At 46.9% G+C, this 143,035-nt stretch overlaps 5 protein-coding genes, 5 long non-coding RNA genes and 1 gene segment (V, D, J or C); 4 read left to right on the top strand and 7 right to left on the bottom strand.

Annotated features, from left to right (window-relative positions):
* LOC118371645 (retinol dehydrogenase 11-like) overlaps positions 1-4,930 on the bottom strand; it is a 21,728-nt gene extending 16,798 nt beyond the window's left edge. For all 46 annotated transcript variants that reach the window (XM_052485420.1, XM_052485423.1, XM_052485429.1 and 43 more), the window contains exons 1-3: positions 4,270-4,930; positions 3,293-3,411; positions 2,686-2,841 (exon numbers count right to left, since the gene is read on the bottom strand). In XM_052485420.1, the coding sequence (XP_052341380.1) occupies positions 2,686-2,841; positions 3,293-3,411; positions 4,270-4,346 (352 nt within the window). In that variant the 5' untranslated portion in view covers positions 4,347-4,930. The remainder of the gene's footprint in view (positions 1-2,685; positions 2,842-3,292; positions 3,412-4,269) is intronic.
* Positions 4,931-16,524: 11,594 nt separating this feature from the next.
* Positions 16,525-21,211, bottom strand: LOC127913455 (uncharacterized). 3 transcript variants are annotated; one of them, XR_008085581.1, is made up of 4 exons: positions 21,049-21,211; positions 20,034-20,147; positions 19,518-19,880; positions 16,525-16,617 (listed from the first exon to the last, which is right to left on the bottom strand). It is a non-coding gene; the product is annotated as an uncharacterized LOC127913455 (long non-coding RNA). The 3 variants fall into 3 exon arrangements; XR_008085580.1 differs by lacking the exons at positions 16,525-16,617; positions 19,518-19,880 and adding an exon at positions 18,078-18,300 and having other exon boundaries at positions 19,881-20,147; XR_008085579.1 differs by lacking the exons at positions 16,525-16,617; positions 19,518-19,880 and adding an exon at positions 18,078-18,300 and having other exon boundaries at positions 19,913-20,147.
* Positions 21,212-36,488: 15,277 nt separating this feature from the next.
* LOC127913409 (uncharacterized) lies at positions 36,489-40,991 on the bottom strand. Its single transcript, XR_008085499.1, has 4 exons — positions 40,651-40,991; positions 40,503-40,576; positions 37,894-38,078; positions 36,489-36,930 (listed from the first exon to the last, which is right to left on the bottom strand). It is a non-coding gene; the product is annotated as an uncharacterized LOC127913409 (long non-coding RNA).
* Positions 40,992-45,712: 4,721 nt separating this feature from the next.
* Positions 45,713-48,477, bottom strand: LOC118379072 (hepatitis A virus cellular receptor 1-like). 6 transcript variants are annotated; one of them, XR_008085569.1, is made up of 3 exons: positions 47,575-48,477; positions 46,183-47,379; positions 45,713-46,031 (listed from the first exon to the last, which is right to left on the bottom strand). XR_008085569.1 is itself a non-coding variant. In XM_052485418.1 (2 exons), the coding sequence occupies exons 1-2, from the start codon at positions 47,904-47,906 to the stop codon at positions 46,791-46,793; spliced, it is 921 nt and encodes a 306-aa protein (XP_052341378.1). In that variant the 5' UTR covers positions 47,907-48,477; the 3' UTR covers positions 45,713-46,790. The 6 variants fall into 6 exon arrangements, 1 of the variants encoding a protein (XP_052341378.1); XR_008085568.1 differs by having other exon boundaries at positions 45,713-46,105; positions 46,300-47,379; XR_008085570.1 differs by having other exon boundaries at positions 45,713-46,105; positions 46,342-47,379.
* Positions 46,727-48,614, top strand: LOC127913454 (uncharacterized). 6 transcript variants are annotated; one of them, XR_008085573.1, is made up of 4 exons: positions 46,727-46,846; positions 47,998-48,129; positions 48,162-48,403; positions 48,477-48,614. It is a non-coding gene; the product is annotated as an uncharacterized LOC127913454 (long non-coding RNA). The 6 variants fall into 6 exon arrangements; XR_008085576.1 differs by having other exon boundaries at positions 46,734-46,879; XR_008085574.1 differs by lacking the exon at positions 46,727-46,846 and adding an exon at positions 46,856-46,978.
* Positions 48,615-49,338: 724 nt separating this feature from the next.
* On the bottom strand, positions 49,339-63,499 carry LOC118379071 (arginase-2, mitochondrial-like). Its single transcript, XM_052485417.1, has 8 exons — positions 63,273-63,499; positions 63,095-63,167; positions 58,452-58,626; positions 57,851-58,010; positions 56,820-56,914; positions 54,562-54,666; positions 54,295-54,431; positions 49,339-51,403 (listed from the first exon to the last, which is right to left on the bottom strand). The coding sequence occupies exons 1-8, from the start codon at positions 63,381-63,383 to the stop codon at positions 51,216-51,218; spliced, it is 1,044 nt and encodes a 347-aa protein (XP_052341377.1). The 5' UTR covers positions 63,384-63,499; the 3' UTR covers positions 49,339-51,215.
* A 970-nt stretch (positions 63,500-64,469) lies between these two features.
* On the top strand, positions 64,470-113,334 carry LOC118379070 (RNA-binding protein 25-like). The gene is made up of 18 exons (XM_052485415.1): positions 64,470-64,646; positions 64,995-65,106; positions 65,761-65,810; positions 65,991-66,164; positions 67,625-67,682; positions 74,519-74,679; positions 75,095-75,331; positions 93,601-93,684; positions 97,283-97,596; positions 97,684-97,795; positions 100,097-100,186; positions 101,559-101,632; positions 104,408-104,558; positions 107,040-107,514; positions 109,068-109,378; positions 111,009-111,107; positions 112,673-112,720; positions 113,035-113,334. Exons 2-18 carry the CDS (start codon positions 65,013-65,015, stop codon positions 113,125-113,127), a joined length of 2,625 nt encoding a protein of 874 aa, XP_052341375.1. The 5' UTR covers positions 64,470-64,646; positions 64,995-65,012; the 3' UTR covers positions 113,128-113,334.
* Positions 81,936-86,626, top strand: LOC127913452 (uncharacterized). Of its 2 annotated transcripts, none has more exons than XR_008085558.1 (3): positions 81,936-82,295; positions 84,376-84,406; positions 86,410-86,626. It is a non-coding gene; the product is annotated as an uncharacterized LOC127913452 (long non-coding RNA). The 2 variants fall into 2 exon arrangements; XR_008085557.1 differs by lacking the exon at positions 81,936-82,295 and adding an exon at positions 83,326-83,471.
* On the top strand, positions 102,629-104,528 carry LOC127913451 (S-antigen protein-like). 15 transcript variants are annotated; one of them, XM_052485405.1, is made up of 5 exons: positions 102,629-103,054; positions 103,103-103,462; positions 103,607-103,678; positions 103,841-103,960; positions 104,081-104,528. In XM_052485405.1, the coding sequence occupies exons 1-5, from the start codon at positions 102,652-102,654 to the stop codon at positions 104,239-104,241; spliced, it is 1,116 nt and encodes a 371-aa protein (XP_052341365.1). In that variant the 5' UTR covers positions 102,629-102,651; the 3' UTR covers positions 104,242-104,528. The 15 variants fall into 15 exon arrangements, with proteins under 15 accessions (XP_052341365.1, XP_052341363.1, XP_052341361.1 ...); XM_052485403.1 differs by having other exon boundaries at positions 104,057-104,528; XM_052485401.1 differs by having other exon boundaries at positions 104,033-104,528.
* On the bottom strand, positions 113,261-114,323 carry LOC127913453 (uncharacterized). Of its 9 annotated transcripts, none has more exons than XR_008085564.1 (4): positions 114,310-114,323; positions 113,783-113,804; positions 113,706-113,728; positions 113,261-113,399 (listed from the first exon to the last, which is right to left on the bottom strand). It is a non-coding gene; the product is annotated as an uncharacterized LOC127913453 (long non-coding RNA). The 9 variants fall into 9 exon arrangements; XR_008085563.1 differs by lacking the exon at positions 113,706-113,728 and adding an exon at positions 113,593-113,615; XR_008085562.1 differs by lacking the exon at positions 113,706-113,728 and adding an exon at positions 113,478-113,500.
* A 27,925-nt stretch (positions 114,324-142,248) lies between these two features.
* The window catches only part of LOC118380108 (M1-specific T cell receptor beta chain-like), a 6,774-nt gene continuing 5,987 nt past the window's right edge, over positions 142,249-143,035 (bottom strand). The window contains 2 exon segments of the C gene segment in view: positions 142,249-142,360; positions 142,974-143,035. The exon segment at positions 142,974-143,035 is cut by the window's right edge and continues 45 nt beyond it. Of these exon segments, the coding sequence occupies positions 142,337-142,360; positions 142,974-143,035 (86 nt within the window).

The following is a 143,035-nucleotide window of genomic DNA, read 5'->3' as shown; positions in this document are numbered from 1 at the left end:
GAATAAATACTGTAATAAACTGTAATAATGCGAGACTAAATACTGTAATAAACTGTAATAACACCAGAATAAATACTGTAATAACACCAGAATAAATACTGTAATAAACTGTAATAACCCCAGAATAAATACTGTAATAAACTAATAACACCAGAATAAATACTGTAATAAACTGTATTAACACCAGAATAAATACTGTAATAACCCCAGAATAAATACTGTAATAAACTGTAATAACACCAGAATAAATACTGTAATAACACCAGAATAAATACTGTAATAACACCAGAATAAATACTGTAATAACACCAGAATAAATACTGTAATAACACCAGAATAAATACTGTAATAACACCAGAATAAATACTGTAATAACACCAGAATAAATACTGTAATAACACCAGAATAAATACTGTAATAACACCAAAATAAATACTGTAATAACACCAGAATAAATACTGTAATAAACTGTAATAACGCCAGAATAAATACTGTAATAACACCAGAATAAATACTGTAATAAACTGTAATAGCGCGAGACTAAATACTGTAATAAACTGTAATAACACCAGTATAAATACTGTAATAACACCAGAATAAATACTGTAATAAACTGTAATAACGCCAGAATAAATACTGTAATAAACTGTAATAACCCCAGAATAAATACTGTAATAAACTGTAATAACACCAGAATAAATACTGTAATAACACCAGAATAAATACTGTAATAAACTGTAATAACACCAGAATAAATACTGTAATAACACCAGAATAAATACTGTAATAACACCAGAATAAATACTGTAATAAACTGTAATAACCCAGAATAAATACTGTAATAAACTGTAATAACACCAGAATAAATACTGTAATAACCCCAGAATAAATACTGTAATAAACTGTAATAACACCAGAATAAATACTGTAATAACACCAGAATAAATACTGTAATAACACCAGAATAAATACTGTAATAACACCAGAATAAATACTGTAATAACACCAGAATAAATACTGTAATAACACCAGAATAAATACTGTAATAACATCAGAATAAATACTGCAATAACACCAGAATAAATACTGTAATAAACTGCAATAACACCAGAATAAATACTGAAATAAACTGTAATAACGCGAGAATAAATACTGTAATAACACCAGAATAAATACTGTAATAACACCAGAATAAATACTGTAATAAACTGCAATAACACCAGAACAAATACTGTAATATACTGTAATAACACCAGAAGAAATACTGTAATATACTGTAAAGGTTACGGGGAGTTCTGTGTCCCAAATTGCACAAAATTAGTGAACTACATAGGGAATAGGGCTCTGGTCTAAAGTAGTGCACTACATAGGGAATAGGGCTCTGGTCTAAAGTAGTGCACTACATAGGGAATAGGGCTCTGGTCTAAAGTAATGCACTATATATGGGAATAGGGGGAATAGGACCCTCTGGGAATATGGCTCTGGTCAAAAGTAGTGCTAAAGTAGTGCACTACATAGGGAATAGGGCTCTGGTCTAAAGTAATGCACTATATATGGAATAGGGCTCTGGTCTAAAGTAGTGCACTATATAGGGAATAGGTCTCTGGTCTAAAGTAATGCACTATATATGGAATAGGGCTCTGGTCTAAAGTAGTGCACTATATAGGGAATAGGACTCTGGTCTAAAGTAGTGCACTATATAGGGAATAGGACCCTGGTCTAAAGTAGTGCACTATATAGGGAATAGGAATATGTCTCTGGTCAAAACTATATAGGGAATAGGGCTCTGGTCTAAAGTAGTGCACTACATAGGGAATAGGGCTCTGGTCTAAAGTAATGCACTATATATGGAATAGGGCTCTGGTCTAAAGTAGTGCACTATAGGAATAGGGCTCTGGTCTAATAGGACCCTGGTCTAAAGTAGTGCACTATATAGAATAGGGCTCTGGTCTAAAGTAGTGTCTCTGGTAGTGCAAAAGGAATAGGGCTCTGGTCAAAGTATATAGGAATAGGGCTCTGGTCTAAAGTAAAGTGCACTATATAGGGAATAGGGCTCTGGTCTAAAGTAGTGCACTACATAGGGAATAGGGTTCTGGTCTAAAGTAGTGCACTACATAGGGAATAGGGTTCTGGTCTAAAGTAATGCACTATATATGGAATAGGGCTCTGGTCTAAAGTAGTGCACTATATAGGGAATAGGGTTCTGGTCTAAAGTAATGCACTATATAGGGAATAGGGCTCTGGTCTAAAGTAGTAATGCACTAGTACTATATAGGGGAATAGTGCTCTGGTCAAAAGTAGTGCACTACATAGGGAATAGGGCTGGTCACACTATATAGGGAATAGGACTCTGGTCTAAAGTAATGCACTATATAGGAATAGGGCTCTGGTCTAAAGTAGTGCACTACATAGGGAATAGGGTTCTGTAGTCTAGGGAATAGGGCTCTGATCTAAAGTAGTGCTACATACTCTGGTCTAAAGTAGTGACTATAGGTAGGGCTCTGGTCTAAAGTAATGCACTATATAGGGAATAGGGTTCTGGTCTAAAGTAGTGCACTATATAGGGAATAGGGCTCTGGTCTAAAGTAGTGCACTACATAGGGAATAGGGCCCTGGTCTAAAGTAGTGCACTACATAGGGAATAGGGTGTGATTTGGGATGCGTAAATGGAGTTAGCAGGCTGACCTCGGAGGAAGCGTTGAGCAAAGGCCCGTATGGAGCTGGTATCTGCCAGGTCTAGCTCTCGGACCTCTACGTTTGCCTTAGAGTAGATGCGTCGTATAGATGCTGCGGCCGCCTCACCCTTCTCCACATCCCTGCACGCCATGATCACCCTCGCACCTGGCAATAGACAATAAAACAGTAAGGCCCGAGGGCGTGTGGTATACGGTCTGATATACCTCGGCTTTCAGCCAATCAGCATTCAGGGCTCGAATCCACCCAGTTTATAATAACCAATAATCAGCATCGTTGATACTTTCTTGAATGGTCTCTTCTCTTCTTATGTTATCATTATCTTTGTGGTGATGAAGGACAGGAGGCCTCACCATGAAGGACTGTTGGGAAGACCATTAGTGAGTCCTAAATGACACTATACACCCTCAAGTGCACTACTTTAGACCAGGGCCCCAAAGTAGTGCACTATATTGGGAATAGGGTATAATTTAGCAGAGTTTACACAGGCAGCTCAATTCTGATCTTCTACCCAATTACTGGCATAAGATCTGACTGGTCAAAATACCAATTAGTGGCAAAAGACCCAGAATGGGCTGCCTGTGTAAACGTTAGTCACCTCTGATAGCCAGGTCCAGAGCAGTCTCCTTCCCAATACCAGTGTTGGCTCCAGTAATCAGGACCGTCTTCCCGTCCAGCCGAGTCATAGACATACATGCTCCACCTGCTGAGTATTTCCTGACAGAGAAACAAAATGGATTTGTTTTTATTTATCTACAATCAAACTTCTTTATCCGTCCTGTCTGTGTTGGTGAGCTTGGCATATAGTGGAAGTCCACACCAGGGCTTCTGTTACAACCCCATTCTCCATATAGTTCCTCATTCCCACTACATTAGGAATAGGATGCCATTTGGGAGGCATCCTGAGGCTACAGAATAGAGAGAGATACAGGTGTTCGATTATTAGTATTATTATTATTATATATGACTATTATTGATCGTTCAACATGCAACATTATTGTTACTCAATATGCAAGATCACTTTCTGGCAACAACGATCAAACGTCAAATCGTACGACTCAGTCACGCCACAAAACCTGGCTCGGTCTCACCGAACAATAATGGTTACAAATATAACTCCGCCCACGCGCGCAACGCTGTCGTGCATAATCATGTCATGAAATATTGTAGCGCGCTACTGTACAGCACTTCCTTACCTAAGGAATTGCATTATCATTTGCTCATATTGACATATAAACCATGTTCAATTGACAGAGCCTTTATTCCACAAAACAACAACAAATGAATGTATTTTTGAAAAATGTGGTTGTCTTCATTATGGAAAAAAAAATAGTGTTGATCTAGGCTGTACTGCATAAAAATAATCTGGATCATCGTCATCAACGTTGATGTCGATTCACCCATTCATCCCCGCCAATAGTCTTTTTAACCCCAATGGCAAAACACAATCCTTTCGTTTTTAGCGTGACAATGACCGTAATTCATTTCTATTGAGGTTAGACTAACGAGCCAAGCATAGAATCAGATGATGCATCGACGACAGCCTCGAACATTAAAAAAAGCGTTTATTCTTACCTAATGTGGGGTGCGAATAAAACCATGAGCAGTGCGACCACCCCAAGACCTGCGACAATCAATACGAGCACCATCATGACACGGATCCTTTCGCTGTCCCTCTATTGTAGCCCCTTCTTCACTGCTCTTCATTCATAGCGCCGTTCTGTGTTCACCTGACCAACAGCTGATCCAAGATGTCAAAGCATTATGGGGGAGGTTGTCGGAGGAGGAGTTATTATACATTACGGGTTGTCACAGTGATGCTCGTTCAATGGAATCCTGGGATTGTAGTCTTCCAATAGATTCGACACAGACGCACTACTACTTCCACTTGCCTAATGTATTTGAAGTCGTATTGAAAGACAGTTCCGCTATTCATATTTATTTATTTGTAAAAACAATAGGCCTATTTTGTAATACACAGAAAATTCTACAATTTTTACGAACTGCCATTTGGTTTGAAATATACTAGTCTATATCCTAATCCTCAGATGAAAAAAAAAATATATTAATCCGAAAGAAGGTAACGATCGCCAGTTTGTAGTCCTATAAAAACCGGAAATGAGTTGCCTTTGGATCGTTAAGCCATTCCTACGGGGAAAAAATAGGGTTTTGGGATAAACGCCGAAAATAAGGTCTGAGGTTAACACAAGTTTAGTAGATCTTATACGTTTTTATTCTATGATATCATAACCGTCAGTTAACATGACCTTTATGAATTATGAAGCCTTTATTTTACTTCACGTGCACTTTGGATGACATAAATTCAAAGTGACATTAGCTGATGAAGATTATTCTCATAGAACAAAATGTAGAACAAATCAAATTGTATTAGTCACACGCGCCAAATACAATGGGTGTAGACCTCACAGTGAAATGTTTACTTACGAGCCCCTAACCAACAATGCAGTTTAAAAAAATATGGATAAGAAATAAGAAATAAAAGTAACATGATATTAAAGAGCAGCAGTAAAAAATAGCAATATATACAGGGGGGGGTACAGAGTCAATGTGCGGCCCCATTGATGTACTGGGCCGTTCGCACTACCCTCTGTAGTGCCTTGTGGTCAGAGGTCGAGCAGCTGCTATACCAGGTAGTGATGCAACCAGTCCCGCTCCTTGAAACCAGCAGCTCTAGCCTTTAGCTCAGTGCGGATGTGCCTGAAATCCATGGCTTCTGGTTGGGGTATGTACGTATGTGTAACGGATGTGAAACGACTAGCTTAGTTAGCGGTGTGCGCTAAATAGCGTTTCAATCGGTTACGTCACTTGCTCTGAGATCTTGAAGTACTAGTTCCCCTTGCTCTGCAAGGGCCGCGGCTTTTGTGGAGCGATGGGTAACGATGCTTCGAGGGTGACTGTTGTCGTTGTGTGCAGAAGGTCCCTGGTTCGCGCCCGGGTATGGGCGAGGGACGGTTTAAAAGTATACTGTTACATATGGTCACTGTGGGGACGATGTCATCAATGCACTTATTGATGAAGCCAATGACAGATGTGGTGTAACTCCTCAATGCCATTGGAGGAATCCCGAACATATTCCAGTCTGTGTGTAACGTCTGCTTCCAGCTCACACTCTCAAACACATAGATCCCCTGAACGCAGCCCACTTTCCAGCTCACACTCTCAAACACATAGATCCCCTGAACGCAGCTCACTCTCCAACACATAGATCCCCTGAACGCAGCCCACTTTCCGGCTCACACTCAAACACATAGATCCCCTGAACGCAGCTCACTCTCCAGATCCCAATCACCTGAAATCTGATCACCTGTTCACACACCTGTATGTCATTATCACACACTATTCAGTTCTGTTCTTTGCACCCCATCATAATATATAATATATAATATATGCCATTTAGCAGACGCTTTTATCCAAAGCGACTTACAGTCATGTGTGCATACATTCTACGTATGGGTGGTCCCGGAATCGAACCCACTACCCTGGCGTTACAAGCGCCATGCTCTACCAACTGAGCTACAGAAGGACCACATTGTGAGGTATTGTTTGTTGTGACACACGTTCTATTCGGAATTCTGTTTATTACCATATTAGTCCTCCCGTGTATCGTAGTTTTTGGCCATCCTCACTGATCACTAACGATGCCTTTTGCCTATTACCTGCCTGTGCTTTTGCCAATCAGATTTCCTGTCGTTAATCTTTTGCCTGATCTTCTGGACTACGTTATTGGCCTATTACCTGCCTGTACTGTTACCTTGTTGGATTCCCTGTGTATGACCTTCTGCCTGTCCCAAGACCCAGCTACCTGCCTCTTCCTGTGGTCGTTTGCTAATAAACACCAATGACTTGAAACCAGCTCTCTGTCTCCCATCGTACCTCACTAAAAACTACAGATGGATTCAGCGGAGCTGCAGCCACGTCTAACCCGACAGGAGGAAACGAATCGATGAACTCTGCGACCTCAATTCGCCAGTCCATTCCTGCTTCACCGATATCAGGTGCCACCGCCTCTTCCCGTTCATCTCCCCCATATCCATGCCTAATAAATACGACGGGTCCCCAGGGAAATGTCAATGATTTCTCATGCACCTGTACATAGACCATCACCGCTCTGACTTCACCTCTGACAAAGACAGGGTGGACTTCATCCTTCTGTAGCTCAGTTGTTAGAGCATGGCGCTTGTAACGCCAGGGTAGTGGGTTCGATTCCTGGGACCACCCATACGTAGAATGTATGCACACATGACTGTAAGTCGCTTTGGATAAAAGCGTCTGCTAAATGGCATATATTATTATTATATATTATCTCGCTACTCACAGGCAAAGCTCTTCCTTTTGTTCTGGAGGTTGATGCATCCAAGGTCTGTGTAGGAGCGGTTCTCTCTCAGCGGGCAGGGACACCTCCCAAATTACACCCATGTAGCTTCTTTTCCAAGAAACTGTCACCCGCTGAGAGGAACTATGATGTCGGGAACTGGGAGCTCCTCGCCATTAAGCTATCGAAGAGTGGCGCCACTGGTTAGAGGGAGCTCATCACCCATTCCTGGTCCTTACTGAACACCGTAATTTGGAGTACTTAAGAAGAAGAGGCTCCTCGCCATTAAGCTATCGAAGAGGCTCAACCCCAGACAGGTTTGCTGGGCACTCTTCTTCACCTGACTCAACTTCAACTTCACCGTCACCGATCTGCCCGGCAAGAAAAATGTGAAGGCTGACTCCTTATCCCGTCTATTTGACTCCCCTTCCTCTAACCCAACCTAACGTTTGGGTGGTCCGGTGAACGTGGTCAACAAGTCAACCTAACGTCTATGTGGTCCTGTGAACGTAGTCAACAGGTCAACCTAACGTTTGGGTGGTCCGGTGAACGTAGTCAACAGGTCAACCTAACGTTTGGGTGGTCCGGTGAACGTAGTCAACAGGTCAACCTAACGTTTGGGTGGTCCGGTGAACGTGGTCAACAGGTCAACCTAACGCCTGGGTGGTCCGGTGAACGTGGTCTACAAGTCAATCTAACTTTTGGGTGGTCCGGTGAACGTGGTCTAGGTCAACCTAACGCTTGGGTGGTCCTGTGAACGTAGTCAACAGGTCAACCTAACGTCTGGGTGGTCCGGTGAACGTAGTCTACAGGTCAACCTAACGTCTGGGTGGTCCGGTGAACGTGGTCTACAGGTCAACCTAACGTCTGGGTGGTCCGGTGAACGTAGTCTACAGGTCAACCTAACGTTTGGGTGGTCCGGTGAACGTAGTCTACAGGTCAACCTAACGTTTGGGTGGTCCGGTGAACGTAGTCTACAGGTCAACCTAACGTTTGGGTGGTCCGGTGAACGTGGTCTACAGGTCAACCTAACGTTTGGGTGGTCCGGTGACCGTAGTCTACAGGTCAACCTGTATTTTGTTTCCTGACAGTTTTTTTAGTCGTACATAAACTTGAGCAGTTTACAATGAACTCCACGATCACTGAGAAACAATTATCTATTTTATAAACTGTTGTTCAACATTGTGTTGGGTGTAATTACATTGATAAATCTGATTTTATTTGTCACATGCGCCCGAATACAAGACCATCGTGAAAAGCTTACTAACCCTTTAACCAACAATGCAGTTCAAGAAATAGAGTTAAGAAAATATTTACTAAATAAACTAAAGTAAAAAATTGTAAGATAAAAGGAAACACAATAACGAGGTTATATACAGGGTGTACCGGTACAGAGTCAATTTGGAGGATATATACAGGGTGTACCGGTACAGAGTCAATGTGGAGGCTATATACAGGGGGTACCGGTACAGAGTCAATGTGGAGGCTATATACAGGGTATTACAGTACAGAGTCAATGTGGAGGCTATATACAGGGTATTACGGTACAGAGTCAATGTGGAGGCTATATACAGGGTATTACGGTACAGAGTCAATGTGGAGGCTATATACAGGGTATTACAGTACAGAGTCAATGTGGAGGCTATATACAGGGGGTACCGGTACAGAGTCAATGTGGAGGCTATATACAGGGTATTACAGTACAGAGTCAATGTGGAGGCTATATACAGGGTATTACGGTACAGAGTCAATGTGGAGGCTATATACAGGGTATTACGGTACAGAGTCAATGTGGAGGCTATATACAGGGTATTACGGTACAGAGTCAATGTGGAGGCTATATACAGGGTATTACAGTACAGAGTCAGTGTGGAGGCTATATACAGGGTATTACGGTACAGAGTCAATGTGGAGGCTACATGCAGGGGTACCAGTACAGAGTCAATGTGGAGGCTATATACAGGGGGTACTGGTAGAGTCAATGTGGAGGCTATATACAGGGGGTACTGGTACAGAGTCAATGTGGAGGCTATATACAGGGGGTACTGGTAGAGTCAATGTGGAGGCTATATACAGGGGGTACTGGTACAGAGTCAATGTGGAGGCTATATACAGGGGGTACCGGTACAGAGTCAATGTGGAGGCTATATACAGGGGTATTACGGTACAGAGTCAATGTGGAGGCTATATACAGGGTATTACGGTACAGAGTCAATGTGGAGGCTATATACAGGGTATTACGGTACAGAGTCAATGTGGAGGCTATATACAGGGTATTACAGTACAGAGTCAATGTGGAGGCTATATACAGGGTATTACGGTACAGAGTCAATGTGGAGGCTACATGCAGGGGGTACCAGTACAGAGTCAATGTGGAGGCTATATACAGGGGGTACTGGTAGAGTCAATGTGGAGGCTATATACAGGGGTACTGGTACAGAGTCAATGTGGAGGCTATATACAGGGGTACTGGTAGAGTCAATGTGGAGGCTATATACAGGGGGTACTGGTACAGAGTCAATGTGGAGGCTATATACAGGGGGTACCGGTACAGAGTCAATGTGGGGGCTATATACAGGGGGTACTGGTACAGAGTCAATGTGGAGGCTATATACAGGGTGTTACAGTACAGAGTCAATGTGGAGGCTGTATACAGGGTATTACAGTACAGAGTCAATGTGGAGGCTATATACAGGGGGTACTGGTACAGAGTCAATGTGGAGGCTATATACAGGTGGTAACGGACAGAGTCAATGTGGAGGCTATATACAGGGGGTACTGGTAGAGTCAATGTGGAGGCTAAATACAGGGGGTACTGGTACAGAGTCAATGTGGAGGCTATATACAGGGTATTACGGTACAGAGTCAATGTGGAGGCTATATACAGGGGGTACCGGTACAGAGTCAATGTGGAGGCTATATACAGGGGGTACTGGTAGAGTCAATGTGGAGGCTAAATACAGGGGGGTACTGGTACAGAGTCAATGTGGAGGCTATATACAGGGTATTACGGTACAGAGTCAATGTGGAGGCTATATACAGGGGGTACCGGTACAGAGTCAATGTGGAGGCTATATACAGGGGGTACCAGTACAGAGTCAATGTGGAGGCTATATACAGGGGGTACCGGTACAGAGTCAATGTGGAGGCTATATACAGGGTATTATGGTACAGAGTCAATGTGGAGGCTATATACAGGGGGTACAGGTACAGAGTCAATGTGGAGGCTATATACAGGGGGTACCGGTACAGAGTCAATGTGGAGGCTATATACAGGGTGTTATGGTACAGAGTCAATGTGGAGGCTATATACAGGGGGTACCGGTACAGAGTCAATGTGGAGGCTATATACAGGGGGTACCAGTACAGAGTCAATGTGGAGGCTATATACAGGGGGTACCGGTACAGAGTCAATGTGGAGGCTATATACAGGGTATTACGGTACAGAGTCAATGTGGAGGCTATATACAGGGGGTACCGGTACAGAGTCAATGTGGAGGCTATATACAGGGGGTACCGGTACAGAGTCAATGTGGAGGCTATATACAGGGTGTTCTGGTACAGAGTCAATGTGGAGGCTATATACAGGGGGTACCGGTACAGAGTCAATGTGGAGGCTATATACAGGGGGTACCGGTACAGAGTCAATGTGGAGGCTATATACAGGGGTACCGGTACAGAGTCAATGTGGAGGCTATATACAGGGTATTACAGTACAGAGTCAATGTGGAGGCTATATACAGGGGGGTACCGGTACAGAGTCAATGTGGAGGCTATATACAGGAGGTACCGGTACAGAGTCAATGTGGAGGCTATATACAGGGTGTTATGGTACAGAGTCAATGTGGAGGCTATATACAGGGGGTACCGGTACAGAGTCAATGTGGAGGCTATATACAGGGGGGTACCGGTACAGAGTCAATGTGGAGGCTATATACAGGGGGTACCGGTACAGAGTCAATGTGGAGGCTATATACAGGGGGTACCGGTACAGAGTCAATGTGGAGGCTATATACAGGGTGTTACAGTACAGAGTCAATGTGGAGGCTATATACAGGGGGTACCGGTACAGAGTCAATGTGGAGGCTATATACAGGGTATTACAGTACAGAGTCAATGTGGAGGCTATATACAGGGGGTACCGGTACAGAGTCAATGTGGAGGCTATATACAGGGGGTACCGGTACAGAGTCAATGTGGAGGCTATATACAGGGGGTACTGGTACAGAGTCAATGTGGAGGCTATATACAGGGTATTACAGTGCAGAGTCAATGTGGAGGCTATATACAGGGTATTACGGTACAGAGTCAATGTGGAGGCTATATACAGGGGGTACCAGTACTGAGTCAATGTGGAGGCTATATACAGGGGGTACCAGTACAGAGTCAATGTGGAGAATATATACAGGGTATTACGGTACAGAGTCAATGTGGAGGCTATATACAGGGGTACTGGTACAGAGTCAATGTGGAGGCTATATACAGGGGTACCGGTACAGAGTCAATGTGGAGGCTATATACAGGGGGTACCAGTACAGAGTCAATCTGGAGGCTATATACAGGGTATTACGGTACAGAGTCAATGTGGAGGCTATATACAGGGTATTATGGTACAGAGTCAATGTGGAGGCTATATACAGGAGGTGTTACGGTACAGAGTCAGTGTGGAGGCTATATACAGGAGGTGTTACGGTACAGAGTCAGTGTGGAGGCTATATACAGGGTATTATGGTACAGAGTCAGTGTGGAGGCTATATACAGGAGGTGTTACGGTACAGAGTCAATGTGGAGGCTATATACAGGAGGTGTTACGGTACAGAGTCAATGTGGAGGCTATATACAGGGTATTATGGTACAGAGTCAATGTGGAGGCTATATACAGGAGGTGTTACGGTACAGAGTCAGTGTGGAGGCTATATACAGGAGGTGTTACGGTACAGAGTCAGTGTGGAGGCTATATACAGGAGGTGTTACGGTACAGAGTCAATGTGGAGGCTATATACAGGAGGTGTTACGGTACAGAGTCAGTGTGCGGGGGTACAGGTTAGTTGAGGTAATGTGTACATGTAGGTTGGGGTAAAGTGACTATGCATAGATAATAAACAGTTAGTAGCAGCAGTGTAAAAATATCTAGTGTGATCAATGGATAAGCAACAACGGTGTGACTCATAGAAGTACTCACTCCAGGTGTGACCCATAGAAGTACTCACTCCAGGTGTGACTCATAGAAGTACTCACTCCAGGTGTGACTCATAGAAGTACTCACTCCAGGTGTGATGCATAGAAGTACTCACTCCAGGTGTGACCCATAGAAGTACTCACTCCAGGTGTGACTCATAGAAGTACTCACTCCAGGTGTGACTCATAGAAGTACTCACTCCAGGTGTGACTCATAGAAGTACTCACTCCAGGTGTGACTCATAGAAGTACTCACTCCAGGTGTGACCCATAGAAGTACTCACTCCAGGTGTGACCCATAGAAGTACTCACTCCAGGTGTGACTCATAGAAGTACTCACTGCAGGTGTGACTCATAGAAGTACTCACTCCAGGTGTGACTCATAGAAGTACTCACTCCAGGTGTGATACATAGAAGTACTCACTCCAGGTATGATGCATAGAAGTACTCACTCCAGGTGTGACTCATAGAAGTACTCACTCAGGTGTGACTCATAGAAGTACTCACTCCAGGTGTGATACATAGAAGTACTCACTCCAGGTGTGATGCATAGAAGTACTCACTCCAGGTGTGACCCATAGAAGTACTCACTCCAGGTGTGATACATAGAAGTACTCACTCCAGGTGTGACTCATAGAAGTACTCACTCCAGGTGTGACTCATAGAAGTACTCACTCCAGGTGTGACCCATAGAAGTACTCACTCCAGGTGTGACCCATAGAAGTACTCACTCCAGGTGTGACTCATAGAAGTACTCACTCCAGGTGTGATACATAGAAGTACTCACTCCAGGTGTGACTCATAGAAGTACTCACTCCAGGTGTGACTCATAGAAGTACTCACTCCAGGTGTGACCCATAGAAGTACTCACTCCAGGTGTGACCCATAGAAGTACTCACTCCAGGTGTGACCCATAGAAGTACTCACCCAGGTGTGACTCATAGAAGTACTCACTCCAGGTGTGACCCATAGAAGTACTCACTCCAGGTGTGACCCATAGAAGTACTCACTCAGGTGTGACTCATATAAGTACTCACTCCAGGTGTGATACATAGAAGTACTCACTCCAGGTGTGATACATAGAAGTACTCACTCCAGGTGTGACCCATAGAAGTACTCACTCCAGGTGTGACTCATAGAAGTACTCACTCCAGGTGTGATACATAGAAGTACTCACTCCAGGTGTGACTCATAGAAGTACTCACTCCAGGTGTGACTCATAGAAGTATTCACTCCAGGTGTGACCCATAGAAGTACTCACTCCAGGTGTGACCCATAGAAGTACTCACTCCAGGTGTGACTCATAGAAGTACTCACTCCAGGTGTGATACATAGAAGTACTCACTCCAGGTGTGACTCATAGAAGTACTCACTCCAGGTGTGACTCATAGAAGTACTCACTCCAGGTGTGACCCATAGAAGTACTCACTCCAGGTGTGACCCATAGAAGTACTCACTCCAGGTGTGACCCATAGAAGTACTCACTCCAGGTGTGACTCATAGAAGTACTCACTCCAGGTGTGACCCATAGAAGTACTCACTCCAGGTGTGACCCATACAAGTACTCACTCCAGGTGTGACTCATATAAGTACTCACTCCAGGTGTGATACATAGAAGTACTCACTCCAGGTGTGACTCATAGAAGTACTCACTCCAGGTGTGATACATAGAAGTACTCACTCCAGGTGTGATACATAGAAGTACTCACTCCAGGTGTGACTCATAGAAGTACTCACTCCACGTGTGACTCATAGAAGTACTCACTCCAGGTGTGACTCATAGAAGTACTCACTCCAGGTTTGATACATAGAAGTACTCACTCCAGGTGTGATACATAGAAGTACTCACTCCAGGTGTGACCCATAGAAGTACTCACTCCAGGTTTGATACATAGAAGTACTCACTCCAGGTGTGATACATAGAAGTACTCACTCCAGGTGTGACCCATATAAGTACTCACTCCAGGTGTGTGACTCATAGAAGTACTCACTCCAGGTGTGACCCATAGAAGTACTCACTCCAGGTGTGACCCATAGAAGTACTCACTCCAGGTTTGATACATAGAAGTACTCACTCCAGGTGTGATACATAGAAGTACTCACTCCAGGTGTGACCCATAGAAGTACTCACTCCAGGTGTGACTCATAGAAGTACTCACTCCAGGTGTGATACATAGAAGTACTCACTCCAGGTGTGATACATAGAAGTACTCACTCCAGGTGTGATGCATAGAAGTACTCACTCCAGGTGTGACTCATATAAGTACTCACTCTAGGTGTGATGCATAGAAGTACTCACTCCAGGTGTGATGCATAGAAGTACTCACTCCAGGTGTGATACATAGAAGTACTAACTCCAGGTTTGATACATAGAAGTACTCACTCCAGGTGTGACTCATATAAGTACTCACTCCAGGTGTGACTCATAGAAGTACTCACTCCAGGTGTGATGCATAGAAGTACTCACTCCAGGTGTGATACATAGAAGTACTAACTCCAGGTTTGATACATAGAAGTACTCACTCCAGGTGTGACTCATAGAAGTACTCACTCCAGGTGTGATGCATAGAAGTACTCACTCTAGGTGTGATACATAGAAGTACACACTCCAGGTGTGATACATAGAAGTACTCACTCCAGGTGTGATACATAGAAGTACTCACTCCAGGTGTGATACATAGAAGTACTCACTCCAGGTGTGATACATAGAAGTACTCACTCCAGGTGTGACTCATAGAAGTACTCACTCCAGGTGTGATACATAGAAGTACTCACTCCAGGTGTGATACATAGAAGTACTCACTCCAGGTGTGATACATAGAAGTACTCACTCCAGGTGTGACTCATAGAAGTACTCACTCTAGGTGTGATGCATAGAAGTACTCACTCCAGGTGAGATACATAGACATACTCACTCTAGGTGTGATGCATAGAAGTACTCACTCCAGGTGTGATACATAGAAGTACTCACTCCAGGTGTGATACATAGAAGTACTCACCCAGGTGTGACTCATAGAAGTACTCACTCTAGGTGTGATGCATAGAAGTACTCACTCCAGGTGAGATACATAGACGTACTCACTCTAGGTGTGATGCATAGAAGTACTCACTCCAGGTGTGATACATAGAAGTACTCACTCCAGGTGTGATACATAGAAGTACTCACTCCAGGTGTGACTCATAGAAGTACTCACTCCAGGTGTGACTCATAGAAGTACTCACTCCAGGTGTGATGCATAGAAGTACTCACTCCAGGTGTGATGCATAGAAGTACTCACTCCAGGTGATGCATAGAAGTACTCACTCCAGGTGTGATACATAGAAGTACTCACTCCAGGTGTGACTCATAGAAGTACTCACTCCAGGTGTGACTCATAGAAGTACTCACTCCAGGTGTGATGCATAGAAGTACTCACTCCAGGTGTGATACATAGAAGTACTCACTCCAGGTGTGACTCATAGAAGTACTCACTCCAGGTGTGATACATAGAAGTACTCACTCCAGGTGTGACTCATAGAAGTACTCACTCTAGGTGTGATGCATAGAAGTACTCACTCCAGGTGAGATACATAGACGTACTCACTCTAGGTGTGATGCATAGAAGTACTCACTCCAGGTGTGATACATAGAAGTACTCACTCCAGGTGTGATACATAGAAGTACTCACTCCAGGTGTGACTCATAGAAGTACTCACTCCAGGTGTGACTCATAGAAGTACTCACTCCAGGTGTGATGCATAGAAGTACTCACTCCAGGTGTGATGCATAGAAGTACTCACTCCAGGTGTGATGCATAGAAGTACTCACTCCAGGTGTGACTCATAGAAGTACTCACTCCAGGTGTGACTCATAGAAGTACTCACTCCAGGTGTGATGCATAGAAGTACTCACTCCAGGTGTGATACATAGAAGTACTCACTCCAGGTGTGACTCATAGAAGTACTCACTCCAGGTGTGATGCATAGAAGTACTCACTCCAGGTGTGATACATAGAAGTACTCACCCAGGTGTGATACATAGAAGTACTCACTCCAGGTGTGATACATAGAAGTACTCACTCCAGGTGTGACTCATAGAAGTACTCACTCCAGGTGTGATGCATAGAAGTACTCACTCCAGGTGTGATACATAGAAGTACTCACTCCAGGTGTGACTCATAGAAGTACTCACTCCAGGTGTGACTCATAGAAGTACTCACTCCAGGTGTGACTCATAGAAGTACTCACTCCAGGTGTGACTCATAGAAGTACTCACTCCAGGTGTGACTCATAGAAGTACTCACTCCAGGTGTGACTCATAGAAGTACTCACTCCAGGTGTGAAACGTATATATCTAATAACCTGACAGTCTGTTGTTACTGAAACGTATGTACCTGGACAGCCTGACCTGATGTATTACTGGACAGCCTGACCTGATGTATTACTGGACAGCCTGACCTGATGTATGTGGTCCTTCTGTAGCTCAGTTGGTAGAGCATGGTGCTTGTAACGCCAGGGTAGTGGGTTCGATTCCCGGGACCACCCATACGTAGAATGTATGCACACATGACTGTAAGTCGCTTTGGATAAAAGCGTCTGCTAAATGGCATATATTATTATTATATTATGTATTACTGGACAGCCTGACCTGATGTATTACTGGACAGCCTGACCTGATGTATAGCATGTTACTGGACAGCCTGACCTGATGTATGTGTTACTGGACAGCCTGACCTGATGTATAGCATGTTACTGGACAGCCTGACCTGATGTGTTACTGGACAGCCTGACCTGATGTATAACATGTTACTAGACAGCCTGACCTGATGTATTACTGGACAGCCTGTCCTGATGTATAACATGTTACTGGACAGCCTGACCGTATGTATAGCATGTTACTGGACAGCCTGACCTGATGTATAGCATGTTACTGGACAGCCTGACCTGATGTATAGCATGTTACTGGACAGCCTGACCTGATGTATAGCATGTTACTGGACAGCCTGACCTGATGTATAGCATGTTACTGGACAGCCTGACCTGATGTATAGCATGTTACTGGACAGCCTGACCTGATGTATAGCATGTTACTGGACAGCCTGACCTGATGTATAGCATGTTACTGGACAGCCTGACCTGATGTATTACTGGACAGCCTGACCTGATGTATTACTGGACAGCCTGTCCTGATGTATAGCATGTTACTGGACAGCCTGACCTGATGTATTACTGGACAGCCTGACCTGATGTATTACTGGACAGCCTGACCTGATGTATTACTGGACAGCCTGACCTGATGTATAGCATGTTACTGGACAGCCTGACCTGATGTATAGCATGTTACTGGACAGCCTGACCTGATGTGTTACTGGACAGCCTGACCTGATGTATTACTGGACAGCCTGACCTGATGTATAGCATGTTACTGGACAGCCTGACCTGATGTATAGCATGTTACTGGACAGCCTGACCTGATGTGTTACTGGACAGCCTGACCTGATGTATTACTGGACAGCCTGTCCTGATGTATTACTGGACAGCCTGACCTGATGTATTACTGGACAGCCTGACCTGATGTATAGCATGTTACTGGACAGCCTGACCTGTATAGCATGTTACTGGACAGCCTGACCTGATGTGTTACTGGACAGCCTGACCTGATGTATAACATGTTACTAGACAGCCTGACCTGATGTATTACTGGACAGCCTGTCCTGATGTATAACATGTTACTGGACAGCCTGACCGTATGTATAGCATGTTACTGGACAGCCTGACCTGATGTATAGCATGTTACTGGACAGCCTGACCTGATGTATAGCATGTTACTGGACAGCCTGACCTGATGTATAGCATGTTACTGGACAGCCTGACCTGATGTATAGCATGTTACTGGACAGCCTGACCTGATGTATAGCATGTTACTGGACAGCCTGACCTGATGTATAGCATGTTACTGGACAGCCTGACCTGATGTATAGCATGTTACTGGACAGCCTGACCTGATGTATAGCATGTTACTGGACAGCCTGACCTGATGTATTACTGGACAGCCTGACCTGATGTATTACTGGACAGCCTGACCTGATTTATAGCATGTTACTGGACAGCCTGACCTGATGTATTACTGGACAGCCTGACCTGATGTATAGCATGTTACTGGACAGCCTGACCTGATGTATTACTGGACAGCCTGACCTAATGTATAGTGTGTTACTGGACAGCCTGACCTGATGTATAGCATGTTACTGGACAGCCTGACCTGATGTATAACATGTTACTGGACAGCCTGACCTGATGTATTACTGGACAGCCTTACCTGATGTATAGCATGTTACTGGACAGCCTGTCCTGATGTATAGCATGTTACTGGACAGCCTGACCTGATGTGTTACTGGACAGCCTGACCTGATGTGTTACTGGACAGCCTTACCTGATGTATAGCATGTTACTGGACAGCCTGTCCTGATGTATAGCATGTTACTGGACATCCTGACCTGATGTATTACTGGACAGCCTGACCTGATGTATAGCATGTTACTGGACAGCCTGACCTGATGTATAGCATGTTACTGGACAGCCTGACCTGATGTATAGCATGTTACTGGACAGCCTGACCTGATGTATTACTGGACAGCCTGACCTGATGTATAGCATGTTACTGGACAGCCTGACCTGATGTATAGCATGTTACTGGACAGCCTGACCTGATGTGTTACTGGACAGCCTGACCTGATGTATTACTGGACAGCCTGACCTGATGTATAGCATGTTACTGGACAGCCTGACCTGATGTATTACTGGACAGCCTGACCTGATGTATAGCATGTTACTGGACAGCCTGACCTGATGTATTACTGGACAGCCTGACCTGATGTATAGTATGTTACTGGACAGCCTGACCTGATGTATAGCATGTTACTGGACAGCCTGACCTGATGTATAGCATGTTACTGGACAGCCTGACCTGATGTATAGCATGTTACTGGACAGCCTGACCTGATGTATTACTGGACAGCCTGACCTGATGTATAGCATGTTACTGGACAGCCTGACCTGATGTATAGCATGTTACTGGACAGCCTGACCTGATGTGTTACTGGACAGCCTGACCTGATGTATTACTGGACAGCCTGACCTGATGTATAACATGTTACTAGACAGCCAACCTGTTGTATTACTGGACAGCCTGACCTGATGTATTACTGGACAGCCTGACCTGATGTGTTACTGGACAGTCTGACCCGATGTATAGCATGTTACTGGACAGCCTGACCTGATGTATAGCATGTTACTGGACAGCCTGACCTGATGTATTACTGGACAGCCTGACCTGATGTATAGCATGTTACTGGACAGCCTGACCTGATGTATAGCATGTTACTGGACAGCCTGACCTGATGTATAGCATGTTACTGTACAGCCTGACCTGATGTTGAGCATGTTACTGGACAGCCTGACCTGATGTATAGCATGTTACTGGACAGCCTGACCTGATGTATAGCATGTTACTGGACAGCCTGACCTGATGTATTACTGGACAGCCTGACCTGATGTATAGCATGTTACTGGACAGCCTGACCTGATGTATAGCATGTTACTGGACAGCCTGACCTGATGTATTACTGGACAGCCTGACCTGATGTATAGCATGTTACTGGACAGCCTGACCTGATGTATTACTGGACAGCCTGACCTGATGTATAGCATGTTACTGGACAGCCTGACCTGATGTATAGCATGTTACTGGACAGCCTGACCTGATGTATAGCATGTTACTGGACAGCCTGACCTGATGTATAGCATGTTACTGGACAGCCTGACCTGATGTATTACTGGACAGCCTGACCTGATGTATTACTGGACAGCCTGACCTGATGTATAGCATGTTACTGGACAGCCTGACCTGATGTATAGCATGTTACTGGACAGCCTGACCTGATGTGTTACTGGACAGCCTGACCTGATGTATAACATGTTACTGGACAGCCTGACCTGATGTATTACTGGACAGCCTGACCTGATGTATAGCATGTTACTGGACAGCCTGACCTGATGTATAGCATGTTACTGGACAGCCTGACCTGATGTATAGCATGTTACTGGACAGCCTGACCTGATGTATTACTGGACAGCCTGACCTGATGTATAGCATGTTACTGGACAGCCTGACCTGATGTATTACTGGACAGCCTGACCTGATGTATAGCATGTTACTGGACAGCCTGACCTGATGTATTACTGGACAGCCTGACCTGATGTATAGCATGTTACTGGACAGCCTGACCTGATGTATTACTGGACAGCCTGACCTGATGTATAGCATGTTACTGGACAGCCTGACCTGATGTATAGCATGTTACTGGACAGCCTGACCTGATGTGTTACTGGACAGCCTGACCTGATGTATTACTGGACAGCCTGACCTGATGTATAACATGTTACTGGACAGCCTGACCTGATGTATTACTGGACAGCCTGACCTGATGTATAGCATGTTACTGGACAGCCTGACCTGATGTATTACTGGACAGCCTGACCTGATGTATAGCATGTTACTGGACAGCCTGACCTGATGTATAACATGTTACTGGACAGCCTGACCTGATGTATTACTGGACAGCCTGACCTGATGTATTACTGGACAGCCTGACCTGATGTATAGTATGTTACTGGACAGCCTGACCTGATGTATAGCATGTTACTGGACAGCCTGACCTGATGTATTACTGGACAGCCTGACCTGATGTATAGCATGTTACTGGACAGCCTGACCTGATGTATAGCATGTTACTGGACAGCCTGACCTGATGTATAGCATGTTACTGGACAGCCTGACCTGATGTATTACTGGACAGCCTGACCTGATGTATAGCATGTTACTGGACAGCCTGACCTGATGTATAGTATGTTACTGGACAGCCTGACCTGATGTATAGCATGTTACTGGACAGCCTGACCTGATGTATAGCATGTTACTGGACAGCCTGACCTGATGTATAACATGTTACTGGACAGCCTGACCTGATGTATTACTGGACAGCCTGACCTGATGTATAGCATGTTACTGGACAGCCTGACCTGATGTATAGCATGTTACTGGACAGCCTGACCTGATGTATTACTGGACAGCCTGACCTGATGTATAGCATGTTACTGGACAGCCTGACCTGATGTATTACTGGACAGCCTGACCTGATGTATAGCATGTTACTGGACAGCCTGACCTGATGTATAGCATGTTACTGGACAGCCTGACCTGATGTATTACTGGACAGCCTGACCTGATGTATAGCATGTTACTGGACAGCCTGACCTGATGTATAGCATGTTACTGGACAGCCTGACCTGATGTATAGCATGTTACTGGACAGCCTGACCTGATGTATTACTGGACAGCCTGACCTGATGTATAGCATGTTACTGGACAGCCTGACCTGATGTATAGCATGTTACTGGACAGCCTGACCTGATGTGTTACTGGACAGCCTGACCTGATGTATTACTGGACAGCCTGACCTGATGTATAACATGTTACTAGACAGCCAACCTGTTGTATTACTGGACAGCCTGACCTGATGTATTACTGGACAGCCTGACCTGATGTATAGCATGTTACTGGACAGCCTGACCTGATGTATAGCATGTTACTGGACAGCCTGACCTGATGTATAGCATGTTACTGGACAGCCTGACCTGATGTATTACTGGACAGCCTGACCTGATGTATAGCATGTTACTGGACAGCCTGACCTGATGTATAGCATGTTACTGGACAGCCTGACCTGATGTATAGCATGTTACTGTACAGCCTGACCTGATGTAGAGCATGTTACTGGACAGCCTGACCTGATGTATAGCATGTTACTGGACAGCCTGACCTGATGTATTACTGGACAGCCTGACCTGATGTATTACTGGACAGCCTGACCTGATGTATTACTGGACAGCCTGACCTGATGTATAGCATGTTACTGGACAGCCTGACCTGATGTATTACTGGACAGCCTGACCTGATGTATTACTGGACAGCCTGACCTGATGTATTACTGGACAGCCTGACCTGATGTATAGCATGTTACTGGACAGCCTGACCTGATGTATTACTGGACAGCCTGACCTGATGTATAGCATGTTACTGGACAGCCTGACCTGATGTATAGCATGTTACTGGACAGCCTGACCTGATGTATAGCATGTTACTGGACAGCCTGACCTGATGTATAGCATGTTACTGGACAGCCTGACCTGATGTATTACTGGACAGCCTGACCTGATGTACTGGACAGCCTGACCTGATGTATAGCATGTTACTGGACAGCCTGACCTGATGTATAGCATGTTACTGGACAGCCTGACCTGATGTATTACTGGACAGCCTGACCTGATGTATAGCATGTTACTGGACAGCCTGACCTGATGTATAGCATGTTACTGGACAGCCTGACCTGATGTATAGCATGTTACTGGACAGCCTGACCTGATGTATTACTGGACAGCCTGACCTGATGTATAGCATGTTACTGGACAGCCTGACCTGATGTATTACTGGACAGCCTGACCTGATGTATAGCATGTTACTGGACAGCCTGACCTGATGTATTACTGGACAGCCTGACCTGATGTATAGCATGTTACTGGACAGCCTGACCTGATGTATAGCATGTTACTGGACAGCCTGACCTGATGTGTTACTGGACAGCCTGACCTGATGTATTACTGGACAGCCTGACCTGATGTATAGCATGTTACTGGACAGCCTGACCTGATGTATTACTGGACAGCCTGACCTGATGTATAGCATGTTACTGGACAGCCTGACCTGATGTATTACTGGACAGCCTGACCTGATGTATAGCATGTTACTGGACAGCCTGACCTGATGTATAGCATGTTACTGGACAGCCTGACCTGATGTATTACTGGACAGCCTGACCTGATGTATAGCATGTTACTGGACAGCCTGACCTGATGTATAGCATGTTACTGGACAGCCTGACCTGATGTATAGCATGTTACTGGACAGCCTGACCTGATGTATAGCATGTTACTGGACAGCCTGACCTGATGTATTACTGGACAGCCTGACCTGATGTATAGCATGTTACTGGACAGCCTGACCTGATGTATAGCATGTTACTGGACAGCCTGACCTGATGTATTACTGGACAGCCTGACCTGATGTATAGCATGTTACTGGACAGCCTGTCCTGATGTATAGCATGTTACTGGACAGCCTGACCTGATGTATAGCATGTTACTGGACAGCCTGACCTGATGTATAGCATGTTACTGGACAGCCTGACCTGATGTATTACTGGACAGCCTGACCTGATGTATAGCATGTTACTGGACAGCCTGACCTGATGTATAGCATGTTACTGGACAGCCTGACCTGATGTATAGCATGTTACTGGACAGCCTGACCTGATGTATTACTGGACAGCCTGACCTGATGTATAGCATGTTACTGGACAGCCTGACCTGATGTATAGCATGTTACTGGACAGCCTGACCTGATGTATTACTGGACAGCCTGACCTGATGTATAGCATGTTACTGGACAGCCTGACCTGATGTATTACTGGACAGCCTGACCTGATGTATAGCATGTTACTGGACAGCCTGACCTGATGTATAGCATGTTACTGGACAGCCTGACCTGATGTATTACTGGACAGCCTGACCTGATGTATAGCATGTTACTGGACAGCCTGACCTGATGTATAGCATGTTACTGGACAGCCTGACCTGATGTATAGCATGTTACTGGACAGCCTGACCTGATGTATTACTGGACAGCCTGACCTGATGTATAGCATGTTACTGGACAGCCTGACCTGATGTATTACTGGACAGCCTGACCTGATGTATAGCATGTTACTGGACAGCCTGACCTGATGTATAGCATGTTACTGGACAGCCTGACCTGATGTATAGCATGTTACTGGACAGCCTGACCTGATGTATTACTGGACAGCCTGACCTGATGTATAGCATGTTACTGGACAGCCTGACCTGATGTATAGCATGTTACTGGACAGCCTGACCTGATGTATTACTGGACAGCCTGACCTGATGTATAGCATGTTACTGGACAGCCTGACCTGATGTATTGCATGTTACTGGACAGCCTGACCTGATGTATAGCATGTTACTGGACAGCCTGACCTGATGTATTACTGGACAGCCTGACCTGATGTATAGCATGTTACTGGACAGCCTGTCCTGATGGTAGTTACAATCTTGTCCCAGCGCTGCAACCCCGATGCCACTGCTATGCAGTACCTTAGACCGCTGCGCCACTCGGGAGGCCCGACCTGAAATGTAAAGTACAATCATAAACCATAGTGAGTAATGGGTGATGATGATTCATTTTAAGGGACAAATTACAACTCGCTGTTTCTTAATAATGTTAGGGAACACCCCCCTGAAATGGACAAAAATGAATGGGAAGTTATTGGCACTGGACAAACCACTGTCCGCAACTACAAACAATTAGTGTTTAATTCACAGAATAAATGATAAAGAGAAAAAGTGTATTCATTATCTGTCAGTCAGCATCATGGGTATGAAAGGCAGGCACTGCACATGTGGTGTCCACAATCAGATTGGGACTGGTCTACGAACTGTCAAAACATGTCTGTGTAAAGAGGCATTTTTGTTATAAAACATTACTTCAAAGTGGGTTTGGAGAAATCCGTATCAAGCAGTTCATAAATCCGTATCAAGCAGTTCATTAAAATGTATCAAGCAGTTCATTAAAATGTATCAAGCAGTTCATTAAAATGTATCAAGCAGTTCATTAAAATGTATCAAGCAGTTCATTAAAATGTATCAAGCAGTTCATTAAAATGTATCAAGCAGTTCATAAAAACATATCAAGCTATTCGTGAATGATTTACTACCATGGTGGTTAAATATTCAATACATGATCTAATGTAACATCAAAGCTAACATAGATTGTCAATGCGTTTCTTAGATGCTAGGTGACACGTGTTTTCTTTGATAACAGTCTCCAGTATCAACATTTACAAGCGAACAATAACAGGGAGAAGAGAGAATGTAAACAGCAGTTACCTTGCCAGCTACATCAGTGAACTAGTAGTGGCACGTTCCTGCTCTGCTTGCGCAACACACCTGAAGCACACATATATCATACCCCTTCCTGTGACACTAGCTAAACAATGCATTGAAATAAGCCCACACCAAATCAAATGTTATTTGTCACATACACATGGTTAGCAGATGTTGATGCGAGTGTAACGAAATGCTTGTGCTTTGTTATATAAATATTCATACACATAGCTCATATATTATACAGCGCTAAGCTAATCCGCCTGACTCAAGTCATCTTACATACCCCTGCTAAAACAGGAACTAGCTCACACAGCCAGCAATAAAACTACCCCCCTAACACTATCCCCTCAGCTTTGTTGTCTCCCGACCCCAGGAAACAAAGACATTCCATCGCATGAACACATACACCCAGCCATAAAAACTGCCCCTCTACCTCACGAACCCCTGACACAAACATCTCCTAGTATAAACACACTTCCCCCCTTCTACTGGTCGGGTGCCCAGAACAGAAGACTGCTGTGCACCAATGGGGGCTTCTACTCTGGCTAGAGCGGGTCCGCCTCCAACCCTACGGGACCATTCAGAAGGCGTCACGACAAGACTCTACCTACTTTATTCTATGTATAAAAATGAATGTAACCTTTGTATAAGCTCTCTTTTTCACCTGACTCATTACCGAGTTATATGAACTAGATCCGTGCGCGTAAAACTGCGGGACAAGATATCTTTTAACTCATTAAAACTGCCTTTTGTTACAACTGAAATCCACTCTGTCCAGCGCCCGTGATTTGGTCTCGACTCTCCAGTATTTAAACACTAACAGCTTCTAGTTCCGACTATGCAGTAATATCTAACAAGTCACCTAGCAAATTCACAACAACTACCTCATACACACGAGTGTAAAGGGATGAATAAGAATATGTACATATAAATATATGGGTGAGCGGCATAGGCAAGATGCAGTAGATGGTGTAGAATACAGTATATACGTATGAGATGAGTAACATAGGATATGTAAACGTTATTTAAAGTGACTAGTGATACCTTTTATTAAGTCCATTTATTTAAGTGGCCAGAGATTTGAGTCAGTGTGTTGGCAACAGCCTCTCTATGTTAGTGATGGCTGTTTAACAGTCTGATGGCCTTGAGATAGAAGCTGTTTTTCAGTCTCTCGGTCCCAGCTTTGATGCACCTGTACTGACCTCGCCTCCTGGATGATAGCGGGGTGAACAGGCAGTGGCTCGGGTGGTTGTTGTCCTTGATGATCTTTTTGGCCTTCCGGTGCTGTAGGTGTCCTGGAGGGCAGGTAGTGATGCGTTGTGCAGACCGCGCTACCCTCTGGAGAGCCTTGAGGTTGAATTGACGCTGATACACCTTCTTCACCACGCTGTCTGTGTGGGTGGACTATTTCAGTTTGTCCGTGGTGTGAACTTAAAACTTCCCACCTTCTCCACTACTGTCCCGTCGATGTGGATAAGGGGGATGCTCCCTCTTCTGTTTCCTCAAGTCCACGATCATCTGCCATTAATCTACGGTTTCTGGTTAGGGAAGGTTTTAATAGTCACAGAGGGTATGACATCTCCGATGCACTTGCTAAAAAACTTGCTCACCGAGTCGGGGTATCCAACAACAAATATTGTTGTCTGAGGCTATCCGGAACATATCCCAGTCCACGTGATCGAAGCAATCTTGAAGCGTGGAATCCGATTGGTCAGACCAGCGTTGTATTGACCTGAGCACGGGCGTTTCCTGTTTTAGTTTCTGTCTATAGGCTGGGAGCAACAAAATGGAGTCGTGGTCAGACTTGCCTGAAGGCAGGGCGGGGGAGGGCTTTGTATGCATCGCGGGAGTTCGAGTAGCAATGATCCAGAATGCTACCAGCTCGTGTCGCGCATTCGATGTGCTGATAGAATTTAGAAAGTATTGATTTTAGGTTAGCTTTGTTAAAATCCCCGGCTACAATAAATGCAGCCTCAGGATGTATGGTTTCCAGTTTACATAGAGTCCAGTGAAGTTCTTTCAGGGTCGTCGTGGTGTCTGCTTGGGGGGGATATACATGGCTGTGACTATAATCGAAGAGAATTCTCTTGGTAGATAATGTGGTCGGCATTTGTTTGTAAGGAATTCTTGGTCAGGTGAACAAAAGGACTTGAGTTCCTGTATGTTGTTATGATTACACCATGAGTCGTTAATCATAAGGCATACACCCCCGCCCTTCTTCTTACCAGAAAGATGTTTGTTTCTGTGGGTGCGATGCGTGAAGCAACCGGGTGGCTGTACCGACTCTGACAACATATCCCGAGTGAGACATGTTTCCGTGAAACAGAGAACGTTACAATCTCTGATGTCTCTCTGGAAGGCAACTCGTGCCCTAATTTCATCCACCTTGGTATCTACAGATTGGACATTGGCGAGTAATATGCTCGGAAGCGGTGGATGGTGTGCTCGCCTTCTGAGTCTGACCAGTAGGCCACTCTGTCTGCCTCTCCTGCGGTGACCGCGTTGTTTTGGGTCGGGCCTCTGGGATCAGATCCCACGTCCGGGGTTAAGGTCCAGGGCCGAACAAAGGCTCCGCTTCGGGAAAGTCGTATTCCTGGTCATAATGATGGTTAGTTGTATTCCTGGTCATAATGATGGTTAGATGTATTCCTGGTCATAATGATGGTTAGTTGTATTCCTGGTCATAATGATGGTTAGTTGTATTCCTGGTCATAATGATGGTTAGATGTATTCCTGGTCATAATGATGGTTAGATGTATTCCTGGTCATAATGATGGTTAGTCGTATTCCTGGTCATAATGATGGTTAGTTGTATTCCTGGTCATAATGATGGTTAGTTGTATTCCTGGTCATAATGATGGTTAGTTGTATTCCTGGTCATAATGATGGTTAGTTGTATTCCTGGTCATAATGATGGTTAGTTGTATTCCTGGTCATAATGATGGTTAGTTGTATTCCTGGTCATAATGATGGTTAGTTGTATTCCTGGTCATAATGATGGTTAGTTGTATTCCTGGTCATAATGATGGTTAGTTGTATTCCTGGTCATAATGATGGTTAGTCGTATTCCTGGTCATAATGATGGTTAGTTGTATTCCTGGTCATAATGATGGTTAGTTGTATTCCTGGTCATAATGATGGTTAGTTGTATTCCTGGTCATAATGATGGTTAGTTGTATTCCTGGTCATAATGATGGTTAGTTGTATTCCTGGTCATAATGATGGTTAGTTGTATTCCTGGTCATAATGATGGTTAGTTGTATTCCTGGTCATAATGATGGTTAGTCGTATTCCTGGTCATAATGATGGTTAGTCGTATTCCTGGTCATAATGATGGTTAGTTGTATTCCTGGTCATAATGATGGTTAGTTGTATTCCTGGTCATAATGATGGTTAGTTGTATTCCTGGTCATAATGATGGTTAGTCGTATTCCTGGTCATAATGATGGTTAGTTGTATTCCTGGTCATAATGATGGTTAGTTGTATTCCTGGTCATAATGATGGTTAGTTGTATTCCTGGTCATAATGATGGTTAGTCGTATTCCTGGTCAATGATAATGATGGTTAGTCGTATTCCTGGTCATAATGATGGTTAGTTGTATTCCTGGTCATAATGATGGTTAGATGTATTCCTGGTCATAATGATGGTAAGTTATATTCCTGGTCATAATGATGGTTATTCCTGGTCATAATGATTTGTGGTCATAATGATGGTTAGTTGTATTCCTGGTCATAATGATGGTTAGTTGTATTCCTGGTCATAATGATGGTTAGTCGTATTCCTGGTCATAATGATGGTTAGTCGTATTCCTGGTCATAATGATGGTTAGTTGTATTCCTGGTCATAATGATGGTTAGTTGTATTCCTGGTCATAATGATGGTTAGTTGTATTCCTGGTCATAATGATGGTTAGTTGTATTCCTGGTCATAATGATGGTTAGTTGTATTCCTGGTCATAATGATGGTTAGTCGTATTCCTGGTCATAATGATGGTTAGTTGTATTCCTGGTCATAATGATGGTTAGTGGTATTCCTGGTCATAATGATGGTTAGTTGTATTCCTGGTCATAATGATGGTTAGTTGTATTCCTGGTCATAATGATGGTTAGTTGTATTCCTGGTCATAATGATGGTTAGTCGTATTCCTGGTCATAATGATGGTTAGTCGTATTCCTGGTCATAATGATGGTTAGTTGTATTCCTGGTCATAATGATGGTTAGTCGTATTCCTGGTCATAATGATGGTTAGTTGTATTCCTGGTCATAATGATGGTTAGTTGTATTCCTGGTCATAATGATGGTAAGATGACATCACTTTTATATCCAGTAGTTCTTCCCAGCTGTATGTAATAACACTTGAGATTTTCTGGGCTAACAACGTAAGAAATAGTACAAATAACATAGCATAGTTTTCTAAGGACCTGAAGTGAGGCGACCCTCTCTGTCTGTGCCATCTTCCTCTTCTAAGCCCAACAGCTCAACCTTTAAAAGTGAATCATCTTTTGACAGGAACATCAGTGTTCCTGTTTTCAGAGGAGAATAAGAGATTGATGAGATATTTTGATGAAATTACAAGAAGCAGATGAAGTGGTAAGTACTATGACAGTCACGTAGTCAATGACTGGAACGAACTGCAAAAATCACTGAAGCTGGAGACTCACATCTCCCTCACTAATTTTAAGCACCAGCTGTCAGAGCAGCTCACAGATCACTGCACCTGTAAATAGCCCATCTGTAAACAGCCCATCTATCTACCTACCTCATCCCCATACTGTTATTTATTTTGCTCCTTTGCACCCCAGTATCTCTACTTGCACGTTCATCTGCACATCTACCATTCCAGTGTTTAATTGCTATATTGTAATTGCTTCGCCACTGTGGCATATTTATTGCCTTTACCTCCCTTATCCTACCTCACTTGCACACATTGTATATAGACTTTTTCTACTGTATTATTGACTGTGTGTTTGTTTATTCCACGTGTAACTCTGTGTTGTTGTTTGTGTCGCACTGCTTTGATTTATCTTGGCCAGGTCGCAGTTGTAAATGAGAACTTGTTCTCAACTAGCCTACCTGGTTACATAAATATGAAATATATATAAAATAATAGGTTAATATCCAAATCATTTTTTTTTTAGCACGTAATCATTAATTTTTGTACACCAGGGGGCACTAGTGAGCTGTAACGGTTCACTGATTTAACCTGGATTACATAGACCTGCTACTGGCATACAGGTTAAATTCACCTCTAACCAATACTACCATTGAACTGAGTAGACCTTTCACTTATGATTTGTTTAAATGGCACTTGTTTCTCATTGGTCAAACTCCCAATATATGTAGATGATGTGTCTACAGCATTTTCTCCTCTCAGAACGAACACAAGTGTGAGTCTACTGACTTTACATAGTGTATTGGGAGGTTGCCCCCCAGACGCTATTCTGAGGGGTCAGTTTTGCCATTTTCCCACCACTAATGGTTATGGTTACAATTGGGGAAAGGGGAAGTTGATCCTCTGTACCGAGGAGTAACGTACATACACCATTCACCTTAACCCTACAGTACAGATGAGTAGTGTAGTTTACAACTGGTAGTGGTAAGGACGATTTTTTTATTTCACCTTTATTTAACCAGGTAGGCTAGTTGAGAACAAGTTCTCATTTGCAACTGCGACCTGGCCAAGATAAAGCATAGCAGTGTGAACAGACAACACAGAGTTACACATGGAGTAAACAATTAGCAAGTCAATAACACAGTAGAAAAAAATGGGCAGTCTATATACAATGTGTGCAAAAGGCATGAGGAGGTAGGCGAATAATACAATTTTGCAGATTAACACTGGAGTGATAAATGATCAGATGGGCATGTACAGGTAGAGATATTGGTGTGCAAAAGAGCAGAAAAGTAAATAAATAAAAACAGTATAAAAACAGTATGGGAATGAGGTAGGTGAAAAAGGGTGAGCTATTTACCTATAGACTATGTACAGCTGCAGCGATCGGTTAGCTGCTCGGATAGCTGATGTTTGAAGTTGGAGAGGGAGATAAAAGTCTCCAACTTCAGCGATTTTGCAATTCGTTCCAGTCACAGGCAGCAGAGTACTGGAACGAAAGGCGGCCAAATGAGGTGTTGGCTTTAGGGATGATCAGTGAGATACACCTGCTGGAGCGCGTGCTACGGATGGGTGTTGCCATCGTGACCAGTGAACTGAGATAAGGCGGAGCTTTACCTAGCATGGACTTGTAGATGACCTGGAGCCAGTGGGTCTGGCGACGAATATGTAGTGAGGGCCAGCCGACTAGAGCATACAAGTCGCAGTGGTGGGTGGTATAAGGTGCTTTAGTGACAAAACGGATGGCACTGTGGTAGACTGCATCCAGTTTGCTGAGTAGAGTGTTGGAAGCCATTTTGTAGATGACATCGCCGAAGTCGAGGATCGGTAGGATAGTCAGTTTTACTAGGGTAAGCTTGGCAGCGTGAGTGAAGGAGGCTTTGTTGCGGAATAGAAAGCCGACTCTGGATTTGATTTTTGATTGGAGATATTTGATGTGAGTCTGGAAGGAGAGTTTGCAGTCTAGCCAGACACCTAGGTACTTATAGATGTCCACATATTCAAGGTTGGAACCACCCAGGGTGGTGATGCTAGTCGGGCATGCGGGTGCAGGCAGCGATCGGTTGAAAAGCATGCATTTGGTTTTACTCGCGTTTAAGAGCAGTTGGAGGCCACGGAAGGAGTGCTGTATGGCATTGAAGCTCGTTTGGAGGTTGGATAGCACAGTGTCCAATGACGGGCCGAAAGTATATAGAATGGTGTCGTCTGCGTAGAGGTGGATCAGGGAATCGCCCGCAGCAAGAGCAACATCATTGATATATACAGAGAAAAGAGTCGGCCCGAGAATTGAACCCTGTGGCACCCCCATAGAGACTGCCAGAGGACCGGACAGCATGCCCTCTGATTTGACACACTGAACTCTGTCTGCAAAGTAATTGGTGAACCAGGCAAGGCAGTCATCCGAAAAACCGAGGCTGTTGAGTCTGCCGATAAGAATTTGGTGATTGACAGAGTCGAAAGCCTTGGCGAGGTCGATGAAGACGGCTGCACAGTACTGTCTTTTATCGATGGCGGTTATGATATCATTTAGTACCTTGAGTGTGGCTGAGGTGCACCCGTGACCGGCTCGGAAACCAGATTGCACAGCGGAGAAGGTACGGTGGGATTCGAGATGGTCAGTGACCTGTTTGTTGACTTGGCTTTCGAAGACCTTAGATAGGCAGGGCAGGATGGATATAGGTCTATAGCAGTTTGGGTCCAGGGTGTCTCCCCCTTTGAAGAGGGGATGACTGCGGCAGCTTTCAATCCTTGGGGATCTCAGACGATATGAAAGAGAGGTTGAACAGGCTGGTAATAGGGGTTGCGACAATGGCGGCAGATAGTTTCAGAAATAGCGGGTCCAGATTGTCAAGCCCAGCTGATTTGTACGGGTCCAGGTTTTGCAGCTCTTTCGGAACATCTGCTATCTGGATCTGGGTAAAGGAGAACCTGGAGAGGCTTGGGTGAGGAACTACGGGGGGCGGAGCTGTTGGCCGAGGTTGGAGTAGCCAGGCGGAAGGCATGGCCAGCCGTTGAGAAGTGCTTATTGAAGTTTTCGATAATCATGGATTTATCGGTGGAGACCGTGTTTCCTAGCCTCAGTGCAGTGGGCAGCTGGGAGGAGGTGCTCTTGTTCTCCATGGACTTCACAGTGTCCCAGAACTTTTTGGAGTTGGAGCTACAGGATGCAAACTTCTGCCTGAAGAAGCTGGCCTTAGCTTTCCTGACTGACTGCGTGTATTGGTTCCTGACTTCCCTGAACAGTTGCATATCACGGGGGCTATTCGATGCTATTGCAGTCCGCCACAGGATGTTTTTGTGCTGGTCGAGGGCAGTCAGGTCTGGAGTGAACCAAGGGCTGTATCTGTTCTTGGTTCTGCATTTTTTGAACGGAGCATGCTTATCTAAAATGGTGAGGAAGTTACTTTTAAAGAATGACCAGGCATCCTCAACTGACGGGATGAGGTCAATGTCCTTCCAGGATACACGGGCCAGGTCGATTAGAAAGGCCTGCTCACAGAAGTGTTTTAGGGAGCGTTTGACAGTGATGAGGGGTGGTCGTTTGACTGCGGCTCCGTGGCGGATACAGGCGATGAGGCAGTGATCGCTGAGATCCTGGTTGAAGACAGCGGAGGTATATTTGGAGGGCCAGTTGGTCAGGATGACGTCTATGAGGGTGCCCTTGTTTACAGAGTTAGGGTTGTACCTGGTTGGTTCCTTGATGATTTGAGTGAGATTGAGGGCATCTAGCTTAGATTGTAGGACTGCCGGGGTGTTAAGCATATCCCAGTTTAGGTCACCTAACAGAACAAACTCTGAAGCTAGATGGGGGGCGATCAATTCACAAATGGTGTCCAGGGCGCAGCTGGGAGCTGACGGGGGTCGGTAGCAGGCGGCAACAGTGATAGACTTGTTTCTGGAGAGAGTAATTTTCAAAATTAGTAGTTCAAACTGTTTGGGTATGGACCTGGAAAGTATGACATTACTTTGCAGGCTATCTCTGCAGTAGACTGCGACTCCGCCCCCTTTGGCAGTTCTATCTTGACGGAAGATGTTATAGTTGGGTATGGAAATCTCTGAATTTTTGGTGGCCTTCCTGAGCCAGGATTCAGACACGGCAAGGACATCAGGGTTAGCAGAGTGTGCTAAAGCAGTGAGTAAAACAAACTTAGGGAGGAGGCTTCTGATGTTGACATGCATAAAACCAAGACTTTTTCGATCACAGAAGTCAACAAATGAGGGTACCTGGGGGCATGCAGGGCCTGGGTTTACCTCCACATCACCCGATACAGTCCTGATATGTGGTGATGCTGTGGAGATATTGAGATACAAGACAATAAAGGACCCAATGAAGAACATACATTCACCTGACAGCTTATTGCACTTTCCATGCAGGTATTGATTGATTGATTATTAATTGATTGATTTATATTATCTGTTTGGTTTCAGACCTTCAGCTTCAGTCTCAGAGGGCCTTGCTGCTCCAGGGACACGAGCACCTGAACAACGCCAGTCAGAGTATAGAGAGGAGTTAGAGCAGATCGCCCGCCGAGACAGACCAGATCGCTGCCGAGACAGACCAGATCGCCGCCGAGACAGAGCAGATCGCCGCCGAGACAGAGCAGATCGCCGCCGAGACAGATCAGATCGCCGCCGAGACAGACCAGATCGCCGCCGAGACAGACCAGATCGCCGCCGAGACAGACCAGATCGCTGCCGAGACAGACCAGATCGCCGCCGAGACAGACCAGATCGCCGCCGAGACAGACCAGATCGCCGCCGAGACAGACCAGATCGGCGCGGACATCATCCAAGAGCTGGGTAATCAGAGAGAACAGCCGAAACTGCATCAGAGACAGAGTGAGTCAGTAGGAAGAGTCTGGTGACATAAGGCTCGGAGTGGGAAGGTATTCAGGAAGCTTCTCCTGGTAGGAGTGCTGATCTAGGATCAGTTTTGTATTGTAGATCATAATGAATGAGATGGACAGATCCTAGATCAGAATGAATGAGATGATATGGACAGATCCTAGATCAGCACTCTTACTTTGAGATGCTTTGTGGATATGGGCCTTGGTGTCAGAACTATGGCAGCCTGGTCCCGAGTCTCTCCCAGCCTGGTCCCGAGTCTCTCCCAGCCTGGTCCCGAGTCTCTCCCAGCCTGGTCCAGAGTCTCTCCCAGCCTGGTCCAGAGTCTCTCCCAGCCTGGTCCAGAGTCTCTCCCAGCCTGGTCCAGAGTCTCTCCCAGCCTGATCCAGAGTCTCTCCCAGCCTGGTCCCGAGTCTCTCCCAGCCTGGTCCCGAGTCTCTCCCAGCCTGGTCCCGAGTCCCTCCCAGCCTGGTCCCGAGTCCCTCCCAGCCTGGTCCCGAGTCTCTCCCAGCCTGGTCCCGAGTCTCTCCCAGCCTGGTCCCGAGTCTCTCCCAGCCTGGTCCAGAGTCTCTCCCAGCCTGGTCCAGAGTCTCTCCCAGCCTGGTCCCGAGTCTCTCCCAGCCTGGTCCAGAGTCTCTCCCAGCCTGGTCCAGAGTCTCTCCCAGCCTGGTCCAGAGTCTCTCCCAGCCTGGTCCCGAGTCTCTCCCAGCCTGGTCCCGAGTCTCTCCCAGCCTGGTCCCGAGTCCCTCCCAGCCTGGTCCCGAGTCCCTCCCAGCCTGGTCCCGAGTCTCTCCCAGCCTGATCCAGAGTCTCTCCCAGCCTGGTCCCGAGTCCCTCCCAGCCTGGTCCCGAGTCTCTCCCAGCCTGGTCCCGAGTCTCTCCCAGCCTGGTCCCGAGTCTCTCCCAGCCTGGTCCCGAGTCTCTCCCAGCCTGGTCCCGAGTCTCTCCCAGCCTGGTCCCGAGTCTCTCCCAGCCTGATCCAGAGTCTCTCCCAGCCTGGTCCCGAGTCCCTCCCAGCCTGGTCCCGAGTCCCTCCCAGCCTGGTCCAGAGTCTCTCCCAGCCTGGTCCCGAGTCTCTCCCAGCCTGGTCCCGAGTCTCTCCCAGCCTGGTCCCGAGTCTCTCCCAGCCTGGTCCCGAGTCTCTCCCAGCCTGGTCCCGAGTCTCTCCCAGCCTGGTCCCGAGTCCCTCCCAGCCTGGTCCCGAGTCTCTCCCAGCCTGGTCCCGAGTCCCTCCCAGCCTATCTGTATATCTAGACCTCCTCCACAACACTGCTTCCTTTAAGGACCGACGCCGGCGATGAGAAGCAGGTACAGGGAGTCAAACATTTAATCAGGAAAAGACATAAAACAAGACAGGAACAACGTCAGTTGAACAGGCAGTTAACCCACTGTTCCTAGGCCGTCATTGAAAATAAGAATTTGTTCTTAACTGACTAGCCTAGTTAAATAAAGGTAAAATAAATAAAAAATTAAAAAAGAAAAGTACACGGGAAAACATGGACATAAGACAATCAATGCTGCAGCAGGGAACAGAACAGGGAACCAGACAGATATAGAGGAGGTAATGACAGAGGTGATTGAGTCCAGGTGAATCCAATAATCGCTGATGTGCGTGACGAGGGGAAGGCAGTTATGGGTAATGATGGCAGGAGGGCGCAATGCTGGGTAGAATGGCGCCCTCGAGCGCCAAGGGGGAAGAGCGGGAGTGACAATTATATCTGTCTATCCAATCAATTCAATTCAAGGGCTTTATTGGAATGGGAAACATGTGTTAACATTGCCAAAGCAAGTGAGGTAGATAATATACAAAATTGAAATAAACAATAAAAATTAACAGTAAACATTACACATACAGAAGATTCAAAAGAATAAAGACATTACAAATGTCATATTATGTATATCTACCTAGACCTCCTCCACAACACTGGTTATATCTGTCTACCTAGACCTCCTCCACAACACTGGTTCTATCTGTCTACCTAGACCTCCTCCACAACACTGGTTCTATCTGTCTACCTAGACCTCCTCCACAACACTGGTTATATCAGTCTGCCTAGACCTCCTCCACAACACTGGTTATATCTGTCTACCTAGACCTCCTCCACAACACTGGTTCTATCTGTCTACCTAGACCTCCTCCACAACACTGGTTATATCAGTCTGCCTAGACCTCCTCCACAACACTGGTTCTATCTGTCTACCTAGACCTCCTCCACAACACTGGTTCTATCTGTCTGCCTAGACCTCCTCCACAACACTGGTTATATCTGTCTACCTAGACCTCCTCCACAACACTGGTTCTATCTGTCTACCTAGACCTCCTCCACAACACTGGTTATATCTGTCTGCCTAGACCTCCTCCACAACACTGGTTATATCTGTCTACCTAGACCTCCTCCACAACACTGGTTCTATCTGTCTACCTAAACCTCCTCCACAACACTGGCTATATCTGTCTACCTAGACCTCCTCCACACCACTGGTTCTATCTGTCTACCTAGACCACAACACTGGTTATATCTGTCTACCTAGACCTCCTCCACAACACTGGCCATATCTGTCTACCTCGACCTCCTCCACAACACTGGTTCTATCTGTCTGCCTAGACCTCCTCCACAACACTGGTTATATCTGTCTATCTAGACCACAACACTGGTTATATCTGTCTACCTAGACCTCCTCCACACCACTGGTTCTATCTGTCTACCTAGACCACAACACTGGTTATATCTGTCTACCTAGACCTCCTCCACAACACTGGCTATATCTGTCTACCTAGACCACAACACTGGTTATATCTGTCTACCTAGACCTCCTCCACAACACTGGCTATATCTGTCTACCTAGACCTCCTCCACAACAGTGGTTATATCTGTCTGCCTAAACCTCCTCCACAACACTGGCTATATCTGTCTACCTAGACCACAACACTGGTTATATCTGTCTACCTAGACCTCCTCCACAACACTGGCTATATCTGTCTACCTAGACCACAACACTGGTTATATCTGTCTACCTAGACCTCCTCCACAACACTGGTTATATCTGTCTACCTAAACCTCCTCCACAACACTGGTTATATCTGTCTACCTAGACCTCCTCCACAACACTGGTTATATCTGTCTACCTAGACCTCCTCCACAACACTGGCTATATCTGTCTACCTAGACCTCCTCCACAACACTGGTTCTATCTGTCTACCTAGACCTCCTCCACAACACTGGTTATATCAGTCTGCCTAGACCTCCTCCACAACACTGGTTATATCTGTCTACCTAGACCTCCTCCACAACACTGGTTCTATCTGTCTACCTAGACCTCCTCCACAACACTGGTTATATCAGTCTGCCTAGACCTCCTCCACAACACTGGTTATATCAGTCTACCTAAACCTCCTCCACAACACTGGTTATATCTGTCTACCTAGACCTCCTCCACAACACTGGTTATATCTGTCTACCTAGACCTCCTCCACAACACTGGTTATATCAGTCTACCTAAACCTCCTCCACAACACTGGTTATATCTGTCTACCTAAACAACACTGGTTATATCAGTCTACCTAAACCTCCTCCACAACACTGGTTATATCTGTCTACCTAGACCTCCTCCACAACACTGGTTATATCTGTCTACCTAGACCTCCTCCACAACACTGGTTATATCTGTCTACCTAGACCTCCTCCACAACACTGGTTATATCTGTCTGCCTAAACCTCCTCCACAACACTGGTTATATCAGTCTACCTAAACCTCCTCCACAACACTGGTTATATCTGTCTACCTAGACCTCCTCCACAACACTGGTTATATCTGTCTACCTAGACCTCCTCCACAACACTGGTTATATCTGTCTACCTAGACCTCCTCCACAACACTGGTTATATCTGTCTACCTAGACCACAACACTGGTTATATCTGTCTACCTAGACCTCCTCCACAACACTGGTTATATCTGTCTACCTAGACCTCCTCCACAACACTGGTTATATCTGTCTACCTAGACCACAACACTGGTTATATCTGTCTACCTAGACCTCCTCCACAACACTGGTTATATCTGTCTACCTCCTCCACAACACTGGTTATATCTGTCTACCTAGACCTCCTCCACAACACTGGTTATATCTGTCTACCTAGACCTCCTCCACAACACTGGTTCTATCTGTCTACCTCCTCCACAACACTGGTTATATCTGTCTACCTAGACCTCCTCCACAACACTGGTTCTATCTGTCTACCTCCTCCACAACACTGGTTATATCTGTCTACCTAGACCTCCTCCACAACACTGGTTCTATCTGTCTACCTCCTCCACAACACTGGTTATATCTGTCTACCTAAACCTCCTCCACAACACTGGCTATATCTGTCTACCTAGACCACAACACTGGTTATATCTGTCTACCTAGACCTCCTCCACAACACTGGTTATATCTGTCTACCTAGACCTCCTCCACAACACTGGTTATATCTGTCTACCTAGACCTCCTCCACAACACTGGTTATATCTGTCTACCTAGACCACAACACTGGTTATATCTGTCTACCTAGACCACAACACTGGTTATATCTGTCTACCTAGACCTCCTCCACAACACTGGTTCTATCTGTCTACCTCCTCCACAACACTGGTTATATCTGTCTACCTAAACCTCCTCCACAACACTGGCTATATCTGTCTACCTAGACCACAACACTGGTTATATCTGTCTACCTAGACCTCCTCCACAACACTGGTTATATCTGTCTACCTAGACCTCCTCCACAACAGTGGTTATATCCGTCTACCTAGACCACAACACTGGTTATATCTGTCTACCTAAACCTCCTCCACAACACTGGTTATATCTGTCTACCTAGACCTCCTCCACAACACTGGTTATATCTGTCTACCTAGACCACAACACTGGTTATATCTGTCTACCTAGACCTCCTCCACAACACTGGCCATATCTGTCTACCTAGACCACAACACTGGTTATATCTGTCTACCTAGACCTCCTCCACAACACTGGTTATATCTGTCTACCTAGACCTCCTCCACAACACTGGTTATATCTGTCTACCTCGACCTCCTCCACAACACTGGTTATATCTGTCTACCTAGACCACACCACTGGTTATATCTGTCTACCTAGACCTCCTCCACACCACTGGTTATATCTGTCTACCTAGACCTCCTCCACAACACTGGTTCTATCTGTCTACCTAGACCACAACACTGGTTATATCTGTCTACCTAAACCTCCTCCACAACACTGGTTCTATCTGTCTACCTAGACCACAACACTGGTTCTATCTGTCTACCTAGACCACAACACTGGTTATATCTGTCTACCTAGACCTCCTCCACAACACTGGTTATATCTGTCTACCTAGACCTCCTCCACAACACTGGTTATATCTGTCTACCTAGACCACAACACTGGTTATATCTGTCTACCTAAACCTCCTCCACAACACTGGTTCTATCTGTCTACCTAGACCACAACACTGGTTATATCTGTCTACCTAGACCTCCTCCACAACACTGGTTATATCTGTCTACCTAGACCTCCTCCACAACACTGGTTATATCTGTCTACCTAAACCTCCTCCACAACACTGGTTATATCTGTCTACCTAGACCTCCTTCACAACACTGGTTCTATCTGTCTACCTAGACCTCCTCCACAACACTGGTTCTATCTGTCTGCCTAGACCTCCTCCACACCAGTGGTTATATCTGTCTACCTAGACCTCCTTCACAACACTGGTTCTATCTGTCTACCTAGACCTCCTCCACAACACTGGTTCTATCTGTCTACCTAGACCTCCTCCACAACACTGGTTCTATCTGTCTACCTAGACCTCCTCCACAACACTGGTTATATCTGTCTACCTAGACCTCCTCCACAACACTGGTTATATCTGTCTACCTAGACCTCCTCCACAACACTGGTTATATCAGTCTGCCTAGACCTCCTCCACAACACTGGTTCTATCTGTCTACCTAGACCACAACACTGGTTATATCTGTCTACCTAGACCTCCTCCACACCACTGGTTATATCTGTCTACCTAGACCACAACACTGGTTATATCTGTCTACCTAGACCACAACACTGGTTATATCTGTCTACCTAGACCTCCTCCACAACACTGGTTCTATCTGTCTACCTAGACCACAACACTGGTTATATCTGTCTACCTAGACCACAACACTGGTTATATCTGTCTACCTAGACCTCCTCCACAACACTGGTTATATCTGTCTACCTAAACCTCCTCCACAACACTGGTTATATCTGTCTACCTAGACCACAACACTGGTTCTATCTGTCTACCTAGACCACAACACTGGTTATATCTGTCTACCTAGACCACAACACTGGTTATATCTGTCTACCTAGACCACAACACTGGTTATATCTGTCTACCTAGACCTCCTCCACAACACTGGTTATATCTGTCTACCTAGACCTCCTCCACAACACTGGTTATATCTGTCTACCTAGACCTCCTCCACAACACTGGTTATATCTGTCTACCTAGACCACAACACTGGTTCTATCTGTCTACCTAGACCTCCTCCACAACACTGGTTCTATCTGTCTACCTAGACCTCCTCCACAACACTGGTTATATCTGTCTACCTAGACCTCCTCCACAACACTGGTTATATCTGTCTACCTAGACCTCCTCCACACCACTGGTTCTATCTGTCTACCTAGACCACAACACTGGTTCTATCTGTCTACCTAGACCACAACACTGGTTCTATCTGTCTACCTAGACCACAACACTGGTTCTATCTGTCTACCTAGACCACAACACTGGTTCTATCTGTCTACCTAGACCACAACACTGGTTATATCTGTCTACCTAGACCACAACACTGGTTATATCTGTCTACCTAGACCACAACACTGGTTATATCTGTCTACCTAGACCTCCTCCACAACACTGGTTATATCTGTCTACCTAGACCTCCTCCACAACACTGGTTATATCTGTCTACCTAGACCTCCTCCACAACACTGGTTATATCTGTCTACCTAGACCTCCTCCACAACACTGGTTATATCTGTCTACCTAGACCACAACACTGGTTCTATCTGTCTACCTAGACCACAACACTGGTTATATCTGTCTACCTAAACCTCCTCCACAACACTGGTTCTATCTGTCTACCTAGACCACAACACTGGTTATATCTGTCTGCCTAGACCACAACACTGGTTATATCTGTCTACCTAAACCTCCTCCACAACACTGGTTCTATCTGTCTACCTAGACCACAACACTGGTTATATCTGTCTGCCTAGACCACAACACTGGTTATATCTGTCTACCTAGACCACACCACTGGTTATATCTGTCTACCTAGACCTCCTCCACAACACTGGTTATATCTGTCTACCTAGACCACAACACTGGTTCTATCTGTCTACCTAGACCACAACACTGGTTATATCTGTCTACCTAAACCTCCTCCACAACACTGGTTCTATCTGTCTACCTAGACCACAACACTGGTTATATCTGTCTGCCTAGACCACAACACTGGTTATATCTGTCTACCTAGACCACACCACTGGTTATATCTGTCTACCTAAACCTCCTCCACAACACTGGTTCTATCTGTCTACCTAGACCACACCACTGGTTATATCTGTCTACCTAAACCTCCTCCACAACACTGGTTCTATCTGTCTACCTAGACCACACCACTGGTTATATCTGTCTACCTAAACCTCCTCCACAACACTGGTTATATCTGTCTACCTAGACCACACCACTGGTTATATCTGTCTACCTAAACCTCCTCCACAACACTGGTTATATCTGTCTACCTAGACCACACCACTGGTTATATCTGTCTACCTAAACCACAACACTGGTTATATCTGTCTACCTAGACCACAACACTGGTTCTATCTGTCTACCTAGACCACAACACTGGTTATATCTGTCTACCTAAACCTCCTCCACAACACTGGTTCTATCTGTCTACCTAGACCACAACACTGGTTATATCTGTCTGCCTAGACCACAACACTGGTTATATCTGTCTACCTAGACCACACCACTGGTTATATCTGTCTACCTAAACCTCCTCCACAACACTGGTTCTATCTGTCTACCTAGACCACACCACTGGTTATATCTGTCTACCTAAACCTCCTCCACAACACTGGTTCTATCTGTCTACCTAGACCACACCACTGGTTATATCTGTCTACCTAAACCTCCTCCACAACACTGGTTATATCTGTCTACCTAGACCACACCACTGGTTATATCTGTCTACCTAAACCTCCTCCACAACACTGGTTATATCTGTCTACCTAGACCACACCACTGGTTATATCTGTCTACCTAAACCACAACACTGGTTATATCTGTCTACCTAGACCACAACACTGGTTATATCTGTCTACCTAGACCACAACACTGGTTATATCTGTCTACCTAAACCACAACACTGGTTATATCTGTCTACCTAGACCACAACACTGGTTATATCTGTCTACCTAGACCACAACACTGGTTATATCTGTCTACCTAAACCACAACACTGGTTATATCTGTCTACCTAGACCACAACACTGGTTATATCTGTCTACCTAGACCACAACACTGGTTATATCTGTCTACCTAGACCACAACACTGGTTATATCTGTCTACCTAGACCACAACACTGGTTATATCTGTCTACCTAGACCACAACACTGGTTATATCTGTCTACCTAGACCACAACACTGGTTATATCTGTCTACCTAGACCACAACACTGGTTATATCTGTCTACCTAGACCACAACACTGGTTATATCTGTCTACCTAGACCACAACACTGGTTATATCTGTCTACCTAGACCACAACACTGGTTATATCTGTCTACCTAGACCACAACACTGGTTATATCTGTCTACCTAGACCACAACACTGGTTATATCTGTCTACCTAAACCACAACACTGGTTCTATCTGTCTACCTAGACCACAACACTGGTTCTATCTGTCTACCTAGACCACAACACTGGTTCTATCTGTCTACCTAGACCACAACACTGGTTCTATCTGTCTACCTAGACCACAACACTGGTTATATCTGTCTACCTAGACCACAACACTGGTTCTATCTGTCTACCTAGACCACAACACTGGTTATATCTGTCTACCTAGACCACAACACTGGTTCTATCTGTCTACCTCCTCCACAACACTGGTTCTATCTGTCTACCTCCTCCACAACACTGGTTATATCTGTCTACCTAGACCACAACACTGGTTCTATCTGTCTACCTAGACCTCCTCCACAACACTGGTTCTATCTGTCTACCTAGACCACAACACTGGTTATATCTGTCTGCCTAGACCACAACACTGGTTATATCTGTCTACCTAGACCACAACACTGGTTATATCTGTCTACCTAGACCTCCTCCACAACACTGGTTCTATCTGTCTACCTAGACCACAACACTGGTTATATCTGTCTGCCTAGACCACAACACTGGCTATATCTGTCTACCTAGACCTCCTCCACAACACTGGTTCTATCTGTCTACCTAAACCTCCTCCAATAAAGTCATTGTACCGTGGGTACAAATACAACAGGGGCGTGGTGTGGTACATTCCATGTAAATGAACAATAAAATACTTGAATGGCACCGAGTAGCGATTTTAAAAATAGAACAGGGGCGTGGTGTAGATAATGTTGTGTTGTTAACAACACCTGTTACTAAGCCAATGACTTCCCACACACGGCTGTTATTATTTTCGTACTGTGTTCTACTGAGAGAAGTGTTTTTTTTTCGTTCAGTGTCACTCCCAGGGAAATATAGTTTAGAGATACTAACGAACTCCCTTTAATAAATATGAACATTAATGACTGTATTTAGGAAGTAATTCAAATACTGAGCTATACTGTATGCTCAAAATATTTGGCAAAATTATATTATTTTATTACGAATACAATTGCTCAGAGAAATATATTTTGTTTAGGGGAGAGTGGGGGTAAATTGAACCAAAGGGGTTAAGTTAAGCCACCCTTGTTTCTAGGAAACCATACAGAAAATATATAAATTGGACTAAATATGTAGGAAGAGGTCGGACATCATTTCACGGAGTCTGTGAATAAAGAAACCACGTGGAAAAAGTAGTAAACAAGTTGGGTGGGGAAAAACAAAAACAACAACAACAACAGTCAAATGAACGTATTGTGTTTAGAGGTTTTGTGATGCTTGTCTCTATAAACCAAAAGTAGATCATTTAAATATTGTTCTATACGTCAGTTAGGCTATAAGCTTCCATATGAGGTCCTAAACCTAGCATGAAAGTGCATCCAAATGGTATCGTGTTTAAATGCCTGGGAGAAGTATTGTGGAAAACTTATGTGCAATAGACAATTTCTTTCTCTCTATATATCGTCAGAATGTCGAGCCATTTACCACAATGCCTGTTCTCCCCAATTAAGGTGCCACCAACCTCCTGGGGAAAAAATAAATAAATAAAAAAATAAACGCAATTGCATTTCCTTGATTCCTCACTTCCTCTCTCTTCGCCTCCTTCTCAAAAACCCATTGGATGAGAAGGTCCGAGAGGGGAGAAACCGTCCTCATCCGATGGGTTTTGAAGAGGCGGCAAGGATTTTTACCTTCTCACGATTCCTTGTGTCCTTTACTTTAACTCCTCTCCTTGCTTCCTACTGAAGTTGAGAGGAAAGTGCGGGGTGAGGACAGATGGAAAGATGATATAGTGACAGCCTTTAGAGTATATGATTATTCCAGAACATATCGGTGCCTTGTAGCCTCACGAAACCAGACTGGGCACACTGAACACTCCATATATAGACCTGGTTATATACGACTGAACATTATAGAATAGAGTAAAACCAACTAGATTTGCTCTGCCAGTCATAAACCACGCGTCTCCACGGTAACTAGTAATGAACACACATCTCCGTGGTAACTAGTAATAAACACAGACTGACGTCCGTTGTGGAAGACTAAATTACTTTATTTAAAAATACAGATTTAGTGGTCACATCAAAAAGGCATGTTTTTTACATTTAGTAAATAAAATAATATTACTTCACTCTTATCAAAATGTACCATATCCATTACGTACACCACTTTTAACTTATATAGATTTACTGGAGAAAAGCGTTACCTATTCCTTTAAAACGGACAAATGTAAAACATACAGTGAATACATAAACATGAATTCATAATAGTGATTATGTAAAACTACAAAACACAATACTTCTAATAAAATGTGTCAAAACTACATCTGGTCCAAAAGTGCAAAAGCATCCCTAACCAACTGGCACAGCATCCCTAACCAACTGGCACGGCATCCCTAACCAACTGGCACGGCATCCCTAACCAACTGGCACAGCATCCCTAACCAACTGGCACGGCATCCCTACCAACTGGCACAGCATCCCTACCAACTGGCACAGCCACCCTACCAACTGGCACAGCATCCCTAACCAACTGGCACAGCATCCCTAACCAACTGGCACGGCATCCCTACCAACTGGCACAACATCCCTACCAACTGGCACAGCATCCCTAACCAACTGGCACAGCATCCCTACCAACTGGCACGGCATCCCTACCAACTGGCACAGCCACCCTACCAACTGGCACAGCATCCCTACCAACTGGCACAGCATCCCTACCAACAGGCACAGCCACCCTACCAACTGGCACGGCATCCCTACCAACTGGCACAGCATCCCTACCAACTGGCACAGCATCCCTACCAACAGGCACAGCCACCCTACCAACTGGCACGGCATCCCTACCAACTGGCACAGCATCCCTAACCAACTGGCACAGCATCCCTACCAACTGGCACGGCATCCCTACCAACTGGCACAGCATCCCTACCAACTGGCACAGCATCCCTAACCAACTGGCACAGCATCCCTACCAACTGGCACAGCCACTTCGTATTTAGCTGAGGTATATGTCCAAACCAAACAGTGTAAACATCAGTAGAATGATAATAACAGTCTGCACCTAAACGCAGTTTTGAGGCAGTTTCATGCTTGTCGTCGTGTCCAGCTTCATTCAACCCCATTACAGAGCTGCAGGGTTAAGTCGTCAGCAACTAGGCGGCACGGTAGCCTATTGGTTAGAGTGGAGGGGCGGCAGGGTAGCCTAGTGGTTAGAGTGGAGGGGCGGCAGGGTAGCCTAGTGGTTAGAGTGGAGGGGCGGCAGGGTAGCATGGTGGTTAGAGTGGAGGGGCGGCAGGGTAGCCTATTGGTTAGAGTGGAGGGGCGGCAGGGTAGCCTAGTGGTTAGAGTGTAGAGGTGGCAGGGTAGCCTAGTGGTTAGAGTGGAGAGGTGGCAGGGTAGCCTAGTGGTTAGAGTGTAGAGTCGGCAGGGTAGCCTAGTGGTTAGAGTGTAGAGGTGGCAGGGTAGCCTAGTGGTTAGAGTGTAGAGGTGGCAGGGTAGCCTAGTGGTTAGAGTGGAGGGGCGGCAGGGTAGCCTAGTGGTTAGAGTGGAGGGGCGGCAGGGTAGCCTAGTGGTTAGAGTGGAGGGGCGGCAGGGTAGCCTAGTGGTTAGAGTGGAGGGGCGGCACGGTAGCCTAGTGGTTAGAGTGGAGGGGCGGCACGGTAGCCTAGTGGTTAGAGTGGAGAGGCGGCACGGTAGCCTGGTGGTTAGAGTGGAGGGCGGCACGGTAGCCTAGTGGTTAGAGTGGAGGGCGGCAGGGTAGCCTAGTGGTTAGAGTGGAGGGCGGCAGGGTAGCCTAGTGGTTAGAGTGGAGGGGCGGCAGGGTAGCCTAGTGGTTAGAGTGGAGGGGCGGCAGGGTAGCCTAGTGGTTAGAGTGGAGGGGCGGCAGGGTAGCCTAGTGGTTAGAGTGGAGGGGCGGCACGGTAGCCTAGTGGTTAGAGTGGAGAGGCGGCACGGTAGCCTAGTGGTTAGAGTGGAGGGGCGGCACGGTAGCCTAGTGGTTAGAGTGGAGGGGCGGCACGGTAGCCTAGTGGTTAGAGTGGAGAGGCGGCACGGTAGCCTAGTGGTTAGAGTGGAGGGGCGGCAGGGTAGCCTAGTGGTTAGAGTGGAGGGGCGACAGGGTAGCATGGTGGTTAGAGTGGAGGGGCGGCAGGGTAGCATGGTGGTTAGAGTGGAGGGGCGACAGGGTAGCCTAGTGGTTAGAGTGGAGGGGCGGCAGGGTAGCATGGTGGTTAGAGTGGAGGGGCGGCAGGGTAGCCTAGTGGTTAGAGTGGAGGGGCGGCAGGGTAGCCTAGTGGTTAGAGTGTAGAGGCGGCAGGTAGCCAAGTGGTTAGAGTGGAGGGGCGGCAGGGTAGCCTAGTGGTTAGAGTGGAGGGGCGGCAGGGTAGCCTAGTGGTTAGAGTGGAGGGGCGGCACAGTAGCCTAGTGGTTAGAGTGTAGAGGCGGCAGGGTAGCCTAGTGGTTAGAGTGTAGAGGCGGCAGGTAGCCTAGTGGTTAGAGTGTTGGACGAGCAACTGTAAAGGTTGCAAGTTCATATCCCCGAGCTGACAAGGTACAAATCTGTCGTTCTGCCCCTGAACAGGCAGTTAAACCCACTGTTCCTAGACCAGTTAACCCACTGTTCCTAGACCAGTTAACCCACTGTTCCTAGACCAGTTAACCCACTGTTCCTAGACCAGTTAACCCACTGTTCCTAGACCAGTTAACCCACTGTTCCTAGACCAGTTAAACCCACTGTTCCTAGACCAGTTAAACCCACTGTTCCTAGACCAGTTAAACCCACTGTTCCTAGACCAGTTAAACCCACTGTTCCTAGACCAGTTAAACCCACTGTTCCTAGACCAGTTAAACCCACTGTTCCTAGACCAGTTAAACCCACTGTTCCTAGACCAGTTAAACCCACTGTTCCTAGACCAGTTAAACCCACTGTTCCTAGACCAGATAACCCACTGTTCCTAGACCAGTTAACCCACTGTTCCTAGACCAGTTAACCCACTGTTCCTAGACCAGTTAACCCACTGTTCCTAGCCCAGTTAACCCACTGTTCCTAGACCAGTTAACCCACTGTTCCTAGACCAGTTAACCCACTGTTCCTAGACCAGTTAACCCACTGTTCCTAGCCCAGTTAACCCACTGTTCCTAGACCAGTTAACCCACTGTTCCTAGACCAGTTAACCCACTGTTCCTAGACCAGTTAACCCACTGTTCCTAGACCAGTTAACCCACTGTTCCTAGACCAGTTAACCCACTGTTCCTAGACCAGTTAACCCACAGTCAAAACTGTTCGCTGCCCTGGCCCCCCAATGGTGGAACAAACTCCCTCACGACGCCAGGACAGCGGAGTCAATCACCACCTTCCGGAGACACCTGAAACCCCACCTCTTCAAGGAATACCTAGGATAGGGTAAGTAAGGGTAAGTAATCCTTCTCACCCCCCTTCTCCCCCAACAAGATTTAGATGCAAGTGGCTGTTCCACTGGTTGTCATAAGATGCCAGTTTGTAAGTCGCTCTGGATAAGAGCGTCTGCTAAATGACTTAAATGTAAATGTAAATGTAAATGTTCCTAGGCCGTTATTGGAAATAAGAATTTGTTCTTAACTGACTTGCCTAATTAAATAAAGTGTATGGCATACTGCTGATCACTATGTCTATGGCACACTGCTGATCACTATGTCTATGGCATACTGCTGATCACTATGTCTATGGCATACTGCTGATCACTATGTCTATGGCATACTACTGATCACTATGTCTATGGCATACTGCTGATCACTATGTCTATGGCATACTACTGATCACTATGTCTATGGCATACTGCTGATCACTATGTCTATGACATACTGCTGATCACTATGTCTATGGCATACTGCTGATCACTATGTCTATGGCATACTGCTGATCACTATGTCTATGGCACACTGCTGATCACTATGTCTATGGCATACTGCTGATCACTATGTCTATGGCATACTGCTGATCACTATGTCTATGGCATACTGCTGATCACTATGTCTATGGCATACTGCTGATCACTATGTCTATGGCACACTGCTGATCACTATGTCTATGGCACACTGCTGATCACTATGTCTATGGCATACTACTGATCACTATGTCTATGGCATACTGCTGATCACTATGTCTATGACATACTGCTGATCACTATGTCTATGGCATACTGCTGATCACTATGTCTATGGCATACTGCTGATCACTATGTCTATGGCATACTGCTGATCACTATGTCTATGGCATACTGCTGATCACTATGTCTATGGCATACTACTGATCACTATGTCTATGGCATACTACTGATCACTATGTCTATGGCATACTGCTGATCACTATGTCTATGGCACACTGCTGATCACTATGTCTATGGCATACTACTGATCACTATGTCTATGGCATACTACTGATCACTATGTCTATGGCATACTGCTGATCACTATGTCTATGGCATACTGCTGATCACTATGTCTATGGCATACTGCTGATCACTATGTCTATGGCATACTGCTGATCACTATGTCTATGGCATACTGCTGATCACTATGTCTATGGCATACTGCTGATCACTATGTCTATGGCATACTACTGATCACTATGTCTATGGCATACTACTGATCACTATGTCTATGGCATACTGCTGATCACTATGTCTATGGCATACTGCTGATCACTATGTCTATGGCATACTGCTGATCACTATGTCTATGGCATACTACTGATCACTATGTCTATGGCATACTACTGATCACTATGTCTATGGCATACTACTGATCACTATGTCTATGGCATACTGCTGATCACTATGTCTATGGCATACTACTGATCACTATGTCTATGGCATACTGCTGATCACTATGTCTATGGCATACTGCTGATCACTATGTCTATGGCATACTGCTGATCACTATGTCTATGGCATACTACTGATCACTATGTCTATGGCATACTACTGATCACTATGTCTATGGCATACTGCTGATCACTATGTCTATGGCACACTGCTGATCACTATGTCTATGGCATACTACTGATCACAGTCAAAATTTCCCTAGTGGAGCTTTGCAGGCTGTCTTTAAAAAGGCCAGGGAGACCAGCTGATCACATCAATTACAGTTGACATTTTAGATGAGAGCTTTCCATAGCCTGGGTACCAGTCTGTTTGTGTGACTATTTTGTGCGATTCCTTGTCCTGCCAAACAGATGATATGATAGCAAAGATCTGGGCCCAGGCTAAGTTTTTAAAGTCATCTTAGTAAAACAAGGCGTATAAAGCCTTTATTTGGGGCTTATTGGTTATTATAAGTTCAGTCATGCTTGAAGTTTGACTGTCTGTTGAACAGGTTGCCATTCAGCACCATACACACAGAAGACTTTCCAACTACTGCATCAGAGTGTGTATGTAAATGTCTTTTAGAATTCAGGAATGCCAAGTGGTCACATGTTGAAAGTTCTTAGTCTTCTAGAAGCTGTGTGTTCTAGAAGCTGTGTGTTCTAGAAGCTGTGTGTTCTAGAAGCTGTGTGTTCTAGAGCCGGAGCTGTTCCGTATCCTCTTTGAGCGTTTGCGACTCCTGAGTGATGGGACCTCCCTCACGGGTCTGCCCTAGGGCGGATACGATGACGTCCACCGCCATGGAAGCGGTGCTCTCCACCGCCTCACGACTCGCGCCCAGGTCTGGGTTGACCTCAACAAGGTCCATCACTGACAACAACCCTGGAGATTAAAAGACAAGTACCACTCTATTAGTTTCAGTTCCTTTGGTAGAACGTTGCAGACAGAAGTTTTACGGCAAACAAAGAAACTGGACGTCAAACAATGTTTCAGATCGAAATGTTACTTCATAGACAACGTTTATATTCTCATCGTACCATAAGTATAAATATAATAAAGGTTACGTACCCACTATTCTCATCCTACCAAGAGTCGGCCATAACTTAGAGGAACTAAAACGAACATTCAAAACTCCTTGCACACAGAACACCCAGCTGGTGATATAACAGAGTAGAACAATCCTTCTACACCAGACTGACAACATTACCTACATCCTTCATTCCTACTTGAAGAAACTTCTCCAAGTTTAACGACAGACCTTCCCTCTGTATTGCTTCTGAATGTGTTCGTGTGACAGTTTCTTTGAAGTAAAATTTCTGATCATTATCCCTGTATTTCAGTGTCTATGTGTAACAGTTTAGACTTTACGTCCGTCCCCTCGCCCCGACCTGGGCGTGAACCAGGGACCTTCTGCACACATCAACAACAGTCACCCTCGAAGCATCGTTACCCATCGCTCCACAAAAGCCGCGGCCCTTGCAGAGCAAAGGGGGAACCACTACTTCAAGGTCTCAGAGCGAGTGACGTCACCGATTGAAATGGTATTAGCGCGCACCACCGCTAACTAGCTAGCCATTTCACATCGGCTACGTACGGCTGCCATTTGAATATATATACAAACTCCCTCTTCTCAAAACAGAATAATTATAGCCCTAACATACCTGTGTTATGGATCATTATAGCCCTAACATATCTGTGTTGTGGATCATTATAGCCCTAACATACCTGTGTTATGGATCATTATAGCCCTAACATACCTGTGTTGTGGATCATTATAGCCCTAACATACCTGTGTTGTGGATCATTATAGCCCTAACATACCTGTGTTGTGGATCATTATAGCCCTAACATACCTGTGTTGTGGATCATTATAGCCCTAACATACCTGTGTTGTGGATCATTATAGCCCTAACATACCTGTGTTGTGGATCATTATAGCCCTAACATACCTGTGTTGTGGATCATTATAGCCCTAACATACCTGTGTTGTGGATCATTATAGCCCTAACATACCTGTGTTGTGGATCATTATAGCCCTAACATACCTGTGTTATGGATCATTATAGTCCTAACATACCTGTGTTGTGGATCATTATAGCCCTAACATACCTGTGTTGTGGATCATTATAGCCCTAACATACCTGTGTTGTGAATCATTATAGTCCTAACATACCTGTGTTGTGGATCATTATAGCCCTAACATACCTGTGTTGTGGATCATTATAGCCCTAACATACCTGTGTTGTGGATCATTATAGCCCTAACATACCGGTGTTGTGGATCATTATAGCCCTAACACACCTGTGTTGTGGATCATTATAGCCCTAACATACCTGTGTTGTGGATCATTATAGCCCTAACATACCTGTGTTATGGATCATTATAGTCCTAACATACCTGTGTTGTGGATCATTATAGCCCTAACATACCTGTGTTGTGGATCATTATAGCCCTAACATACCTGTGTTGTGAATCATTATAGCCCTAACATTCCTGTGTTGTGGATCATTATAGTCCTAACATACCTGTGTTGTGGATCATTATAGCCCTAACATACCTGTGTTGTGGATCATTATAGCCCTAACATACCTGTGTTGTGAATCATTATAGCCCTAACATACCTGTGTTGTGGATCATTATAGCCCTAACATACCTGTGTTGTGGATCATTATAGCCCTAACATACCTGTGTTATGGATCATTATAGCCCTAACATACCTGTGTTGTGGATCATTATAGCCCTAACATACCTGTGTTATGGATCATTATAGCCCTAACATACCTGTGTTATGGATCATTATAGCCCTAACATACCTGTGTTGTGGATCATTATAGCCCTAACATACCTGTGTTGTGGATCATTATAGCCCTAACATACCTGTGTTGTGGATCATTATAGCCCTAACATACCTGTGTTATGGATCATTATAGCCCTAACATACCTGTGTTGTGGATCATTATAGCCCTAACATACCTGTGTTGTGGATCATTATAGCCCTAACATACCTGTGTTATGGATCATTATAGCCCTAACATACCTGTGTTGTGGATCATTATAGCCCTAACATACCTGTGTTGTGGATCATTATAGCCCTAACATACCTGTGTTGTGGATCATTATAGCCCTAACATACCTGTGTTGTGGATCATTATAGCCCTAACATACCTGTGTTGTGGATCATTATAGCCCTAACATACCTGTGTTGTGGATCATTATAGCCCTAACATACCTGTGTTGTGGATCATTATAGCCCTAACATACCTGTGTTGTGGATCATTATAGCCCTAACATACCTGTGTTGTGGATCATTATAGCCCTAACATACCTGTGTTATGGATCATTATAGCCCTAACATACCGGTGTTGTGGATCATTATAGCCCTAACATACCTGTGTTGTGGATCATTATAGCCCTAACATACCTGTGTTGTGGATCATTATAGCCCTAACATACCTGTGTTATGGATCATTATAGCCCTAACATACCGGTGTTGTGGATCATTATAGCCCTAACATACCTGTGTTGTGGATCATTATAGCCCTAACATACCTGTGTTGTGGATCATTATAGCCCTAACATACCTGTGTTGTGGATCATTATAGCCCTAACATACCTGTGTTGTGGATCATTATAGCCCTAACATACCTGTGTTGTGGATCATTATAGCCCTAACATACCTGTGTTGTGGATCATTATAGCCCTAACATACCTGTGTTGTGGATCATTATAGCCCTAACATACCTGTGTTGTGGATCATTATAGCCCTAACATACCTGTGTTGTGAATCTCCTCTGTGATCCAGATTCCTTCTCTGTAGGTCAGTCCTCCGTTTACTGGTGTTCCTGTGGCCGGGGCCAAAGACGGGTCCATCGCGTCAATGTCAAAACTCAGATGGATCGGCCGCTGCTTCCTGTTGGACAAGAGGAGAAGAAAACTGGTTCGGAATACAGTTCGGCGAATCAACTTTCAACTTTCAAATTCAATTGTCAACTAAATACATCCAAACTATCGACCACAATGGTATGGTGTAATTAAATGACCTTGACAAGAGGTGGTCGAAAGTGACTTCCATGACTCTCTGGATGCCGAGTCTGTCGATGTCTCTCATTGTGAAGTACTGGACACCCAAGTCCTTCAGGATGTCGCTGTGAGGAGAGAGGAGAGTAGAATGTCATTAGTATCATGCCTGGAAGTGTATTTGGATGTAAAAAAAAATAACAAAAAATAAGTCAATTCATATTTGAGTCAGTTAGCAGACAATCTTATCCAGATCAACTTTACTATCAGAATACAGAAACACAAAAGACGAAACCAAGTGACTGTGGTTTACCTGTGGTATGACTGGTATGTGGTATGACTGGTATGTGGTTGTCCCACCTAGCTACAGTGCCTTGCGAAAGTATTCGGCCCCCTTGAACTTTGCGACCTTTTGCCACATTTCAGGCTTCAAACATAAAGATATAAAACTGTATTTTTTTTGTGGAGAATCAACAACAAGTGGGACACAATCATGAAGTGGAACGACATTTATTGGATATTTCAAACTTTTTTAACAAATCAAAAACTGAAAAATTGGGCGTGCAAAATTATTCAGCCCCCTTAAGTTAATACTTTGTAGCGCCACCTTTTGCTGCGATTACAGCTGTAAGTCGCTTGGGGTATGTCTCTATCAGTTTTGCACATCGAGAGACTGAAATTTTGTCCCATTCATCCTTGCAAAACAGCTAGAGCTCAGTGAGGTTGGATGGAGAGCATTTGTGAACATCAGTTTTCAGTTCTTTCCACAGATAAAGGTTTATTTATGTTTGAAGCCTGAAATGTGGCAAAAGGTCGCAAAGTTCAAGGGGGCCGAATACTTTCCTGTGTTAGGCACTGTACCTTAAGTTGAATGCACTGTGAGTCACTCTGGATAAGAGTATCTGCTAATGACTGAAATGTAATGGAAGTGTATACTACTGCTACAATACACTACAGATATAAGTTTGTTTGTTTATTTGCATTGTTTGTAACTTGTTATTTTTTTGTACATAATTTTGCCGCTACCGTCTCTTATGACCGAAAATAACTTCTAGACATCAGGACTGCGAGGAGCTATTGCTCGCCTGAGGTAGAGTTTCTCATGATAAGCTTTAGACCACACTTTCATCTGTGTTTTTTGTAGCTGTCTACATACCACCACAGACTGAGGTTGGCACTAAGACAGCATTGAATGAGCTGTATTCCGACATAAGCAAACAAGAAAACTCCCATCCAGAGGCGGCAAACTATCATTGAATACAGCTCAGCGTTCAACACCACAGTGCCCTCAAAGCTCATCAATAAGTTAAGGACCCTGGGACTAAACACCTCCCTCTACAACTGGATCCTGGACTTCCTGACGGGCCACCCCCAGGTGGTAAGGGTAGGTAACAACACAACCGCCACGCTGATCCTCAACACAGGGGAACCCTCAGGGGTGTGTGCTCAGTCCCCTCCTGTACTCGCTGTTCACTCATGACTGCACAGCCAGGCACGACTCCAACACCATCATTAAGTTTGCAGATGACACAACAGTGGTAGGCCTCATCACCGACAACGACGAGACAGCCTATTGGGACGAGGTCAGAAACCTGGCAGTGTGTTGCCAGGACAACAACCTCTCCCTCAACGTGATCAAGACAAAGCAGATGATTGTGGACTACAGGAAAAGGAGGACCGAGCACGTCCCCATTCTCATCCACAGGGCTGCAGTGGAGCAGGTTGAGAGCTTCAAGTTCCTTGGCGTCCACATCACCAACACACTATGATGGTCCAAGCACACCAAGACAGTCTTGAAAAGGGCACGACAAAACCTATTCCCCCTCAGGAAAGTGAAAATATTTGGCATGGGTCCTCAGATCCTCAAAAGGTTCTACAGCTGCACCATCGAGAGCATCCTGACAGGTTGACTATTTCCCCCTATTTTACACCACTGCTGCTCTCTGCTGTTGTCATCTATGCATAGTCACTTTAATAACTCTACCTACATGTACATATTACCTCAATTGACCGGTGCCCATTGACTCTGTACCGGTACCCCTGTTTATAGTCTCGCTATTGTTATTTTACTGCTCCTCTTTAATTACTTGTTACTTTTATCTCTTATTCTTGTCCATATTTTTTTTAAACTGCATTTGTTGGTTAGGGGCTTTTCAGTAAGCATTTCACTGTACGTTCTACACCTGTTGTAATCGACTATACTACTATTTAGACCAAGGGTTTATCTGTGTGTTATAATCCAGATTATTGTACTTAGTAGTGTACAGAGAAGTGTACTTACTACTCTCCCGGGTCTACGTCTCTCAGGCCAATGTAGACCAGGTCTTTAGCCGACAGGAAGGGCTTCACCCAGGAGAAGCCTGGGAGCTCTGGCATCTACAGACAACAATAACAAGAGGTGAGTATCAGGGCAGAGGAGTTTTACTGTCGTAAAGTGTAGCCTTGTTGTAGTGAGAATATAGCCTGCTCTCAGAACACGACATGCCAATAGGAATAGGTTATGCAAGCACGAACAGATCTGGGAACAGGCTTGTCCTGAGACATGGCTGTAGACTCCTATGGTATCTAAAAGAAGGTTATGCAAGCACAAACAGATCTGGGAACAGGCTTGTCCTGAGACATGGCTGTAGACTCCTATGGTATCTAAAAGAAGGTTATGCAAGCACGAACAGATCTGGGAACAGGCTTGTCCTGAGACATGGCTGTAGACTCCTATGGTATCTAAAAGAAGGTTATGCAAGCACGAACAGATCTGGGAACAGGCTTGTCCTGAGACATGGCTGTAGACTCCTATGGTATCTAAAAGAAGGTTATGCAAGCACGAACAGATCTGGGAACAGGCTTGTCCTGAGACATGGCTGTACATTCCTATGGTATCTAAAAGAAGGTTATGCAAGCACGAACAGATCTGGGAACAGGCTTGTCCTGAGACATGGCTGTAGATTCCTATGGTATCTAAAAGAAGGTTATGCAAGCATGAACAGATCTGGGAACAGGCTTGTCCTGAGACATGGCTGTAGATTCCTATGGTATCTAAAAGAAGGTTATGCAAGCACGAACAGATCTGGGAACAGGCTTGTCCTGAGACATGGCTGTAGACTCCTATGGTATCTAAAAGAAGGTTATGCAAGCACAAACAGATCTGGGAACAAGCTTGTCCTGAGACATGGCTGTAGACTCCTATGGTATCTAAAAGAAGGTTATGCAAGCACAAACAGATCTGGGAACAGGCAGATAGTTATAATAGTCTACAGGCATGTCTCAGGGGAAGAACCAGGCTAGTGAGAATGCCCCAAGGCCCCGTTCTCTGACCTTGTTCTGCAGCTCTTTGAGCATGAAGGCTACCGACTGTCCGTGGAGGTTGCCTGAGGGAGAGGTGAAGGGCGTGTTTATGTCAGCGTGGGCGTCGACCCAGATCAGACACAGGTCAGGACGCTGCTTAGCGTGGCCTTCCACTGAACCAATGGCCAGGCTGCGAGGAGAGAGAGAGATCAGGAAGTGAGTTAGTATCCAATCCCCATTATTCCCTGGGAACATATATATATATATATATATATATATGACCTATATGTGTCACTATCATAAAGAAGCTGGTTACCCAGGTTACTCTCGCAGTGTCTAGAGTCCTAAGCCTAGTGGTTAGAGGGGCGGCAGGGTAGCCTAGTGGTTAGAGCGTTGGACTAGTAACCGGAAGGTTGCGAGTTCAAACCCCCGAGCTGACAAGGTACAAATCTGTCGTTCTGCCCCTAACCCACTGTTCCCAGGCCGTCATTGAACATAAGAATGTGTTCTTAACTGACTTGCCTGGTTAAATAAAGGTAAAATAAAAAATTAAAAACTTCATTTCTATAAGTCGCTGTTGCTAAAATAAGTGTTCTCCGAGAACATGAAGGGTTGTTGTTGTGGTATGTACCTGTGGTCTCCTCCCAGCATGATGGTAGTGTGTCCGGCTCCCACAGCATTGCTGACGGCCCCTGACAGCAGTTTGTTAGCTCTGCCCACGGTACGAGGAAAGGGGACGTGCATGTAAGGCTCGTCCTTCTCCAGATACTGGAAGCTCAGTTCTCCGAAGTCATGCACTGGGTAATCTGCACAATGAAATCAAATAACAGTCATGCACTGGGTAATCTGCACAATTAAATCAAATAACAGTCATGAGGAAATTAAAAAGGTATTTTTTTAATATTCATTATTGTTTAAAAAAATAAAAATAAAAAAATGGATTAATTTAACAGCAAATTGAGGAATTTTGTTCATGGCTAAGTGCATAACTGATGGATTCCTGAGACCTAGAAGGATCTAGATCCCAGATCGAGAAACAGTCTTGGCTTTTGTGGGTTTGTTGGATGGACGCTGCTTTTAGAGCTTGTTGTGTTGAAGGGATGTGAGTTTGTGGCCCAGACGGTTGTGGCAGTATTTTCACTGTCACATTAAGCTACACACACACACACACACACACACACACACACACACACACACACACAGTCGAAGGTTTTTCAACCACTCCACAAATGTCTTGTTAACAAACTATAGTTTTGGTAAGTCGGTTAGGACATCTACTTTGTGCATGACACAAGTAATTCTTCCTACACTTGTTTACAGACAGATTATTCCAAGTCCAGTGGGTCAGAAATTTACATACACTAAGTTGACTATGCCTTAAAACAGCTTGGAAAATTCCAGAAAATTATCTCATGGCTTTAGAAGCTTCTGGCTAATTGACATAATTTGAGTCACTTGGAGGTTTATCTGTGAATGCATTTCAAGGCCTACCTTCAAACGCAGTGACTCTTTGCTTGACATCATGGGAAAATCAAAAGAAATCAGCAAAGACCTCAGATTTTTTTTTTTAGACCTCCACAAGTCTGGTTCATACTTGGGAGCAATTTCTAAACGCCTGAAGGTACAACATTCATCTGTACAAACAATAGTATGCAAGTATAAACACCATGGGACCACGCAGCCGTCATACCACTCAGGAAGGAGACACATTCTGTCTCCTTGAGATTAACGTACTTTGGTGTGAAAAGTGCAAATCCATCCCAGAACAACAGCAAAGGACCTTGTGAAGATGCTGAGGAAACAGGTACAAAAGTATCTATATCCACAGTAAAATGAGTCCTATATCGACATAACCTGAAAGGCCGCTCAGCAAGGAAGAAGCTACTGCTCCAAAACCGCCATAAAAAAAGCCTGACTATTCTTTACACATGGGGACAAAGATCGTACTTTTTGGAGAAATGTCGTCCGGTTGGATGAAACAAAAATTTAACTGTTTGGCCATAATCACCATTGTTATGCTTGGTGGAAAAAGGGGGAGGCTTGCAAGCTGAAGAACACCATCCCAACCATGAAGCACGGGGGTGGCAGCATCATGTTGTGGGGGTGCTTTGCTGCAGGAGGGTCTGGTGCACTTCACAAAATCGATGGCATCATGAGGTGGAAAATTATGTGGATATATTGAAGCAACATCTCAAGACATCAGTCAGGAAGTTAAAGCTTGGTCGCAAATGGCTCTTCCAAATGGACAATGACCCCAAGCATACTTCCAAAGTTGTGGTAAAATGGCTTAAGGACAACAAAGTCCTACAAACCCGACTCAGTTACACCAGCTCTGTCAGGAGGAATGGGACAAAATCCACCCAACTTATTGTGGGAAACTTGTGGAAGGCGACCCCAAATGTATGACCCAAGTTAAACAATTTAAAGGCAATGCTATCAAATACTAATTGGGTGTAAGTAAACTTCTGACCCACTGGGAATGTGATGAAAGAAATAAAAGCTGAAATAAATAATTCTCTCTACTATATTATTCTGACATTTCACATTCTTAAAATAAAGTGGTGATCCTAACTGACCTAACAGGCAATTAATCTTTACTAGGATTAAATGTCAGGAATTGTGAAAAACTGAGATTAAATGTACTTGGCTAAGGTGTATGTAAACTTCCGACTTCAACCGTATATATTTTTTTAAACCTTTATTTAACTAGGCAAGTCAGTTAAGAACAAATTATTATATACAATGACAGCCTACAGGGGAACAGTAGGTTAACTGCCTTGCTCAGGGGAAGAACGATAGATTTTTACCGTGTCAGCTCAGGGATTCGATCCAGCAACCTTTCGGGTTACTGGCCCAACGCGTTAACCACTAGGCTACTCGCCACCCCAAAGGGTCTTTCTCCAGGCTCTGATGTCCAACCCCCTCTACCCTTGCTCTCTTTACACCCCCCCCTCTCATAGCATCTCTGATTGCCGAGACGGAGGCATGCAAGCTGCCACTGGAACCCCTGTATGTCTGACTGGGCACTACTTTCCACGTGTCCCATTTCCCCATGTGTGTCCTCTCAGGTTTCTCCAAGACAAGATCACCTCCTACTACCACTGCTACGGTTGCGACGAAATTGAGTTGCAATGCACCAAATCTACCAGTGTCGGCACCTCGGACTAATGACTTACGAGTTGAAGTAAACAAGGGATTTGAAACAACATCTGTGGGTGACAATATTCTACTGGATTGGTGGGTGTAGAGTTACTTTGCTGATCAAGACCAATGTGGTATACCACGTTATGTCTAACACACCCCCATGTTACCATCTTAGACCGCTGGACAGGAATAGCTGGATCCTGTACTCGGGAGGGGGGGGTGCATCTCTGTTCATGCAATCATGATCTAATACAGTATGTATTTACACTTGACGCAAGGCCAGTGATATTTGATGCAGTTCAAAGAGATGTTTCTTGAAAAGACATCTCAGTCTTCTAGATATTAAAGGAGGATATCATTTTTAGTCTCCTTGTTGCCAAATTAGCATCAGAAAAAAAGTTATTTACTTTTCATATTTACTTTATAATTTTTTTAAAACTTCTCATCTCAAGCAGTTTAAGTCCACTTTTTCAAACAACTGAAATATATTACATACCAAAGTGAATGATTTTTACAAGAGATCATGAGTCATATCAACAAGGCACGTGCTTGGACACAGCAGGAGATGAACAAAGCATTGATCTCAATAGACTAAAAGGCCTTTAAGGATGAGTAAACAGGAACGTTCTCTTCCCAATGAGCTGCAAGTTACAACAGAGGTCACGAATACTTATACATGTACCAATAGTCTGGGCTCATATAAAACTAAAAATAAAAGTACTTAAAAGCCATAAAATCCCCTTGGATTTGTGTATTTAAAAATGTTGGTGTTTCTTATGGGGTTTGATGTCTTGTAAAAAGTATGCCAGTGGTCCACATCCGACAACAGAGAGAGAGAGAAAAAAAAAAAAAAATATTACACCACAGACCGTCCCTGGGGAATGGTTGATTGGGTAGCTGCCCCCAAAAAAAAAAAAAAAAAAAGCACCTTGTGCTGTTGATCTGTCCCACAGGCTGAATGCTCAGGGATGAGATGAAGCTAAGATTACAGGAAATGACTTGCACATTCTAGAACTGAACCTGGTGTTCTCTACACTGGGACATTTGTGTCTCGCTTGAACGTTTACACTCACTTCATTCAGATGTGTGCCGAGAACTTGCACATTCTCTGTGACGTCATAGGACTCACTATTTATGACCTGACAATAATCCCCATTGGTTTAGAAGTGGAATCATCGTGTGTGAGGAAATGAATGAGCCTCTGCTAAGACCCGGGTCCTTAGGCAGACAAGTAGCCTCACACATGGACAATGTTCTACGATTTACCAACTAATGCGACCCGTTTTGCTGAGAAAAACTCGTTCTGTGTGGCATCCCTAGCCTAGCTTAGTTTATATAGATTATTTTATCTTTTCACAATTAAGATCTGACCCTTTTAATTATTTAATTATTAAGTATTTGGAAGTGTAAGAATATTGTCTGACGCAGTTTGTGCGCCTCCTTGCTCTGATTGGTCCACGGTCTGAAACAAGCCCATGGTTTACTCTGGATTTGAACACAGACTGTATATTACCAAAGACAGCAACGTTACAGCATGCAGTCACGTGGAGCCGGATGGGTGATACAATCTCACTGTAAGGTTTACACAAACTATTTTTTTTATTTTCATCTTTCAAACAGTCAAGACAGCGATAGGGCCTTCAATTAATCTATTATAGGCGCGGGCGTACAAAGGGAGAGCTGTAGTACTTACTACATGGGAGGAGAGAGTTCGCTTTTTCAGGGAAGGTTCTGTATGTGCGTAAGGCGTGACGACAGCAGAGACTTGCCCATTCTTTCTCGCCCATGTGGCCCAATAAAACCGCTCTTTTACCGTTTCAATTACGAGTTAATAATCGTTTTAGAATAAAATAAATAAATACATCTGTTTAGATCGCCAGCATTCAATGTCTAAACAATATCCTAAATATGATTGGTTTCTTTGATTGGCAACATTAGCTTAGACCCATTTATTGTAAAAGACTGATGTAATACATAATGCTTTTACTTCCCGTAATAGGAAAAGAGGAAGCAGCTCTCACATGAACCATTAACCTATTTCAAGGTTAGACTACGTTTTATACACAATTATTTTAATCCACCAGTACATTTCTAAGTTTGTTTTATAATTTTAAGATGTCCATCACTTACCCAGATGTGAAAGTCTCTCGATCAGACCAGCATCTCTGATGGCTTTGGGTCCATTTTCCACCCCTCCCCTTTTCTAAAAGAAAAATCGACAACGTTCAATAATTCTGGTAAACGAAATAGCCCAATCAAATAATCATTAAATAAATTAATCCTAATAGTATATGAGCTTTTTCCTTACCTGTCCTTTTGAGAATGGGGCTCCTAAAACAGCCACAGAATGCGCTCTGCTCTGACAGGTATTGTTGAGTTGCGTCCGTAGAAGACGACACAGTGGCCCTCTTAAAGTCATGTTTAAATCCTATTTATCCGTTAACTTCAAAATGATTGATAACAACCGTTTAACGACCAAGCAGCCTTGGTCTTCCGTAAGATCCCCCGTCTCTCTTCTGATGTTGATGCTCTACGGAGGACTGGTCTTATGCTCCCCTTTGATCTCATGAATATTCATGAGAGGATGCCAAGAGCACGATCAACTGAAATGTGTAACCCTTCATTTGTTTCTAAGCATCACTGGGCCGTATAATTGTAATTATAATTATTTTTTATTTAAAAAAAAAAAACCAAATCAGATTATTTTATTTTTGATGGAACCTTTATTTCATTAGGCACGTCAGTTAATTAAGAACAAATTATTATTTACAATGACGGCCTGCCTACACAGGACAAACCTCATTGGGGAACGTGCGTCAATACCACATGCCACACCTTCGCACAAGCCAATGAGATGAGTCCGATAGATGGGTTTGTTCCGAAGGAGTGTCTTGTGTTTCTGAAACGCACCCATTGATTCCGCAATTTCGCAGGGGCGGAAATTTCCACCAACACAGCAAACTGCGGTTGACAAACATGTTGCTTGACCTCGATGTCTGCTTTCCATAATTGTGAAAAACATATTAGATATCAGTCTGTACCCTCTGTTTACTTTGCAGTGGAGTGCGACCGATTCACCATATACCAATTTGCTCTTTCAATAAGCCTGTGTTTTATTTTTATTTTTTTGTGTGGGGGGGTGCTTATTAAAATATAAAATAGGTATATTTTTATTATGGGCTATACAGTAAAAGTCAACCATTGTTATATGTTGTGGAAATACAATAATTTAGATGAATTGTGTTGTTGATATTGAAGAACATAATGTAACAGAGCGTTGCCCTTGGGTACAGCTTCTCATCACCTAAACACAGTGGTTTGTGTCTGTTCTGTTGACATGTTAATGGAGCAAAAACATGAAGAAAAAAAACACCAAAACGGTAGTATACGGGCCAGGGTACCGTACTATAATAAACAGGGATATTTTGGACCGGTATGTAACCCTGTCGCCCTCAAGTGTTGAAAATTTGTACACTTTTTAATTTATGTTTCAATGGCCCATATCCCATAATGCATTGCAAAAAAACACAGGTCCTCGTTAAGAGGCATAACGTAGCTAGCAAGTTAGCTATTGAAAGACCGGTCAAATATCGTTCATATAGTAATGTAGACTGACTTATATGAAAACAGATATAATACGTTGATTACAAGAGTACATTGTGTGCACGACGCCTGTTTTCAGGTATGTTAACACTAAAGTATTTTAGTAAATAGTCCATAACGTTAGCTAGCTAGCTAACTTGCGTGGTAGCGGTGATATCTACCAGCCAGCAGGGAATGTGAAATCAATGTTGTTACATTGATTAGCTAACCAGCCAGTATATATAATTTTAACTTGTGTGGAATGTTTAAATGAATGGCTTTTTTTTTTTTAGGTTGTGTAGGCTAACCAAATACCTAAGGATAGCAGTAACCTAAGCTAACCGGTATAGCCAGCCTAGCTAGTTTGTCCCCGCAGGCCAGAATCTATCCATGGGTACCCACCCCCATGGTAGTCCCTAAACCTGTGCGTCTCTTCTTGTTCCCCCAGGTCACTCCACCTCCCAAGATGTCGTACCCCCCTCACCTGAACCGCCTCCCCCAGTTGCCCCCCGGGATTCGCCCTCCCCACTTCGCAGGGTTCCCCCAGGGAGTCCCAGCAGGTGGGTTAAAGTCTAGTAGAGCAAATATCCATATCGCAAAAAAAATGCCTGAATTTATGCGACAACGAACGTTTATAACATTATTGTGGACCACAGTAAAAAAAAAAAAAAGATATTTCAAACAACTAGTTTGTTGTAGTCATTTTTATGTTACCTTTTATTTAACTTGGCAAGTCAGTTAAGAACAAATTCTTATTTTCAATGACGGCCGAGGAACAGTGACTGTAACTGCCTGTTCAGGGGCAGAACGACATATTTGTACCTTGTCAGCTCGGGGGTTTGAACTTGCAACCCTCCGGTTACTAGTCCAACGCTCTAACCACTAGGCTACCCTGCCGCCCTTCATCAATTGTCCGATTAACAATCACCCATATTAGCAAACATATTTGGTCCTTCTGTAGCTCAGTTGGTAGAGCATGGCGTTTGTAACGCCAGGGTAGTGGGTTCGATTCCCGGGACCACCCATACGTAGAATGTATGCACACATGACTGTAAGTCGCTTTGGATAAAAGCGTCTGCTAAATGGCATATATTAATATTTAATTAAATATCAGAACATTCTTCGTCCACTTTAAGGGATATTGATATTCAGCTCTACCGAGTGGAGAGTTTGAAGGTGATAGATTATGATGATGTGTCTCGGTTTTCTTCCAGGTACGCCCATGATTCCAGTCCACATGGGGATAATGACCTCTGCACCTACGGTGAGCTTGAACTGTTATACACACACACACACACACACACACACACACACACACACACACACACACACACACACACACACACACACACACACACACACACACACACACACAGGTATACGTTCATCACACTAGCTGGCTATTTCCTAATGTGTTTATTGTGTTTATTGTGTTGTATTGCAGGTCCTGGTTCCTACCACAGTGTCTATGGTCCAGAAGCCTCCTGCTCAGAGGAAAGAGCTGAACCCGGTCAGAGCCAAGGAGAACCAGGAGGGGGGCAGTGGTCCCACCACTACAGTGTTTGTAGGGAACATCTCCGAGAAGGCTTCAGACATGCTGGTCAGACAGCTGCTAGCGGTAAGCAAGCCTGGGATTGGAAACACGGGTTGGAATTTTATGTAGAAATACTTTTGTTCAGCTTAACCAAGTCTCACACACACAACAGGGGGGTTAAAGTTCTCAGTCACATGGATTCTGGAGAGGTCGTTTTTTGAGATCACACAGAGGGGGGACAACCCTATAGAATAGTTGGCCTGTTTACTTAGTCGACTTGTTCAATGCCAGATAAATATTCCTATCGAGGCGCATTGAAGTTGCAAGAGCCAACCCTGTCCCTGGAGAGATACCCTCCTGTAAGTTTACATCTATCTAGTCCAGGGCTCTCCAACCCTGTTTCTGGAGAGATACCCTCCTGTAGGTTTACATCTATCTAGTCCAGGGCTCTCCAACCCTGTCCCTGGAGAGATACCCTCCTGTAGGTTTACATCTATCTAGTCCAGGGCTCTCCAACCCTGTTCCTGGAGAGATACCCTCCTGTAGGTTGACATCTATCTAGTCCAGGGCTCTCCAACCCTGTTCCTGGAGAGAGACCCTCGTGTAGGTTTTCGGGCCAACCCCAGTTGTTACACACCTGATTAATCTTATCAACCAGCTAATTATTAGAATCAGGTGCACTAGATTAGGGTTGGAGCAAAAACCTACAGAACGGTAGCTCTCCAGGTACAAGATTGGAGAACCCTGGGCTATATTATTTTAATTTAATTTAACCTTTATTTAATTAGGCAAGTTGGTTAAGAGAAAATTCTTATTTACAATGACACCCTACACTGGCCAAACCCGGACGACGCTTTGCCAATTGTGCGCAGCCCTATGGGATTCCCGATCACGGCCGGTTGTGATACAGCCTGGATTCGAACCAGGATGTCTATAGTTGCACCTCTAGCACTGAGACGGAGTGCTTTAGACCCCTGCGCCACTCGGGAGCCCCATATCCATGGTCCAATATTTAAAAATAATTTTTACCAATATGTTATTGGGCTCATTTTTAGAGGTGAAAATGATAAGTTTCGAAGATGTCGGCATAATAAATAAAATCAAATCATTATAGACTAGAGAAAAATCCCCCGGAGCCCTTCAGCAAAGGAACTGGAATTGGTTAAACTCGCAAAATGTACAAAAGGATCCTCTTTCCCTAAAAACATGATGGTTATGACTTTCTGACACGAAAGGGCAGGTTAACTTTGACCCCAGACAATCCATCTGAGATCTATAGAAGTTTCAGTCATATTACTGCACGCAATGTATGAACCATTTCTAGTTTGTGGTTCTGGTTCTTCTTGCGTTTTATTTTTCCTTTGGGCACTTTTCTTCTGCCTGTTCTTTGGGGTTCTGGTCCGTGTTAAAATGTAAAACACTTTGTCAACTGTTTTACATAGAAAAGGCATAATATATTAAGTAATGTGATTGAATGATGATGGATCACTCTGACATTGGTGTTTAGTCTCAGATGAGGTCCCCTCCTTTCCTCCATCCTGTAGAAATGTGGCCTGGTCCTGAGCTGGAAGAGAGTCCAAGGGGCTTCTGGGAAACTGCAAGGTAAAAACAAAACAGGTACAATACTTCTACTATACTTTCCCTTCTTTCCTTGTTCCTTGTTGTTACCGTGTTGTTACTGCCAAGCCCGTGTTGTTAGTGTTGTTACCTCCAAGCCCGTGTTGTTACCGTGTTGTTACTGCCAAGCCCGTGTTGTTACCTCCAAGCCCGTGTTGTTACCGTGTTGTTACTGCCAAGCCCGTGTTGTTAGTGTTGTTACCTCCAAGCCCGTGTTGTTACCGTGTTGTTACCGCCAAGCCCGTGTTGTTACCGTGTTGTTACCTCCAAGCCCGTGTTGTTACCTCCAAGCCCGTGTTGTTACCGTGTTGTTACCGCCAAGCCCGTGTTGTTACCTCCAAGCCCATGTTGTTACCTCCAAGCCCATGTTGTTACCTCCAAGCCCGTGTTGTTACCTCCAAGCCCGTGTTGTTACCGTGTTGTTACCTCCAAGCCCATGTTGTTACCTCCAAGCCCGTGTTGTTACCTCCAAGCCCGTGTTGTTACCGTGTTGTTACCGCCAAGCCCGTGTTGTTACCGTGTTGTTACCGTGTTGTTACCGTGTTGTTACCGCCAAGCCCGTGTTGTTACCGCCAAGCCCGTGTTGTTACCGTGTTGTTACCGTGTTGTTACCGTGTTGTTACCGCCAAGGCCGTGTTGTTACTGCCAAGGCCGTGTTGTTACCTCCAAGCCCATGTTGTTACCGTGTTGTTACCGTGTTGTTACCTCCAAGCCCGTGTTGGTACCGTGTTGTTACCTCCAAGCCCATGTTGTTACCTCCAAGCCTGTGTTGTTACCGCCAAGCCCGTGTTGTTACCGTGTTGTTACCGTGTTGTTACCGTGTTTTTACCGCCAAGCCCGTGGTGTTACCGTGTTGTTACCGTGTTGTTACCTCCAAGCCCGTGTTGTTACCTCCAAGCCCGTGTTGTTACCGTGTTGTTACCTCCAAGTCCGTGTTGTTACCGTGTTGTTACCGTGTTGTTACCTCCAAGCCCGTGTTGTTACCGTGTTACCTCCAAGCCCGTGTTGTTACCGTGTTGTTACCTCCAAGCCCGTGTTGTTACCTCCAAGCCCGTCTTGTTACCGTGTTGTTACCTCCAAGCCCGTGTTGTTACCGTGTTGTTACCGCCAAGCCCGTGTTGTTACTGCCAAGCCCGTGTTGTTACCTCCAAGCCCGTGTTGTTACCTCCAAGCCCGTGTTGTTACCTCCAAGCCCGTGTTGTTACCTCCAAGCCCGTGTTGTTACCGTGTTGTTACCGTGTTGTTACCCCAAGCCTGTGTTGTTACCGTGTTGTTACCGTGTTGTTACCTCCAAGCCCGTGTTGTTACCGTGTTGTTACCGCCAAGCCCGTGTTGTTACCGTGTTGTTACCGTGTTGTTACTGCCAAGCCCGTGTTGTTACTGCCAAGCCCGTGTTGTTACCTCCAAGCCCATGTTGTTACCGTGTTGTTACCTCCAAGCCCGTGTTGTTACCGTGTTGTTACCGCCAAGCCCGTGTTGTTACCGCCAAGCCCGTGTTGTTACCTCCAAGCCCGTGTTGTTACCTCCAAGCCCGTGTTGTTACCTCCAAGCCCGTGTTGTTACCGTGTTGTTACCGTGTTGTTACCCCCAAGCCCGTGTTGTTACCGTGTTGTTACCGTGTTGTTACCTCCAAGCCCGTGTTGTTACTGTGTTGTTACCTCCAAGCCCGTGTTGTTACTGTGTTGTTACTGTGTTGTTACCGTGTTGTTACCTCCAAGCCCGTGTTTTTACCGTGTTGTTACTGCCAAGCCCGTGTTGTTACCGTGTTGTTACCGTGTTGTTACTGCCAAGCCCGTGTTGTTACCTCCAAGCCCGTGTTGTTACCTCCAAGCCCGTGTTGTTACTGTGTTGTTACTGTGTTGTTACTGTGTTGTTACCGTGTTGTTACCTCCAAGCCCGTGTTTTTACCGTGTTGTTACTGCCAAGCCCGTGTTGTTACCGTGTTGTTACTGCCAAGCCCGTGTTGTTACCTCCAAGCCCGTGTTGTTACCTCCAAGCCCGTGTTGTTACTGTGTTGTTACCTCCAAGCCCGTGTTGTTACCGCCAAGCCCGTGTTGTTACCGTGTTGTTACCGTGTTGTTACCGCCAAGCCCGTGTTGTTACCGTGTTGTTACCGCCAAGCCCGTGTTGTTACCTCCAAGCCCGTGTTGTTACCGTGTTGTTACTGCCAAGCCCGTGTTGTTACCTCCAAGCCCATGTTGTTACCGTGTTGTTACCGTGTTGTTACCTCCAAGCCCGTGTTGTTACCGTGTTGTTACCGTGTTGTTACCTCCAAGCCTGTGTTGTTACCGTGTTGTTACCGTGTTGTTACTGTGTTGTTACCTCCAAGCCCGTGTTGTTACCGTGTTGTTACCGTGTTGTTACCTCCAAGCCCGTGTTGTTACCTCCAAGCCCGTTTTGTTACCTCCAAGCCCGTGTTGTTACCGTGTTGTTACCTCCAAGCCCGTGTTGTTACCGTGTTGTTACCTCCAAGCCCGTGTTGTTACCGTGTTGTTACCTCCAAGCCCGTGTTGTTACCGTGTTGTTACCTCCAAGCCCGTGTTGTTACCGTGTTGTTACCTCCAAGCCCGTGTTGTTACCTCCAAGCCCGTGTTGTTACCTCCAAGCCCGTGTTGTTACCTCCAAGCCCGTGTTGTTACCTCCAAGCCCGTGTTGTTACCGTGTTGTTACCTCCAAGCCCGTGTTGTTACCGTGTTATTACCGTGTTGTTACCGCCAAGCCCGTGTTGTTACCGTGTTGTTACCTCCAAGCCTGTGTTGTTACCGTGTTGTTACCGTGTTGTTACTGCCAAGCCCGTGTTGTTACCGTGTTGTTACCTCCAAGCCCGTGTTGTTACCGTGTTGTTACTGCCAAGCCCGTGTTGTTACCTCCAAGCCCATGTTGTTACCTCCAAGCCCGTGTTGTTACCGTGTTGTTACCTCCAAGCCCATGTTGTTACCGTGTTGTTACCGTGTTGTTACCTCCAAGCCTGTGTTGTTACCGTGTTGTTACCGTGTTGTTACTGCCAAGCCCGTGTTGTTACCGTGTTGTTACCTCCAAGCCCGTGTTGTTACCTCCAAGCCCGTTTTGTTACCTCCAAGCCCGTGTTGTTACCGTGTTGTTACCTCCAAGCCCGTGTTGTTACCGTGTTGTTACCTCCAAGCCCGTGTTGTTACCGTGTTGTTACCTCCAAGCCCGTGTTGTTACCGTGTTGTTACCTCCAAGCCCGTGTTGTTACCTCCAAGCCCGTGTTGTTACCTCAAAGCCCGTGTTGTTACCTCCAAGCCCGTGTTGTTACAGTGTTGTTACCTCCAAGCCCGTGTTGTTACCGTGTTGTTACCGTGTTGTTACCGCCAAGCCCGTGTTGTTACCGTGTTGTTACTGCCAAGCCCGTGTTGTTACTGCCAAGCCCGTGTTGTTACCGCCAAGCCCGTGTTGTTACCGCCAAGCCCGTGTTGTTACCGCCAAGCCCGTGTTGTTACCGTGTTGTTACCGCCAAGCCCGTGTTGTTACCTCCAAGCCCGTGTTGTTACCTCCAAGCCCGTGTTGTTACCTCCAAGCCCGTGTTGTTACCGTGTTGTTACCGTGTTGTTACCGTGTTGTTACCTCCAAGCCCGTGTTGTTACTGTGTTGTTACTGTGTTGTTACTGTGTTGTTACCGTGTTGTTACCGTGTTGTTACCGTGTTGTTACCGTGTTGTTACCGTGTTGTTACTGCCAAGCCCGTGTTGTTACCGTGTTGTTACCGTGTTGTTACTGCCAAGCCCGTGTTGTTACTGCCAAGCCCGTGTTGTTACTGCCAAGCCCATGTTGTTACCTCCAAGCCCGTGTTGTTACTGTGTTGTTACCGTGTTGTTACCTCCAAGCCCGTGTTGTTACCGCCAAGCCCGTGTTGTTACCGTGTTGTTTCCGTGTTGTTACCACCAAGCCCGTGTTGTTACCGCCAAGCCCGTGTTGTTACCTCCAAGCCCGTGTTGTTACCTCCAAGCCCATGTTGTTACCTCCAAGCCCGTGTTGTTACCGTGTTGTTACCGCCAAGCCCGTGTTGTTACCTCCAAGCCCATGTTGTTACCGTGTTGTTACCGTGTTGTTACCTCCAAGCCTGTGTTGTTACCGTGTTGTTACTGCCAAGCCCGTGTTGTTACCGTGTTGTTACCGTGTTGTTACCTCCAAGCCCGTGTTGTTACCGTGTTGTTACTGCCAAGCCCGTGTTGTTACTGCCAAGCCCGTGTTGTTACTGCCAAGCCCGTGTTGTTACTGCCAAGCCCGTGTTGTTACCGTGTTGTTACCTCCAAGCCCGTGTTGTTACCGTGTTGTTACTGCCAAGCCCGTGTTGTTACCGTGTTGTTACTGCCAAGCCCGTGTTGTTACCGTGTTGTTACTGCCAAGCCCGTGTTGTTACCGTGTTGTTACTGCCAAGCCCGTGTTGTTACTGCCAAGCCCGTGTTGTTACTGCCAAGCCCGTGTTGTTACCTCCAAGCCCGTGTTGTTACCGTGTTGTTACCGTGTTGTTACCTCCAAGCCCGTGTTGTTACCTCCAAGCCCGTGTTGTTACTGCCAAGCCCATGTTGTTACCTCCAAGCCTGTGTTGTTACCTCCAAGCCCGTGTTGTTACTGCCAAGCCCATGTTGTTACCTCCAAGCCCGTGTTGTTACCGTGTTGTTACCTCCAAGCCCGTGTTACCATGTTGTTACCGTGTTGTTACCTCCAAGCCCGTGTTGTTACCATGTTGTTACCGTGTTGTTACCTCCAAGCCCGTGTTGTTACCGTGTTGTTACCTCCAAGCCCGTGTTGTTACCTCCAAGCCCGTGTTGTTACCATGTTGTTACCATGTTGTTACTGTGTTGTTACCTCCAAGCCCGTGTTGTTACCGTGTTGTTACCGTGTTGTTACCTCCAAGCCCGTGGTGTTACCATGTTGTTACCGTGTTGTTACCTCCAAGTCCGTGTTGTTACCGTGTTGTTACCGTGTTGTTACCTCCAAGCCCGTGTTGTTACCATGTTGTTACCGTGTTGTTACCTCCAAGCCCGTGTTGTTACCATGTTTGTTACCTCCAATCCCGTGTTGTTACCTCCAAGCCCGTGTTGTTACCTCCAAGCCCGTGTTGTTACCGTGTTGTTACCTCCAAGCCCGTGTTACCATGTTGTTACCGTGTTGTTACCTCCAAGCCCGTGTTGTTACCATGTTGTTACCGTGTTGTTACCATGTTACCGTGTTGTTACCTCCAAGCCCGTGTTGTTACCGTGTTGTTACCGTGTTGTTACCTCCAAGCCCGTGTTGTTACCATGTTGTTACCTCCAAGCCCGTGTTGTTACCATGTTGTTACCGTGTTGTTACCGCCAAGCCCGTGTTGTTACCGCCAAGCCTGTGTTGTTACCGTGTTGTTACCTCCAAGCCCGTGTTGTTAGCGTGTTGTTACCGCCACGTCTCTAGAATGTCATGGTTGACCAGCCTCATGATGACAGTTTACATAGTGAGGTGATGAGACCACCAGCTTCATGTTAAGGAGTTGGCTCTAGTTCTGTACAACAGATGGGTTTTTAGAAACAAATGCACTTTTCTTTTTGATCGCGGATGTAAATCACAGTTCATTTATTCAAAATAAGATTTTAAAGAGAACAGAGTTTGTCTTTCTCTGTCAGCTCGGTACTAACTCTTGTCCTGTCTTTTCCTCACCTGAGCGTTCACTAGTAACCACTCTCTGTTTGTAACATTACTGACATCTTCCCTGTCTCTCTCTCTCTCTCTGTCTCCATCTTCCCCGTCTCTCTCTCTCTGTCTCCATCTTCCCCGTCTCTCTCTCTCTGTCTCCCATCTTCCCCTCCCCCTCTCTCTCTCTCTGTCTCCCATCTTCCCCTCCCCCCCTCTCTCTCTCTCTGTCTCCATCTTCCCCTCCCCCCTCTCTCTCTCTCTGTCTCCATCTTCCCCTCCCCCCTCTCTCTCTCTCTGTCTCCATCTTCCCCTCCCCTCTCTCTCTGTCTCCATCTTCCCCCCCCCTCTCTCTCTCTCTGTCTCCACCCCCCTCTCTCTGTCTCCATCTTCCCCTCCCCTCTCTCTCTCTGTCTCCATCTTCCCCTCCCCCTCTCTCTCTCTGTCTCCATCTTCCCCTCCCCCTCTCTCTCTCTCTGTCTCCATCTTCCCTCCCCCTCTCTCTCTCTGTCTCCATCTTCCCCTCCCCCTCTCTCTCTCTGTCTCCATCTTCCCCTCCCCTCTCTCTCTCTGTCTCCACTTCCCCTCTCTGTCTCCATCTTCCCTCCCCCTCTCTCTCTCTGTCTCCATCTTCCTCTCCCCCTCTCTCTCTCTGTCTCCATCTTCCTCCCCCTCTCTCTCTCTGTCTCCATCTTCCCCTCCCCCTCTCTCTCTCACTCTCTATCTCCCTCGCTCCCTTCCTCTCTCTATCGCGCTCTCTATCTCCCTCACTCCCTTCCCCTCTCTATCGCGCTCTCTATCTCCCTCACTCCCTTCCTCTCTCTATCGCCCTCTCTATCTCCCTCACTCCCTTCCCCTCTCTATCACCCTCTCTATCTCCCTCACTACCTTCCCCTCTCTATCGCGCTCTCTATCGCCCTCGCTCACTTCCCCTCTCTATCGCGCTCTCTTCCTCCCTCGCTCACTTCCCCTCTCTATCGCGCTCTCTTTCTCCCTCGCTCCCTTCCTCTCTCTTCCTCCCTCGCTCACTTCCCCTCTCTATCGCGCTCTCTTTCTCCCTCGCTCCCTTCCTCTCTCTTTCTCCCTTGCTCCTTTCCCCTCTCTATCGCGCTCTCTATCTCCCTCGCTCCCTTCCTCTCTCTATCGCGCTCTCTTTCTCCCTTGCTCCCTTCCTCTCTGTCTGTGTCTCTGTAGCGTTTGGTTTCTGTGAGTACAAGGAGCCAGAGTCCACCCTGCGTTCCCTGCGTCTGCTACATGAGCTGTTGCTGGGAGACAAGAAGCTGCTGGTCAAGGTGGATGCTAAGACCAAGGCCCAGCTTGAAGAATGGAAGGCTAGGAAGAGGAACGCCAACGGGGTGAACACACGCACGCACGCACATACGCACACACACGTGGTGATCAGTAGACCTATGTCCTGTCTATCATGAGAGGCGATGAAGGACAGACTCAGATTTAATAGAATTTTAAATTTAACCTTTTATTTAACAAGGCAAGTCAGTTAAGAACACATTCTTATTTACAATGACGGCCTACCACCGGACGACGCTGGGCCAATTGTGTGCCGCCCTATGCGACTCCCAATCACGGCCTGGATTTGAACCAGGATGTCTGTAGGGACATCTCTAGCACTGAGATGGAGTGCTTTAGACCGCTGCGCCACTCGGGATACAACCTATGACTCCATTTACAGCCAAGGTAAATATCATATCCATTAGACATGGGAATTCATAATAAGAACCTCCGTCTCCGCTTTCTGTTTCTGTCTCATAGGGAGCCATGTCAGAGGAAGGGCTCAAGGAAGAGGAAGAGGAGGAGGAGGAGGATCTTGATGAAGACACAAAGCGCCGTGACCAGATAGTGAAGGGGGCCATCGAGGGGTTGATCCGGGAGTACGGCAGTGAGCTCAACGCCCCTTCTCAGGACGGAGACAACCAGCCCCGCAAGAAGAAGAGAGAGAAGAAAGAGGAGGTAGTAGCGTCCGTTCCACTGGAGAGAGGAGGTAGTAGCGTCCGTTCCACTGGAGAGAGGAGGTAGTAGCGTCCGTTCCACTGGAGAGAGGAGGTAGTAGCGTCCGTTCCACTGGAGAGAGGAGGTAGTAGCGTCCGTTCCACTGGAGAGAGGAGGTAGTAGCGTCCGTTCCACTGGAGAGAGGAGGTAGTAGCGTCCGTTCCACTGGAGAGAGGAGGTAGTAGCGTCCGTTCCACTGGAGAGAGGAGGTAGTAGCGTCCGTTCCACTGGAGAGAGGAGGTAGTAGCGTCCGTTCCACTGGAGAGAGGAGGTAGTAGCGTCCGTTCCACTGGAGAGAGGAGGTAGTAGCGTCCGTTCCTCTGGAGAGAGGAGGTAGTAGCGTCCGTTCCACTGGAGAGAGGAGGTAGTAGCGTCCGTTCCACTGGAGAGAGGAGGTAGTAGCGTCCGTTCCACTGGAGAGAGGAGGTAGTAGCGTCCGTTCCACTGGAGAGAGGAGGTAGTAGCGTCCGTTCCACTGGAGAGAGGAGGTAGTAGCGTCCGTTCCACTGGAGAGAGGAGGTAGTAGCGTCCGTTCCACTGGAGAGAGGAGGTAGTAGCGTCCGTTCCACTGGAGAGAGGAGGTAGTAGCGTCCGTTCCACTGGAGAGAGGAGGTAGTAGCGTCCGTTCCACTGGAGAGAGGAGGTAGTAGCGTCCGTTCCCCTGGAGAGAGGAGGTAGTAGCGTCCGTTCCACTGGACAGAGAGAGGTAGTAGCGTCCGTTCCACTGGAGAGAGGAGGTAGTAGCGTCCGTTCCACTGGAGAGAGGAGGTAGTAGCGTCCGTTCCACTGGAGAGAGGAGGTAGTAGCGTCCGTTCCACTGGAGAGGAGGGAGTAGCGTCCGTTCCACTGGAGAGAGGAGGTAGTAGCGTCCGTTCCACTGGAGAGAGGAGGTAGTAGCGTCCGTTCCACTGGAGAGAGGAGGTAGTAGCGTCCGTTCCACTGGAGAGAGGAGGTAGTAGCGTCCGTTCCGCCGGAGAGAGAGAGGGTAGTAGCGTCCGTTCCGCCGGAGAGAGAGGAGGTAGTAGCGTCCGTTCCGCCGGAGAGAGAGGAGGTAGTAGCGTCCGTTCCGCCCGAGAGAGGAGGTAGTAGCGTCCGTTCCACTGGAGAGAGGAGGTAGTAGCGTCCGTTCCGCTGGAGAGAGGAGGTAGTAGCGTCCGTTCCGCCGGAGAGAGGAGGTAGTAGCGTCCGTTCCGCCGGAGAGAGGAGGTAGTAGCGTCCGTTCCGCTGGAGAGAGGAGGTAGTAGCGTCCGTTCCGCTGGAGAGAGGAGGTAGTAGCGTCCGTTCCGCTGGAGAGAGGAGGTAGTAGCGTCCGTTCCGCTGGAGAGAGGAGGTAGTAGCTTCCGTTCCACTGGAGAGAGGAGGTAGTAGCGTCCGTTCCGCCGGAGAGAGGAGGTAGTAGCGTCCGTTCCGCCGGAGAGAGGAGGTAGTAGCGTCCGTTCCGCCTGGAGAGAGGAGGTAGTAGCGTCCGTTCCGCCGGAGAGAGGAGGTAGTAGCGTCCGTTCCTCTGGAGAGAGGAGGTAGTAGCGTCCGTTCCTCTGGAGAGAGGAGGTAGTAGCTTCCGTTCCGCTGGAGAGAGGAGGTAGTAGCGTCCGTTCCCCTGGAGAGAGGAGGTAGTAGCGTCCGTTCCCCTGGAGAGAGGAGGTAGTAGCGTCCGTTCCGCTGGAGAGAGGAGGTAGTAGCGTCCGTTCCGCTGGAGAGAGGAGGTAGTAGCGTCCGTTCCCCTGGAGAGAGGAGGTAGTAGCGTCCGTTCCACTGGAGAGAGGAGGTAGTAGCGTCCGTTCCCTGGAGAGAGGAGGTAGTAGTGTCCGTTCCCTGGAGAGAGGAGGTAGTAGCGTCCGTTCCACTGGAGAGAGGAGGTAGTAGCGTCCGTTCCTCTGGAGAGAGGAGGTAGTAGCGTCCGTTCCACTGGAGAGAGGAGGTAGTAGCGTCTGTTCCATTGGAGAGAGGTAGTAGCTTCCGTTCCCCTGGAGAGAGGTAGTAGCGTCCGTTCCACTGGAGAGAGGAGGTAGTAGCGTCTGTTCCGCTGGAGAGAGGAGGTAGTAGCTTCCGTTCCATTGGAGAGAGGTAGTAGCTTCCGTTCCCCTGGAGAGAGAAGGTAGTAGCGTCGTTCCCCTGGAGAGAGGAGGTAGTAGCGTACGTTCCCTGGAGAGAGGAGGTAGTAGCGTCCGTTCCCTGGAGAGAGGAGGTAGTAGCGTCCGTTCCCTGGAGAGAGGAGGTAGTAGCGTCCGTTCCACTGGAGAGAGGAGGAAGTAGCGTCCGTTCCACTGAACAGAGGAGGTAGTAGCGTCCGTTCCGCTGGAGAGAGGGAGGTAGTAGCGTCCGTTCCCCTGGAGAGAGGAGGTAGTAGCGTCCGTTCCGCTGGAGAGAGGAGGTAGTAGCGTCCGTTCCCTGGAGAGAGGATGTAGTAGCGTCCGTTCCACTGAACAGAGGAGGTAGTAGCCTCCGTTCCGCTGGAGAGAGGAGGTAGTAGCGTCCGTTCCACTGGAGAGAGGAGGTAGTAGCGTCCGTTCCACTGGAGAGAGGAGGTAGTAGCGTCCGTTCTGCTGGAGAGAGGAGGTAGTAGCGTCCGTTCCACTGAACAGAGGAGGTAGTAGCGTCCGTTCCTCTGGCGAGAGGAGGTAGTAGCGTCCGTTCCGCTGGAGAGAGGAGGTAGTAGCGTCCGTTCCGCTGAAGAGAGGAGGTAGTAGCGTCCGTTCCGCTGGAGAGAGGAGGTAGTAGCGTCCGTTCCGCTGGAGAGAGGAGGTAGTAGCGTCCGTTCCACTGGAGAGAGGAGGTAGTAGCGTCCGTTCCTCTGGAGAGAGGAGGTAGTAGCGTCCGTTCCTCTGGAGAGAGGGAGGTAGTAGCGTCCGTTCCTCTGGAGAGAGGAGGTAGTAGCGTCCGTTCCTCTGGAGAGAGGAGGTAGTAGCGTCCGTTCCTCTGGAGAGAGGAGAGAGGTAGTAGCGTCCGTTCCTCTGGAGAGAGGAGGTAGTAGCGTCCGTTCAGAGGAGGTAGTAGCGTCCGTTCCACTGGAGAGAGGAGGTAGTAGCGTCCGTTCCACTGAAGAGAGGAGGTAGTAGCGTCCGTTCCACTGGAGAGAGGAGGGAGTAGCGTCCGTTCCACTGGAGAGAGGAGGTAGTAGCGTCCGTTCCACTGGAGAGAGAAGGTAGTAGCGTCCGTTCCGCTGGAGAGAGGAGGTAGTAGCGTCCGTTCCGCTGGAGAGAGGAGGTAGTAGCGTCCGTTCCTCTGGAGAGAGGAGGTTGTAGCGTCCGTTCCACTGGAGAGAGGAGGTAGTAGCGTCCGTTCCACTGGAGAGAGGAGGTAGTAGCGTCCGTTCCACTGGAGAGAGGAGGGAGTAGCGTCCGTTCCGCTGGAGAGAGGAGGTAGTAGCGTCCGTTCCTCTGGAGAGAGGAGGTAGTAGCGTCCGTTCCTCTGGAGAGAGGAGGTAGTAGCGTCCGTTCCACTGGAGAGAGGAGGTAGTAGCGTCCGTTCCACTGGAGAGAGGAGGTAGTAGCGTCCGTTCCGCTGGAGAGAGGAGGTAGTAGCGTCCGTTCCGCTGGAGAGAGGAGGTAGTAGCGTCCGTTCCACTGGAGAGAGGAGGTAGTAGCGTCCGTTCCACTGGAGAGAGGAGGTAGTAGCTTCCGTTCCACTGGAGAGAGGAGGTAGTAGCGTCCGTTCCTCTGGAGAGAGGAGGTAGTAGCTTCCGTTCCGCTGGAGAGAGGAGGTAGTAGCTTCCGTTCAGAGGAGGTAGTAGCGTCCGTTCCACTGGAGAGAGGAGGTAGTAGCGTCCGTTCCCTGGAGAGAGGAGGTAGTAGCGTCCGTTCCACTGGAGAGAGGAGGTAGTAGCGTCCGTTCCACCGGAGAGAGAGAAGGTAGTAGCGTCCGTTCCACTGGAGACAGGAGGTAGTAGCCTCCGTTCCACTGGAGAGAGGAGGTAGTAGCGTCCGTTCCACTGGAGAGAGGAGGTAGTAGCCTCCGTTCCGCTGGAGAGAGGAGGTAGTAGCGTCCGTTCCACTGGAGAGAGGAGGTAGTAGCGTCCGTTCCACTGAACAGAGGAGGTAGTAGCGTCCGTTCCGCTGGAGAGAGGAGGTAGTAGCGTCCGTTCCGCTGGAGAGAGGAGGTAGTAGCGTCCGTTCCACTGGAGAGAGGAGGTAGTAGCGTCCGTTCCACTGGAGAGAGGAGGTAGTAGCGTCCGTTCCCCTGGAGAGAGGAGGTAGTAGCGTCCGTTCCACTGGAGAGAGGAGGTAGTAGCGTCCGTTCCACTGGAGAGAGGAGGTAGTAGCGTCCGTTCCACCGGAGAGAGAGGAGGTAGTAGCGTCCGTTCCACCGGAGAGAGAGGAGGTAGTAGCGTCCGTTCCACTGGAGAGAGGAGGTAGTAGCGTCCCTTCCACTGGAGAGAGGAGGTAGTAGCGTCCGTTCCACCGGAGAGAGAGAGGAGGTAGTAGCGTCCGTTCCGCTGGAGAGAGGAGGTAGTAGCGTCCGTTCCGCTGGAGAGAGGAGGTAGTAGCTTCCGTTCCGCAGAACAGGGAGGTAGTAGCGTCCGTTCCGCTGGAGAGAGGAGGTAGTAGCGTTTGTTCCACTGGAGAGAGGAGGTAGTAGCGTCCGTTCCGCTGGAGAGAGGAGGTAGTAGCGTCCGTTCCGCTGAACAGAGGAGGTAGTAGCGTCCGTTCCCTGGAGAGAGGAGGTAGTAGCGTCCGTTCCACTGGAGAGAGGAGGTAGTAGCGTCCGTTCCGCTGGAGAGAGGAGGTAGTAGCGTCCGTTCCCCTGGAGAGAGGAGGTATTAGCGTCCGTTCCGCTGAAGAGAGGAGGTAGTAGCTTCCGTTCCGCAGAACAGGGAGGTAGTAGCGTCCGTTCCGCCGGAGAGAGGAGGTAGTAGCGTCCGTTCCGCCGGAGAGAGGAGGTAGTAGCGTCCGTTCCGCCGGAGAGAGGAGGTAGTAGCGTCCGTTCCTCTGGAGAGAGAGGAGGTAGTAGCGTCCGTTCCTCTGGAGAGGTAGTAGCGTCGTTCCGCTGGAGGGAGGTAGTAGCGTCCGTTCCTCTGGAGAGAGGAGGTAGTAGCGTCCGTTCCACTGGAGAGAGGAGGTAGTAGCGTCCGTTCCCCTGGAGAGAGGAGGTAGTAGCGTCCGTTCCTCTGGAGAGAGGAGGTAGTAGCGTCCGTTCCGCTGGAGAGAGGAGGTAGTAGCGTCCGTTCCGCTGGAGAGAGGAGGTAGTAGCTTCCGTTCCCCTGGAGAGAGGAGGTAGTAGCGTACGTTCCCCTGGAGAGAGGAGGTAGTAGTGTACGTTCCCCTGGAGAGAGGAGGTAGTAGCTTCCGTTCCATTGGAGAGAGGAGGTAGTAGCGTCCGTTCCTCTGGAGAGAGGAGGTAGTAGCTTCCGTTCCGCTGGAGAGAGGAGGTAGTAGCGTCTGTTCCATTGGAGAGAGGTAGTAGCTTCCGTTCCCTGGAGAGAGGAGGTAGTAGCGTCTGTTCCACTGGAGAGAGGAGGTAGTAGTGTACGTTCCCCTGGAGAGAGGAGGTAGTAGCTTCCGTTCCATTGGAGAGAGGTAGTAGCTTCCGTTCCCCTGGAGAGAGGAGGTAGTAGCGTACGTTCCCCTGGAGAGAGGAGGTAGTAGCGTACGTTCCCCTGGAGAGAGGAGGTAGTAGCGTACGTTCCCCTGGAGAGAGGAGGTAGTAGCGTCCGTTCCCCTGGAGAGAGGAGGTAGTAGCGTCCGTTCCACTGGAGAGAGGAGGTAGTAGCGTCCGTTCCACTGAACAGAGGAGGTAGTAGCGTCCGTTCCGCTGGAGAGAGGAGGTAGTAGCGTCCGTTCCCCTGGAGAGAGGAGGTAGTAGCGTCCGTTCTGCTGGAGAGAGGAGGTAGTAGCGTCCGTTCCCCTGGAGAGAGGATGTAGTAGCGTCCGTTCCACTGAACAGAGGAGGTAGTAGCCTCCGTTCCGCTGGAGAGAGGAGGTAGTAGCGTCCGTTCCACTGGAGAGAGGAGGTAGTAGCGTCCGTTCCACTGGAGAGAGGAGGTAGTAGCGTCCGTTCCGCTGGAGAGAGGAGGTAGTAGCGTCCGTTCCACTGAACAGAGGAGGTAGTAGCGTCCGTTCCTCTGGCGAGAGGAGGTAGTAGCGTCCGTTCCGCTGGAGAGAGGAGGTAGTAGCGTCCGTTCCGCTGAAGAGAGGAGGTAGTAGCGTCCGTTCCACTGGAGAGAGGAGGTAGTAGCGTCCGTTCCGCTGGAGAGAGGAGGTAGTAGCGTCCGTTCCACTGGAGAGAGGAGGTAGTAGCGTCCGTTCCTCTGGAGAGAGGAGGTAGTAGCGTCCGTTCCTCTGGAGAGAGGAGGTAGTAGCGTCCGTTCCTCTGGAGAGAGGAGGGAGTAGCGTCCGTTCCTCTGGAGAGAGAGGAGGTAGTAGCGTCCGTTCCTCTGGAGAGAGGAGGTAGTAGCGTCCGTTCCTCTGGAGAGAGGAGGTAGTAGCGTCCGTTCAGAGGAGGTAGTAGCGTCCGTTCCACTGGAGAGAGGAGGTAGTAGCGTCCGTTCCACTGAAGAGAGGAGGTAGTAGCGTCCGTTCCACTGGAGAGAGGAGGGAGTAGCGTCCGTTCCACTGGAGAGAGGAGGTAGTAGCGTCCGTTCCGCTGGAGAGAGAAGGTAGTAGCGTCCGTTCCGCTGGAGAGAGGAGGTAGTAGCGTCCGTTCCGCTGGAGAGAGGAGGTAGTAGCGTCCGTTCCACTGGAGAGAGGAGGTAGTAGCGTCCGTTCCACTGGAGAGAGGAGGTAGTAGCGTCCGTTCCACTGGAGAGAGGAGGTAGTAGCGTCCGTTCCACTGGAGAGAGGAGGGAGTAGCGTCCGTTCCGCTGGAGAGAGGAGGTAGTAGCGTCCGTTCCTCTGGAGAGAGGAGGTAGTAGCGTCCGTTCCTCTGGAGAGAGGAGGTAGTAGCGTCCGTTCCGCTGGAGAGAGGAGGTAGTAGCGTCCGTTCCACTGGAGAGAGGAGGTAGTAGCGTCCGTTCCGCTGGAGAGAGGAGGTAGTAGCGTCCGTTCCGCTGGAGAGAGGAGGTAGTAGCGTCCGTTCCACTGGAGAGAGGAGGTAGTAGCTTCCGTTCCACTGGAGAGAGGAGGTAGTAGCGTCCGTTCCCCTGGAGAGAGGAGGTAGTAGCGTCCGTTCCTCTGGAGAGAGGAGGTAGTAGCGTCCGTTCAGAGGAGGTAGTAGCGTCCGTTCCACTGGAGAGAGGAGGTAGTAGCGTCCGTTCCCCTGGAGAGAGGAGGTAGTAGCGTCCGTTCCACTGGAGAGAGGAGGTAGTAGCGTCCGTTCCACCGGGAGAGAGAAGGTAGTAGCGTCCGTTCCACTGGAGACAGGAGGTAGTAGCCTCCGTTCCACTGGAGAGAGGAGGTAGTAGCGTCCGTTCCGCTGGAGAGAGGAGGTAGTAGCGTCCGTTCCGCTGGAGAGAGGAGGTAGTAGCGTCCGTTCCACTGGAGAGAGGAGGTAGTAGCGTCCGTTCCACTGAACAGAGGAGGTAGTAGCGTCCGTTCCGCTGGAGAGAGGAGGTAGTAGCGTCAGTTCCGCTGGAGAGAGGAGGTAGTAGCGTCCGTTCCACTGGAGAGAGAGGAGGTAGTAGCGTCCGTTCCACTGGAGAGAGGAGGTAGTAGCGTCCGTTCCCTGGAGAGAGGAGGTAGTAGCGTCCGTTCCACTGGAGAGAGGAGGTAGTAGCGTCCGTTCCACTGGAGAGAGGAGGTAGTAGCGTCCGTTCCACCGGAGAGAGAGGAGGTAGTAGCGTCCGTTCCACTGGAGAGAGGAGGTAGTAGCGTCCGTTCCACTGGAGAGAGGAGGTAGTAGCGTCCCTTCCACTGGAGAGAGGAGGTAGTAGCGTCCGTTCCACCGGAGAGAGAGGAGGTAGTAGCGTCCGTTCCGCTGGAGAGAGGAGGTAGTAGCGTCCGTTCCGCTGGAGAGAGGAGGTAGTAGCTTCCGTTCCGCAGAACAGGGGAGGTAGTAGCGTCCGTTCCGCTGGAGAGAGGAGGTAGTAGCGTTTGTTCCACTGGAGAGAGGAGGTAGTAGCGTCCGTTCCGCTGGAGAGAGGAGGTAGTAGCGTCCGTTCCGCTGAACAGAGGAGGTAGTAGCGTCCGTTCCCCTGGAGAGAGGAGGTAGTAGCGTCCGTTCCACTGGAGAGAGGAGGTAGTAGCGTCCGTTCCGCTGGAGAGAGGAGGTAGTAGCGTCCGTTCCCTGGAGAGAGGAGGTATTAGCGTCCGTTCCGCTGAAGAGAGGAGGTAGTAGCTTCCGTTCCGCAGAACAGGGGAGGTAGTAGCGTCCGTTCCGCTGGAGAGAGGAGGTAGTAGCGTCCGTTCCGCTGGAGAGAGGAGGTAGTAGCGTCCGTTCCCTGGAGAGAGGAGGTAGTAGCGTCCGTTCCGCTGGAGAGAGGAGGTAGTAGCGTCCGTTCCACTGGAGAGAGGAGGTAGTAGCGTCCGTTCCACTGGAGAGAGGAGGTAGTAGCGTCCGTTCCACTGGAGAGAGGAGGTAGTAGCGTCCGTTCCGCTGAAGAGAGGAGGTAGTAGCGTCCGTTCCACTGGAGAGGAGGTAGTAGCGTCCGTTCCGCCGGAGTAGTAGCGTCTGTTCCGCCGGAGAGAGAGGAGGTAGTAGCGTCTGTTCCGCCGGAGAGAGAGGAGGTAGTAGCGTCCGTTCCGCTGGAAGAGGAGGTAGTAGCGTCCGTTCCGCTGGAGAGAGGAGGTAGTAGCGTCCGTTCCGCTGGAGAGAGGAGGTAGTAGCGTCCGTTCCTCTGAGAGGAGGTAGGAGAGAGGAGGTAGTAGCGTCCGTTCCTCTGGAGAGAGGAGGTAGTAGCGTCCGTTCCTCTGGAGAGAGAGGAGGTAGTAGCGTCCGTTCCTCTGGAGAGAGGAGGTAGTAGCGTCCGTTCCGCTGGAGAGAGGAAGTAGTAGCGTCCGTTCCTCTGGAGAGAGGAGGTAGTAGCGTCCGTTCCACTGGAGAGAGGAGGTAGTAGCGTCCGTTCCACTGGAGAGAGGAGGTAGTAGCGTCCGTTCCACTGGAGAGAGAGAGGTAGTAGCGTCCGTTCCACTGGAGAGAGGAGGTAGTAGCGTTCGTTCCACTGGAAAGAGGAGGAAGTAGCGTCCGTTCCACTGGAGAGAGGAGGTAGTAGCCTCCGTTCCACTGGGAGAGAGGAGGTAGTAGCCTCCGTTCCACCGGAGAGAGGAGGTAGTAGCGTCTGTTCAGAGGAGGTAGTAGCGTCCGTTCCGCTGGAGAGAGGAGGTAGTAGCGTCTGTTCCGCTGGAGAGAGCGGTAGTAGCGTCTGTTCCACTGGAGAGAGGAGGTAGTAGCTTCCGTTCCATTGGAGAGAGGTAGTAGCTTCCGTTCCCCTGGAGAGAGGAGGTAGTAGCGTACGTTCCCTGGAGAGAGGAGGTAGTAGCCTCCGTTCCACCGGAGAGAGGAGGTAGTAGCGTCTGTTCAGAGGAGGTAGTAGCGTCCGTTCCGCTGGAGAGAGGAGGTAGTAGCGTCTGTTCCGCTGGAGAGAGGCGGTAGTAGCGTCTGTTCCACTGGAGAGAGGAGGTAGTAGCTTCCGTTCCATTGGAGAGAGGTAGTAGCTTCCGTTCCCCTGGAGAGAGGAGGTAGTAGCGTCGTTCCCCTGGAGAGAGGAGGTAGTAGCGTCCGTTCCACTGGAGAGAGGAGGTAGTAGCGTCCGTTCCACTGGAGAGAGAGGAGGTAGTAGCGTCCGTTCCCTGGAGAGAGGAGGTAGTAGCGTCGTTCCCCTGGAGAGAGGAGGTAGTAGCGTCGTTCCCCTGGAGAGAGGAGGTAGTAGCGTCCGTTCCCTGGAGAGAGGAGGTAGTAGCGTCCGTTCCCTGGAGAGAGGAGGTAGTAGCGTCCGTTCCACTGGAGAGAGGAGGTAGTAGCGTCCGTTCCACTGAACAGAGGAGGTAGTAGCGTCCGTTCCACTGGAGAGAGGAGGTAGTAGCGTCCGTTCCCCTGGAGAGAGGAGGTAGTAGCGTCCGTTCTGCTGGAGAGAGGAGGTAGTAGCGTCCGTTCCGCTGGAGAGAGAGGAGGTAGTAGCGTCCGTTCTGCTGGAGAGAGGAGGTAGTAGCGTCCGTTCCTGGAGAGAGGAGGTAGTAGCGTCCGTTCCGCTGGAGAGAGGAGGTAGTAGCGTCCGTTCCACTGAACAGAGGAGGTAGTAGCGTCCGTTCCGCTGGAGAGAGGAGGTAGTAGCGTCCGTTCTGCTGGAGAGAGGAGGTAGTAGCGTCCGTTCCCTGGAGAGAGGAGGTAGTAGCGTCCGTTCCGCTGGAGAGAGGAGGTAGTAGCGTCCGTTCCACTGAACAGAGGAGGTAGTAGCGTCCGTTCCACTGGAGAGAGGAGGTAGTAGCGTCCGTTCCACTGGAGAGAGGAGGTAGTAGCGTCCGTTCCACTGGAGAGAGGAGGTAGTAGCGTCCGTTCCACTGGAGAGAGGAGGTAGTAGCGTCCGTTCCGCTGGAGAGAGGAGGTAGTAGCGTCCGTTCCGCTGGAGAGAGGAGGTAGTAGCGTCCGTTCCACTGAACAGAGGAGGTAGTAGCGTCCGTTCCACTGGAGAGAGGAGGTAGTAGCGTCCGTTCCACTGGAGAGAGGAGGTAGTAGCGTCCGTTCCTCTGGAGAGAGGAGGTAGTAGCGTCCGTTCAGAGGAGGTAGTAGCGTCCGTTCCACTGGAGAGAGGAGGTAGTAGCGTCCGTTCCGCTGGAGAGAGGAGGTAGTAGCGTCCGTTCCACTGGAGAGAGGAGGTAGTAGCGTCCGTTCCACTGGAGAGAGGAGGTAGTAGCGTCCGTTCCTCTGGAGAGAGGAGGTAGTAGCGTCCGTTCCACTGGAGAGAGGAGGTAGTAGCTTCCGTTCCACTGAACAGAGGAGGTAGTAGCGTCCGTTCCACTGGAGAGAGGAGGGAGTAGCGTCCGTTCCACTGAACAGAGGAGGTAGTAGCGTCCGTTCCACTGGAGAGAGGAGGTAGTAGCGTCCGTTCCTCTGGAGAGAGGAGGTAGTAGCGTCCGTTCCTCTGGAGAGAGGAGGTAGTAGCGTCCGTTCAGAGGGGAGGTAGTAGCGTCCGTTCTCTGGAGAGAGGAGGTAGTAGCGTCCGTTCCACTGGAAAGAGGAGGTAGTAGCGTCCGTTCCACTGAACAGAGGAGGTAGTAGCGTCCGTTCCACTGGAGAGAGGAGGTAGTAGCCTCCGTTCCACTGGAGAGAGGAGGTAGTAGCGTCCGTTCCACTGGAGAGAGGAGGTAGTAGCGTCCGTTCCACTGAACAGAGGAGGTAGTAGCCTCCGTTCCGCTGGAGAGAGGAGGTAGTAGCGTCCGTTCCACTGGAGAGAGGAGGTAGTAGCGTCCGTTCCACTGAACAGAGGAGGTAGTAGCGTCCGTTCCACTGGAGAGAGGAGGTAGTAGCGTCCGTTCCTCTGGAGAGAGGAGGTAGTAGCGTCCGTTCCTCTGGAGAGAGGAGGTAGTAGCGTCCGTTCAGAGGAGGTAGTAGCGTCCGTTCCACTGGAGAGAGGAGGTAGTAGCGTCCGTTCCACTGAAGAGAGGAGGTAGTAGCGTCCGTTCCACTGGAGAGAGGAGGTAGTAGCGTCCGTTCCACTGGAGAGAGGAGGTAGTAGCGTCCGTTCCCCTGGAGAGAGGAGGTAGTAGCGTCCGTTCCACTGGAGAGAGGAGGTAGTAGCTTCCGTTCCACTGAACAGAGGAGGTAGTAGCGTCCGTTCCACTGGAGAGAGGAGGGAGTAGCGTCCGTTCCACTGAACAGAGGAGGTAGTAGCGTCCGTTCCACTGGAGAGAGGAGGTAGTAGCGTCCGTTCCTCTGGAGAGAGGAGGTAGTAGCGTCCGTTCCTCTGGAGAGAGGAGGTAGTAGCGTCCGTTCAGAGGAGGTAGTAGCGTCCGTTCCACTGGAGAGAGGAGGTAGTAGCGTCCGTTCCACTGGAGAGAGGAGGGAGTAGCGTCCGTTCCACTGGAGAGAGGAGGGAGTAGCGTCCGTTCCACTGGGAGAGAGGAGGTAGTAGCGTCCGTTCCACTGGAGAGAGGAGGTAGTAGCGTCCGTTCCACTGGAGAGAGGAGGTAGTAGCGTCCGTTCCACTGGAGAGAGAAGGTAGTAGCGTCCGTTCCACTGGAGAGAGAGGAGGTAGTAGCGTCCGTTCCACTGGGAGAGAGGAGGGAGTAGCGTCCGTTCCACTGGAGAGAGGAGGTAGTAGCGTCCGTTCCACTGGAGAGAGAAGGTAGTAGCGTCCGTTCCACTGGAGAGAGGAGGTAGTAGCGTCCGTTCCGCTGGAGAGAGGAGGTAGTAGCGTCCGTTCCCGCTGGAGAGAGAGAGGTAGTAGCGTCCGTTCCACTGGAGAGAGAAGGGAGTAGCGTCCGTTCCACTGGAGAGAGGAGGTAGTAGCGTCCGTTCCACTGGAGAGAGGAGGTAGTAGCGTCCGTTCCTCTGGAGAGAGGAGGTAGTAGCGTCCGTTCCACTGGAGAGAGGAGGTAGTAGCGTCCGTTCCCCTGGAGAGAGGAGGTAGTAGCGTCCGTTCCACTGGAGAGAGGAGGTAGTAGCGTCCGTTCCACTGGAGAGAGGAGGTAGTAGCGTCCGTTCCACTGGAGAGAGGAGGTAGTAGCGTCCGTTCCACTGGAGAGGAGGGAGTAGCGTCCGTTCCACTGGAGAGAGGAGGTAGTAGCGTCCGTTCCACTGGAGAGAGGAGGTAGTAGCGTCCGTTCCTCTGGAGAGAGGAGGTAGTAGTGTCCGTTCCACTGGAGAGAGGAGGTAGTAGCGTCCGTTCCCTGGAGAGAGGAGGGAGTAGCGTCCGTTCCACTGGAGAGAGAGGAGGTAGTAGCGTCCGTTCCACTGGAGAGAGGAGGTAGTAGCGTCCGTTCCTCTGGAGAGAGGAGGTAGTAGCGTCCGTTCCCCTGGAGAGAGGAGGTAGTAGCGTCCGTTCCACTGGAGAGAGGAGGTAGTAGCGTCCGTTCCACTGGAGAGAGGAGGTAGTAGCGTCCGTTCCCTGGAGAGAGGAGGTAGTAGCGTCCGTTCCACTGGAGAGAGGAGGTAGTAGCGTCCGTTCCTCTGGAGAGAGGAGGTAGTAGCGTCCGTTCCACTGGAGAGAGGAGGTAGTAGCGTCCGTTCCACTGGAGAGAGGAGGTAGTAGCGTCCGTTCCACTGGAGAGAGGAGGTAGTAGCGTCCGTTCCACTGGAGAGAGGAGGTAGTAGCGTCCGTTCCACTGGAGAGAGGAGGTAGTAGCGTCCGTTCCACTGGAGAGAGGAGGTAGTAGCGTCCGTTCAGAGGAGGAGGTAGTAGCGTCCGTTCCACTGGAGAGAGGAGGTAGTAGCGTCCGTTCCACTGAAGAGAGGAGGTAGTAGCGTCCGTTCCACTGGAGAGGAGGTAGTAGCGTCCGTTCCACTGGAGAGAGGAGGTAGTAGCGTCCGTTCCACTGGAGAGAGGAGGTAGTAGCGTCCGTTCCACTGGAGAGAGGAGGTAGTAGCGTCCGTTCCACTGGAGAGAGGAGGTAGTAGCGTCCGTTCCACTGGAGAGAGGAGGTAGTAGCGTCCGTTCCACTGGAGAGAGGAGGTAGTAGCGTCCGTTCCGCTGGAGAGAGGAGGTAGTAGCGTCCGTTCCACTGGAGAGAGGAGGTAGTAGCGTCCGTTCCACTGGAGAGAGGAGGTAGTAGCGTCCGTTCCGCTGGAGAGAGGAGGTAGTAGCGTCCGTTCCACTGGAGAGAGGAGGTAGTAGCGTCCGTTCCACTGGAGAGAGGAGGTAGTAGCGTCCGTTCCACTGGAGAGAGGAGGTAGTAGCGTCCGTTCCACTGGAGAGAGGAGGTAGTAGCGTCCGTTCCTCTGGAGAGAGGAGGTAGTAGCATCCGTTCCACTGGAGAGAGGAGGTAGTAGCGTCCGTTCCCTGGAGAGAGGAGGTAGTAGCGTCCGTTCCGCTGGAGAGAGGGTAGGTAGTAGCGTCCGTTCCACTGGAGAGAGGAGGTAGTAGCGTCCGTTCCACTGGAGAGAGGAGGTAGTAGCGTCCGTTCCACTGGAGAGAGGAGGGAGTAGCGTCCGTTCCACTGGAGAGAGGAGGTAGTAGCGTCCGTTCCACTGGAGAGAGGAGGTAGTAGCGTCCGTTCCTCTGGAGAGAGGAGGTAGTAGCGTCCGTTCCACTGGAGAGAGGAGGTAGTAGCGTCCGTTCCCTGGAGAGAGGAGGGAGTAGCGTCCGTTCCACTGGAGAGAGGAGGTAGTAGCTTCCGTTCCATTGGAGAGAGGAGGTAGTAGCGTCCGTTCCTCTGGAGAGAGGAGGTAGTAGCTTCCGTTCCGCTGGAGAGAGGAGGTAGTAGCTTCCGTTCCCCTGGAGAGAGGAGGTAGTAGCGTACGTTCCCCTGGAGAGAGGAGGTAGTAGCGTCCGTTCCCTGGAGAGAGGAGGTAGTAGCGTCCGTTCCACTGGAGAGAGGAGGTAGTAGCGTCCGTTCCTCTGGAGAGAGGAGGTAGTAGCGTCCGTTCCCCTGGAGAGAGGAGGTAGTAGCGTCCGTTCCCCTGGAGAGAGGAGGTAGTAGCGTCCGTTCCCCTGGAGAGAGGAGGTAGTAGCGTCCGTTCCACTGGAGAGAGGAGGTAGTAGCGTCCGTTCCACTGGAGAGAGGAGGTAGTAGCGTCCGTTCCTCTGGAGAGAGGAGGTAGTAGCGTCCGTTCAGAGGAGGTAGTAGCGTCCGTTCCACTGGAGAGAGGAGGTAGTAGCGTCCGTTCCACTGAAGAGAGGAGGTAGTAGCGTCCGTTCCACTGGAGAGAGGAGGTAGTAGCGTCCGTTCCACTGGAGAGAGGAGGTAGTAGCGTCCGTTCCACTGGAGAGAGGAGGTAGTAGCGTCCGTTCCACTGGAGAGAGGAGGTAGTAGCGTCCGTTCCACTGGAGAGAGGAGGTAGTAGCGTCCGTTCCACTGGAGAGAGGAGGTAGTAGCGTCCGTTCCGCTGGAGAGAGGAGGTAGTAGCGTCCGTTCCGCTGGAGAGAGGAGGTAGTAGCGTCCGTTCCGCTGGAGAGAGGAGGTAGTAGCGTCCGTTCCGCTGGAGAGAGGAGGTAGTAGCGTCCGTTCCACTGGAGAGAGGAGGTAGTAGCGTCCGTTCCACTGGAGAGAGGAGGTAGTAGCGTCCGTTCCACTGGAGAGAGGAGGTAGTAGCGTCCGTTCCACTGGAGAGAGGAGGTAGTAGCGTCCGTTCCACTGGAGAGAGGAGGTAGTAGCGTCCGTTCCACTGGAGAGAGGAGGTAGTAGCGTCCGTTCCGCTGGAGAGAGGAGGTAGTAGCGTCCGTTCCTCTGGAGAGAGGAGGTAGTAGCATCCGTTCCACTGGAGAGAGGAGGTAGTAGCGTCCGTTCCACTGGAGAGAGGAGGTAGTAGCGTCCGTTCCACCGGAGAGAGGAGGTAGTAGCGTCCGTTCCACCGGAGAGAGGAGGTAGTAGCGTCCGTTCCACTGGAGAGAGGAGGTATGACTGCAGGCTACCAGTAAGCGACCACTTCCTTCTGGTAGAATTTACCATCTGTAAGTCCTAGTCCCATTTGGAGGATTTAAAAGGTCCAATGCAGATGTTTTTATTATTTTAAATCACAATATCAAATCATCTCTGCATTGTTTTCAATAGAAATTGTCAAAAAGAAACAAAAATAGCTTCTTCGCAAAGAGCAATTTCCCAAGCAGGAAATTAGCTAGGACTGTCTGGAAGTGGTCTTGAGTGGAAAGGGCAAACACTGAACATGTGCTGTTATTGGCAGAGAGGTTTGGAACTCTCTTTCTTATTGGTCTATTAACTAATTTACTGCAAGGTGATGTCACAGTGGAACGCCAAAACTCCATCCCACCAAAACAGGTGGGTATTTCTGTTCTTTTCAAACAGCTCTTACACTAAATGGGCATTATCATAATGTTCATGATTTCACAGTATTATTCTAACCTCATCGTGTGGAAATATAATATAAATATAAACACAGGATATCACATTTTAAATGCGCCGGCCCTTTAAATTCTTCAGTCACCATTTTGTGAGAGATTGTCATCTTATCAATCTGATTTGCATACGGAGTGTGTTTTGTTTCTTTACTTACTTGAACCTTGAAAAAGTATTCATCCCCCTTGGCGTTTTTCCTATTTTGTTGCGTTACAACCTGTCATTTAAATATAAATACAACCTGTTTATTGAAATGGATGTGTAATTTCATGTAATGGACAAACACAAAATAGTACAAATTGGTGAAGTGATTTTTTAAATTTTTTTATTACTAAAAAAATATGCAAAAGTAGTGTGCGATTGCATAAAAATGGACTTTATTTAAGTGTCACATGATCTCAGTGTATATATACAGCTGTTCTGAAAGAACCCAGAGTCCGCAACACCAGTAAGCAAGGGGCTCCATGAAGACCAAGGAGCTCTCCAAACAGGTCAGGGACAAAGTTGTGGAGAAGTACAGATCAGGGTTGGATTATACAAAAATATCAGAAACTTTGAACATCCCACGGAGCACCATTTTAAATCCACTATTAAAAAATTGAAAGAATATGGCACCACCACAAACCTGCGAAGAGTGGACCGCCCACCAAAACTCACGGACCAGGCAAGGAGGGCATTAATCAGAGAGGCAACAAAGAGACCAAAGATAAGCCTGAAGGAGCTGCAAAGCTCCACAGCGGAGATTGGAGTATCTGTCCACAGGACCACTTTAAGCCGTACACTCCACAGAGCTGGGCTTTACGGAATAGTGGCCAGAAAAAAGCCATTGCTTAAAGAGAAAAATAAGCAGAGACGTTTGGTGTTCGCCAAAAGGCATCTGGGAGACTCAAAAACATATGGAAGATGGTGGTCAGATGAGACTAAAATTGAGCTTTTTGGCCACCAAGGAAAACGCTGTCTGGCGCAAAACCCAACACCTCTCATCACCCCGAGAACACAGTGAAGCATGGTGGTGGCAGCATCATGCTGTGGGAATGTTTTTGATCAGCAGGGACTGGGAAACTGGTCAGAATTTAACCAATGATGGATGGCGCTAAATACAGGGAAATTCTTGAGGGAAACCTCTAGTGCCAAACTTATAGAGACTTCCAAGAGACTTGCAGCTGTAATTGCTGCAAAAGGTGGCTCAACAAAGTATTGACTTTTTTTTCACAAGAAAATGTTTTGCATCTTCAAAGTGGTAGGCATGTTGTGTAAATCAAATGATACATCCTCCCCCCAAAAGTGGATTTTTAATTCCAGGTTGAAAGTGCAACACAATAGGAGAAATGCCAAGGCGGGTGAATACTTTCGCAAGGCGCTGTATGTTCCAGGAGGACATGGACGCCGTAGAGATTAAATAAAGTTGGTCAATGTAAATGCATGTATTAATTCAGCCCCACTGCGAGCTACCAACCAATGCTACTACTATTAGTGATTCTGGTTGACCTGAAATCATAAAGGTGTTCTCACACCCCATTGGTCATATTTAAATACTAGCGAGTTGCCATTTTGTGGCGAGAGAATGCCATCTTATCAAACTCATTTACATACATTTACCGGACACTCATTCAAATTGGTGGATTTGGCTATTTCAGCCACACCCGTTGCTGAGAGGTGTATAAAATCGAGCACGCAGCCATGCAATCTCCATAGACAAACATTGTCAGTAGAATAGCCCTTTACTAACGAGCTCAGTGACTTTCAACGTGGCACCGTCGTAGGAAGTCACCTTTCCAACGAGTCAGTTCGTAAAATTTCTAGCCCTGCTAGAGCTACCTCGGATCAACTATAAGTTGTGTTATTGTGAAGTGGAAACGTCTATGAGCAACAACGGCTCAGCCGCAGAGTGGTAGGCCACACAAGCTCACAGAACGGAACCACTGAGTTCTGAAGCGAGTAGCGTGTAAAAATCATCTGTTCTCGGTTGCACCACTCACTACCGAGTTCCAAACTGCCTCTGGAAGCAACGTCAGCATAAGAACTGTTAGTCGGGAGCTTCATGAAATGGGTTTCCATGGCCGAGCAGCCGCACACAAGCCCAAGATCACCATGCACAATGCCAAGTGTAACGTTACTAGAGTGGTGTGGCCACCTGACAGATTGGACTCTGGAGCAGTTCTCTGGATGGTGAAGTGTTTCATCACTTCACCAATGGCGTTTCCACTGATGAATCTGTCAGGTGGCCACACCACTCTAGCCGACGCTTGGCATAGTGTATGTACAGTAGTCTGTTTCGTGACTTGTCTCCCTGTACTGTATTACCTCCAGCCATTGGATAACCTGTTTCGTGACTTGTCTCCCTGTACTGTATTACCTCCAGCCATTGGATAACCTGTTTCGTGACTTGTCTCCCTGTACTGTATTACCTCCAGCCATTGGATAACCTGTTTCGTGACTTGTGTTTCCCAGGAGGACATCAATGTGATGGAGATGGAGGATGACAAAAGAGACCTGATATCCAGAGAGATCTCTAAGTTCCGGGACACTCACAAGGTAACACAGCCCACTGTTCTCTTACCTTACCGCTCACTCATTAAGCTTTGGAGAGAAAAGAACTACAATACCCACATCTGCACTACACCTAGTGTAGTTTCAACATCCTGTTACCTATTGGACTTCAAATTCATGTATTGAAAATCCTTCCTAAGATCATTCATTCATATTGTCAACAACATTAGTTGATATTTACTCATTTTGTGCATTTGATCAATTGAACTTGATAAAAATGTAATATTTTATAAACAATATGTAATCCATCAGTTGACAATGCCCTGCTATTTCAGTAGCCCCAACATTGTGGGATCAACTGTTAACTAATAGTGACTTGGGATGAAACTACGCAGTAGAACTACCAGCTAGAGAGTAGGGTGGATGTAATGTAATGGTTCTTTTAAATCTATTGATTATAAACCCCAACCATTATGGTAGACGATGTATTGATGAATCTCAGAGCTTTGGGGAGCGTGGATGTAAGCATCATCTTTTACTTTCTTCTCTCTACGTCTCGGGCGTTCCTTTCTGGAGGACATAGGGGCAGCTGGCTCTGAGACTGTTACTGCACTATATATATATATATATACGTTATGTACCCGACGCTGGTCAAAAGGAGTGTAATATGTTTATTATATCTTCATTTAACAAGTCAGTTAAGAACAAATTCTTATTTTCAATGACTGCCTACCGGGGAACAGTGGGTTTAACTGCCTGTTCAGGGGCAGAACGACAGATTTGTACCTTGTCAGCTCACCTTTCGGTTTCTAGCCCAACGCTCTAACCACTAGGCTTCCCTGCCGCCCCCATGTAGGGAATAGGAATGTGAACCCTCACCCCAGTCTGAGGTCCTGAGCGCTCTGGATCCTTGGTTTTCATCAAGGATCTCTCCGTTTATCTTCCCCTCGATCCTAGCTAATCTCCCAGTCCCTGCCGCTGAAAAACATCCCCACAGCTTGACGCTGCCACCACCATGCTTCACCATAGGGATGGCCAGGTTTCCTCCAGACGTGACGCTTGGCATTCAGGCCAAAGAGTTCAATCTTGGTTTCATCAGATCTTGTTTCTCATGGTCTGAGAGTCATTAGGTGCCTTTTGGCAAACTCCAAGCAGGCAGTCATGTCTTTTACTGAGGAGTGGCTTCCGTCTGGTCACTCTATCATCAAGGGCTGATTGGTAGAGTGCTGCAGAGATGGTTGTCCTTCTGGAATGTTCTCCCATCTCCACAGAGGCACTCTGGAGCTCTGTCAGAGTGACCATTGGGTTCTTGGTCACCTGCCTGACAAAGCCTCTTCTCCCCTAATTGCTCAGTTTGGCCGGACGGCCAGCTCTAGGAAGAGTCTTGGTGGTTCCAAACTTCTTTCATTTAAGAATGATGGAGGCCACTGTGTTCTTGGGGACCTTCAATGCTGCAGAATGATGGAGGCCACTGTGTTCTTGGGGACCTTCAATGCTGCAGAAATGTGTTGGTACCCTTCCCCAGATCTGTGCCTCGACACAATCCTGTCTCTGACCTCTAGGGACAATTCCTTCAACCTCATAGCTTGGTTTTTGCTCTGACATACACTGTCGACTGTGGGACCTTATATAGACAGGTGTGTGCCTTTCCAAATCATGTACAATCAATTGAATTTACCACAATTACAATCAAGTTGTAGAAACATCTCGAGGATGTTCAATGGAAAGGGGCTGCACCTGAACTCAAATTTGAGACTAATAGCAAAGGGTCTGAATAGTTATGTAAATATGTATTAAAACAGAAATACCTTTTGCAAAAAACTATTTTTGCTTTGTCATTATGGGGTATTGAGTCAATGTGGGGTATTGAGTCAATGTGGGGCATTGTGGGGTATTGAGTCATTGTGGGGTATTGAGTCATTGTGGGGTATTGAGTCATTGTGGGGTATTGAGTCATTGTGGGGTATTGAGTCATTGAGTCATTGTGGGGTATTGAGGCAATGTGGGGTATTGAGGCAATGTGGGGTATTGAGGCAATGTGGGGTATTGAGGCAATGTGGGCTATTGAGGCAATGTGGGCTATTGAGGCAATGTGGGCTATTGAGGCAATGTGGGCTATTGAGGCAATGTGGGCTATTGAGGCAATGTGGGCTATTGAGGCAATGTGGGCTATTGAGGCAATGTGGGCTATTGAGTCATTGCGGGGTATTGAGTCATTGCGGGGTATTGAGTCATTGCGGGGTATTGAGTCATTGCGGGGTATTGAGTCATTGCGGGGTATTGAGTCATTGCGGGGTATTGAGTCATTGAGTCATTGCGGGGTATTGAGTCATTGCGGGGTATTGAGTCATTGCGGGGTATTGAGTCATTGCGGGGTATTGAGTCATTGCGGGGTATTGAGTCATTGCGGGGTATTGAGTCATTGCGGGGTATTGAGTCATTGCGGGGTATTGAATCAATGTGGGGTATTGAGTCATTGTGGGGTATTGAGTCAATGTGGGGTATTGAATCAATGTGGGGTATTGAGTCATTCCGGGGTATTTTGTGTAGATTGATGAGGACCATTTTTTAAAATTCAATCAATTGTAGAACAAGGCTGTAACGTAACACAATGTGGACACAGGGGAAGGGGTCTGAATACTTTCTGAATTCACTGTAATAATCAAATCACATTATGTTGGTCACATACACGTGTTTAGCAGATGTTATTGCGGGTGTAGTGAAATGCTTGTGTTCCCGAGCGCCAACATTGCAGTTGTATCTAACAATTCACACATCTAAAAGTTAAAATAATGGAATTAATTAATATATAAATATTAAATCGAGCAATGTCGGAGTGGCATTAACTAAAATCCAGTATGTACATATGAGATGGAGTAAAGCAGTATGTAAACATTATTAAAGTGCCCGGTGATACCATGTCTATGTATGTAGGGCAGCAGCCTCTCAAGGTGCAGGGTAGAAGCCGGCTAGGGATGGCTATTTAACAGTCTTGAGATAGGAGGCGCTGTTGCGCAGGGAGGAGTTCAGTCCCAGGGCTGTGAGCATTGTGTGGTGTGTTTGGTAAGTCGATGTACAGCATCCTCACTAAATGCATTCCTTTTGTCCAGGTGGGTAGTGGGCATCGTCCGTAGGGATGTTGGGATACTGCACTGGTTTCCTAGACCCCAATGCGTGCATTCTTTACAATCGAGTCCAGTTCGGGTGTCACGTGGGCCTCTGGAAGCAACTTCAGCACAATACCTGTTTGTCGGGAGGCTCATGAAATGGGTTTTCCATGGCCGAGCAGTCGCACACAAGCCTCAGATCACCATGTGTAATGCCAAGCGTCAGCTGGAGTGGTGTAAAGCTCGCCGCTATTGGACTCTGGAGCAGTGGAAACGCTTTCTCTGAGGTGATGAATCACACTTCACCATCTGGTAGTCCGACGGACGAATCTAGGTTTGGCGGATGCCGGGAGAACGCTACCTGCCCCAATGCATAGTGCCAACTGTAAAGTTTGGTGTAGGAGAAATAATGGTCTAGGGCTTTTTTTTTTCATGGTTCAGGTAGCTTGTTCTCTCTCACTGCTGTGTTGACTGTGTTGTCTATGGGGGATAGAGCAGTAGAGTGACTAACACGGGCACTCCTCTTCTTCCTGTAGAAACTGGAGGAGGAGAAGGGTAAGAAAGAGCAGGAACGGCAAGAGATCGATAAGGACAGGAGGGAGAGGGACAAAGAGAGGGAGCGAGAGAGGGAGCGCCGGGACCGCGAGAGGGAGAAGGAGAAGGAGAGAAACGACAACATCAAGGAGAGAGAGCGGGACAGAGACCGGGACCGGATCGATCGGGAACGTGAACGGACAAAGGAGAGAGAGTGGGAACGAGGAGAGAGGGAACGAGGAGAGAGGGAGCGAGGAGAGAGGGAACGCGTGAAGGAGAGGAGTCGAGAAGTCAGCAAAGACCGCAGTAAATCCAGGTTGGTATGAGGTCTCTAGTTCAACAATCTGAGGCGCTAGTCGGCTGTCCAAGGGGCGAGTGTTTGAACTCGCGTCTCTGCCTGTAGAGAACGGAGCCGCGATGAGAAGAAACACGACCGCGAGGAAGATCAGGAGGAGGCGTACGAACGCAGGAAACTGGAGAGGAAGATGAGGGACAAGGAGACTGCCTACCAGGAAGTAAGTTTGACATGTAGTCCCATGTTTGACGAGGCTGAATTTATACCCTACGCAAGTACACAACGTAAAAACTACATTACCCACGGAGGAATGGTGGTAGTCCTGTGTCGTTGCGAAAATACACAAACATGCAACTCCATACGCGATTAACATTCTTATTTGCTAACAGCTTTCTTGCATTACAAACGTGTGTAGGGTAAATCAGGCTTTACTTTCGGCACTACTGCAATATACTGTCGTAGCATGAGAACACAACCAGTCTGACAACTCTTTCTGATTCCCTCAGGCTTAAGGCACTTAGGCATGTGTTCCAAATGGCCCCTTGTTCCCTATATAGTGCACTACTTTACACCAGAGCCCATATAGAACCCTATTCCCTATATAGTGCACTACTTTAGACCAGAGCCCTATGGCACCCTGTTCCCTATATAGTGCACTACTTTAGACCAGAGCCCTATAGAACCCTGTTCCCTATATAGTGCACTACTTTAGACCAGAGCCTTATAGAACCCCGTTCCCTATATAGTGCACTACTTTAGACCAGAGCCTTATAGAACCCCGTTCCCTATATAGTGCACTACTTTAGACCAGAGCCCTATAGAACCCTGTTCCCTATATAGTGCACTACTTTAGACCAGAGCCCTATAGAACCCTGTTCCCTATATAGTGCACTACTTTAGACCAGAGCCCTATAGAACCCTATTCCCTATATAGTGCACTACTTTAGACCAGAGTCCTATAGAACCCTGTTCCCTATATAGTGCACTACTTTAGACCAGAGCCTTATAGAACCCCGTTCCCTATATAGTGCACTACTTTAGACCAGAGCCCTATAGAACCCTGTTCCCTATATAGTGCACTACTTTAGACCAGAGCCCTATAGAACCCTGTTCCCTATATAGTGCACTACTTTAGACCAGAGCCCTATAGAACCCTGTTCCCTATATAGTGCACTACTTTAGACCAGAGCCCTATAGAACCCTGTTCCCTATATAGTGCACTACTTTAGACCAGGGCCCTATGGAACCCTATTCCCTATATAGTGCACTACTTTAGACCAGAGTCCTATATAACCCTGTTCCCTATATAGTGCACTACTTTAGACCAGAGCCCTATAGAACCCTGTTCCCTATATAGTGCACTACTTTAGACCAGAGCCCTATTCCCTATATAGTGCACTACTTTAGACCAGAGCCCTATTCCCTATATAGTGCACTACTTTAGACCAGAGCCATATTCCCTATATAGTGCACTACTTTAGACCAGAGCCCTATTCCCTATATAGTACACTACTATAGACCAGAGCCCTATTCCCTATATAGTGCACTACTTTAGACCAGAGCCCTATTCCCTATATAGTGCACTACTTTAGACCAGAGCCCTGTTCCCTATATAGTGCACTACTTTAGACCAGAGCCCTATTCCCTATATAGTGCACTACTTTAGACCAGAGCCCTATTCCCTATATAGTGCACTACTTTAGACCAGAGCCCTATTCCCTATATAGTGCACTACTTTAGACCAGAGCCCTATTCCCTATATAGTACACTACTTTAGACCAGAGCCCTATTCCCTATATAGTGGTACTACTTTAGACCAGAGCCCTATTCCCTATATAGTGCACTACTTTAGACCAGAGCCCTATTCCCTATATAGTACACTACTTTAGACCAGAGCCCTATAGAACCCTGTTCCCTATATAGTTCACTACTATAGACCAGAGCCCTATTCCCTATATAGTGCACTACTTTAGACCAGAGCCCTGTTCCCTATATAGTGCACTACTTTAGACCAGAGCCCTATTCCCTATATAGTGCACTACTTTAGACCAGAGCCCTATTCCCTATATAGTGCACTACTATAGACCAGAGCCCTATTCCCTATATAGTGCACTACTTTAGACCAGAGCCCTATTCCCTATATAGTGCACTACTTTAGACCAGAGCCCTATTCCCTATATAGTACACTACTTTAGACCAGAGCCCTATTCCCTATATAGTGGTACTACTTTAGACCAGAGCCCTATTCCCTATATAGTGCACTACTTTAGACCAGAGCCCTATTCCCTATATAGTGCACTACTTTAGACCAGAGCCCTATTCCCTATATAGTGCACTACTTTAGACCAGAGCAGGGTTCCATTTGGGACACAGCCACTGCGCTCTGTCTTCAGACAACTCAATTGAACACCGGTCTATGTATAGAATGCAAATTACAGTTGGTTTTGGATGCTGATTGGCTGAAACAGCATTCCGTGTGTGTGTGTGTATATATATCAGATGCTGTTACTCTTCTTCTCAGCGTCTGAAGAACTGGGAGATCAGGGAGAGGAAGAAGGCTCGGGACTACGACAAAGAGAACCAGAGAGAGGAGGAGAGACGCCATGAGATGGTCAGAGAGATGATTCTATACAGTATTCAGTCAGCCACCAATTGTGGCTAAGCTTGTGTTTGAATAAATTTATTTCATTTCATTTGCGATTTTCATGAATAGGAAAAGTTGCGTTATGCTAATGCGTTTGAGGCTATGATTACGCTCCCGGATACGGGATTGCTCGTCGCAAGAGGTTAAATATCCTACAATGTGATTTTCTGGATTTTTTTCCCTCATTTTGTCTGTCATAGTTGAAGTGGACCTATGATGAAAATTACAGGCCTCTCCCATCTTTTTAAGTGGGAGAACTTGCACAATTGGTGGCTGACTAAGTACTTGTTTTTGCCCCACTGTATATATCTTCTATAAGTATACAATCTTCCTGATTCTGTCAACCTGCAACTGTCACGTTCTAGTTTATATTTTCTATGGTAGAGTAGGTCAGGGCATGACTTGGGGGGTTTCTAGTTTATATTTTCTATGGTAGAGTAGGTCAGGGCGTGACGGGGGGTTGTTCTAGTTTATATTTTCTATGGTAGAGTAGGTCAGGGTGTGACTTGGGGGGTTGTTCTAGTTTATATTTTCTATGGTAGAGTAGGTCAGGGCGTGACGGGGGGTTGTTCTAGTTTATATTTTCTATGGTAGAGTAGGTCAGGTGTGACTTGGGGGTTGTTCTAGTTTATATTTTCTATGGTAGAGTAGGTCAGGGTGTGTTGTTCTAGTTTATATTTTCTATGGTAGAGTAGGTCAGGGTGTGACTTGGGGGGTTGTTCTAGTTTATATTTTCTATGGTAGAGTAGGTCAGGGCTTGACTGGGGGGTTGTTCTAGTTTCTATTTTCTATGGTAGAGTAGGTCAGGGCGTGACTTGGGGGGGTTTCTAGTTTATATTTTCTATGGTAGAGTAGGTCAGGGCGTGACTGGGGGGGTTGTTCTAGTTTATATTTTCTATGGTAGAGTAGGTCAGGGCGTGACTGGGGGGTGTTCTAGTTTATATTTTCTATGTGGTGTTCTAGGTTTGATTTTCTATGTTGGTGATTTGTATGATTCCCAATTAGAGGCAGCTGGTTATCGTTGTCTCTAATTGGGGATCATACTTAAGTAGCATTTTTTTCCCACCTGTGGCTGATGGGATATTGTTTATGTTTAGTTGCCGGTTCGCTCTGCATTGTCGTCACGGTTCGTTTATTGTTTTGCTTTTTCTAAGTTTCACTCTCTAATAAATAATGTGGAATTCTACGTACGCTGCGACCTTGGTCCGTCTATACTAACGAACGTGACAGTAATGCCACGTACATGCAATCCGTTTAGTTACCTCTGATTCTGTCTAAATCTGTGATGTGTGGAGACTTTGAGTTAGTATGTAATCCAGTGCTCTTCCTCTTCCTCCAGACCAAAGAAGGAAAGCGTCTGAAAGAGTTCCTGGAAGATTATGATGATGACAGAGATGAGTCCAAATACTACAGGTGAGATGAGTCCAAATACTACAGGTGAGATGAGTCCAAATACTACAGGTGAGATGAGTCCAAATACTACAGGTGAGATGAGTCCAAATACTACAGGTGAGATGAGTCCAAATACTACAGGTGAGATGAGTCCAAATACTACAGGTGAGATGAGTCCAAATACTACAGGTGAGATGAGTCCAAATACTACAGGTGAGATCGAGTCCAAATACTACAGGTGAGATGAGTCCAAATACTACAGGTGAGATGAGTCCAAATACTACAGGTGAGATGAGTCCAAATACTACAGGTGAGATGAGTCCAAATACTACAGGTGAGATGAGTCCAAATACTACAGGTGAGATGAGTCCAAATACTACAGGTGAGATGAGTCCAAATACTACAGGTGAGATGAGTCCAAATACTACAGGTGAGATGAGTCCAAATACTACAGGTGAGATGAGTCCAAATACTACAGGTGAGATGAGTCCAAATACTACAGGTGAGATGAGTCCAAATACTACAGGTGAGATGAGTCCAAATACTACAGGTGAGATGAGTCCAAATACTACAGGTGAGATGAGTCCAAATACTACAGGTGAGATGAGTCCAAATACTACAGGTGAGATGAGTCCAAATACTACAGGTGAGATGAGTCCAAATACTACAGGTGAGATGAGTCCAAATACTACAGGTGAGATCGAGTCCAAATACTACAGGTGAGATGAGTCCAAATACTACAGGTGAGATCGAGTCCAAATACTACAGGTGAGATCGAGTCCAAATACTACAGGTGAGATCGAGTCCAAATACTACAGGTGAGATGAGTCCAAATACTACAGGTGAGATGAGTCCAAATACTACAGGTGAGATGAGTCCAAATACTACAGGTGAGATGAGTCCAAATACTACAGGTGAGATCGAGTCCAAATACTACAGGTGAGATGAGTCCAAATACTACAGGTGAGATGAGTCCAAATACTACAGGTGAGATGAGTCCAAATACTACAGGTGAGATGAGTCCAAATACTACAGGTGAGATGAGTCCAAATACTACAGGTGAGATGAGTCCAAATACTACAGGTGAGATGTGTCCAAATACTACAGGTGAGATGAGTCCAAATACTACAGGTGAGATGAGTCCAAATACTACAGGTGAGATGAGTCCAAATACTACAGGTGAGATGAGTCCAAATACTACAGGTGAGATGAGTCCAAATACTACAGGTGAGATGAGTCCAAATACTACAGGTGAGATGAGTCCAAATACTACAGGTGAGATGAGTCCAAATACTACAGGTGAGATGAGTCCAAATACTACAGGTGAGACGAGTCCAAATACTACAGGTGAGACGAGTCCAAATACTACAGGTGAGACGAGTCCAAATACTACAGGTGAGACGAGTCCAAATACTACAGGTGAGACGAGTCCAAATACTACAGGTGAGACGAGTCCAAATACTACATTGGAGACGAGTCCAAATACTACAGGTGAGACGAGTCCAAATACTACAGGTGAGACGAGTCCAAATACTACAGGTGAGACGAGTCCAAATACTACAGGTGAGACGAGTCCAAATACTACAGGTGAGACGAGTCCAAATACTACAGGTGAGACGAGTCCAAATACTACAGGTGAGACGAGTCCAAATACTACAGGTGAGACGAGTCCAAATACTACAGGTGAGACGAGTCCAAATACTACAGGTGAGACGAGTCCAAATACTACAGGTGAGACGAGTCCAAATACTACAGGTGAGACGAGTCCAAATACTACAGGTGAGACGAGTCCAAATACTACAGGTGAGACGAGTCCAAATACTACAGGTGAGACGAGTCCAAATACTACAGGTGAGATGAGTCCAAATACTACAGGTGAGATGAGTCCAAATACTACAGGTGAGATGAGTCCAAATACTACAGGTGAGATGAGTCCAAATACTACAGGTGAGATGAGTCCAAATACTACAGGTGAGATGAGTCCAAATACTACAGGTGAGACGAGTCCAAATACTACAGGTGAGACGAGTCCAAATACTACAGGTGAGACGAGTCCAAATACTACAGGTGAGATGAGTCCAAATACTACAGGTGAGATGAGTCCAAATACTACAGGTGAGATGAGTCCAAATACTACAGGTGAGATGAGTCCAAATGGTGAGACGAGTCCAAATACTACAGGTGAGACGAGTCCAAATACTACAGGTGAGATGAGTCCAAATACTACAGGTGAGACGTGTCAAAATACTACAGGTGAGACGAGTCCAAATACTACAGGTGAGACGAGTCCAAATACTACAGGTGAGACGAGTCCAAATACTACAGGTGAGACGAGTCCAAATACTACAGGTGAGACGAGTCCAAATACTACATTGGAGACGAGTCCAAATACTACATTGGAGACGAGTCCAAATACTACAGGTGAGACGAGTCCAAATACTACAGGTGAGACGAGTCCAAATACTACAGGTGAGACGAGTCCAAATACTACAGGTGAGACGAGTCCAAATACTACAGGTGAGACGAGTCCAAATACTAGCTGTAGGAACTGGTCTGTGGAAGCCACAAACAAAGGAGCCTGCTGTTCCAATGCTATTTTAAATAATTTCATAAACTCAAGTTGGGCTTGATTTGAGTTTGTGTGGTGTAAAAAAGAAATCGCAAACCCTGCCCATGTGGCGCTATAGGCAGTCTAAAGCAAATGTTAAGTATTTGAATGATTACAAACAGTACTTGAACCCGGGTCTGTAGTGTTAATCTGTATGACTGACTGTCTCTCTGTCCCCCTCCCCTCAGGGGTAGTGCATTACAGAAACGTCTGAGAGACCGTGAGAAGGAGACGGAGCTGGATGATAGAGACCGGAAGAGGGAGAAGGAAGAGCATGATCAAATCAGACAGAGACTGTTAGCTGAGGGACACCCAGACCCTGAGGCCGAGCTGCAGAGGGTATGTATGTCTGTCTGTCTGTCTGTCTGTCTGTCTGTCTGTCTGTCTGTCTGTCTGTCTGTCTGTCTGTCTGTCTGTCTGTTGTACAACAGGAGCTGCAGAGGGTCTGTCTGTCTGTTGTAGAACAGGAGCTGCAGAGGGTCTGTCTGTCTGTCTGTCTGTCTGTCTGTCTGTCTGTCTGTCTGTCTGTCTGTCTGTCTGTTGTAGAACAGGAGCTGCAGAGGGTCTGTCTGTCTGTCTGTCAGGAGCTGTCTGTCTGTCTGTCTGTCTGTCTGTCTGTCTGTTGTAGAACAGGAGCTGCAGAGGGTCTGTCTGTCTGTCTGTTGTAGAACAGGAGCTGCAGAGGGTCTGTCTGTCTGTTGTGGAACAGGAGCTGCAGAGGGTCTGTCTGTCTGTCTGTCTGTTGTAGAACAGGAGCTGCAGAGGGTCTGTCTGTCTGTCTGTCTGTTGTAGAACAGGAGCTGCAGAGGGTCTGTCTGTCTGTCTGTTGTAGAACAGGAGCTGCAGAGGGTCTGTGTCTGTCTGTCTGTCTGTCTGTCTGTCTGTTGTAGAACAGGAGCTGCAGAGGGTCTGTCTGTCTGTCTGTTGTAGAACAGGAGCTGCAGAGGGTCTGTCTGTCTGTCTGTTGTGGAACAGGAGCTGCAGAGGGGCTGTCTGTCTGTCTGTTGCAGAACAGGAGCTTCAGAGGGTCTGTCTGTCTGTCTGTCTGTTGTAGAACAGGAGCTGCAGAGGGTCTGTCTGTCTGTCTGTTGTAGAACAGGAGCTGCAGAGGGTCTGTCTGTCTGTTGTTGCAGAACAGGAGCTGCAGAGGGTCTGTCTGTCTGTCTGTCTGTCTGTTGTAGAACAGGAGCTGCAGAGGGTCTGTCTGTCTGTTGTGGAACAGGAGCTGCAGAGGGTCTGTCTGTCTGTCTGTTGTAGAACAGGAGCTGCAGAGGGTCTGTCTGTCTGTCTGTTGTAGAACAGGAGCTGCAGAGGGTCTGTTTGTCTGTCTGTTGTGGAACAGGAGCTGCAGAGGGTCTGTTTGTCTGTCTGTTGTAGAACAGGAGCTGCAGAGGGTCTGTCTGTCTGTCTGTTGTAGAACAGGAGCTGCAGAGGGTCTGTCTGTCTGTTGTGGAGCTCCTATATGACCAGCCTCCTATATGTGCCTCCTGTCTGTCTCCTATGTGTCTCCTGTCTGTCTCTCTCTCGTTGCTCTCCTGTCTGTCTCTCTCTCGTTGCTCTCCTGTCTGTCTCTCTCTCGTTGCTCTCCTGTCTGTCTCTCTCTCGTTGCTCTCCTGTCTGTCTCTCTCTCGTTGCTCTCCTGTCTGTCTCTCTCTCGTTGCTCTCCTGTCTGTCTCTCTCTCGTTGCTCTCCTGTCTGTCTCTCTCTCGTTGCTCTCCTGTCTGTCTCTCTCTCGTTGCTCTCCTGTCTGTCTCTCTCTCGTTGCTCTCCTGTCTGTCTCTCTCTCGTGCGCCTCCTGTCTGTCTTGCGCGCCTCCTGTCTGTCTTGCGCGCCTCCTGTCTGTCTTGCGCGCCTCCTGTCTGTCTTGCGCGCCTCCTGTCTGTCTTGCGCGCCTCCTGTCTGTCTTGCGCGCCTCCTGTCTGTCTCGCGCGCCTCCTGTCTGTCTCGCGCGCCTCCTGTCTGTCTCTCTCTCGTGTGCCTCCTGTCTGTCTCGCGCGCCTCCTGTCTGTCTCTCTCTCGTGTGCCTCCTGTCTGTCTCGCGCGCCTCCTGTCTGTCTCTCTCTCGTTTCTCTCCTGTCTGTCTCGTGTGTGCCTCCTGTCTGTCTGTCTCTCGTTTCTCTCCTGTCTGTCTCTCTCTCGTGTGCCTCCTGTCTGTCTCGCGCGCCTCCTGTCTGTCTCTCTCGTTTCTCTCATGTCTGTCTCGTGCGCCTCCTGTCTGTCTCTCGTTTCTCTCCTGTCTGTCTCTCTCGTTTCTCTCATGTCTGTCTCGCGCGCCTCCTGTCTGTCTCTCTCTCGTGTGCCTCCTGTCTGTCTCGCGCGCCTCCTGTTTGTCTCTCTCTCGTGTGCCTCCTGTCTGTCTCGCGCGCCTCCTGTCTGTCTCTCTCTCGTTTCCTCCTGTCTGTCTCGCGCGCCTCCTGTCTGTCTCTCTCTTGTGTGCCTCCTGTCTGTCTCGCGCGCCTCCTGTCTGTCTCTCTCTCGTGTGTGCCTCATGTCTGTCTCGCGCGCCTCCTGTCTGTCTCTCTCTCGTTTCTCTCATGTCTGTCTCGCGCGCCTCCTGTCTGTCTCTCTCTCCTGTGCCTCCTGTCTGTCTCGCGCGCCTCCTGTCTGTCTCCTGTACTACAGAGTAAAATCAGCCAGCTGGTTAACTTTGGCACAGTAACAGAAATGAGAAATGTTGATCAGTGTGTATTGTACCTGTCAAATGGGGACAATACACACTATAATCAACAAGGCACATTCATGACATTTTGTTGTTCTTTATTTTCATTTGTAAAAGTGTGTTGAGACTTTAAATAAAATGTGATTTGATTTTAAACCAAGATGGAGGAGGAGGCAGAGAGGAGGCGGCAGCCCCCAGTGAAGCCGGAGGAGGAGGTGCAGCAGGAGAAACCACACAGGGAGAGGGAGCACAGGGAGCACCGAGAGAGGGAGCACCGAGAGAGGGAGAACCGAGAGAGGGAGCACCACAGGGACAGGAGAGGAGGAGGAGGAGGAGGTGCAGACAGGCCTCCTCCCGAACACCCTCAGTCCCAATCAGACGACGACGTGGAGGATGGAGAGGAGCTTGACGATCGTGACGAGGACGACTCGTCAGACGCCAGGACACACCCACACCTCAAGCCCACACTGCGGCCAATCACGTCGGCACCCTCTGTGTCGTCGGGCAGCGGCGGCGCCACGCCCAACTCCCCTGGCAACGAGTCTCCGTGTGGCATCATCATCCCTCATGAGAACTCTCCAGACGCCCAGCCCACAGATGAACACCGGCCCAAGATAGGCCTCAGCCTCAAACTGGGTGAGTTAGAACTATTCTGACTGGGCCGGGTAGAGCCGGATAGAACTATTCTGACTGGGCCGGGTAGAGCCGGGTAGAACTATTCTGACTGGGCCGGGTAGAACTATTCTGACTGGGCCGGGTAGAACTATTCTGACCGGGCCGGGTAGAACTATTCTGACCGGGCCGGGTAGAACTATTCTGACCGGGCCGGGTAGAACTATTCTGACCGGGCCGGGTAGAACTATTCTGACCGGGCCGGGTAGAACTATTCTGACTGGGCTGGGTAGGGCCGGGTAGAACTATTCTGACCGGGCCGGGTAGGGCCGGGCCGGGTAGAACTATTCTGACCGGGCCGGGTAGAACTATTCTGACCGGGCCGGGTAGAACTATTCTGACCGGGCCGGGTAGAACTATTCTGACCGGGCCGGGTAGAACTATTCTGACCGGGCCGGGTAGAACTATTCTGACCGGGCCGGGTAGAACTATTCTGACCGGGCCGGGTAGAACTATTCTGACTGGGCTGGGTAGAGCCGGGTAGAACTATTCTGACCGGGCCGGGTAGAACTATTCGACCGGGCCGGGTAGAACTATTCTGGCCGGGTAGAACTATTCTGACCGGGCCGGGTAGAACTATTCTGACCGGGCCGGGTAGAACTATTCTGACTGGGCCGGGTAGAACTATTCTGACTGGGCCGGGTAGAGCCGGGTAGAACTATTCTGACTGGGCCGGGTAGAACTATTCTGACTGGGCCGGGTAGAGCCGGGTAGAACTATTCTGACTGGGCCGGGTAGAACTATTCTGACTGGGCTGGGTAGAGCCGGGTAGAACTATTCTGACTGGGCCGGGTAGAACTATTCTGACTGGGCCGGGTAGAACTATTCCGACTGGGCCGGGTAGAACTATTCCGACTGGGCCGGGTAGAACTATTCCGACTGGGCCGGGTAGAACTATTCCGACTGGGCCGGGTAGAACTATTCCGACTGGGCCGGGTAGAACTATTCCGACTGGGCCGGGTAGAACTATTCCGACTGGGCCGGGTAGAACTATTCCGACTGGGCCGGGTAGAACTATTCCGACTGGGCCGGGTAGAACTATTCCGACTGGGCCGGGTAGAACTATTCCGACTGGGCCGGGTAGAACTATTCCGACTGGGCCGGGTAGAACTATTCCGACTGGGCCGGGTAGAACTATTCCGACTGGGCCGGGTAGAACTATTCCGACTGGGCCGGGTAGAACTATTCCGACTGGGCCGGGTAGAACTATTCCGACTGGGCCGGGTAGAACTATTCCGACTGGGCCGGGTAGAACTATTCCGACCGGGCCGCCGGGTAGAACTGGCCTGTAGCTGCTGTCAAAGCCTATACTACATCACCATTCGGTAAATTGGTTAATAGACCAATGACAGAGTTCCAAACCTCTGCCAATAACAACTAGTTTTCAGTATTCCACTACCCAATCAGACCCCTCCCAGACAGTTCTAGCTCTATCGCTCTCTCTCTCCTCTCTCTCTCTCTCTCCTTCCCCACTATAACCCACTGTTTCTCTCTTGTTCCCCCTCTCCCGTCCCCAGGAGCCGGCGCCAGCCCCAGCCACCAGATCCACACTGGGAGTAAACGTAAGAAGCTGGCCAACGTCGACAGCGTCTTCAACAAATTCGGCGAGGAGGAGGCGGACGAGGCGCCTCGTAAACGTAAGCTGGTTCCGCTGGACTACGGCGAGGATGATAAGAGCTTGGGTCTGGACGGGGCAGAGGTACCTGGAGGGAAAGGAGGGCAAAACACAGAGGAGAAACGAAAACACATCAGGAGTCTCATTGAGAAGATCCCTACGGCCAGACCGGATCTGTTCAACTACCCTCTGGACTGGACTGCTGTGGACTCGGTGAGGAGGAGGAGGGGTTGTGGAGGAGGGGAGGAGGAGGAGGAGGAGGAGGAGGGGAGAGACTATAGATCCTGGTCTTATGGATAGATTACTGAGATTTACATCAAACAGACTGCTGTGGACTCGGTGAGGAGGAGGAGGGGTTGTGGAGAGACTATAGGTCCTGGTCTTATGGATAGATTACTGGGATTTACATCAACAGACTGCTGTGGACTCGGTGAGGAGGAGGAGGGGTTGTGGAGAGACTATAGGTCCTGGTCTTATGGATAGATTACTGGGATTTACATCAAACAGACTGCTGTGGACTCGGTGAGGAGGAGGAGGGGTTGTGGAGAGACTATAGAACCTGGTTTTATGGATAGATTACTGGGATTTACATCAACAGACTGCTGTGGACTCGGTAAGGAGGAGGAGGGGTTGTGGAGAGACTATAGGTCCTGGTCTTATGGATAGATTACTGAGATTTACATCAAACAGACTGCTGTGGACTCGGTGAGGAGGAGGAGGGGTTGTGGAGAGACTATAGAACCTGGTCTTATGGATAGATTACTGAGATTTACATCAAACAGACTGCTGTGGACTCGGTGAGGAGGAGGAGGGGTTGTGGAGAGACTATAGGCCCTGGTCTTATGGATAGATTACTGAGATTTACATCAAACCGACTGCTGTGGACTCATTTAGGATGAGCTCTTCTAGCCTGGTCCCTGATCTGTTTTTCATTTAAACTCCCAATAGATGATAGCACAAACAGACTGGTACCCAGGCTAGAGCGCTCTTCTCTAAATATAGAGTGATGGATTCTAACTCCTACACTTGAAATAGGGTGAATTATCGGGTGTTCTATTGAATCATATGGTTTAGTGTGTACACCAGAGGTTAATGGGGTATCTGTAGGAAGAAGGTAATATAGTGTGTGCAATTAAGTTTGGGATGTACTGAGTGTTAGAGAGGATTCTGTTAGACACATGTGGCAGGTATTGATAAGGGGAGAGAGTCATGTATTAGTGATGAAGAGGGGCGGGGTCGAGGTCAGGTCACTTTTGAATTAAGGGGCGGGGTCGAGGTCAGGTCACGTTTAATTAAGGGGCGGGGTCAGAGGTCAGGTCACGTTTCTGGATTAAGGGGCGGGGTCGAGGTCAGGTCACGTTTAATTAAGGGGCGGGGATCAGAGGTCAGGTCACTTTTAAGGGAGAGAGAAGGAACAGTTTGTTGTCCGTAGTCACTTTAGTTTCCTGCCTAGGAGGAGGAGGAGGAGGAGACTCCACCCAAGTGTTCGATAGAGAAGTAGAACCTGGATGTTGTGTTATAATCTCTCTTGGCTATGCTTTGTAGGAGGGGATTTATACTTAGTTGTCCCGAGGTCTGGAATAAAGTCTCTCGTTTTGTAAATTAGAGTTCGGTTGCAGCCGGAATGAGCCACGAATGCCTCTTTAAATATATATATATATATTTTTTTCATCTTGTCGGAGGTGCTGTGGCTAACCGTTTAATCGCACCGGTAGGAATTTGGCCGTGTAAGTTTTATAAGGGGGGTAAAATATATATTTTTTAAAGTTGTCGGAGTTGGGACTGTCGTTCCTGTGTCTCTTTTAAAACACCAAATCTGCCACCTTTTTGTTATTCTCCTCAGACTCTGATGGACCGTCGCATCAGACCCTGGATCAACAAGAAGATTATAGAGTACATCGGAGAGGAGGAAGCTACGCTAGTGGACTTTGTCTGTTCGAAGGTGAGTTGAACTTTAAATGACTCACTACTGTCGTGGCTCTGGATCAGAGAGTCTGCTAAATGACTCACTACTGTAGTGGATCAGAGAGTCTGCTAAATGACTCACTACTGTAGTGGATCAGAGAGTCTGTTAAATGACTCACTACTGTAGTGGATCAGAGAGTCTGTTAAATGACTCACTACTGTAGTGGCTCTGGATCAGAGAGTCTGTTAAATGACTCACTACTGTAGTGGATCAGAGAGTCTGCTAAATGACTCACTACTGTAGTGGCTCTGGATCAGAGAGTCTGTTAAATGACTCACTACTGTAGTGTCTCTGGATCAGAGAGTCTGCTAAATGACTCACTACTGTAGTGGATCAGAGAGTCTGTTAAATGACTCACTACTGTAGTGGATCAGAGAGTCTGTTAAATGACTCACTACTGTAGTGGATCAGAGAGTCTGTTAAATGACTCACTACTGTAGTGGATCAGAGAGTCTGTTAAATGACTCACTACTGTAGTGGATCAGAGAGTCTGTTAAATGACTCACTACTGTAGTGGATCAGAGAGTCTGTTAAATGACTCACTACTGTAGTGGCTCTGGATCAGAGAGTCTATTAAATGACTCACTACTGTAGTGGCTCTGGATCAGAGAGTCTGTTAAATGACTCACTACTGTAGTGGCTCTGGATCAGAGAGTCTGTTAAATGACTCACTACTGTAGTGGATCAGAGAGTCTGTTAAATGACTCACTACTGTAGTGTCTCTGGATCAGAGAGTCTGTTAAATGACTCACTACTGTAGTGGATCAGAGAGTCTGTTAAATGACTCACTACTGTAGTGGCTCTGGATCAGAGAGTCTGTTAAATGACTCACTACTGTAGTGGATCAGAGAGTCTGTTAAATGACTCACTACTGTAGTGGCTCTGGATCAGAGATTCTGTTAAATGACTCACTACTGTAGTGTCTCTGGATCAGAGAGTCTGCTAAATGACTCACTACTGTAGTGTCTCTGGATCAGAGAGTCTGCTAAATGACTCACTACTGTAGTGGCTCTGGATCAGAGAGTCTGTTAAATGACTCACTACTGTAGTGGATCAGAGAGTCTGTTAAATGACTCACTACTGTAGTGGATCAGAGAGTCTGTTAAATGACTCACTACTGTAGTGGCTCTGGATCAGAGAGTCTGTTAAATGACTCACTACTGTAGTGGCTCTGGATCAGAGAGTCTGTTAAATGACTCACTACTGTAGTGGATCAGAGAGTCTGTTAAATGACTCACTACTGTAGTGGCTCTGGATCAGAGAGTCTGTTAAATGACTCACTACTGTAGTGGCTCTGGATCAGAGAGTCTGCTAAATGACTCACTACTGTAGTGGCTCTGGATCAGAGAGTCTGTTAAATGATTCACTACTGTAGTGGCTCTGGCTCAGAGAGTCTGTTAAATGACTCACTACTGTAGTGGATCAGAGAGTCTACTAAATGACTCACTACTGTAGTGGATCAGAGAGTCTACTAAATGACTCACTACTGTAGTGGTCTCACGGTGTGATGTCTGACCAGCTTGTTATGTTATCTCCTGAAGGTCATGTCTCACGGCACACCGCAGGGGATCTTGGATGATGTTGCCATGGTGAGTAGATCATTAGCCAATCATTAAACATGGTCATTGGAACGATCTTCAAGGCTGAACCACTAACAGTGATCGTATGTTCACACGAATGAGCTACTTCTAGCCTGTTCTACTCGCTCAGACATTCAACGACTGAGATGTGCAGTTGTCTCGCCTCAGTTATTTTTAAGATGAACACACTTAACTGTCGCTCTGGATAAGAGTCTGCTAAAGGACTAACGTGAAATGTAAAATGATATGTAATACTTGGTTATAAAAGTGTTAAGAGACGAGATAACTAACTAACTTGACTGACTGATGTATTGTACTTGCAGGTTCTGGACGAAGAGGCCGAGGTGTTCATAGTTAAAATGTGGAGGCTGTTGATCTACGAAACGGAGGCCAAGAAGATTGGTCTGGGGAAATGAAGACTAGTACTACTACAGTACTACTATCTAGTACTACTACAGTATTACTGCTGTCAGGGACAGTTTTTTTCCCTCTTGCTTCAAGTCTCTTTATGTCTCTGACTGATCGACTGATCACACGTACACCTCTCACTCACTAGGGGGTCGAGACTATGAACATGGGCCGACGCCCTCTACCCCAATCCCCTCTACCCCCCTCTACCGCTCCCCGACCCTCTCTACCGCTCCCCAACCCCCCCTCTACCGCTCCCCGACCCCCTCTACCCCAACCCCTCTCTACCGCTCCCTCCCGACCCCCTCTACCGCTCCCCGACCCCCTCTACCTCAACCCCTCTCTACCGCTCCCCAACCCCCTCTACCGCTCCCCGACCCCCTCTACCCCAACCCCCTCTCTACCGCTCCCCAACCCCCCTCTACCACTCCCCCGACCCCCTCTACCCCAACCCCTCTCTTCTGCTCCCCGACCCCCTCTACCGCTCCCCGACCCCCTCTACCCCAACCCCCTCTCTACCGCTCCCCAACCCCCTCTACCACTCCCCGACCCCCTCTACCCCAACCCCTCTCTTCTGCTCCCCGACCCCCTCTACCGCTCCCCGACCCCCTCTACCCCCAACCCCTCTCTACCGCTCCCCAACCCCCTCTACCGCTCCCCGACCCCTCTACCGCTCCCCGACCCCCTCTACCGCTCCCCAACCCCCCTCTACCGCTCCCCAACCCCCTCTACCGCTCCCCAACCCCCTCTCTACCGGTCCCCCGACCCCCTCTCTACCGTTCCCCGACCCCCTCTACCGTTCCCCAACCCCCCTCTACCGCTCCCCAACCCCTCTCTACCGCTCCCCAAACCCCTCTACCACTCCCCAAACCCCTCTACCACTCCACAAACCCCTCTACCGCTCCCCTACCCCCTCTACCACGCACCAAACCCCTCTACCGCTCCCCAAACCCCCTCTACCACGCACCAAACCCCTCTACCACGCACCACCCCCTCTACCACGCACCAAACCCCTCTACCACGCACCAAACCCCTCTACCACGCACCACCCCCTCTACCACACACTAAACCCCTCTACCACGCACCAAACCCCTCTACCATGCACCAAACCCCTACCACGCACCAAACCCCTCTACCACGCACCAAACCTGCTCTACCACGCACCAAACCCGCTCTACCACGCACCAAACCCCTCTACCGCTCCCCAAACCCCCTCTACCACTCCCCAAACCCCTCTACCACTCATCCCCTTCTACCACGCACCAAACCCCCTCTACCACGCACCAAACCCCCTCTACCACGCACCAAACCCCCTCTACCACGCACCAAACCCCCTCTACCACGCACCAAACCCCTCTACCATGCACCAAACCCCTTCTACCACACACCAAACCCCCTCTACAACGCACCAAACCCCCTCTACCACTCATCCCCCTCTACCACGCACCAAACCCCTCTACCATGCACCAAACCCCTACCATGCACCAAACCCCTCTACCACGCACCAAACCCCTCTACCACGCACCAAACCCCTCTACCACTCATCCCCCTCCACCACTCACCAAACCCCTCTACCATGCACCAAACCCCTCTACCATGCACCAAACCCCTCTACCACGTACCAAACCCCTCTACCACGCACCAAACCCGCTCTACCACGCACCAAACCCCTCTACCACGCACCCCCTCTAAACCCCCCCTCTACCACGCACCAAACCCCCTCTACCACGCACCAAACCCCCTCTACCGCTCCCCAAACCCCATTCCATCAATAACAAACAACAGCTGCTGTGTGTGTGTGTGTGTGTGTGTGTGTGTGTGTGTGTGTGTGTGTGTGTGTGTGTGTGTGTGTGTGTGTGTGTGTGTGTCTGCAAGAGAGAGCTTGACTGTGTTGAATGTGAAAGTGCCCACAAGCTTACTGCACGGTATCCAAATGGTTTGTTTCTCAGCTGGTGTGAGAGAGAGCCTGTCAAAGCTCAGCTGTGTGTTTTTATCCATAATTATTTTGTCTGCTCCACTGCGTCTCACTGACACGTTGGGGCTTTATGGTTTAGTATTGTCAGGAAGGTATCTTCTCTCGTTGGTACCGTCTGATTGGAGGATTCACTCCACTGTGTGATCTAATGATGAAATTAAAGAAGCTTTTAAAAAAAATACATTAAGAAATGAAGTGGTGCAGTTTTGTTCAAACTGAAGAAATAAGAAGTTTTCTGTTTTTCACTAAAGGAGTTGGGAATGAACCTTGTAACATTACACAAATACCCTAGTTACGTACCCGTAATGACTCCAATACCCTAGTTACGTACCCTAGTTACGTACCCCTTAATGACTCCAATACCCTAGTTAGGTACCCCTTAATGACTCCAATACCCTAGTTACGTACCCCTTAATGACTCCAATACCCTAGTTATGTACCCTTAATGACCCCATTACCCTAGTTACGTACCCTAGTTACGTACCCCTTAATGACTCCAATACCCTAGTTACGTACCCCTTAATGACTCCAATACCCTAGTTATGTACCCTTAATGACCCCATTACCCTAGTTACGTACCCTAGTTACGTACCCCTTAATGACTCCAATACCCTAGTTACGTACCCCTTAATGACTCCAATACCCTAGTTACGTACCCCTTAATGACTCCAATACCCTAGTTACGTACCCTTAATTACTCCAATACCCTAGTTACGTACCCCTTAATGACTCCAATACCCTAGTTACATACCCCTTAATGACTCCAATACCCTAGTTACGTACCCTTAATTACTCCAATACCCTAGTTACGTACCCCTTAATGACTCCAATACCCTAGTTACGTACCCCTTAATGACTCCAATACCCTAGTTACGTACCCCTTAATGACTCCAATACCCTAGTTACATACCCCTTAATGACTCCAATACCCTAGTTACGTACCCCTTAATGACTCCAATACCCTAGTTACGTACCCCTTAATGACTCCAATACCCTAGTTATGTACCCTTAATGACCCCATTACCCTAGTTACGTACCCGTAATGACTACAATACCCTAGTTACGTCCCCCTTAATGACCCCATTACCCTAGTTACATACCCCTTAATGACTCCAATACCCTAGTTACGTACCCTTAATGACTACAATACCCTAGTTACATACCCCTTAATGACTCCAATACCCTAGTTACGTACCCTTAATGACTCCAATACCCTAGTTACGTACCCCTTAATGACTCCAATACCCTAGTTACGTACCCTTAATGACTCCAATACCCTAGTTACGTACCCTTAATGACTCCAATTCCCTAGTTACGTACCCTTAATGACTCCAATACCCTAGTTATGTACCCTTAATGACCCCATTACCCTAGTTACGTACCCGTAATGACTACAATACCCTAGTTACGTACCCTAGTTACGCCCCCCTTAATGACTCCAATACCCTAGTTACGTACCCCTTAATGACTCCAATACCCTAGTTACGTACCCCTTAATGACTCCAATACCCTAGTTACGTACCCGTAATGACTCCAATACCCTAGTTATGTACCCTTAATGACTCCAATACCCTAGTTATGTACCCTTAATGACTCCATTACCCTAGTTACGTACCCGTAATGACTACAATACCCTAGTTACGTCCCCCTTAATGACTCCAATACCCTAGTTACGTACCCCTTAATGACTCCAATACCCTAGTTATGTACCCGTAATGACTACAATACCCTAGTTACGTACCCTTAATGACACCAATACCCTAGTTACGTACCCCTTAATGACTCCAATTCCCTAGTTACGTACCCTAGTTACGTACCCCTTAATGACTCCAATACCCTAGTTAGGTACCCCTTAATGACTCCAATACCCTAGTTACGTACCCCTTAATGACTCCAATACCCTAGTTATGTACCCTTAATGACCCCATTACCCTAGTTACGTACCCGTAATGACTACAATACCCTAGTTACGTCCCCCTTAATGACTCCAATACCCTAGTTACGTACCCTAGTTACGTACCCCTTAATGACTCCAATACCCTAGTTAGGTACCCCTTAATGACTCCAATACCCTAGTTACGTACCCCTTAATGACTCCAATACCCTAGTTACGTACCCGTAATGACTCCAATACCCTAGTTACGTACCCTAGTTACGTACCCCTTAATGACTCCAATACCCTAGTTACGTACCCCTTAATGACTCCAACACCCTAGTTATGTACCCTTAATGACTCCAATACCCTAGTTACATACCCGTAATGACTCCAATACCCTAGTTATGTACCCTTAATGACTCCATTACCCTAGTTACATACCCGTAATGACTACAATACCCTAGTTACGTCCCCCTTAATGACTACAATACCCTAGTTACATACCCGTAATGACTACAATACCCTAGTTACGTACCCCTTAATGACTCCAATACCCTAGTTACGTACCCCTTAATGACTCCAATACCCTAGTTACGTACCCTAGTTACGTACCCCTTAATGACTCCATTACCCTAGTTATGTACCCTTAATGACTCCATTACCCTAGTTACGTACCCGTAATGACTCCAATACCCTAGTTACGTACCCTTAATGACTCCAATACCCTAGTTATGTACCCTTAATGACTCCAATACCCTAGTTACGTACCCTTAATGACTCCAATACCCTAGTTACGTACCCGTAATGACTCCAATACCCTAGTTACGTACCCTTAATGACTCCAATAACCTAGTTATGTACCCCTTAATGACACCAATACCCTATTTACGTACCCTTAATGACTCCATTACCCTAGTTACGTACCCTTAATGACTCCATTACCCTAGTTACGTACCCTTAATGACTCCATTACCCTAGTTACATACTCTTAATGACTCCATTACCCTAGTTACGTACCCTTAATGACTCCAATACCCTAGTTATGTACTCTTAATTACTCCAATATGCTAGTTACGTACCCTTAATGACTCCAATACCCTAGATACGTACCCTTAATGACACCAATACCCTAGTTACGTACCCTAGTTAAGTACCCTTAATGACTCCAATACCCTAGTTACGTACCGTAGTTAAGTACCCTTAATGACTCCAACACCCTAGTTACGTACCCTTAATTACTCCAATACCCTAGTCATGTACCCTTAATGACTCCAATACCCTAGTCACGTACCCTTAATGACTCCAATACCCTAGTTACGTACCCTTAATGACTCCAATACCCTAGTTACGTACCCTTAATGACTCCAATACCCAAATCACGTACCCTTAATGACTCCAATACCCTAGTTACGTACCCTTAATGACTCCAATACCCTAGTTACGTACCCTATGTACGTACCCTTAATGACTCCAATACCCTAGTTACGTACCCTTAATGACTCCAATACCCTAGTCACGTACCCTTAATTACTCCAATACCCTAGTCACGTACCCTTAATTACTCCAATACCCTAGTTACGTACCCTTAATTACTCCAATACCCTAGTCACGTACCCTTAACTACTCCAATACCCTAGTCACGTACCCTTAATTACTCCAATACCCTAGTTACGTACCCAATATTATTCCAATACCCTAGTTACGTACCCTTAATGACTCCAATACCCTAGTTACGTACCCTTAATGACTCCAATACCCTAGTTACGTACCCTTAATGACTCCAATACCCTAGTTATTTACCCTTAATTACACCAATACCCTAGTCACGTACCCTTAATTACTCCAATACCCTAGTTACGTACCCAATATTACTCCAATACCCTAGTCACGTACCCTTAATTACTCCAATACCCTAGTTACGTACCCTTAATTACTCCAATACCCTAGTTACGTACCCAATATTACTCCAATACCCTAGTTACGTACCCTTAATTACTCCAATGCCCTAGTTACCCTTAATGACACCAATACCCTAGTTACGTACCCTTAACTACTCCAATACCCTAGTTACGTACCCTTAATTACTCCAATACCCTAGTTACGTACTCTTAATTACTCCAATACCCTAGTTACATACCCTTAACTACTCCAATACCCTAGTTACGTACCCTTAATGACTCCAATACCCTAGTTACATACTCTTAATTACTCCAATACCCTAGTTACGTACCCTTAACTACTCCAATACCCTAGTTACGTACCCTTAACTACTCCAATACCCTAGTTACGTACCCTTAACTACTCCAATACCCTAGTTACGTACCCTTAACTACTCCAATACCCTAGTTATGTACTCTTAATTACGCCTCTCTCGGACAATCTGAAGTCTCATCTGTGATGATTCAAATGCAGCGTTATTTCACGACTGTTTGAGAATAAAGATCACGTTGTTTAAACCCTATCTACGGGGACTAAAGATCACTGTGTTTAAACCCTATCTACGGGGACTAAAGATCACTGTGTTTAAACCCTATCTACAGGGACTAAAGATCACTGTGTTTAAACCCTATCTACGGGGACTAAAGATCACTGTGTTTAAACCCTATCTACGGGGACTAAAGATCAGTGTTTAAACCCTATCTACAGGGAATAAAGATCACTGTGTTTAAACCCTATCTACGGGGACTAAAGATCACTGTGTTTAAACCCTATCTACGGGGACTAAAGATCACTGTGTTTAAACCCTATCTATGGGGACTAAAGATCACTGTGTTTAAACCCTATCTACGGGGACTAAAGATCACTGTGTTTAAACCCTATCTACGGGGACTAAAGATCACTGTGTTTAAACCCTATCTACGGGGACTAAAGATCACTAGGTGTTTAAACCCTATCTACGGGGACTAAAGATCACTGTGTTTAAACCCTATCTACGGGGACTAAAGATCACTGTTTTTAAACCCTATCTACGGGGACTAAAGATCACGTTGTTTAAACCCTATCTATGGGGACTAAAGATCACGAGGTGTTTAAACCCTATCTACGGGGACTAAAGATCACTGTGTTTAAACCCTATCTACGGGGACTAAAGATCACTGTGTTTAAACCCTATCTATGGGGACTAAAGATCACGAGGTGTTTAAACCCTATCTACGGGGACTAAAGATCACTGTGTTTAAACCCTATCTACGGGGACTAAAGATCACTGTGTTTAAACCCTATCTACGGGGACTAAAGATCACTGTGTTTAAACCCTATCTACAGGGACTAAAGATCACTGTGTTTAAACCCTATCTACTGGGACTAAAGATCACTGTGTTTAAACCCTATCTATGGGGACTAAAGATCACTGTGTTTAAACCCTATCTACAGGGACTAAAGATCACTGTGTTTAAACCCTATCTACGGGGACTAAAGATCACGGTGTTTAAACCCTATCTACGGGGACTAAAGATCACTGTGTTTAAACCCTATCTACGGGGACTAAAGATCACTGTGTTTAAACCCTATCTACGGGGACTAAAGATCACGATGTGTTTAAACCCTATCTACGGGGACTAAAGATCACTGTGTTTAAACCCTATCTATGGGGACTAAAGATCACTGTGTTTAAACCCTATCTACGGAGACTAAAGATCACTGTGTTTAAACCCTATCTACAGGGACTAAAGATCACTGTGTTTAAACCCTATCTACGGGGACTAAAGATCACTGTGTTTAAACCCTATCTACGGGGACTAAAGATCACTGTGTTTAAACCCTATCTACGGGGACTAAAGATCACTGTGTTTAAACCCTATCTACGGGGACTAAAGATCACGGTGTTTAAACCCTATCTACGGGGACTAAAGATCACTGTGTTTAAACCCTATCTACGGGGACTAAAGATCACTGTGTTTAAACCCTATCTACGGGGACTAAAGATCACAAGGTGTTTAAACCCTATCTACGGGGACTAAAGATCACGAGGTGTTTAAACCCTATCTACAGGGACTAAAGATCATGAGGTGTTTAAACCCTATCTACGGGGACTAAAGATCACGGTGTTTAAACCCTATCTACGGGGACTAAAGATCACTGTGTTTAAACCCTATCTACGGGGACTAAAGATCACGAGGTGTTTAAACCCTATCTACGGGGACTAAAGATCACTGTGTTTAAACCCTATGTACGGGACTAAAGATCACTGTGTTTAAACCCTATCTACGGGGACTAAAGATCACGATGTGTTTAAACCCTATCTACGGGGACTAAAGATCACTGTGTTTAAACCCTATCTACGGGGACTAAAGATCACTGTGTTTAAACCCTATCTACGGGGACTAAAGATCACTGTGTTTAAACCCTATCTACGGGGACTAAAGATTACTGTGTTTAAACCCTATCTATGGGGACTAAAGATCACTGTGTTTAAACCCTATCTACGGGGACTAAAGATCACTGTGTTTAAACCCTATCTATGGGGACTAAAGATCACTGTGTTTAAACCCTATCTATGGGGACTAAAGATCACTGTGTTTAAACCCTATCTACGGGGACTAAAGATCACTGTGTTTAAACCCTATCTACGGGGACTAAAGATCACTGTGTTTAAACCCTATCTACGGGGACTAAAGATCACTGTGTTTAAACCCTATCTACGGGGACTAAAGATCACTGTGTTTAAACCCTATCTACGGAGACTAAAGATCACTGTGTTTAAACCCTATCTACGGGGACTAAAGATCACTGTGTTTAAACCCTATCTACAGGGACTAAAGATCACTGTGTTTAAACCCTATCTACGGGGACTAAAGATCCCTACTATGGGGACTAAAGATCACTGGTGTTTAAACCCTATCTATTGGGACTAAAGATCACTGTGTTTAAACCCTATCTACAGGGACTAAAGATCACTGTGTTTAAACCCTATCTACGGGACTAAAGATCACTGTGTTTAAACCCTATCTACGAGGACTAAAGATCACTGGTCTACGGGGACTAAAGATCACTGTGTTAAATAGGGACTAAAGATCAAGGTGTTTAAACCCTATCTATGGGGACTAAAGATCACTGTGTTTAAACCCTATCTACAGGGACTAAAGATCACTAGGTGTTTAAACCCTATCTACGGGGACTAAAGATCACTAGGTGTTTAAACCCTATCTACAGGGACTAAAGATCACTGTGTTTAAACCCTATCTACGGGGACTAAAGATCACTGTGTTTAAACCCTATCTACGGGGACTAAAGATCACTAGGTGTTTAAACCCTATCTACGGGGACTAAAGATCACTGTGTTTAAACCCTATCTACGGGGACTAAAGATCACTGTGTTTAAACCCTATCTACGGGGACTAAAGATCACTGTGTTTAAACCCTATCTACGGGGACTAAAGATCACTGTGTTTAAACCCTATCTACGGGGACTAAAGATCACTGTGTTTAAACCCTATCTACGGGGACTAAAGATCACTGTGTTTAAACCCTATCTACGGGGACTAAAGATCACTGTGTTTAAACCCTATCTACGGGGACTAAAGATCACTGTGTTTAAACCCTATCTACGGGGACTAAAGATCACTGTGTTTAAACCCTATCTACGGGGACTAAAGATCACTGTGTTTAAACCCTATCTACGGGGACTAAAGATCACTGTGTTTAAACCCTATCTACGGGGACTAAAGATCACTGTGTTTAAACCCTATCTACAGGGACTAAAGATCACTGTGTTTAAACCCTATCTACGGGGACTAAAGATCACTGTGTTTAAACCCTATCTATAGGGACTAAAGATCACTGTGTTTAAACCCTATCTACAGGGACTAAAGATCATGAGGTGTTTAAACCCTATCTACGGGGACTAAAGATCACTGTGTTTAAACCCTATCTACGGGGACTAAAGATCACTGTGTTTAAACCCTATCTACGGGGACTAAAGATCACTGTGTTTAAACCCTATCTACGGGGACTAAAGATCACTGTGTTTAAACCCTATCTATGGGGACTAAAGATCACTGTGTTTAAACCCTATCTACGGGGACTACCAAGATCACTGTGTTTAAACCCTATCTACGGGGAAGATCACTGTGTTTAAACCCTATCTACGGGGACTAAAGATCACTGTGTTTAAACCCTATCTACGGGGACTAAAGATCACTGTGTTTAAACCCTATCTACGGGGACTAAAGATCACTGTGTTTAAACCCTATCTACGGGACTAAAGATCACTGTGTTTAAACCCTATCTACGGGGACTAAAGATCACTGTGTTTAAACCCTATCTACGGGGACTAAAGATCACTGTGTTTAAACCCTATCTACGGGGACTAAAGATCACTGTGTTTAAACCCTATCTACGGGGACTGTTTAAAGATCCTATCTACGGGACTAAAGATCACTGTGTTTAAACCCTATCTACGGGGACTAAAGATCACTGTGTTTAAACCCTATCTACGGGGACTAAAGATCATGGTGTTTAAACCCTATCTACGGGGACTAAAGATCACTGTGTTTAAACCCTATCAACGGGGACTAAAGATCACTGTGTTTAAACCCTATCTACGGGGACTAAAGATCACTGTGTTTAAACCCTATCTACGGGGACTAAAGATCACTGTGTTTAAACCCTATCTACGAGGACTAAAGATCACGAGGTGTTTAAACCCTATCTACGGGGACTAAAGATCACTGTGTTTAAACCCTATCTACGGGGACTAAAGATCACTGTGTTTAAACCCTATCTACGAGGACTAAAGATCACGAGGTGTTTAAACCCTATCTACGAGGACTAAAGATCAAGGTGTTTAAACCCTATCTATGGGGACTAAAGATCACTGTGTTTAAACCCTATCTACGGGGACTAAAGATCACTGTGTTTAAACCCTATCTACGAGGACTAAAGATCACGAGGTGTTTAAACCCTATCTACGAGGACTAAAGATCAAGGTGTTTAAACCCTATCTATGGGGACTAAAGATCACGGTGTTTAAACCCTATCTATGGAGACTAAAGATCACGAGGTTTAAACCCTATCTATGGAGACTAAAGATCACTGTGTTTAAACCCTATCTACGGGTACTAAAGATCAAGAGGAGTTTAAACCCTATCTACGGGGACTAAAGATCACGAGGTGTTTAAACCCTATCTACGGGTACTAAAGATCAAGAGGAGTTTAAACCCTATCTACGGGGACTAAAGATGCAGTTTCCAGTTGATTGCCTGAGACCCCCCTCCCTGGGTCTGGGAAACTGGCCCCTTAACTGAACCACCAAACAGCCCTTAGGTCTTCAGCATCTATGGAAACGGACAGTTGTCATGTCTCAATCATTCTCTGTGTAAAAATCGACAGGACTATCATCAAGAATCAAAGGTGTTGTCGTCATGAATCAAAGGTGTTGTCGTCATGAATCAATGGGACTGTCGTCATGAATCAAAGGGACTGTCATCATGAATCAAAGGGACTGTCGTCATGAATCAATGGGACTGTCATCATGAATCAATGGGACTGTCATCATGAATCAAAGGGACTGTCATCATGAATCAAAGGGACTGTCATCATGAATCAATGGGACTGTCATCATGAATCAATGGGACTGTCATCATGAATCAATGGGACTGTCATCATGAATCAAAGGGACTGTCATCATGAATCAATGGGACTGTCACCATGAATCAAAGGTGTTGTCGTCATGAATCAATGGGACTGTCATCATGAATCAAAGGGACTGTCATCATGAATCAAAGGTGTTGTCGTCATGAATCAAAGGTGTTGTCGTCATGAATCAATGGGACTGTCATCATGAATCAAAGGGACTGTCATCATGAATCAAAGGGACTGTCATCATGAATCAATGGGACTGTCATCATGAATCAAAGGGACTGTCATCATGAATCAAAGGGACTGTCATCATGAATCAATGGGACTGTCATCATGAATCAAAGGTGTTGTCGTCATGAATCAATGGGACTGTCATCATGAATCAATGGGACTGTCATCATGAATCAAAGGGACTGTCATCATGAATCAACTGTGTTGTCGTCATGAATCAAAGGTGTTGTCGTCATGAATCAAAGGGACTGTCGTCATGAATCAAAGGGACTGTCGTCATGAATCAATGGGACTGTCATCATGAATCAATGGGACTGTCATCATGAATCAATGGGACTGTCATCATGAATCAATGGGACTGTCGTCATGAATCAAAGGGACTGTCATCATGAATCAAAGGGACTGTCATCATGAATCAAAGGGACTGTCATCATGAATCAAAGGGACTGTCATCATGAATCAAAGGGACTGTCATCATGAATCAAAGGGACTGTCATCATGAATCAAAGGGACTGTCATCATGAATCAAAGGGACTGTCATCATGAATCAAAGGGACTGTCATCATGAATCAAAGGGACTGTCATCATGAATCAAAGGGACTGTCATCATGAATCAAAGGGACTGTCTTCATGAATCAAAGGGACTGACTATGTTTGCCTGCATCTGTTCAGATAGAGCTGTATACTCTAGATCATGCTTTTGTTCAGGGAATGTACTATACTGTACAATCTATGTCAAGTTGAACCACTCTACAACTAAGAGGGACTGGTTGTTGTGGAGCTAAGAGGGACTGGTTGTTGTGGAGCTAGGAGGGACTGGTTGTTGTGGAGCTAGGAGGGACTGGTTGCTGTGGAACTAAGAGGGACTGGTTGTTGTGGAACTAAGAGGGACTGGTTGTTGTGGAACTAAGAGGGACTGGTTGTTGTGGAACTAAGAGGGACTGGTTGTTGTGGAACTAAGAGGAATTGGTTGCTGTGGAACTAAGAGGGACTGGTTGTTGTGGAACTAAGAGGGACGGGTTGTTGTGGAACTAAGAGGGACGGGTTGTTGTGGAACTAAGAGGGACTGGTTGTTGTGGAACTAAGAGGGACTGGTTGTTGTGGAACTAAGAGGAACTGGTTGCTGTGGAACTAAGAGGGACTGGTTGCTGTGGAACTAAGAGGGACTGGTTGTTGTGGAACTAAGAGGGACTGGTTGCTGTGGAGCTAAGAGGGACTGGTTGTTGTGGAACTAAGAGGGACTGGTTGTTGTGGAACTAAGAGGAACTGGTTGCTGTGGAACTAAGAGGGACTGGTTGCTGTGGAACTAAGAGGGACTGGTTGTTGTGGAGCTAAGAGGGACTGGTTGCTGTGGAGCTAAGAGGGACTGGTTGCTGTGGAGCTAAGAGGGACTGGTTGTTGTGGAACTAAGAGGGATTGGTTGCTGTGGAACTAAGAGGGACTGGTTGTTGTGGGACTGGTTGCTGTGGAACTAAGAGGGACTGGTTGTTGTGGAACTAAGAGGGACTGGTTGCTGTGGAGCTAAGAGGGACTGGTTGTTGTGGAAATGAGGGCCCCCCCCCTCCCCTCCCCTCCCACAGAGACACAGACACATGCATCTGTGAGATCAGGGTTCTTCTTTCATTTACATTACATTTACATTTAAGTCATTTAGCAGACGCTCTTATCCAGAGCGACTTACAAATTGGTGCAAACACCTATGACAACCAGTGGAACAGCCACTTGCATCTAAATCTTGTTGGGGGGGGGGGGTGAGAAGGATTACTTACCCTTACTTACCCTATCCTAGGTATTCCTTGAAGAGGTGGGGTTTCAGGTGTCTCCGGAAGGTGGTGATTGACTTCGCTGTCCTGGCATCGTGAGGAGTTTGTTCCACCATTGGGGGCCAGAGCAGCGAACAGTTTTGACTGGGCTGAGCGGGAACTGTACTTCCTCAGTGGTAGGGAGGCGAGCAGGCCAGAGGTGGATGAACGCAGTGCCCTTGTTTGGGTGTAGGGCCTGATCAGGGCCTGGAGGTACTGAGGTGCCGTTCCCCTCACAGCTCCGTAGGCGAGCACCATGGTCTTGTAGCGGATGCGAGCTTCAACTGGAAGCCAGTGGAGAGAGCGGAGGAGCGGGGTGACGTGAGAGAACTTGGGAAGGTTGAACTCCAGACGGGCTGCGGCGTTCTGGATGAGTTGTAGGGGTTTAATGGCACAGGCAGGGAGCCCAGCCAACAGCGAGTTGCAGTAGTCAAGACGGGAGATGACAAGTGCCTGGATTAGGACCTGCGCCGCTTCCTGTGTGAGGCAGGGTCGTACTCTGCGGATGTTGTAGAGCATGAACCTACAGGAACGGGACACCGCCTTGATGTTAGTTGAGAACGTCAGGGTGTTGTCCAGGATCACGCCAAGGTTCTTAGCGCTCTGGGAGGAGGACACAATGGAGTTGTCAACCGTGATGGCGAGATCATGGAACGGGCAGTCCTTCCCCGGGAGGAAGAGGAGCTCCGTCTTGCTGAGGTTCAGCTTGAGGTGGTGATCCGTCATCCACACTGATATGTCTGCCAGACATGCAGAGATGCGATTCGCCACCTGGTCATCAGAAGGGGGAAAGGAGAAGATTAATTGTGTGTCGTCTGCATAGCAATGATAGGAGAGACCATGTGAGGTTATGACAGAGCCAAGTGACTTGGTGTATAGCGAGAATAAGAGAGGGCCTAGAACAGAGCCCTGGGGACACCAGTGGTGAGAGCGCGTGGTATGTGAGGAGACAGATTCTCGCCACGCCACCTGGTAGGAGCGACCTGTCAGGTAGGACGCAATCCAAGCGTGGGCCGCGCCGGAGATGCCCAACTCGGAGAGGGTGGAGAGGAGGATCTGATGGTTCACAGTATCGAAGGCAGCCGATAGGTCTAGAAGGATGAGAGCAGAGGAGAGAGAGTTCTCTCGCTCTCTTGAAGACGGGAGGGACGTAGCCAGCGGTCAGGGATGAGTTGATGAGCGAGGTGAGGTAAGGGAGAAGGTCTCCGGAAATTGTCTGGAGAAGAGAGGAGGGGATAGGGTCAAGCGGGCAGGTTGTTGGGCGGCCGGCCGTCACAAGACGCGAGATTTCATCTGGAGAGAGAGGGGAGAAAGAGGTCAGAGCATAGGGTAGGGCAGTGTGAGCAGAACCAGCGGTGTCGTTTGACTTAGCAAACGAGGATCGGATGTCATCGACCTTCTTTTCAAAATGGTTGACGAAGTCATCTGCAGAGAGGGAGGGAGGAGGGGGATTCAGGAGGGAGGAGAAGGTGGCAAAGAGCTTCCTAGGGTTAGAGGCAGATGCTTGGAATTTAGAATGGTAGAAAGTGGCTTTAGCAGCAGAGACAGAGGAGGAAAATGTAGAGAGGAGGGAGTCAGCTACAGGTAGATTCAATTCTATTCAACAGCCACTCCATTGTTCTTCCACTGACAAATTGTCTTCCTGCTGTACCAGATAAACTCCACTATTAATCACTGTTGCTGCTGTATTGTATCGACTCATTTTATACATTTTTGTTTCATTCTACTGTTTGTAATTATTGTGATTAATAAAAAATGTGATTTTGATTAAATATGTTGTGGCTGAGTCTCAGAACCTCTTGACTGGTGTACTACCACTCATAACCGCTAGAGGTCAGGCTAAACCTTGGACTGGTGTACTACCACTCATAACCGCTAGAGGTCAGGCTAAACCTTAGACTGGTGTACTACCACTCATAACCGCTAGAGGTCAGGCTAAACCTGAGACTGGTGTACTGCCACTCATAACCACTAGAGGTCAGGCTAAACCTTTGACTGGTGTACTACCACTCATAACCGCTAGAGGTCAGGCTAAACCTGAGACTGGTGTACTACCACTCATAACCGCTAGAGGTCAGGCTAAACCTGAGACTGGTGTAATAATATATATGCCATTTAGCAGACGCTTTTATCCAAAGCGACTTACAGTCATGTGTGCATACATTCTACACCATGTGTATGGGTGGTCCCATACACCATGTGTATGGGTGGTCCCGGGGATCGAACCCACTACCCTGGCGTTACAAGCGCCATGCTCTACCAACTGAGCTACAGAAGGACCACTACTGCCACTCATAACCACTAGAGGTCAGGCTAAACCTTTGACTGGTGTACTACCACTCATAACCGCTAGAGGTCAGGCTAAACCTGAGACTGGTGTACTACCACTCATAACCGCTAGAGGTCAGGCTAAACCTGAGACTGGTGTATTACCACTCATAACCACTAGAGGTCAGGCTAAACCTGAGACTGGTGTACTGCCACTCATAACCGCTAGAGGTCAGGCTAAACCTGAGACTGGTGTACTACCACTCATAACCGCTAGAGGTCAGGCTAAACCTGATACTGGATCTGTTAAGTGTGTGTACACCCACGAAAGTATTACTTTGAGATGGTTTTTTTTTAAACGTGGTGACACCTGTAGTTTCCACTTTTTTCAGTCATTTTTACAGGAACCAATCATGAAGTTGCCCACTCTTCTTTTCTTTCAGTGTAAGTTTAACCCTCCATCGGGTCCCCCGGATAGCATATTAACACGCCATAAGTCATTAAATGAATATTTAGAATTAACAGGAAATTAACATTAAAAATGCAGATTGTTCTCTGTCTCATTTCAAAATGTGTAGAATAGCAGGAAATTAGATCAGAGAATCTTGAAAGTCAAGACGATCCTTGCCCGGCATGGAAAATAATTTGTTTTATAGAGAATATACTTGTTTTGGGAATTTTCTAAATACATTGAATGTTATTTCCTTGTCATGTTTGGAGCAAAGGATCCCAATTTAAAACTCTCAAAAAAAAATATATATATATATATATATATATATATATATTAAAGAAAATGTCAATAATGGATATTTTAACTGAAAAATTATCTGATGTAGTTTCTTACAATAGCTCTCTGTGACTAAAGAATAATTATCTCAAAATTGTGATTCTGAAAAGATGAGCCTGGAGATTTGGTCAATTGTTGTCAACACCACTTGTTCTACAACACAGCTTAAACAATGGAAGTCCTAAGGGATAATGCTTGTTTTATAAATGTTAAAGAAATTAGCCTTTGAGCATTTCATAGTTATATAAAACAAAACAAAAATAAGCCTCGAGAAGACAGTAGGTCTGGAGGAGCAGCAGACTTTCTGGTCTGTCTAGTCTGTCTGGTACTGTCTAGTCTGTCTAGTCTGTCTGGTACTGTCTGGTACTGTCCAGTCTGTCTGGTACTGTCTAGTCTGTCTTGTACTGTCTAGTCTGTTTGGTCTGTCTAGTACTGTCTGGTCTGTCTGGTACCCTCTGGTCTGTCTAGTCTGTCTAGTACTGTCTGGTCTGTCTGGTACTGTCAGGTACTGTCTGGTACCCTCTGGTCTGTCTAGTACTGTCTTGTCTGTCTGGTACTGTCTGTCTGGTCTGCCTGGTACTCTCTGGTACTGTCTGGTACTGTCTGGTATTGTATGGTCTGTCTAGTACTGTCTGATATGTCTGGTATGTCTGGTACTGTCTAGTACTGTCTGGTACCCTCTGGTCTGCCTGGTACTGTCTAGTACTGTCTGGTACCCTCTGGTCTGCCTGGTACTGTCTAGTACTGTCTGGTACCCTCTGGTCTGCCTGGTACTGTCTAGTACTGTCTGGTACCCTCTGGTCTGCCTGGTACTGTCTAGTACTGTCTGGTACCCTCTGGTCTCCCTGGTACTGTCTAGTACTGTCTGGTACCCTCTGGTCTGCCTGGTACTGTCTAGTACTGTCTGGTACCCTCTGGTCTGCCTGGTACTGTCTAGTACTGTCTGGTATTGTCTGGTGTGTCCAGTACTGTCTGGTCTGTCTAGTATTGTCTGGTCTGCCTGGTCTGTCTAGTCTGTCAGGTACTGTCTAGTACTGTCTGGTCTGTCTGGTCTGTCTGGACTGTCTGGTACTGTCTTGTCTATCTAGTACTGTCTGTTCTGTCTAGTACTGTCTGATCTGTCTAGTACTGTCTGGTCTGTCTGGTACTGTCTAGTACTGTCTGGTCTGTCTGGTACTGTCTGGTCTGTCTAGTATTGTCTGTCTAGTACTGTCTGGTATGTCTAGTACTGTCTGGTCTGCCTTGTACTGTCTAGTACTGTCTGGTCTGCCTTGTACTGTCTAGTACTGTCTGGTCTGTCTGGTCTGTCTAGTACTGTCTGGTCTGTCTAGTACTGTCTGGTCATAATATATATACACACATCACACACACACACACACACACACACACACACACACACACACACACACACACACACACACACACACACACACACACACACACACACACACACACACACACACACACACACACACACACACACACACACACACACACACACACACACACACACACACACACACACACACACACACACACACACACACACACACACACACACACACACACACACACACACACACACAGACACACACACACTGGTCACACACACACACACACACACACACACACACACACACACACACACACACACACACACACACACACACACACACACACACACACACACACACACACACACACACACGAGCCATTAACTCTCACAGGGACTAAATGTTACTGCACGTGTTTAAATGTGGTGCTGCTGTTTACAGTGAGTCGATTACAGGAATCCTCATCTTCTCCACTTTCCACATCAACAGATGGCATCATGACCGTTGCTGTAGCTAGAACACTATATTCCCAGGGCGCTGGAAGAAAACCCACCAACACACACACACACACACACACACACACACACCACAACGGCATCATGACCGTTGCTGTAGCTAGAACACTATATTCCCAGGGCGCTGGAAGAAAACCCACCAACACACACACACACACACACACTCAGAAACTCCTTTGATTTCAGAACAGTATAGGGAGCTGTATATAATGTACAACTACATTCATAGAACAGAACAGTATAGGGAGCTGTATATAATGTACAACTATATTCATAGAACAGAACAGTATAGGGAGCTGTATATAATGTACAACTATATTCATAGAACAGAACAGTATAGGGAGCTGTATATAATGTACAACTATATTCATAGAACAGAACAGTATAGGGAGCTGTATATAATGTACAACTACATTCATAGAACAGAACAGTATAGGGAGCTGTATATAATGTACAACTACATTCATAGAACAGAACAGTATAGGGAGCTGTATATAATGTACAACTACATTCATAGAACAGAACAGTATAGGGAGCTGTATATAATGTACAACTACATTCATAGAACAGAACAGTATAGGGAGCTGTATATAATGTACAACTACATTCATAGAACAGAACAGTATAGGGAGCTGTATATAATGTACAACTATATTCATAGAACAGAACAGTATAGGGAGCTGTATATAATGTACAACTATATTCATAGAACAGAACAGTATAGGGAGCTGTATATAATGTACAACTACATTCATAGAACAGAACAGTATAGGGAGCTGTATATAATGTACAACTATATTCATAGAACAGAACAGTATAGGGAGCTGTATATAATGTACAACTACATTCATAGAACAGAACAGTATAGGGAGCTGTATATAATGTACAACTACATTCATAGAACAGAACAGTATAGGGAGCTGTATATAATGTACAACTACATTCATAGAACAGAACAGTATAGGGAGCTGTATATAATGTACAACTATATTCATAGAACAGAACAGTATAGGGAGCTGTATATAATGTACAACTATATTCATAGAACAGAACAGTATAGGGAGCTGTATATAATGTACAACTATATTCATAGAACAGAACAGTATAGGGAGCTGTATATAATGTACAACTATATTCATAGAACAGAACAGTATAGGGAGCTGTATATAATGTACAACTATATTCATAGAACAGAACAGTATAGGGAGCTGTATATAATGTACAACTATATTCATAGAACAGAACAGTATAGGGAGCTGTATATAATGTACAACTACATTCATAGAACAGAACAGTATAGGGAGCTGTATATAATGTACAACTACATTCATAGAACAGAACAGTATAGGGAGCTGTATATAATGTACAACTATATTCATAGAACAGAACAGTATAGGGAGCTGTATATAATGTACAACTACATTCATAGAACAGAACAGTATAGGGAGCTGTATATAATGTACAACTACATTCATAGAACAGAACAGTATAGGGAGCTGTATATAATGTACAACTATATTCATAGAACAGAACAGTATAGGGAGCTGTATATAATGTACAACTACATTCATAGAACAGAACAGTATAGGGAGCTGTATATAATGTACAACTACATTCATAGAACAGAACAGTATAGGGAGCTGTATATAATGTACAACTACATTCATAGAACAGAACAGTATAGGGAGCTGTATATAATGTACAACTACATTCATAGAACAGAACAGTATAGGGAGCTGTATATAATGTACAACTACATTCATAGAACAGAACAGTATAGGGAGCTGTATATAATGTACAACTACATTCATAGAACAGAACAGTATAGGGAGCTGTATATAATGTACAACTACATTCATAGAACATAGAGACATGACCCAGGAGAGATACTGCACAGTATGTGCATTGGGCGCTATACTAAACTAGATAGGCTACACTACTTGTCATGTCTTTGCACCAGATACAACAGGAACAGCTGTGTATGTGACTGTGACAACATGTGTGACACAGATAGAAATGGAACATTCTCCCGCGTCAAACACCCCTGTGACAAACGGCTGTGTTTGCAGAAACCTGAGCAGAGCAGAGGGGTGGTTTGGGTTGTGGTGAGACGGAAGGGTACACGTTCGCTGTTTCTCATCATACCGCCTGTGTTTCAGCACTCAGGGTGCTGTGTCTCTCACCACATCCTCTCCTCAGCTCTCTCTCTCTCTCTCTCTCTCTCTCTCTCTCTCCTCTCTCCTCTCTCCTCTCTCCTCTCTCCTTTCTCTCCACCTCCACAAAGCTGCAGGCCTCTAGGGCTCAGTTTCACCTTAACTGCTAACACCCCCCACCCCCACTCCTCTACGTGATGGAGAGAGCATCGAACTTCCTGTCACCTTGTCGTTGTTTCGTTGCTCAACAGCTTGTATCATATTATATGCCTTTTGACAGCAGGCATCAGTCAAATTGAATAATTATTAAGTTATTCTTAAGAACATACACTGGGTGGACAAAACATGAAGAACACCTGCTCTTTCCATGGACTGACCAGGTGAATCCAGGTGAAAGATATGATCCCTGATTGATGTCACCTGTTAAGCCTACTTCAGTCAGTGTAGATGAAGGGGAGGAGACGGGTTAAATAAAAACGTTTAAGCCTGGAGACAATTGAGACATGGATTGTGTGCCGTTCAGAGGATGACAAATGATTTTAGCGCCTGTGAATGAGGTACGGTCGTAGGTTCCACTGGTTGTGTCAAGAACTGCAACGTTGCTGGGTTTTCCGTGTGTATCGAGAACGGTCCACCACTCTTTTGACACCCTGGAGACTCCCGACGAATTGAGGCTGTTCTGAGGGCAGATAGGGCTGGAAGGTGGTGATAAGATTGGCATGGTTGAGTAAGGATGGGAGGTTGGGATAAGCTTGGCTTGGTTGGGATAAGCTTGGCTTGGTAGAGGTAAAGGGGGAGAACTGGGAGGGGCTGGTGGAGAGGGATGGATTTAGTTTGGGAGAGGGAGAATGAAGGACTTCATTATTCTACAATGTAAATGTATTCAATATTTGTGTGAATTGCAAATCCATTGTAAAATGAATAAGAGTTCTGGACAGATTAGGAATCTGTATTATTCCTCATAATAACTAAGATTTAATGGTGGTTATTGGTGAGAATAGAGAGGGGCTTTATCTGGGGGATTGGGATGGGGTGACTGGGAGGGTATTAGACACTTCCCTGAGGTGACTGGGATGGGGTGACTGGGATGGGGTGACTGGGATGTGGTGACTGGGATGGGGTGACTGGGAGGGTATCAGATACTTCTCTGAGGTGTCTGGGATGGGGTGTCTGGGATGGGGTGACTGGGAGGGTATTAGACACTTCCCTGAGGTGACTGGGATGGGGTGACTGGGATGGGGTGACTGGGAGGGTAACAGACACTTCTCTGAGGTGTCTGGGATGGGGTGACTGGGAGGGTAACAGACACTTCTCTGAGGTGTCTGTGATGGGGTGACTGGGATGGGGTGACTGGGATGGGGTACTGGGATGGGGTGTCTGGGATGGGGTGACTGGGAGGGGGTAACAGACACTTCTCTGAGGTGTCTGGGATGGGGTGACTGGGATGGGGTGACTGGGAGGGTAACAGATACTTCTCTGAGGTGTCTGGGATGGGGTGACTGGGATGGGGTGACTGGGATGGGGTGACTGGGATGGGGTGACTGGGATGGGGTGACTGGGATGGGGTGACTGGGATGGGGTGATTGGGATGGGGTGACTGGGATGGGGTGACTGGGATGGGGTGTCTGGGAGGGTAACAGACACTTCTCTGAGGTGTCTGGGATGGGGTGACTGGGATGGGGTGACTGGGAGGGTAACAGACACTTCTCTGAGGTGTCTGGGATGGGGTGACTGGGATGGGGTGACTGGGAGGGTAACAGACACTTCTCTGAGGTGTCTGGGATGGGGTGACTGGGAGGGTAACAGACACTTCTCTGAGGTGTCTGGGATGGGGTGACTGGGATGGGGTGACTGGGAGGGTAACAGACACTTCTCTGAGGTTTGCGTGGGGCCTCCACTCACCCCTCATCTCAGTGGACCAACTCTCCCCAAGTAGGGATTCATAAGGTAATACAAACCGACCACAGCACTTAAGTGTCAGTCTTAATTCATGGTTTGTACAGAGCCTGATTCAGCCTCCTTGACTTTATCCACATCTTGTTACGATTCTAAAATGGATTATATGTATTTTTTCCCCTCATCATTGCGAAAACAGGCTTTTCAAAATTTTAGCAAATCTATAAAAAAACAAAAATAGAAATACCTTATTTACATAAGTATTCAGACTCTGCTATGAGACTCGGTGAGCTCAGGTGCATCCTGTTTTCATTGATCATCCTTGAGATGTTTCTATAACTTGATTGGTGTCCTGTGGTAAATGATTTTGATTGGACATGATTTTGAAAGGCACACGCCTGTCTATAAGGTCCCACAGTTGACAGTGCATGTCAGAGGAAAACCAAGCCATGAGGTTGAAGGAATTATCTGTAGCTCTACGAGACAGGATTGTGTCGAGGCACAGATCTGGGGAAGGGTACCAAAACATTTCTGTAGCATTGAAGGTCCTCAATAACATAGTGGCCTCCATCATTCTTAAATAGAAGAAGTTTGAAACCACCAAGACCCTTCCTATAGCTGGCTACCCGGCCAAACTGATCAATTGAGGAAGAAGGACCTTGGTCAGGGAGGTGACCAAGAACCCGATGGTCACTCTGACAGAGCTCCAGAGTTCCTCTGTGGAGATGGGAGAAACTTCCAGAAGGACAACCATCTCTGCAGCTCTCCACCAATCAGACCTTTTATGGTAGACTGGCCAGATGGAAGCCACTGGCACATGACAGCCCACTTGGAGTTTGCCAAAAGGCACCAAAGGACTCAGACCATGAGAAAATAGATTCTCTGGTCTGATGAAACCAAGATTGAACTCTTTGGCCTGAATGCCAAGCGTCACGTCTGGAGGAAACCTGGCACCATCCCTACGGTGAAGCATGGTGGTGGCAGCATCATGCTGTGGGTAGGTTTTTCAGCGGGGACTGGGAGATTAGCTAGATCGAGGGAAAGATTAATGGAGAAAAGTACAGAGAGATCCTTAATCAAAACCTGCTCCAGAGCGCTCAGGACCTCAGACTGGGGCAATGGTTCACCTTCTAACAGGACAACAACCCTAAGCACACAGCCAAGACAACGCAGGAGTGGCTTCGTCCCTGAATGTCCTTGAGCAAGGCTGAGGGTGGTGCGGTCTGCACAACGCACCACCGGGGGCAACTACCTGCCCTCCATGACACCTACACCACCCGATGTCACAGGAAGGTCAAAATGATCATCATAGGACAACCACCCGAGCCACTGCCTGTTCACCCCGCTATCATCCAGAAGGTGAGGTCAGTACAGGTGCATCAGCTGGGACAGAGAGACTGAAGAACAGCTTCTATCTCAAGGCCACCAGACTGCTAAACAGCCACCACTAACTCAGAGAGGCTGCTGCCTACATTGAGACCCAATCACTGGACACTTTAATAAATGGATCACTAGTCACTATAAACCAATGCCACTTTAATAATGTTTACATATCTTACGTTACTCATATCACATGTACATACTGTACTCTATACCATCTACTGCATCCTCATTATGTGTCACTCATCCATATACTGACATGTACATATTCTCATTCACCCCTTTAGATTTGTGTGTATTCGGTAGTTGTTAGGGAATTGTTAGATTACTTGTTAGATATTACTGCACTGTCGGAACTAGAAGCACAAGCATTTTGCTACCCTCGCATTAACATCTGCTAACCATGTGTATGTTACAAATACATTTGATTTGAGTGGCTCAGCCAGAGCCCGGACTTGAACCTGATCGAACATCTAGAGAGACCTGAAAATAGCTGTGCAGCAATGCTCCCCATCCAACCTGACAGAGCTTGAGAGGATCTGCAGAGAAGAATGGGAGAAACTCCCCAAATACAGGTGTGACAAGCTTGTAGCCTCACTGCCAACGGTGGTTCAACAAGCTATTGAGTCTGAATACTTATGTAAATGTGATATTTCTGTTAGTAGTGTAAATACTGTAACAAGTGTTCCTAATGTTTCGCTCAGTGTTCAACTTGCATGATTTTAGACATCAACTGAAAGTTTTGAACTGTTGTGAACACAACTCCCCTTATTTGTGGAACAATATGATTTGACTCAGATTAATTCATAAAAATGTCTAAAAACACGTTTTCCCGTTGTCATTATGGGGTATTGTGTGTAGATGTGTTTATATTTAATTCATTTTGAATAAGTGTTTTTAATTCAGGCTGTAACAACAAAATAACTCAGAATACTTTCTGAAGGCCATGTTTAACTGTTCCACCTGAGTGTCGGGAGGTCTGAGACCATGATGCACTGCAGCGCTGCAGAGTGTCATGGAATACTTTCTGAAGGCGATGTTTAACTGTTCCACCTGAGTGTCGGTAGGTCTGAGACCATGATGCACTGCAGCGCTGCAGAGTGTCACGGAATACTTTCTGAAGGCGATGTTTAACTGTTCCACCTGAGTGTCGGGAGGTCTGAGACCATGATGCACTGCAGCGCTGCAGAGTGTCACGGAATACTTTCTGAAGGCCATGTTTAACTGTTCCACCTGAGTGTCGGGAGGTCTGAGACCATGATGCACTGCAGCGCTGCAGAGTGTCATGGAATACTTTCTGAAGGCGATGTTTAACTGTTCCACCTGAGTGTCGGGAGGTCTGAGACCATGATGCACTGCAGCGCTGCAGAGTGTCACGGAATACTTTCTGAAGGCGATGTTTAACTGTTCCACCTGAGTGTCGGGAGGTCTGAGACCATGATGCACTGCAGCGCTGCAGAGTGTCACGGAATACTTTCTGAAGGCCATGTTTAACTGTTCCACCTGAGCGTCGGGAGGTCTGAGACCATGATGCACTGCAGCGCTGCAGAGTGTCACGGAATACTTTCTGAAGGCGATGTTTAACTGTTCCACCTGAGTGTCGGGAGGTCTGAGACCATGATGCACTGCAGCGCTGCAGAGTGTCACGGAATACTTTCTGAAGGCCATGTTTAACTGTTCCACCTGAGTGTTGGGAGGTCTGAGACCATGATGCACTGCAGCGCTGCAGAGTGTCACGGAATACTTTCTGAAGGCCATGTTTAACTGTTCCACCTGAGTGTCGGGAGGTCTGAGACCATGATGTTCTGCAGCGCTGCAGAGTGTCACAGAATACTTTCTGAAGGCCATGTTTAACTGTTCCACCTGAGTGTCGGGAGGTCTGAGACCATGATGCACTGCAGCGCTGCAGAGTGTCACGGAATACTTTCTGAAGGCGATGTTTAACTGTTCCACCTGAGTGTCGGTAGGTCTGAGACCATGATGCACTGCAGCGCTGCAGAGTGTCACGGAATACTTTCTGAAGGCGATGTTTAACTGTTCCACCTGAGTGTCGGGAGGTCTGAGACCATGATGCACTGCAGCGCTGCAGAGTGTCACGGAATACTTTCTGAAGGCCATGTTTAACTGTTCCACCTGAGCGTCGGGAGGTCTGAGACCATGATGCACTGCAGCGCTGCAGAGTGTCACGGAATACTTTCTGAAGGCCATGTTTAACTGTTCCACCTGAGTGTTGGGAGGTCTGAGACCATGATGCACTGCAGCGCTGCAGAGTGTCACGGAATACTTTCTGAAGGCGATGTTTAACTGTTCCACCTGAGTGTCGGGAGGTCTGAGACCATGATGCACTGCAGCGCTGCAGAGTGTCACGGAATACTTTCTGAAGGCGATGTTTAACTGTTCCACCTGAGCGTCGGGAGGTCTGAGACCATGATGCACTGCAGCGCTGCAGAGTGTCACGGAATACTTTCTGAAGGCGATGTTTAACTGTTCCACCTGAGTGTCGGGAGGTCTGAGACCATGATGCACTGCAGCGCTGCAGAGTGTCACGGAATACTTTCTGAAGGCGATGTTTAACTGTTCCACCTGAGCGTCGGGAGGTCTGAGACCATGATGCACTGCAGCGCTGCAGAGTGTCACGGAATACTTCCTCTCTGTGTGGGCAGGAAAGCAGGAAGCGGGGTGTTTCTCAGAAATCAGGCGTGATACAGACATAAACATCACAATAAATTCTCCCTCGATGGAAAGAAACAGTTGAATCAAAATTAAAAATTGTAGAGAGTTTCTGCTCCAAAGAGACAGACTCTATCTACCACGTCCTGACCTTATTTCAGGTGTCACGTCCTGACCTTAGTTCCTTTTTTATGTCTCTGTTTTAGTTTGGTCAGTGAGTTGGGGTGGGCATTCTATGTTGTGTTTTCTAGGCTTTGTATTTCTGTGTTTGGCCTGGTATGGTTCCCAATCAGAGGCAGCTGTCGATCGTTGTCTCTGATTGAGAACCATACTTAGGCAGCCTGTTTTCCCCTGTTAGTTGTGGGTAGTTGTTGTGTCTGATTGAGAACCATACTTAGGCAGCCTGTTTCCCCCTGTTAGTTGTGGGTAGTTGTTGTCTCTGATTGAGAACCATACTTAGGCAGCCTGTTTTCCCCTGTTAGTTGTGGGTAGTTGTTGTGTCTGATTGAGAACCATTTAGGCAGCCTGTTTCCCCCTGTTAGTTGTGGGTAGTTGTTGTCTCTGATTGAGAACCATACTTAGGCAGCCTGTTTTCCCTGTTAGTTGTGGGTAGTTGTTGTCTCTGATTGAGAACCATACTTAGGCAGCCTGTTTTCCCCTGTTAGTTGTGGGTAGTTGTTGTCTCTGATTGAGAACCATACTTAGGCAGCCTGTTTTCCCTGTTAGTTGTGGGTAGTTGTTGTCTCTGATTGAGAACCATACTTAGGCAGCCTGTTTTCCCCTGTTAGTTGTGGGTAGTTGTTGTGTCTGATTGAGAACCATACTTAGGCAGCCTGTTTTCCCCTGTTAGTTGTGGGTAGTTGTTGTCTCTGATTGAGAACCATACTTAGGCAGCCTGTTTCCCCCTGTTAGTTGTGGGTAGTTGTTGTCTCTGATTGAGAACCATACTTAGGCAGCCTGTTTCCCCTGTTAGTTGTGGGTAGTTGTTGTCTCTGATTGAGAACCATACTTAGGCAGCCTGTTTTCCCCTGTTAGTTGTGGGTAGTTGTTGTCTCTGATTGAGAACCATACTTAGGCAGCCTGTTTCCCCCTGTTAGTTGTGGGTAGTTGTTGTCTCTGATTGAGAACCATACTTAGGCAGCCTGTTTCCCCCTGTTAGTTGTGGGTAGTTGTTGTCTCTGATTGAGAACCATACTTAGGCAGCCTGTTTTCCCACTGTTAGTTGTGGGTAGTTGTTGTCTCTGATTGAGAACCATACTTAGGCAGCCTGTTTTCCCGCTATGGTTTGTGGGTAGTTGTTTTCTGTGTCTGTGTTTCACCATACAGAACTGTATTGTTTTCGTTTCACTCTCTTTGTTATTTTGTTTAGCGGTTCTGTTCTAATAAATATAACATGAACATTTACCACGCTGCGCATTGGTCCGATCCATCCTATTCCTCATCAGAAGAGGACCGTTACATCAGGTGAAGTTATATATCTACCATGTCTTGACCTTATTTCAGGTGTTATTTCCTGTATCTGGGTAATGTCACAAACAGTGTATCATGTACAGTGATCACCCACATGCTGGGGAGGGACTGGAAACAGGACTCCATGCCAGTATGTGTATTAAAGAGCCTGATAATGACTGGGTGTTGAGTCATGAAATGAGCTCTTTGAGGGAAGTCAGTCGTAATGAATCATTCAAAGGTTTCAACATTACCAACTTCTCTTAGGTGGAAATAAGTGTCAGTCAAATAGTCACATTTCCAACTTTATTATTGAGTAACAATATAGTAACAAGTGAGTATATAGTAACAAGTGAGTATATAGTAACAAGTGAGTATATAGTAACAAGTGAGTAATATAGTAACAAGTGAGTATATAGTAACAAGTGAGTATATAGTAACATGTGATTAATATAGTATCAAGTGAGTATATAGTAACAAGTGAGTATATAGTAGTAACAATAATAATAATAATAATATATGATTTAGTAATATAGTAACATACATTCTACGTATGGGTGGTCCCGGGATATAGTAACATGCTCTACCAACTGAGCTACAGAAGGAACAAGTAGTATATAGTAACAAGTGAGTAATATAGTAACAAGTGAGTATATAGTAACATTGTCTACATGAGTATAGTAACAGAACATATTAATATAGTAACAAGTGAGTATATTGTAACAATGAGTATATAGTAAAAGGGTATTGTGAGTATATAGTAACAAATGGTATATAGTAACATGTGATTAATATAGTATCAAGTGAGTATATAGTAACAAGTGAGTATATAGTAACAAGTGAGTATATAGTAACAAGTGAGTATATAGTAACAAGTGAGTATATAGTAACAAGTGAGTAATATAGTAACAAGTGAGTATATAGTAACAAGTGAGTATATAGTAACATGTGATTAATATAGTATCAAGTGAGTATATAGTAACAAGTGAGTATATAGTAACAAGTGAGTAATATAGTAACAAGTGAGTATATAGTAACAAGTGAGTATATAGTAACAAGTGAGTAATATAGTAACAAGTGAGTATCCTCACATTGTCTAGTAAGTGACAGATAATAGACAGCTGTACATTGTAATCACATGACAGAAATGGGTTTGTTCGTCGTCACAAATGGCATCCTATTCCCTTTATAGTGCACTACTTTATAGTGCACTACTTTTCACCAGAGCCTTATGCCACACATGACTCCCTCCAGTCCACCGAGTTCAGCTTCCACAGGTGGCCTGGTCTCAGTCAGGGATCAATTACATCTGTTTATCTGAGGAGCGCTGTATGGGAACACAGAGATACAGGATAAAGACAGTATGGTGTCTGTATGGTGTCTGTATGGGAACACAGAGATACAGGATAAAGACAGTATGGTGTCTGTATGGAAACACAGAGATACAGGATAAAGACAGTATGGTGTCTGTATGGAAACACAGAGATACAGGATAAAGACAGTATGGTGTCTGTATGGGAACACAGAGATACAGGATAAAGACAGTATGGTGTCTGTATGGAAACACAGAGATACAGGATAAAGACAGTATGGTGTCTGTATGGGAACAGCAGAGATACAGGATAAAGACAGGCTATGGTGTCTGTAAGGGAACATAGAGAAGACAGGATAAAGACAGTATGGTGTCTGTAGCAGTGAACTCACCTGGAAACTTCAAATCAGGATAAAGACAGTATGGTGTCATCTTAGATCCTTTATTAGAAGATGCTGTAGCCAGGTTGGCAGATCTGTTTGTGCTCTTCCAACTCCTACAGTATGTCGTAAGGACAATAAGGCATTGAACAGACCTGACGACCAGGCTAGCTGGCACAAGACATAGATTGAAGATGCTGAGGCCAGCTTGGCTGTCTGGGTCCTCATCATAGTAGCAGTGAACTCACCTGAAACTTCCAAATCAGAGCCATGACGACCAGGCCGTAGAAGGTACTCTTAGCGATGAAGA

Source organism: Oncorhynchus keta, chromosome 29, assembly GCF_023373465.1.
Source record: "Oncorhynchus keta strain PuntledgeMale-10-30-2019 chromosome 29, Oket_V2, whole genome shotgun sequence".
Lineage (NCBI taxonomy): Eukaryota > Metazoa > Chordata > Actinopteri > Salmoniformes > Salmonidae > Oncorhynchus > Oncorhynchus keta.
Note: the sequence above shows the minus strand (reverse complement) of the source record. Positions and strands in the feature narration are given on the sequence as shown.

Bases quoted from the DNA above. Each gene is read 5' to 3' on its own strand.
- LOC118379070 (XM_052485415.1), top strand. From the start codon at position 65,013: ATGTCGTACCCCCCTCACCTGAACCGCCTCCCCCAGTTGCCCCCCGGG. The intron at 65,811-65,990 runs GTGAGCTTGAAC...GTTGTATTGCAG, and splicing joins TAATGACCTCTGCACCTACG to GTCCTGGTTCCTACCACAGT. The intron at 107,515-109,067 runs GTGAGTTAGAAC...TCCCGTCCCCAG, and splicing joins AGGCCTCAGCCTCAAACTGG to GAGCCGGCGCCAGCCCCAGC.
- LOC118379072 (XM_052485418.1), bottom strand. From the start codon at position 47,906: ATGCTACCCTGCCGCCCCTCCACTCTAACCACTAGGCTACCCTGTCGC. The intron at 47,380-47,574 runs GCTACCCTGCCG...TCTAACCACCAG, and splicing joins CCCTCCACTCTAACCACTAG to GCTACCGTGCCGCCTCTCCA.
- LOC118379071 (XM_052485417.1), bottom strand. From the start codon at position 63,383: ATGACTTTAAGAGGGCCACTGTGTCGTCTTCTACGGACGCAACTCAAC. The intron at 58,627-63,094 runs GTAAGTGATGGA...TTCATTGTGCAG, and splicing joins CGAGAGACTTTCACATCTGG to ATTACCCAGTGCATGACTTC. The intron at 56,915-57,850 runs GTCAGAGAACGG...TGTTGTCTGTAG, and splicing joins TCAAAGAGCTGCAGAACAAG to ATGCCAGAGCTCCCAGGCTT.
- LOC127913451 (XM_052485400.1), top strand. From the start codon at position 102,652: ATGAGTCCAAATACTACAGGTGAGATGAGTCCAAATACTACAGGTGAG. The intron at 103,055-103,102 runs GTGAGACGAGTC...CAAATACTACAG, and splicing joins GACGAGTCCAAATACTACAG to GTGAGACGAGTCCAAATACT. The intron at 103,463-103,840 runs GTGAGATGAGTC...CAAATACTACAG, and splicing joins GACGAGTCCAAATACTACAG to GTGAGACGTGTCAAAATACT.